Source organism: Pleurodeles waltl, chromosome 6 (assembly GCF_031143425.1).
Source record: "Pleurodeles waltl isolate 20211129_DDA chromosome 6, aPleWal1.hap1.20221129, whole genome shotgun sequence".
Lineage (NCBI taxonomy): Eukaryota > Metazoa > Chordata > Amphibia > Caudata > Salamandridae > Pleurodeles > Pleurodeles waltl.
Genome location: NC_090445.1, coordinates 452,452,413 through 452,596,591, shown reverse-complemented (window position 1 = coordinate 452,596,591; position 144,179 = coordinate 452,452,413). Strand labels below are relative to the sequence as shown.

Sequence of the window (144,179 nt, the reverse complement as noted above, 5' to 3'; positions counted from 1 at the left end):
GAACTGTTGACCTAAGGCACTGTGCATTCCATTTGGATCCACTACTTGTGCTACACTTGAGCCTCAATAATATATGTGACATTTTCGAGAATACGCATCATGTTGTGACATATCAAGTCCTGGTATTTTCCGCATTGTTTTTCAGTAGTTTGGATTAAATGTAGATGGGTACAAAGGCTCAGAAATACTAATAGATTTATTGCGAGTGCCTTTCAAAGCATTCGCCTATGGTCTTTCTGCCCGATTTGAAATCACAGGTTTCGTGACATTACAGGGAGGAAATTATGCATTCAAAAACCTTGAGTACAAACTCTAATATCTCGAAGAACTTGTGAGATGAAAAGGTGCTTAAATGGGAATACTGTGTAATGAAACCACCCCCTTTTCCTGTGGAAGAACTTAACATCTGTGACAACACCCAGGAAACGCATGTTTTTAAACCTCTAAAGATCAGTCATGTTATCCTCGGAGTGGAGGGAATGGGTCTTGAAATACCTCCTTTTTCTGAGCCTTTCTAAGGAAATTGGAAATTACATTAAGAATTGTTTTTAACACACCTAGGGCCAGATGTAGCAAAGGGTTTTACCCATTCTGAGTCTATGGGAAAATGTGTTCGTACATATGGCCCCAAATTCTGCGTGCTTTGCATTTTTTCTTAGGCCTTTTCCCCTGACTGAATTTATCAGGGGAAAACTGCAAGGCTATGGTAATTATCACACAACTCGTAATTCCGATCCCTGTGCAAATATGTCCTTAACTCTTAATGAGAGCCTCCTGGGTATTACAATATACACATCTCCCAGATAAGTTTTGGCAGGTCAAACCTGCTGAAATTTAATGGGGAAAATATGTTTGAAAATGACCAGGACATGTGGATTTTGTTGCGGTACGCCCCAAAATCTGCATTATATGCCACATTTTGCATACAAAATTTGTAATAATCAATAGTTATTGAACATAATAAAACTCTGTCACCTTGGTACCAGATTTTATTTTGTGAGATTATCCCACAAGCCATTAGGGGACTTGTAATAATTCTCTGATTGTTAACTGGTTAACTTAGATCCCTAAAATACTGTAAGGCTAAGGGTTTTGCACCTAGTTTAACTGCAACATCATTGAGCCAGGAGCTCACACTTGGGTCCACTGGGCCTGCCTAAGTCTGAGTTAGACTGGGCTATCTGCAAATGGTAGAGGCATTGGTTCGAACTGAGCTTCTCGAACTGAGCTGCTGAAATGCCTAGTTTGCTGCTCACTGTTTCTGGGTAAGTTGCCTCTTTCTTATCTCAGGTGGGTTTCTGAGTGTGAGGCAGATGCTGATCCTTATGCGTGCATTGAGGACTGGAGTACTCGTGGAGCTTGGGCATTTCCAAAAAAGGTGCACCTCGCAGTCCTGGAGGGGTAAATCTGGACAGGCTGGACTGTTCATTAATATAATGATTACTGAAGATGTGCTGTGATTGTGGTAAGTGGAGAGTTGTCTGCCCGGTCTCCCTGGTTTATTCAGGACAAGGAAACAGGCAATACATACACCTAGCTTGATTTCTTCTGTCAGTAAGTGGATGTTTAATACCCTTGTGTCTACTTCAGAGCGTTTCCATCTTTTCACAGTGGCAGGTCAGAACTTGCGATTGTCCAGAGGGATAAAAATCAATCAGCCATAGAGGCAATGCATTATATATATATAGTGACAGACTATATTGATGTAAACAGCACTGGCAGTATATGTGCAGTCAAGCTTCTATCTGATAGCTAGTTCACCCACTCATTGCATTTGGATATGCAGAGCCCTCAATGTATGAAAGGCACTTATAGAACATGCACTGAGTAAATAAGGCTGGTATCATGGGTCAGGTTTACGATGATGCCAGGCAAGGTACTGCATTGCCCAGAGATGCTGTGCTGTGTTGAGTGACAAGGAGAGAGCAGGAGAGGGCTATATTTACAGAGATATGACACTCTCCTCCTCCCATCTCCCTAGCACCGGGGCACAATCAGGCAGCTGTGAGACAAGCACATACCTTTTGCACCTTGGCACAAGGGTGTTTGCATAAGTCTAGCATAGGATTTGTACTGAAAGGATACCCTTCCAGCACAAAACACTATGGCCCTCATTACAACATTGACGGTCATGGCGGCGGACAGCGGTAAGGTGGTGCTGCTGTCAGCAGCAGCGCCACGCCAGCAAACACCGCCGACTGTATCATGAGCAATGGTGGCCTGGCGGTGTTTTGCTGGCGGACGCTGCTGCTGGCAGCAGCGCCGCATCCTGTCTCCTGCCGGAGAACCCCCTGCAACCAGGTAAGTTGGGTTCTCCGACAGGAGAGGGGGGGGGTGTTTTGTGTGTGTGTGTGTGGGGGGGTGTTGTGTGTGTTTATGTGGGGTTGTGTGTGTCTGTTTTTGTACCTGTGCATGTGGGTCTGAGTCGCGTTGAATGAGTGCGTCAATGAATGAATGTGAGTGTAAGTGTATGTTGTGTGTTGTGAATGCATGTGTGCGCAATGTATGTTGGTGTGTGTTGCGGTGTGTGGGTGGATGTGGGTATGAGTGTGTGTATGAGTGTGTATGTGTGCGTGTGTGTAAATGTGCGGGAGCAGGAGAGGGAGGGGGAGGTTGCGGGGGGACTTTGAGGAGGGGGTTGGGAGAGACCCCTATCAGTGCCAGGGAAGGAATTCCTTGGCACTGATAGAGCCTACCGCCATGGTTTTTGTGGTGGTACGCTTGCTACGAAAATCACAGCGGTAGGTGGGGTCATAATCCTGAGGGTGGGATTGTGACGGCCGCCTTGCTAGAGACCGAAGTCTCCAGCGCAGCAGCCATTACCACCCTGGCGGACAGAGTGGTACATTGGCGGTTTAATGTCATAATTTGGGAAAAGGTACCGCCAGCCTGTTGGCAGTACCTTTCCCCAAAATACCGCCGACCACCAGGGTCGTAATGAGGGCCTTTGTCTAGACAAAATTTAAAACTATTATATATTTATTAAAAAAATATTAAATAATGGTATTTCTCCTTTTAACACCTGCTTTGAAGTAGCATTATTTTTGCTGAAAAATCCTCTCTACTTTTGTTAGTAGAAAGGTTTTTTTGTCCAAAACCATGGGTGGTTTCACAGGTACGCCCATGTACCACCCATGGGACACCTCATTGATGCAGAGTGACACAAAGCAGCGCTTTGGTCCAGTTTTCGTTACTTTGTTTTACAAACCAGCACACGCCAATTTGCGTTGGATGGTAAATCTCAAAAAGGATTTTGCGTTGGGTCTGCATTAAAAAAATACAGTAATGCAAAACCTTTGTAAATCTGGGCCCTAGCCTTTTTTAGATCAAGCATAGGAGTGCGCAAGCGCTGATTTCCTGACGTTTTGGTATGTATCTGGGCTTTTAACCATGCCCACCTCATGCCCATCACTACCACTTGTTTGTGGGCTTGCCCTTCAAAAATCCTTTGAGGACATTGTAAATGCTTTACATTTGCCTCTTCTTAGGGAGGTTTTGTTACCGCCTTGGCCATCGCCCCTGTTACATGGCTAATTGCACGTTTGCTGATAGGTTTGACAGCGAGAGAACTTCTTTTCCCTTTTGTGTGTCTCTTCACGCTGATGCTCATGGCGGCTGTGGAGCTTTGAATCGGTTCGCTTATGTGAAACTGTTTTACTTTAATTTTCAATTTATGTGGCAAGAAAAGTCGGTTTAGGAGTTTACAACGCTAATAGCTCTAACTCGAGCAAATGCGAGACCCTTTGCATTGCAAATGCTTGTTATATTACTGTTCCACATCATTCCTTGCTAGCGCTGGCATCTTGCTTATATCAAGCTAATTCCACAGTTTGGCCATTTCTCTCACGTGTGGTTTGCTTTGCATTTTGAGCTACATTTGCTTTTCCTGTCTTATACGTTTTTACCTCTCACCCAGCAGTCTGTGACACCAGCTTTTGTTCCCAGCAGCGTTTGGTATTGCAATGTTCTCATATTCACACCTGTTCTGATCTTTTTCGGCTAAGGCTATAGATTGACTGTCAGTGAGCACTGACAGAGAGTGGACTTGTTTTTCACATTTGCGTTTTGTGATGCCAGAGGGTTTGCATGGCATTAGTCCCCTTTTTGAGCCAAGCATTGGTAAAGACAAACAAATCCCTCATTTAATCGGAGGTAAGAGCTAGCTACGCTTCCCAGTGAACATTCAACCCATCCGCGCTGGGTGGTGAGCTTCATATGTGTTCACCCGACGGACGCCACCAATCTGAGCGCTGCACTAATGTGGACACCCCATTCAATGAAAGATGGACTGAGAGCATCACATCATTTTTTGTGTGGCCGCTGGAAGCCGAAGAAGCGTCGGATGTAATTCTGACGCTGGAATCAAGTTGGAATCATGGACTTGGAAGTGACAGCCTCATGTCTCGGGGTTGCGGCGCTCCGCCGGACTGTCCAGGGGGCACGCATCTTGTTTACTTTCTTTTTATTGTCTTAGTACAGTTCTATCGATCGCCATTACCACGAATAACACCAGCACTGGCGATCTACGGACATATGCCGTCTGTGAGCACAGCCTTTGATCTGGACAGAAACTGCTAAATTCAGCATCAAGGGCCAGATGTATGAAAGCTTTTTGCATTCACAAACGGTGCGAATACCCGTTTGCGAATGCAAAAAGCCATTTCAGAATGTTTTAAAGGCATTCTGAAAGCAATTTTAAGGCATCGCTAAAATAGCGATGCCTTAAAATTGCGACCCTGTTTAGAGAGTCGCAAATTACGACTCTCTAAATTAGAAATCGCAAATAAGGATTCCTTATTTGCGATTTCTAAAGCACACGTAAGAAGCAATTCCTAAATGCGAATTGGGCATTTAGGAATCGCTATTTACCACCAGGTTGAACCTGGTGGCAACCATGTGCAAATTTTAAAAATGCATTTTAAATGCATTTTTAAAATTGACGTGTAAAGCTCACATGCCCTTTTGGCATGTGTGCACCTTACATGTTGTAAAAAATTATTTTGGGGTACAGCAGAGGGGGCCTTAGGCCCCCAGCACCCTGGGGTTTTGCATTTCCGAAATTGCGATTTTCAGTTAAGAAATCGCAATTTTGGAAATGCAAAAAAATCGCAGATATGGGATAGGTGCGAATGGGGCCGGTATCGCAATTTGCGATTCGGTAATAGCATTTGCGATTTTTAAGAAATCGCTATTACCGAATCGCAAATGTGGTATATTGCATTTTGCGAATCAGAAATAGCGATTTCTTAAAAATCGCTATTTCCGACAGGCAAAAGGCCTTTTTGGTGCATCTGGCCCCAAATGTTTTTCATTGTTGCTTCAGGATGAGGAAATTAACTTTACACCTTTCTGTCTGCGATGTATGTGCTAGAGGCGGCCCCTTCACATGGCTTGAGGTAATCCAGGAAGTATATCCATGGGCGTGGGGAGAGAGTAGGGAGGTAGGCAGACACCTGTGAGAGATGGAATCCATGTCTTTTTGTAGGATGAAGATGTGAATTTCGAATTAATGATACATTAGAATATTCAACAAATAACGTGTATTTAAACAGTATGAATAGGTCGCAAATAGTGCGATTGAGCTGTATTTAACCTACATTTTAAAGTTGAGAGGTTCAGTCATGCCTCAAATCCAAAAGCATGTTTTCTCATTTCTCAGTTTATGCAGTTTGCATTAAAACGTGTCCTTCAGCACTTTGTGTTACATCTTTAATTCAAGCACCTTTAACACCTGGTTCCTCCTGTATCTTAAATTGTGTTATTTTTATGTTCTTGGAGGAAAGAGCAGAGCTCGACAATATATTTACTAGGCCGCTTCCTCTGGCTAGCAGATGTTGTTTATGTAATTTCAAATTTATTATAGTTTTGTTCAACAGGCCTATTCATCAGTTTTTAGGGGACAATTCTTTAGACATTATTAATGCAGGCTGGTATTCTCATTCTCCATGTAATGTGTTTTTGTTTTATTATTGGATATTGTAATGTATCATTTGTTTCACATCATGATGACAGTGTAGTTTCTCTGTCTAAAACAACTGTGTAATATGCTTTTTCTGGGAAGTGAGCCAGATTTGTCTGGGACTCCTATCTAGCATGCCTTTATGGCAGCTGTTCTTTAACTTTGTACTTAGAATATTTCAGAGACTCTTTTGTCTTTCCCTAGAGAGCAGACTTCATGTTAGTCTGTCTTTTGGCTCGATACCTAGAGATTTTCCAGGATTTGTCATTGCCTTTAAACAGTGCAGAATTAATGTCTGTCTTCTTGTTAATGCTTTAGTTTGCTTTGTGCTAGTCTGCAACTGGTCTTAGCTATTTAACTAGAATAGGGCTCAGTATATATTGCCCTATGGGCATTTCCATTTTATTTGCATTTCAAGACTTATTTGTGTTTTGAATTAACTGACTAACTATTTTTGCCTTTTATAATGATGCTAAAATTTTAAGAAACAGTCATGGTTTTGACCTTGAACCTTGTCTGCTGTAAGTTTGATTTTATCCTGGGTTTATCTCTTTTCTAGGGTTGTTGTCCTTTGGTACTCACTTAAAGTCCCTAGTCCAATGGACGCTTAGTAATATTTTTGAGTCAACCATCATTGAGAAAGAAAAATTAGTGCCAACACCATAACCATTAATGTGTAGAGAAAGTTGTTTATAAAGGACATATTTAAACAGACCCTTTCAAGTAAGCACATTTTCCTATCTCTAGTAGTCACTTCTTTCGTGCTGCAGATGCGTAGTAGTGTACCTGAGAGTGAATGCCTAGTTTTATTGTGCCCATGGATACTACTCCAGCCTTTCAAACAACAAGCCAGGGAGACTCCAGGATGTATAAACATGGTTTGTACACTCCTAGCCATCCCAAAGTGACGGAGAAACACCTAAACAGGTGTTGCTCACCATGAAGACCTGAAATTATTTCTAAACCCTTAGCCTTGCCTACAATGGTCTGACCTCATCCTTCCTGTTCTTGTTTCCTCACTAGGTTTGCACTTTGAAAATACATTTACATACATGAAAGTATTTTACCATTTCTCTTCTCCCGGTAGTGTGAAATAAATTCCATACTGTAGTCAAATAACCTACTTGAAGGCACTTGTGAGAGTTTCCATCCTGGTCATTGCACAGACGCTGTGTTGGATGCCGCCACTGAGCGTCTTAGGTAAGCAACTAACAAAGACAGTGTAAATGATCATATTTTATTAGACCTATAAGTAGCCTTTAACACTGTCAAACGCATTGTCTGTAGACTATAAGAAATTGCTCTAGGCGCAGTATTAGGCTGGTTCTCCTCCTTTTTAACAGGGTGTACTGAGCCACAGTTGCTCTGAGCCCTTTTATGTCCAAACCCTTTGACATGTGTGCTGACCAAGAAAAGGCTGCAATCTACAAATCTATTTCAATCTATACATTTGTTCATCAGCTCCTGTGCCTTCCAATGTTATGCTTACACTGGTGATACGCAGCTTCTCTTGCAGCTGAGAGGCTCCAAAACAACAGTTCCAGACTGGCCATTGTCTACTGGAGGTACAGGAGAGTGAGGGCAAATATTGGCTAAAATGTAATGCTGCCAAGATGGAAATTCGAGTTGCTTTTGGAAGAACAGACCTGTGGAATCCATCCTTTTAGCACTCAAATAGGATCTGCACCACCCCATTTAAAGGAGTTAAAAACTTGTGTGCTAAGGTTATTTCTGACCTATGTATCAACAGTCGTTTCTGCTTGCTCCTTTGAAATGTGGAAGTTTTGGAAGATTCTTCTGTATCTCACATTCAAAGACCATCGCCTGATCAGAGCCAGGCATGAGTTTTGTAAGGCCCTTTATTTGAACATCAACTAAGCACTTCTTCAACACCTTCAACTTTGCAAAATCAGACAGCTAGTTTGGTTGCTTCTGCAACTAGTTTCTGTTGAGCACTGCCTGTCCTGACACAACTGCACAGGCTTCCATTACTTGCCAGAATCTTATTTGAGATACTTTGCGTTATGCTTCCATGGTTGTCTTACAAAATGTCTTAAATCTCTACTGACCAGACATGTGCCCAATCAGTGTTTGTGTTCCTAACATTGCAACGCTCTGAAAAGTTAATTGTTTAAAAAGGCCAGAGTTTGTGTCAGTCTTTTGCAGCAGAAGCTCCACATTTGTGGACCACAATACCTTTCCCACCTTCTTCCTTTTAGAGAAAATGTGAAAACCTACTGTTTGACCAGCTACTTCAATCACTGCTGTAGTACTAGCATGAGGAATTTTACATACTCTTATTATTATGTTCATACTCATCTTTTCTCGCTAACACGCAAAGACCCCTTTTAGGTATAGTAACATTTTAGAAGCTTTCAATAACATTGCATGACATACCTAAACAGACTGCTGTTTGCAACCAAAAAGTGTTTTGGTGACAGGATATTATGAAATGGTGCTGAAGATTTGGGTGTGGTCTCATGAGTAAGTAACCTGTGAATACACCACCAATTGGTACACTAGTTTATGTCAATAAAAGAATCAGTGTCATCATATAATCCAGCACGCCTGTCACGCAGAGCAGAGACTGAGACAAGACGTCAGTGGAAAAGAAGAGCAAAGGGATGCTTCAGCTGTAAGGTGTATAAGAAAACTAGGATCACAGGATGCAGTCATAATGAACAGTCCTGGGACTGAGATGCAGCCTTAGTAATTACCAGCCTGAACTGCCAGACTAGGCCCTCCCTGAACTGGAACACAAACAGCCCAGGACCGGTTTTGCCCTAGTTAGGGTTCATCAGCCAGGAATACCTGGCCTAGCATTTCGGTCTGGATTGTTTCCATTGGAGCAGGATTAAGACTAAGCATATGTCCAGGGCCAAACTGAGGTATCATAGTGTGCAAATCAACAGACTGAAATGAGGTCCGAGTGATCACCAGTGAATGAGATTAAAGAAAGCATTCCATCCATCACTTTTTTCTATACTTTAAGGTTGGATTCAAGCCAGCCAGCTGCTTTTGACATCACCTAGAATTCTGCAGTGAGGGGGTGGAACAAGGGGAGCAGCAGTAGCATGGAGTACATGTAGGAACAGGGGAAGGCAGCAGCACCAGTAAACCCAGAGAGTACTTTACCAAATTAGAAGCTACAAATAACCAGATGGGACTCCAGGCAAGCAGTTACCCATTGCTCATGTACTCAAGTACACTATAAACAGTTAGGGCGATGAGGTGGTCTAATAATGGCCTTGTTAACTCAGAAGTGGTTCGCAGGGCGGCGCGTGGGGAATGGGTGAGGGGAGGATTTAAAAGAAAAAAAAATCTTACCTATATTGCTGCTGCCGCACCGCTCCTCTGCAGGCACAGGCTCCCAGCTTGCCCTGCAGCCAGTCCAAATGCTGCTGACAGCAGTGTATGGATTGGCTGGGAGCACCCAGCCAGGGCACTCCCAGGCAGACTGGAAGCCTGTGCCTGCTGTTTCCAGCCTGGCAACACAGTGCCGGGCTAGAGAGAGCACAGTGCGCATGTGTGTTTGGCTGGCCCTAGACGGCCAGCCAAACATACATGCACACTGAGGGAACGTGCTGAGTACTCCCTCTCCGTTCCCGTCATAGCCTGTGGCCCCAGCCTATTACTACAAAACGATAATAAACATAGTTTATTATCGTTTTGTAGTAAAAGTTCGCAGCTGCTGCTTCTGGCGGGGGGGGAGGCAATGTTCTTCCGCCATAGCGGAGAAGCTGCGCTTGCCCTGAAAAATTTCTGTCGTTTGTCATTACCCCGCAGCTATAATTAGCTAGCACCAACCACTAGTATTGTCATGAGGATGAGAGCCACCCAGAGTAAAATGAGTCCAACTTTGGGTATACAATTATCACCCAACATACCTCAATCAGGCAGAGCACTTTTCTGGAGACTCGTGACTTGGGTCTCCGACACAAGAAAATGTACCAGGTCTAACAGAATGATAACATGAGCAACAGGTTGTCGGATGAATGCAGAACCAGAAACTTTCGACCGTAAGGTGTCCGGGTTCTGGAGAGGTTATTAGCCCAGCTCTAACTGTCAGTAGGCCGAATTTCATTATGATAGAGACAATTTCTGGCTCTTGTTTTGGAAGGAAGCCGGCTCCTTTTCAGACCCTGTGTGGAAAAAAAGGCTGGGAAAGACACAAAATCATCAATTAGTAAAGCCTCACTGAGGTCTAGGTTCCACTGGTAGGAGATTAAAACTGCTGAAGTACACCTGTGCACAATAAAGCACTCACCAAACATGTACAGCACATCAATAGGCTCCTTTTTCTCACAGAGGTGCAAATCAGAACAGATGGTTTACACACTGCCATGGTAACAACAAGAGCTGATGGCGTCTTTAACTAGACCTCATATGATGCTCAACTCGCTGGGGAAGGAAGAAGTGTGCATAAGTCAATGAGATGGAAGGCGAGTTACATGTTGAAAGAGCGATGTTATATTAGGGTGTTTCCAATGCAATCACATTTATTGTATGTGTACCAAGTTTGCCCTACAAATACTTTAAATAGGCATGGACTGACGTTTTATTGGAGTAATAGACAGTGGAACCAAAACGGGACATAGTATGAAATAACCAGCACAATGGACCGTCGTAGTGCTATCTTTTACAAATGTGAGCCTGAATGTACAGATGTTTTGTGATTGCAAAGCCTGCAATTTCGAAAATCACAGGTTTTGGGACTGTAAAAAAATGGTCACAATGTACAAAAGTTACACTGAGTAGTAAATGTATTTACAACTTGCAAAGTAACTTTTGTGACTCATTCCAAATCACAAACGTGAAAGAGACTGTGGGGCATATTTATCAAGGTTTTGCGTTGGGGTTGTGCCTTTGAAGGAGGTGCAAAGGCGACATAAAACCTAGGTGAGATTTACCAAGTCATGCGAGGCCATCTCGAGTAGCCTACAGTATTGCAAGGCAGCGGAAATTGCTACCTTGTACTACTCTGTGGCAGGGAGGTGTTCCATGGGTGGCCCATGGGTGTTCCCACGCATCCACCCATGGATTTTGATGCTTTTCCAGTTTTACAATTAATGGTAGTCCTGGGAATGCGCGTCCCTTCCTGCACAAAAACAATCCTGCCTTCAACGGAGGTACCCTTGCATCATGACCAAGGGTGCGTGCATTGGTGCTAGGCAGCCAGAAGTGTGCTAGCACTAGGAAAGGACAGGAATCCACCATATCATGTTAAATAGGGTGCATACCTGCCCTTTCACGCAGTGCAGCATGGCAAGGTAGCTTGCTGCGTGAAAGATTGATAGCTATGCCCCTGTATTTATGGCTTGAGACCACAAACCATTGATCAGTTACTGATATCTGACTTAGGGCTGGTAACTGATTTGTATATGATTTGCCCTGTGGTAATCTTCTCCTTTTGGGAATTGTAGCAAGTGGCCTCAAAGAGAGCAGGCAATTTCACAGAACCCTTGCATACTGTTAGACTTTTCATCCTTGGCGTGGTCTCCCTTAACTTTTTGCCTCTGTTTCCCAGGTTATTGATGTGTGCTGGACTCTGATTTTGCTGTTTTTGTTACTCTGGGCACTTTACCACTGCTAACCAGTGCTAAAGTGCAAGTGCTCCTTTACAAAATTTGTATGTAATTGGTTTATCCATGATTGGCATATTTTATTTATTAGTAAGTCCCTAGTACAGTGCACTAGAAGTGCCTAGGACCTATAGATCAAAGGCTACTAGTGGGCCTGCAGCGCTGGTTGTGCCTCCCACATAAGTAGCTCTGTAATCATGTCTGAGACTGCCACTGCAGTGTCTGTGTGTTCAGTTTTAACTGTAAATTCGACTTGGCAAGTGTACCCACTTGCCAGGCCTAAACCTTCCCTTTTCTTACATGTCAGACACTCCTAAGGTAAGCCCTAGGTAGCCCCAAGGGCAGGGTGCAGTGTATGGTTAAGGTAGGACATATAGTAATGTGTTTTATATGTCCTGACAGTGAAATATTGCTAAATTTGTTTTCCACGGTTGCAAGGCCTGTCCCTCTCATAGGTTAACATGGGGGTTACCTTTAAATCTGATTAAAGTGTAGATTCCCTTTGGGAGTGGATGGACATATGGAGTTTGGGGTCTCTGAGCTCACAATTTAAAAATACATCTTTTAGTAAAGTTGATTTTAAGATTGTGGGGGTCATTATGAACAGAAACCCGCCATTGGCGGTGAACAGAAATCCGCCATATAAAGATGCAAAAATCAGAATCCATCAAAAATGTCCCAGCCACCAGTCACTGCCAGGACCTTGTCGGCTAAAATGCAGGCTATCCCACCCCACCACCGCCGAGCACACAAACTCCCTGCCCTCCAAATAGTGATGCACAAATCACTGCGTCGGTCAGTGCAAGTCGAACGACCATTGGCAGTACAGACCGCCACTGCCAGAAATCGAACCCAACAGTAAGAATTGCACACTTTGGCAAGTTTGAAACCCAGACACCTGACACACATCCACAACACTATAAAACACTTACAGACACACCCCACAATCCTTTGCATCGCCAATAGGACAACTGAGATTGAGAACTCCACAAGCAGACACTGAACACCACAACAGACTAATCACACACCCAACCACAGAACAGCACCTTCACCTAGATCCATACCACACACCACTCACAACACACACCATGGCACCCCCTAAGCACCCACACTTCACAGAAAGGAAGCTAAGGACCCTGGTGGACGAGATACTGAAGGTCGAGCCACAATTATTTGGGGCACACGTCCAGCACACACCCATCGCCAGGAGGATGGAGTTATGGCAGACCATTGTCAACAAGGTCAATGCTTTGGGACACCATCCACGCATGAGGGACAACATCCACCTGCGTGAGAAGGGGAGGTCCATGGCATCCTGGCACAACATTGCAGTCCAGAAGACTGGGGGAGGACCTCCACCAACACCACCCGAATACACTGACTGGGAGGAAAAGGTACTGGCCATCCTGCATCCGGAGGGCCTCACTGGACTCACTGGAGGAATGGACTCGGGTAAGTCGTCTACAATTACCCCATATCCATCACACCTGTAATGCATGCACCACCCCACACCTCCAACATCCATTAGGACCACTACCCCACCCAGGCCAAATTCACAACATCCAGTCACCCTGCATGCCCACAATTCCACCAACAGGCCCACATACCTCCCGCTGTGCACAGCCACCTACCCCTGCAAGTAATCATAAAGGCACTACACCGCCCACAGTGCACCTCCACATCCTACGCAAAATGCAATGGCAACCTCACAAAGGCACCCTGCATGGCCCAAAAGTGTAAAACCTGCACAAAACAGCCCAGCCCTGTGCACCCCATCTGATTATGCAATTGTAACAGACATGTCCATTCCCCCAACAGGCACTACTACCCATGCCACCACGACGGACAGGACAAGGAGTGGCAGTGCCCCACATGGAGACAGAGGCACCACCCAGGACACTGGAGAGGGAACCCTGGATAGTGAGGAATACCCTGGCCCCTCACACAGTCGTGGACTGTCACCATCCAGAATCCCCACCCAGGACACCACTGACACCCCTACCACACACCCACCAACATCAGGCCAGGGCAACCAGACCCACATCTGTGTATCCAGGCCACAACCTGGTGGAACACAAGGACAGAGGCCACAGTCACCACCTATCAACAGGCGGGAAGACGATGGCCCCTGTACAAGTGGTACCACTAGACCTGTGCAGGGGACACAGGCACATGGGGCTAGGCCCAGTGGAAGGGCATCAGTGGCCCAGGGGGGAGTCCACAGGATGGATGCTGCATCCCAGGACATGATCCTTGAGGTCCTGGGAGCATACCACCATACTCAGGACATATTGGCCCAGATTGTAGCCACCCTGGAGCAGAGTCAAAGGCTGCAGAGAGCCCAACACCAAGAGATCATGGAGCAGTGGAAACTGCACAATACCACCATGGCCAGCATAGCAGGTGCGCTGCTGCACCTTGTCCCAACCCAGCCTGAGACCCCCACAGACCAGGAAACCCCTACTCCAGGCCAAAATACAGGCCAGACAACAACAACAGTAGCAGCAACTGGACGTGTGCCACCATCTGAGGACACACAGGAGACCTGCGCCTCAACCCGTACAGGCCAACACCAGGCACCAAAACGGTCCCTCAGGCCCGGATATGGCACTTGAACACCTGCCAAGACCAAGGCCCCCTCTAAGAAGTGACTCTGACAAGAAATGTCCTCCAAGTGTGCCACTGAACCACCGTCCACACCGTGCAATAACAACCACAAAAACTGTAAATAACAGATAGATATATACCACTGCCAACAATCGCTGAGACCATGCAGCCAATATGGACATCCACCAGTAGCCCACTCTCATCACTGTAAAGAGCACCATGGCATCCCTAACACCAAATAAACCACCTGTTCACCAATGTAAATGTCCACTGTCATTATGTTGAATCAAATGGAAGTGTGCATGCAAATGACATTGAAATAATTTATTAATTTCTTAATTGCAGGAATGGCACCCCACACATAACATGGAGTTATGCCAACAGAAATGTCAAACAAGTTGTCCATAATGTCACATGTCCCATGCAAACCTGGTCACAGTGACAATGTCTATAGACCCAACACCCCCATTGAGGATAAAGCATACCGACAGTATGCTGCACAGACAGCAACAGCATCAAATAGTACCACTTAGTTACTGGAAGTACAGTTAGATCAGTTGGTTCCTGGAGTGTACATCTTCCCTCTCCTCATCATCACCATCATTCTCATCCCCTCTCTGAGGAAGCTGGTCTGGATATACAGACCCCTCCTCCTCCAGGAGGGGAATAGATTTCCTCACAGCCGGGTTGTGCAGCATGCAGCAGGCCACCACTATTTTGCACACCTTTACAGGCTCATAGGCCAGGAATCCCCCAGAGATATGGAGACAACGGAATCTAGCCTTCAGGAGACCTATTTACGCTCTATCACCCTCCTAGTGCTTCCATGGGCCTCATTGTAATTCCTCTCTGCATCTGTCCTAGGATTCCTCACTGGTGTCAGGAGCCAACGCATGTTGGGGTAGCCAGAATCACTTGCAAAAGGGGCCAAAACAGGACTGTCACTGACAACCCTCAGTTGCAGACAGCCTGGCTGTCTGCTATGTGCCAAAAAGTGTCAGACACACTTACCTATGATCCATCCTCTGTCCCCTTGTAGTTGTTCCATCATGTGTGGCACACTGCTGTTCCCAGCACAAAGGAATCATGGACTGATCCAAGGAACATGGCATTTACATGTGAGATGTACTGGTCTGCAGTACATACCAATTGAATGTTCATGGAGTGAAAGTTCTTATTGTTTCTGTACACCTGTTCACCTACTCTTGGGGGGATGAGAGCTATGTGGGTTCCATCGATGGCACCTATCACATGGGGATGTTGGCAAAGGCATAGAAGTCTGACTTCATGGCAGGGAGGTCAGCACTTTGGGGAAACCTCACATCGGACTGCAGGTGTCGTACAAATACATTCAGGAATCTGGACAGTATAATGCAAAACATTGGCTGTGAAAAACCTGCACCCATGCCCTCTGTCACTTGAAATGAGCCAGTGGCCAGGAAATGGAGTGCAGAGAGCACTTGCAGTAGCGATGGCGATGGCATGCTGATTCCGATTAGCCGGTCTCAGTGCTGGATCCAGTAATGCACAAAGTTCATGAATAGTAGCACGGTTGAGTCTGTAATTGATAATGATGTGACGCTCCACCAGGGTCCCCAAATCAACAAGTGGTCTGTACACTTCTGGGGATCTCCCTCACCACATGGCTCTGTACCTAGGAGGAGTTGAGAACACATGTGAGGAACACATATACATCTGCCCAACATGTTAAATATGCAGCACTGCTGGCATACAAGTCGATGACACATGCATAGTAGGATGTTAAACTGGAGTGACATGTCCTCAATGATACATCAGGACTGCTGTGGTGAGTAACTGTATATTTGTTCATGCCTATGGGGGTTGGGATTAATAGGGCCTGCATGGGGCAAATGAGAAATTAATAACTGCATAGTGATGGCCAAAATGTCTGCCCCCTGTAATCCAGAAATGTTGTAGTGGAAGTGACCTCATACCGCTAGCGGTTGGTGTAATATTGTAAGGTGGTGTTCACCGCCGTGCGACCGTATCATTGGTTCACATGGTTGTCAATGGGGAATATTAGCATATCATGATCGCAGCCGGCGATGATGGTGCACACTGCTGCGGAGCGTACACCATCTCGTCACCCCAACTTCACCTGACTCCCGGATTACGTGCATGCAGGTACTCCACTGAGTGTGCTGCTGTGTCCTGACTTTGGTCCTGGAAATGGCATGAGTGGCAGGGGAAAGGGCCCCGGCCTTCATCACCGAGGAACTGGCCAAGCTCTATGGTCAGCCAGAGGTACAGGTGAGTAGGTGAATTGGGGGGCATGGATGTGTGTAATGGTGGTAGATGGTTGTAAACATGTGTGCACATTTGACACTGCACAGTCGTGGGATTCATGACATGCTGCATGTGTGAGGTCCTGTTCTGCTTTTGTGAGTGTCCATCCCATAAGGGACGTATAGCCAGCTGTATCTAATGGGCATTGTCTGACCTCTGTGTTACTTTTTTCTGTGTGTCCCATATAGGTCAGCGTCCATCAGAAGAGGGGACTCTGGCATGCCATCGCCAGGGAGGTGCAGACCCTGGGGGTCTACAACCGTCAGAGCACCCACTGCAGGGAGCGGTGGGAGGACCTGCGGCGCTGGGCGAGGAAGACCTGCGAGGCCCATATGGGGAAGTCCTCCCAACGAGGAAGGGGCCCTGACCCTCCTAATGTGCTGCAATCTGGCGGTGGCGTATCCGGACCTGGATGGGCGCTTGAAGGCTGCACAGCAGACACAAGGGGGTGAGTACAGAAACCATTGTATGCCTCCTTGATGGATGTGTGAGTGTGCTGTAATATGTATGCTGTCTATTGGCAGGGACTCTGACTTATGTCATTTTACATTATGGCCCCCAGGGGAAGTAAGGTTGTAAGGGCAGGTCTGCAGAGGTCCCTCTGTGCTGTAGGAAATGGCTGTAGAGCAGGGTTGTGGCCACTAGTCAGGGGCATAGCCATGTGTATAGCAGTAGGTGCTGCATGGTGGAATATTTGCAGGGTGGGTGTATGTGTGAACCAGTTATGGATCTCCATTCAGCTATTTACAAGTGTCTCTCCTATTTTGTCTCCCCATCCCTGTTCTCTTGTGTTGTCTGTGTACATCAGCATCATCTGGCGAGGGAGCTGTGGCACTGGCGAGTGGGGATGCAGCGGCCCACGGTTCCATGGAGGCAGAGTCGAGCGACGCCAAGGGGACCAGTGGGTTGGAGGGCGAGGGGAGTACCACGGGGGAGGCAACTACCACTAGAGGTAGTTACTCTGATACCTCCTCTGATGGGAGCTCCCTGGAGGTGGTGACCCCTAGTGGGCCCACCCATTTTGTGTCATCTTCTGCCACCCCCTATACCATCACTGCCCTCCCATTTGCTCCCCACTGAGTTGCCCGTGCCCGCTCACCCAGAAGGGTGGGCGTCTCCATCGCCTCAGGCACCTCATCCCCTGCTCCAGTCAGCCCGGCTGCCCTCACGGAGGAGGCTATTGACCTCCTGATGCACCCAGTGGCTAGCATCAGAGGTGCACCAGACCAATGCCTACCTGGATGGCATTTACGGTGCCGTGTCTGGCCTACAGAGATCTTTTTAGGCTCTGGCCTCCTCTTTGACGGCAGCCAGTGTCCCTGGTCATTCTGTCCCCCCTTCAACCACCTCTACCCCTTCCAGCATCCCACTCCCTTCACCCGTCTCAAGCACACATTCTGACAGCCATGCACACACCTCAACACACAAGAAGCACACTGAAAAACACAAACACCTCACTTCCCACCACAGGCATACACACAGCCATCATACAAAGGCACACACACCAACATCCACTTCCCCCAGTGTGTCCACCTCTTCCGCCTCCCTGTCTGTCACCTCTACATGCACACTCACATGCACTGCACCCTCATTCACTGTTGCTGACCCCAGTCTGGCAGTCACCACAAAATCAGACATCCATTTATGCACCCCAGACACCACACCTGCACTCACCACAACGACTTTGGTTGACACATGCAGCACACTCATCAAACTTGCAGACACACTGACAACATACATTTACACTGTCAGCCTGTCTTGTCCCACTGTGTCCACCCCCCTCCTCCCAAGACACTCAGGCCCATATTTATACTTTTTTAGCGCCGCATTTGCGTCATTGTTTGACGAAAAAGCGGCACAAACTTGTAAAATATAATTGTATTTTGTAAGTTTGCGCCGTTTTTGCATCAAAAAGTGGCTCAAATGCGGCACTAAAAAAATATAAATATGGGCCTCAAACGTTCCCAAACACCCACCCAACACACATCCACCACACCTCAGCATACTGTACAGTCACCTGCGCCCACGCCACGCACACCTACACCTGTCATGACCACTCCCTCTAGCTCCACTCCCACACCTTCCTCCAGGTCCACCCCTATTGCCCCCAAAAAACGTTTCCTATCCTGTGCTGACCTATTCAAACCCACTGGCCCACCCGTCTCGTCCCTAAACATGCCCACCTCCTTGTCCTGTCCACTCCTCCCATGTCACAGCCCGCCCCTCTCCGCCCTTCCCATTCCTGTGCTAACTCCCCTGTGAGCAAGAGACCCCGTGCTGGCCCAGGTAAATCTGCTCCACCCCTGTCCAAGGCGCTCCACCAGCTTCAAAGACCAGACCCAAGCCCTCTCCACCTCCAAATGTAAAGCCAAGCCCCCCCTCCCAGTCGTAAGTCCCCACCCCACCACCCCCTTCCCCTTTTTCCTGGGGTGCCTGGGTGCCCCATTGTTGCCCCTTTAAGGTGGAGTACCATTTGCACTTGTGGGAGTCAAGTTGGGGCCATTTGAGCCCATCGGACTTTGAACTCTGGACTGGCCATTGGCCTTCTGTTGGAGTTCTGTTGCTCCTGGAGCTTAATAAAAAGTTTGTGTGGCCAGTGTTGGTTTTGGCACACTCTGGATCCGTGGTTCATTGTTTCTTTGTGGGAGGGTGTTGTGCACATGTGTGTACTTTGGGCAGGTTGTCTTGGCCTTGTGCTGGGTAAGTACCTCTTGCTTTGGGGTGTATGGCTTGTGCTGTTGTGAGGGGTGGTAGGTGCTCTGCGGGGTGGGTGGAGTGGGTGGGTATGTATTTGTGGCCTTTCTTCCCTTGTTTAGTAGGTTGCGGTACTTACCGTTGTCGTCTTCGTCAGCAGTCTCGGTCGTGGAGGTATATGGCAAGGAGAAGGACTGGCATGATTTGCAACTCTCCATGTCTGCCTCGGCGTGTTGTGTGAGCCTCCGGTGAGTGTTTCCTTATATTTGGTCCGTTTCCGCCTGGCTTTGCGTAGTGGTGGTTCCCGCCCCAGAACTGACGGCGGTCTAGTGCTTCATTATTTAATGGGCAGGTAGGGCCTTTCCGTCGGCCTGTGGGCGGCCTCTGCCGTTGTTGTCGGCACTCCTCTGCTGGCGGTGAGTGGTTTTCAGGCTGCCTTTTTTTCAGGTGGTTCATGATTTGGCGGCCCTGACCACTTGACTGTTGGCGGTAGTTACCACCATCGCCGGTGGAGCGGTCTTTCCTGCCGTGTTCATAATGATGGCCTGTGTGTTTGAAAATGCCACTTTTAGAAAGTGAGCATTTTCTTGCTTATACCATTTCTTTGACTCGGCCTGTTTGTGGATTCCCTGTCTGGGTCAGTTTGACAGTTGGGCTGGTTGCACCTCACACTAGACAGTGTCACAAAGGGAGCTGGGGAGTAGTCTGCATTTCCTGATGAGCCATCTGTGCTAGGAGGGAGGGGAAGAGTGGTCACTCACACCTGAAAGGGCTATGCCTGCCCTCACACAATGCATTCTCCAACCCCCTGGTGAGTGTCTGGGGCCTGGCCTGGGCAAGGCAGGATTTCACAGTCAAGAGAGACTTTGCTTTGAAGTAGGCCTACTTCAAAGGAGAAATTGGGTATAAGAAGGGCACCCAAAACCACAGACTTTAGAACACAAGAGGAACCTCTGCCTGGCGAAGAGCTGAAGAACTGAGGAAGAAGAGCTGCCCTGCATGTGACTGTGCTTTGTGGAGCTATCCTGCAGTTGCTGCTTCTGCCAGATTAAGAGGGCAAAGACTGGACTTTGTGTGCCTTCCATTTTGTGAAGATCTCCAAGGGCTTGATTTAGAGCTTGCCTCCTGTTGTTTGAAGTCTCAGGGACAGCAAAGAATTCTCTCTGCCAGCACCTGGAGTCTCTGGAGAGACTCCTAGTCTGCCAAGTGGTGCCCAGCCAGATCCTGGGACCCTGAAAGGAGAAGCTGGCAGCCTAAGAGGAAGAAATCCACACACAGAATGCCGTGCGGGGAAAAGATCGATGCAACTCCGATCTGCGGATGGGAAATCGATGCGCCGCCGGCTTCACGGCTGAAAATGTATGCTCATCTGTAACGTGACTGAAGAATCAATGCACGGAGCTGGAGAAACGACAAGCAGCATCGTCGACGGAGGCTGGTGAGATCGCAACCCGCGCTGTGTGGTTTTCGGATCATCGTACGGCTGGATTTCCGATGCAAGCACCGCTGGGCGAGTAAAAACAATGCAAAACATGCCCGGATCCGAGAGTGTTGACCGGATCGACGCATCGCTCTCCTGCACAGAGAAGAAACGATGCACCTGAACCAACAAAAGGAGAAACGATGCAAGGTCTGGATTGTGAGTGAAATCGATGCATCGCAAGCCCTTTTTGACGCACACTCGCCCATGCGGGGTTATTTTTGATGCACCCAAGGTACATTGACACGCTAACAGTGTTAGTGTGTTTAAAACTACATGAAGACTCTTTTTGCTTTTTAATTCATAACTTGACTTGTGTAGTGTGGATTTTTGTTGTTTTGGTCTTGTTTTGTTTAGATAAATATTCTCTATTTTCCTAAACCTGTGTTGTGTCATTTTGTAGTGTTTTCATTAAGTTACTGTGTGTGTTGGTACGAATACTTTACACCTAGCACTCTGAAGTTGTCTACTGCTCGTGCCAAGCTACCAAGGTGGTAAGAAGGGGTTAGCTGTGGGTGATTCTCTTTTACCCTGACTAGAGTGAGGGTCCTTGCTTGGACAGGGGGTAATCTGACTGCCAACCAAAGATCCCATTTCTAACATTGGTGATCAGCCGATGGGATTGGACTTGTATTTGTACTTGACATACAGTAATTAAGTGTACACTACTGTTTTGAGTTCAGACCACTACGTGACCACATATTACTTGTCTTGTGATTTTTGCTTTTCTCTTTGGAACTTCTTTTTGTTCTGTTTCTCGATGATCCCTTGACTGACTTTTTTTTAAACTTCATTTGGGAACTCGTTTTTCTGCCTTTGGAACTTTGCACTTGTTTTTTAATCTCCATCACGTCTCAATCTGGAGATGCATCAGCTGGAGTTGCCTTTGACATAGAGAAAGTGGAGACCTACACAGTAGCTCAGTTGAAGCAATTCTGCAAGGATTTGGCCTGTCCCATTAAGAGCTCATCCAAGAAGGAGGAGCTGCAAAAGGCGCTGGGGGCCTGGGTGACAGCCAAACAAGCTGAGGGTCACACAGAGGTTGAGCAGGAAGGGGAGGAGGAAGTGCAAGTCACTCACAATGATGTAGTGGGTGAGCCTGGTCTGCCTAGGGAGAGAGTCTCTAAGGCAGGTAGTAGTGTGTCCTCCAAGGGTCTGAACCCTGTAGAGTTACAGGACAGACAGGCAGAGAGAGAGAGAGAATACTAATTGGAGCTAGAAAGGCTCAAGCTCAAGAGGGAGAGGGAGAGGGAGGACAGGAGGTTGGCCATTGAGGAAAGAAAGATACTGCTGGCTCATGAGGTTAGCTTAAAGGAGTTAGATCACAGGAGCCAGTCTAGTAGAGATGGTGGCAGCAATAGTACAGTGCAGCCTGAAAGAAGGGTACACATCCCAAAAGACCTAGTGAAGGATTATAAGAGGGAGGATGACATATACTTGTGGTTCAAGGGGTATGAGTCTGCCCTCCACATGAATCTGGTCCCTGAAGCTCATTGGGGGGCAGCTCTGTGGAAGCACTTTGAGGTAGAGGGGAGGGATACACTGACAGCCTTAGGGGATGCTCAGAGCCTCACCTACACTATCATGAAAGATGCCCTACTCACAAGGTATGGTCTCACCCCTGAGCAGTATAAGGACAAGTTTAGGTCCTCTAAGAAGAAGAAATCCCAAACAAGGTTGGAATGTGTTGATTCTTATTGCAGGCAACTGGATGGTTGGGTGAAGGGCAGTAAGGTAACTACGTATGAGGGGCTTTACAATCTGATTGCTTGGGAGCACTTGTACAGTTTGTTTTCCAGAGCTGCGCCAGCACCTGATTGACAGCAAGCTGACTGATCCCAGGAAGCTTGCACAGTAAGCGGACTGCTGCAAGAGCACCAGGGCCCAAAAGAGGTATGTGGGAGACTACACCAAGGGTGGGCAGGGTCCCTCTCAGAAGAAAGGGATGGGTAAGGGTAAACAGGGGGTGTTCCCTGAAGGGCCCCAAACTGATTCCTAGGGTAAGGATTCCCAACCCCCCAGTGAGAAGAAGCCATGGTTCTCCAAAGAGAAGCCAGTGGCAGGTGGTCCCCCGCGTAAGTTTTATGCATGTGACCAGGTGGGTCATGTGAGGGGGACCCCAAATGCCCCAAAAGTACACCAGAATCCACTGGTGAGGCATCCCAGGGTTTGGCCAGTGTAGCGCTTGGGGAGGAGTTGGTTCCAGATGGGTGGGAGTCAGCTGAGATGACCCTTGTCTCACTAGGGGACAGTGAGATGGTCCAGAGAACCCTCGTGCCTGAGAACACTAAGAAGTACAGGCAGTGGGTGACCATCAATGGGCAGAGGGTGGAGGCTCTGAGAGACACAGGAGGCAGTGTGACTACAGTGACGAGTCACCTGGTGTCTGAAGAGCAGATTGATCCCCGGGTACTTCACCAAGTAGTTGCAATGGACAACTCAGAGCGCTTGTGCAGAGTGGCGCAGGTTCCCTTTAAATGGCAGGGGTCTCAGGTTCCTGGAAGGTATCTGGGAGTCCAACCATGCCTGTTGATTGTTTGCTAGGCAATGACCTGGAGGATTCCCCTTGGAAGGAGGTGGAACACAGGTCGCACTTGGAGATGTTGGTTCTGCCTGGGTGGGTATGCATATCCACCCGGTCAATGGCAGCCCGTCAGGGTAGTCAAGAGCCCCTGGAGCCTGAAACAGTGGCACAGGGGACCGCCAAGAAGAGGAAGGGCAGGGTGTTTGGGAAACCGGCCCCAGAAGTTCCCACGGTCCGGTAGGAGGCAGAGCCTGAGGGTGCCGCCCCGGAGCCTACAGGGGAACAGGTGGCTGAACTGGGGGAGGTTCCTAAGCTGTCGCAGTGGCAGCAGGAAGGGGGACCCACCAGGGAGGCATTCTGTGAAGCACAGAAAACTTGCCCTACTCCAGAGGGACTGCAACAGCAGGCTGCAGCCCAGGCGGCTGGCGAGGAGCCCAGTACTCACCTGATCTATTGGGAGGATGGCCTCCTGTATAGTGAGCCTAAGGTTCCTGAGCCTGGGTCAGCTCATTTGCTGGTGGTACCCCAGTGCTTCAGAGCCTTCCTACTGGGGTTGGCTCATGGTGTGCCTTTGGCAGGACAGCTGGGGCAGGACAAGACCTATAAGAGGCTTATCTCCCACTTCTATTGGCCCCAGATGAGCAAGCATTCTGCTGCACACTGTAGGTCTTGCCAAACTTGCCAGGCAAGTGGCAAGAGTGGGGGGAAATGTAAGGCTCCCCTCCAACCTTTACCTATGGTTAGTACTCCCTTTTGAAAGGGTAGGTATTGACATTGTGGGGCCTTTGGACCCCAAGACAGCCTTGGGCAACAGGTTCATTCTGGTCTTGGTGGACCATGCCACCCGGTACCCAGAAGCCTTTCCTCTGAGGTCAGTCACTTCCCCTGTGGTGAGTCGTCCCCGTATGATTTTTTTAACTCGCATGGGGTTCCCCAAGGAAGTGGTATATGATAGGGGTACAAACTTCATATCCACGTATATGAAGTCTCTGTGGAAAGTGTGTGGAGTGACCTACAAGTTCACCACACCTTGCCACTCCCAAAGTAATGGTCTGGTTGAGAGATTCAACCGCACCTTGAAAGGCATGATTCAGGGCCTGTCAGAGGTGGAAGTGGGACGTCCTCTTGCCATGCCTCCTGTTCGCTTACAGGGAGGTGCTTCAAAAGGGACTGGGTTTAGCCCCTTTGAGCTCATCTATGGCCACCCTGTGACGGGACCTTTGAGTCCGGTGAAGGAGGCTTTGGAGAAAGCTCCTAATAAACCTCCCCAGGATGTATTTACCGACATGCTAGCTTTGAAAAACCAGACTGCACACTTCAGGAGTCTCGCACAGGAGAACCTAGAAGCAAGTCAGGAGGATTTGAAACTGTGGTACAACCGGAATGCCACTCTGGTCGAGTTTCAACCTGGTCAGAAAGTGTGGGTGATGGTGCCAGTGGAGCCTAGGGTGCTCCAGGGTAAGTGGACTGGGCCATTTGAGGTGGTGGAGCGCCAGAGCGAAGTCACCTACCTGGTGGACCTGCAGTCTCCAAGGACCCCTTTAAGGGTCCTGCATGTCAACCGCCTCAAACCTCACTTTGAGCGGACTGAACTGTCCATGCTCCTCGCGACAGATGACGGGGTGGAGGAGGAGAGTGAGCTTCTTCCTGAACTCCTGTCTGCAGGAGAAAAAGATGGGTCAGTGGAGGGAGTGATCCTCTCCCCCTCCCTGACTGAGGAGCAGCAGGGTGACTGTCGCCACGTGTTGGGACAGTTTGCCTCACAGTTTTCCCTGATCCCAGGAGTCACACACTTGTGCACACATGATGTGGACACTGGGGACAGTACACATATTAAACAAAAAGTTTACAGGGTGACTGACAGGGTCAGGACATGCATTAAGGATGATGTATCCAAAATGCTTACCCTAAGGGTTATTGAGCACTCCAGCAGTCCTTGGGCCAGCCCAGTGGTATTGGTCCCAAAGGCTGCTGCACCTGGTGCCACTCCAGAACTCAGGTTCTGTGTGGACTACCAGGGGCTCAATGCAATCAGCAAGACTGACGCACACCCCATCCCCCACACTGATGAGCTCATTGACCGGTTAGGAGCTGCCAAGTACCTCAGTATGTTTGACTTAACATCTGGGTAGTGGCAGATTGCCTTAACCGAGGGGGGCCAAGGAGAGGTCAGCATTCTCTACCCCAGATAGACACTTTCAATTTAAAGTTATGCCATTTGGGATGAAGAATGCCCCTGCCACCTTTCAGAGGTTGGTCAACCAGGTGTTGGCTGGGCTGGATGAGTTCAGTGCCGCCTACCTGGATGACATTGCTGTGTTTAGTTCCACATGGGAGGAACACCTGCAACACCTCTGGAGAGTGTTAGAGGCCCTGTAAAAGGCATGCCTCACTATTAAGGCAAGCAAGTGCCAAATAGGCAGGGTTCTGTGGTGTACTTGGGACACTAGGTGGGGAGTGGCCAGGTGGCACCCCTACACCCAAAGATTTATACAATTGGCTTGAGAGCCTCCCAAGACCCAGACTGAAGTGAGAGCCTTCTTAGGTATCACAGGATACTACAGGAGGTTTGTCAAGGGGTATGGTACCATTGTTACCCCTTTGACTGAGTTGACTTTGAAGAAGCAACCCAGGAAAGTGATCTGGACAGAGGCTTGCCAGGACGCTTTTGATGCCCTGAAGGCTGCCATGTGCACAGCACCTGTGCTGAAGGCACCTGACTACTCCAAGGAGTTTGTTGTGTAAACAGACGCCTCAGAGCATGGTATTGGAGCAGTACTCTCATAATTTAATGAAGAGGGCCTAGATCAACCCGTAGCCTTCATTAGCAGGAGGTTACTTCCCAGGAAACGTAGGTGGAGTGCCATAGAACGTGTGGCATTTGCTGTGGTCTGCGCACTTAAGAAGCTAAGTCCCTACTTATTTGGGACTCACTTCCGAGTTCAGACCGACCACATGCCCCTCAGATGGTTAATGCAGATGAGGGGTGAGAATCCAAAACTGTTGAGGTGGTCCATTTCTCTACAGGGGATAGACTTTACGGTGGAACACTGTCCTGGTACAGAACACGCCAATGCTGATGGTCTCTCCAGGTTCTTCCGCCTTAGTGATGAGAACTCCCATGAGGTTGGGTAGTTGCTTCCCACTTTCAGCTGGGGGGGACACATGTTAGACTTTTCATCCTTGGCATGGTCTCCCTTAACTTTTTGCCTTTGTTTCCCAGGTAGTTGATGTGTGCTGGACTCTGATTTTGCTGTTTTTGTTACTCTAGGCACTTTACAACTGCTACCCAGTGCTAAAATATAAGTGCTCCTTTGCCAAATTTGTATGTAATTGGTTTATCCATGATTGGCCTATTTGATTTATAAGTAAGTCCCTAGTACAGTGCACTAGAGGTGCCCAGAGCCCATAGATCGAAGGCTACTAGTGGGCCTGCAGCACTGGTTGTGCCTTCCACGTAAGTAGCTCTGCAATCATGTCTCAGACCTGCCACTGCAGTGTCTGTGTGTGCAGTTTGAATTGTAAATTCGACTTGGCAAGTGTACCCACTTGCCAGGCCTAAACCTTCCCTTTTATTACATGTCAGACACCCCTAAGGTAGGCCCTAGGTAGCCACAAGGGCAGAGTGCAGTGTATGGTTAAGGTAGGACATATAGTAATGTGGTTTATATTTCCTGACAGTGAAATATTGCTAAATTTGTTTTTCACTGTTGCAAGGCCTGTCCTTCTCATAGGTTAACATAGGGGCTACCTTTAAATATGATTAAAGTGTAGATTCCATTTGGAAGTGGATGGACATGTGGAGTATGGGGTCTCTGAGCTCATGATTTAAAAAAAACATCTTTTAGTAAAGTTGATTTAAGATTGTGTGTTTGAAAATGCCACTTTTAGAAAGTGAGCATTTTCTTGCTTATACCATTTCTGTGACTCTGCCTATTTGTGGATTCCCTGTCTGGGTCAGTTTGACAGATGGGTTGGTTGCACCTCACACTAGACAGTGACAGAAAGGGAGCTGGGGTGTAGTTTGCATTTCCTGATGAGCCATTTGTGCTAGGAGGGAGGGGGAAGAGTGGTCACTCACACCTGAAAGGGCTGTGCCTGCCCTCATACAATGCAGTCTCCTACCCTCTGATGAGTGTCTGGGGTCTGGCCTGGGCAAGGCAGGATTTCACAATCAAGAGAGAGTTTGCTTTGAAGTAGGCATACTTCAAAGGAGAAATTGGATATAAGAAGGGCACCCAAAACCACAGACTTTAGAACACTTCTGGAAACCAAGAGGAACCTCTGCCTGGAGAAGAGCTGAGGAGCTGAGGAAGAAGAGCTGCCCTGCCTGTGACTTTGCTTTGCGGAGCTATCCTGCAGTTGCTGATTCTGCCATAGTAAGAGGGCAAAGACTGGACCTTGTGTGCCTTCCATCTTGTGAAGATCTACAAGGGCTTGATTTAGAGCTTGCCTCCTGTTGTTTGAAGTCTCAGGGACAGCAAAGATTTCTCTCTGCCAGCACCTGGAGTCTCTAGAGAGACTCCTACTCTGCCAAGTGGTGCCCATCAAGATCCTGGGACCCTGAAAGGAGAAGCTGGCAGCCTAAGAGGAAGAAATCCCTGCACAGAATACCGTGTGGTTTAAAGATCGATGCAACTCCGATCTGCGGATGGGAAATCAAAGCGCTGCCGGCTTCGCGGCTGAAAATCGACACTCACCTGTAACGTGACTGAAGAATTGACGCACGGAGCAGGAGAAACGATGTGCAGCATTGCCGACGGATACTAGTGAAATTGCAACCCGCGCTGTGTGGTTTTCGGATCATCGTGCGGCTGGATTTCCGACGCAAGCACCGCTGGGTGTGTAAAAACAGTGCAAGGCCTGCTCCGACCGAGAGTGCTGACCGGATCGATGCATCGCTCTCCTGCGGACAGAAGAAACGACCCACCCTGACCTGACAAAAGGAGAAACAACACAAGGTCTCACTCGTGAGTGAAATTGACGCATCGCAAGCCCTTTTTGACGCACACTCACTCATGTGGGTTATTTTTGATGCACCCAAGGTACATTTTCACGCTAACAGTATTAGCGTGTGTTTAAAACTGCATGAAGACTCTGTTTGCTTTTTAATTGATAACTTGATTTGTGTATTGTGGATTTTTGTCATTTTGGTCATGTGCTGTTTAGATAAATATTCTCTATTGTTCTAAACCTGTGTTGTGTCATTTTGTAGTGTTTTCATTAAGTTACTGTGTGTTGGTACAAATACTTTACACCTAGCACTCTGAAGATAAGCCTACTGCTTGTGCCAAGCTACCAAGGGGGTTAGCAGGGGTTAGCTGAGGGTGATTCTCTTTTACCCTGACTAGAGTGAGGGTCTTTGCTTGGACTGGGGGTAACCTGACTGCCAACCAAAGACCCCATTTCTAACACATACTTTCACAGGTGTCCTTTTTTTCCATACAGCCATTTTTTTAAAGCGGCATGGCCACTCAAGGAACACAGGGTACTTTTAAAATGCACACACAGGGTTGGAGGTCTGCTGTTCCTCGTAGGTCTCTAGCCTTGTATTTGCAGAAATTTGCAGGGAGTAGCACAATGCATTCTGCCTTAATAATATTCATGATGTAGAAAGTTTTGCAAAGTCCTGCAACTGTCCATTTTGCAATGTGATTTGTTAGTACTTCAGTTACTTGGCGTATTAAAACCCTATTCACAAACCAGTGGATATGCCATTACCACACATTCATTTGCTAACAAGATTTAGGACACACAGACCATGGTTTCCAGATCCAGAAGTTAACCCACAAATAAAATCCTCTCTGGACACTTGCGGAAGAGAGTTTGTGTACAACATTCATCACTAAAGACACCAGTAGACCGATTCAGAGGATCAAAGCTATAAAGACACAAAGAGATAGATTGTATCGTCATCTCTGCAGATAAATCATCTGCTCTTATTTTGTAGGCATATTCAGTAACTAGTATCCTCAGTGCTATTTACTATTTTCCACCTTGCTTCAAGCAATATTTTACACTAACCCTACTGATAAGAAAAGTACAGTATGGCTGAAGCCTCTGGGGTGTCCTGTGAGCAGGACTGCATTCACATGGTCTATCTTTATACGCTTGACCATTCATAGTGTGTTACATTTATTTTCCAGTCTTGCTTTTCAATGTCCTTTGCATATGATTTTTCCTTCTGCTCTCCTTTTTAGTTTGTTTTTTTCTCCCCCCAATGTAGTAATGCCGTATGTGGTGGCCAGGATGAGGCAGATCACTCTACACTCGCCCTGTGACAGTGTTACTTGTAAAAACAATTCTTCTCTCGTTGTGTCAACTCTATCAACTCCATAATCGCAACAGAGCAGAGAGAAACAGAGTATCCTCAGAAACCTATGTTGCTCTAGCATATGATGGTATACCATATGATCCATGGAGTTAAATCCCTGGGCAGCAGACAATGGCACAGAGCCTATATCCAATTACACAGAAGCAGTCTTTGAGATGTACACTGGAGCCCTTTATTATCCATCTATGCAACACACTTTCCATAGCAAAGAAAAGCTGTGCTGACATTTTACGTGCAAAATTGTTCGACATCTACCACAGTACACAATAAACTCTGAAAGTAAATTACCACCCACGTGTATTTGTATTTACCATGAGGTGATTCCCTCTGAGACTTTTGTAAATAAATCCACCGCTCCTCAGGTGTAAGGCCTGCACCCTTTGTTGAACTCCCCTCATAGCATTCCCACTAGAAAGTACCTTTTTTAATGACACATATTATTGTTTTTATGTAACAGCAAGTAAGAAAAGCGACATCGCAACTGCGGCCCCAATGGCCCTTCTTCAGCACAAGGCCCTTATTGCAATAACAGAGTATTGTAAAGGAAAACACAATGAAATTATAAAACAATGAGTTCCTCACTGCGTTTAACATATCACCTCCCAGAATGACTGGAGGTGTAAGTCCCTCTTCCAGCTTTCTAAATACATTCAGGGACGGAGCTTGCCACAGTTCCTCAGGGCGTCCATATTTGCTCATATTTATTTGGAACCATGTGTGCTTTGTATACCAGCTTTTCCATCACTGCACAATGATCCATGCCCTTAACCCAATCATGCAAGGCAATGTGTAGGAAAGTACCATCTTGCCTGGCATCTTACCCCCATTTTTACATGTATGTCAGTTTGTTTTTGCCTGTCTCACTGGGATCCTGCTAGCCAGGACCCCAGCGCTCATAGTTTGTGGCCTGAGTGTGTATACCCTTGTAGTGACTGTGTCACTGAGGCTCTGCTAATCAGAACCTCAGTGCTCATGTTCTCTCTGCCTTTGAATTTGTCACTATAGGCTAGTGGCCACTTTTACCAATTTCAATTGGCACACTGGAACACCCTTATAATTCCCTAGTATATGGTACCTAGTACCCAGGGTATTTTGGGTTCCAGGGGATCCCTATGGGCTGCAGCATTTCATTTGCCACCCATAGGGAGCTCAGACAAACCTTTACATAGGACTGCCACTGCAGCATGAGTGAAATAACGCACACGTTATTACACAGCCATTTTCACTGCACTTAAGTAACTTATAAGTCACCTATATGTCTAACCTTCACTTGCTGAAGGTTAGGTGCAAAGTTACTGAGTGTGAGGGCACCCTTGCACTAGCAAAGGTGCCACCACATAGTTCAGGGCCATTTCCCCGGACTTTGTGAATGCGGGGACACCATTACACGCGTGCACTACATACAGGTCAATACCTATATGTGGCTTCATAAAGGTAACTCCGAATATGGCCATGTAACATGTCTAAGATCATGGAATTGTCCCCCATTCCAAATCTGGTATTGGGGTGCCAATTCCATGCATCCCCAGACTCCCCTATGGACCCTGGGTACTGCCAAGCCAGCTCTCTGAGGTTTTCTCTGCAGCTACCGCTGCTGCCACCCCACAGACAGGGTTCTGCCCTCCTGGGGTCTGGGCAGCCCAGTCCCAGGAAGGCAGAACAAAGAATTTCCTCTGAAAGAGGGTGTTACACCCTCTACCTTTGGAAATAGGTGTTAAAGGCTGGGGAGGGGTAGCCTTTCCCAGCCTCTGGAAATGCTTTGAAGGGCACAGATGGTGCCCTCCTTGCATAAGCCAGTCTACACCAGTTTAGGGAACCCCTAGTCCCTGCTCTGGCGTGAAACTGGACAAAGGAAAGGGGAGTGACCACTCCCCTGTACATCACCACCACAGGGGTGGTGCCCAGAGCTCCTCCAGTGTGTCCCACACCTCTGCCATCTTGGATCCAGAGGTGTGAGGGCACTCTGGAGGCCTCTGAGTGGCCAGTGCCAGCAGGTGATGTCAGAGACCCCTCCTGATAGGTATTTACCTGACTAGGTGGCCAATCCTCCTCTGAGGGCTATTTAGGGTCTCTCCAGTGGGATTTTCCTCAGATAACAATTTGCAAGAATTCATCAGAGTTCCTCTGCACCTCTCTCTTGGACTTCTGCCAAGTTTCGACTGCTGACTGCTCCAGGACGCCTGCCAAACTGCAACAAAGTAGCAGAAAGACTACCCGTGACATTGTAGCACCTAATCCTGCCGGCTTTCTCGACTGTTTCCTGGTGGTGCATGCTTTGGGGGCTGCCTGCCTTCATCCTGCTCTTGAAGCCACGAAGAAATCTTCAGTGGGTCGGATGAGTATTCCCTCTGCTTCAGCAGGCACCAAACTTCAGCGTCACCGGTACTCTGGGACCCCTCTCATCCTGATGAGCGTGGTCCCTTGAACACAGGTGGTGGACCCAAGTGATCCAGACTGTCCAGTGGTCCAACTGTCCACATTTGAAGGAGGTAAGTCCTTGCCTCCCATCACCAGACAGTAATCCTGTGCACCACGTGAACTGCAGCTACAAGGGCTTCTGTACACATTTCCACAAACTCCTGCACGCACAGCCAAGCCTAGGTCCCCAGCACACTGTCCTGCGATACTCAGCTCCATGAGTTGATCCTCGGTGTTGTGGGACCCTCTTTTGCAGTGTTGAGATGACCGCTGTGTTCAGACTTCTTGAACCTGTGTTCAAGGGCTTCTGCGGATTCTAGCTTCTTGTGCATGGGCTCTGTACGATGCTGAGGGCCCCTTTTGTCTCCTCTCCCAAATGGTGATATCCTGGTCCTTCCTGGGCCTGGGCAGCACCCTTTTTCTTCAACCAAGACTCTTGCAGCTAGCAAGGCTTGTTTTCAGTATTTTGCTAAGGAAACAACTCTGCGTTCTCCAGCACTCAATGGGGCATCTTCTGCATGAAGGAGAAGTTCCTAGCACCTTTACAGGGAGTGCAGAATTATTAGGCAAGTTGTATTTTTGAGGATTAATTTTATTATTGAACAACAACCATGTTCTCAATGTCCCCAAAAAACTCATTAATATCAAAGCTGAATATTTTTGGAAGTAGTTTTTAGTTTGTTTTTAGTTTTAGCTATGTTAGGGGGATATCTGTGTGTGCAGGTGACTATTACTGTGCATAATTATTAGGCAACTTAACAAAAAAAAATATATACCCATTTCAATTATTTATTATTACCAGTGAAACCAATATAACATCTCAACATTCACAAATATACATTTCTGACATTCAAAAACAAAACAAAAACAAATCAGTGACCAATATAGCCATCTTTCTTTGCAAGGACACTCAAAAGCCTGCCATCCATGGATTCTGTCAGTGTTTTGATCTGTTCACCATCAACATTGCGTGCAGCAGCAACCACAGCCTCCCAGACACTGTTCAGAGAGGTGTACTGTTTTCCCTCCTTGTAAATCTCACATTTGATGATGGACCACAGGTTCTCAATGGGGTTCAGATCAGGTGAACAAGGAGGCCATGTCATTAGATTTCCTTCTTTTATACCCTTTCTTGCCAGCCACGCTGTGGAGTACTTGGACGCGTGTGATGGAGCATTGTCCTGCATGAAAATCATGTTTTTCTTGAAGGATGCAGACTTCTTCCTGTACCACTGCTTGAAGAAGGTGTCTTCCAGGAACTGGCAGTAGGACTGGGAGTTGAGCTTGACTCCATCCTCAACCCGAAAAGGCCCCACAAGCTCATCTTTGATGATACCAGCCCAAACCAGTACTCCACCTCCACCTTGCTGGCGTCTGAGTCGGACTGGAGCTCTCTGCCCTTTACCAATCCAGCCACGGGCCCATCCATCTGGCCCATCAAGACTCACTCTCATTTCATCAGTCCATAAAACCTTAGAAAAATCAGTCTTGAGATATTTCTTGGCCCAGTCTTGACGTTTCAGCTTGTGTGTCTTGTTCAGTGGTGGTCGTCTTTCAGCCTTTCTTACCTTGGCCATGTCTCTGAGTATTGCACACCTTGTGCTTTTGGGCACTCCAGTGATGTTGCAGCTCTGAAATATGGCCAAACTGGTGGCAAGTGGCATCGTGGCAGCTGCACGCTTGACTTTTCTCAGTTCATGGGCAGTTATTTTGCGCCTTGGTTTTTCCACACGCTTCTTGCGACCCTGTTGACTATTTTGAATGAAACGCTTGATTGTTCGATGATCACGCTTCAGAAGCTTTGCAATTTTAAGAGTGCTGCATCCCTCTGCAAGATATCTCACTATTTTTTACTTTTCTGAGCCTGTCAAGTCCTTCTTTTGACCCATTTTGCCAAAGGAAAGGAAGTTGCCTAATAATTATGCACACCTGATATAGGGTGTTGATGTCATTAGACCACACCCCTTCTCATTACAGAGATGCACATCACCTAATATGCTTAATTGGTAGTAGGCTTTCGAGCCTATACAGCTTGGAGTAAGACAACATGCATAAAGAGGATGATGTGGTCAAAATACTCATTTGCCTAATAATTCTGCACTCCCTGTAGTTGTTGCATAATCTTCAGCTTCTTTCATCCGGCGGCAGCCACTTTGCACCTTCATGCGGGGTTTAGTGGGCTCCTGCCCCCCGCCCCCCGGACACTTTCGCGACTCTTGGACTTGGTCCCCTTCCTTAGCAGGTCCTCAGGTCCAGGAATCTGTCTTCAGTGCTTTGCAGTCTGTTGTGGTCTTTGCAAAATCCTCTATCACAACTTTAATGTGTTTCTGGGGAAATAGTAGTACTTTACTCCTACTTTCCAGGGTCTTGGGGTGGGGTATCTTGGACATCCTTAGTGTTTTCTTACACTCCCAGCAACCCTCTACACACTACAGAAGTCTAGAAATCAATTTGTGGTTCGCATTCCACTTTCTTGGTATAAGTTTGTGTTGCCCCTAGGCCTATTGCATCCTATTGTATTCTACAGTGTTTGCTCTACTTTCTGACTGTTTTACTTACCTGATTTTTGTTTGTGTGTATATTTTGTGTATTTTACTTACCTCCTAAGGGAGTATATCCTCTGAGATATTTTGGGCACATTGTCACTAAAATAAAGTACCTTTATTTTTAGTAACTCTGAGTATTGTCTTTCTTATGATATAGTACCTATATGATATAAGTGGTATAGTAGGAGCTTTGCGTGTCTCCTAGTTCAGTCTAAGCTGCTCTGCTGTAGCTACCTCTATCAGCCTAAGCTGCTAGAACACTACTAATCTACTAATAAGGGATAACCGGACCTGGCACAAGGTATAAGTACCATTGGTACCCAGCATAAGTCAGGCCAGCCTCCTACACAATGCCATTACATCCCCCCAGTGCCTATCCACATCTCTCTTGGCCACCAGGAATGTTATAGCTAAAAGGGCACGCATTGCATGGGTCTCTCCTAACATGTCCATAGTCCCCAGTAGTCCATCTTTCAGGTCCAATGACAGCTGACAGCCAACCACCCACTCTATTCTGTTGACCTGCCAACAGCTGTGCGCAACCAGACATTGCCATACCATGTGATAGAGGGAGCCATGGGAATGGTGGCAGAGGGTACACTCAAGGCCCAGGGGCCCATCCCATCCACTAAAGTCATAATGGAGAAAAATGTAGCCAATGGAAGTATTTGAACTGGATCAGTCGGAAGCCAACACTCTTGGAACCATTTGCATTTTCCTTCCATTCATCATCGTCAGGAGTCTCCACATTCTCCTCCCAATGCACTCTAAGAACTGGGGCAAGACCAGAGACTTGTAAAGGTGAGACATTCCTCCCTTCCCCAGGTTGTCCTGAGGTTGTCGGCTACAAGTTTTCATTCTAGGGGGCTGAATTCTGGAAGAGTGTTTAGTCTCTCCTGGAAGCTAGTCAGTGCATGGCGCAACCGGAGGTGCTTGCAAAACTGTGAAGAGTGCAGCTTAGACTCAGCCGAGAGCTCCTGGAATGCTCTCATGTGTTCATCTCCCCAGACATCTCCCAAAGTGGAAATGCCTTTGAAGTCCCAAGTGCGAAACCCAGCAAGTCCTGCAATCTCTGATAGCTGCGTCCCATGCCACGGAGGGGGTCTCTCCGGTGAGGGTACCATAGTTTTTCATGTGTCCAAGGGCCACGTACCAGCACTGGATAGGAACCTGGGTGATGGGCAGCAGAGAGTGAGGGGGTGATCTACTATACAGCAGCGAGAGTATGCATGAGGGTGTAGCAGCTCCAACTTGAGTCTGTGGGCTGGGCCATCTCTGTTTGATCGGAACCAGTCATTTATATTGACCAACTGTGAGGCCCAATAATACAGTTCAATGTCCACTTAACCCAGGCCATCCACAAATAAGGAGTACCGACATTTCTCGAATGGAAATCTGGGTGCCTTGCCTGCTCACAGGAAACTGGTAATTTGGGCCTGCAAGTCAGTAAAGAAGGTGGGCGTAGCGGGAGGGGGTAGTTTTGTAATATGTAGAGGAAGCAGGGGTGGGACACCATCTTAAAGAGTGCATCACTCCCAGCAGTTGAGAAAGGCAGCCAGGACCACTCTACCAGGTCCCGTCGTTTCCTGAAAGCACTTTCTAATCCTTGCACTCAAGCAAAAAAAAACAACAAAAAAACGTATGTATAAAAATCCGAGTACTTTTTATTTTTCGCATCAGAGTGGAATGCTGCCGCTGGTCCTTCCTGAGAACCCGGGTTACAGGGGGTGGATTGCAGACTGCCATCTCGACTAGTGGCTGCATTGCGTAGTTTTAGGTTGGGTGACTTGGGTTTCAAAACTTGATTCCCAGCATGAGCAAATTGAGAAATTTTGAAGATTTTATTTTCAGCCAAAATTGATAGTGCCTGGAGGTGATTTGCTACGCTAAGAGGCCAAAGCAATTCATCCACATATGTGTCAACTTAATCAAGGTGCCAATAAATTCACATTTCTCTGATCTGAATTTAGTGGCTATGAAGATCAAAAAAATAAATATTTGGCTATTTCCAAAAAATTTATCAGTAATGGCATTTTCATCCTTCAGAAGAATGGCAGGGACCCACTAGCGCATACTTTTTCTACACGAACTCAAATTTAGCCATGCAAGTGTTCAACCGCGTTTATTTTTATTTTTCTTGTATTTAACCATTAAGATTTCTGCCCAACCAATTTGATTAAAATTGTCCTTTGGAAAATTGGCCATTATTCCTCTGTTTTGCTACTTCCGTGTGCCATTAGCCGAAGCTCGTTTTAATACCCAGCGCTTAATGAGCATTTTGTGAATTTGTGAGTGAATATGAATTTGGGTGATAAAAAATGATTTTATTTAGAACACAGCAGGCATGATGACGTCTGGCCTGGCGAGCCTCGATGAGTCACAAGATCTCTGCCAAGGTGCGCATCCAATCTGAAATACAATTGAAACACCTGCCTCTCGCCCGGTTCACTGGTTCAAGAAGGACCGCTGATTTAGATTGTGATCAGAATAATTTTCATTCATGCTGAAGGTAAACCAGAGCTGGAAACTATGAACGACATGTATTGTCTCAAGACCTCCACAGGTCTCTGTTTGGGTGAAATAGACACGTTCATATACATGCATTATTTTAGTATCTGATCTGCTTTAGATGGACTCTGGCTATAATTTCTTTGACTTAAACAGGTGATATTCATTTTGTTTGAATCCACATTCCAAGCAGATTTTCTAGAAGTTTAGCCAGCCAAATATTCTTCTAGAAAACCTCATTTTCTAATGCATTCCTAACCTGAGATACACTGATGGTCACTGTTTAATCATCGGAACCACACATTAAGGCTCTTAGCGTCTAGCATACCTTAACATATAACACTTGCTGATATACAGCTGCTTTGCCAGCCATCTAAACCCCGCCAGACGCCTAGCTCTTCCAAGGACCTCGGCATAGGGCTGTACCTGCCCTTCATTCAACCAGAAACCCTAGACTAGAACAGTCCACCTTCTTCCAGCCACAGGCGACAAGGCAGGCATAACTCTAAGGGCAGTCACTAAGGCACAAGATATGTGATGTATGAACAACCTTCACCCTTCAAACAGATCCCAAATAAATTACCAAATGATCAGGAAAGAGCTGAACATGGTGCTTTGCAGGTAAGCTTTCCACCAGGTATGCTCTTAGTGGAGACCCCCTTTTCCCTTCACATTGAAAGTGAGCCAAGAAAATTCAGTGATTCCACCACACCAGGCCAATAAACATTCACTCTCCAGCAAAACATTATGAGGTTTCCATCTTATGACCCATCCTATTGTGGCCAATATCCAACGACCTTGCGGGCCACGAATATCTGGCTGTAATCCAGAGGAAGTCATTCCAAATTTGAGGAGCAATATAAGAAAAGCAAAGTTCACCCCAGGTAGATTTTTAAATGCTGACAACATTCAAGAGGTGGACCTGCGAGGAGAGAAGAGATGGTCCTGAGATACAGCTAAATTCAATGGGATAAACAAGAGAGAAGGTCCCAGAGATACATCTATGAGCAAGACATTGGGGGGTCATTCTGAGTCTGGCGGGCGGCGGAGGCCGCCCGCCAGACTTCCCCCCTCCAAAATACCGCTCTGCGGTCGAAAGACCGCTGAGGGTATTTTGGCTTTTGCACTGGGCTGGCTAGCGACCGCCAAAAGGCCGCCCGCCAGCCCAGTACAAAAAACCCTTCCCACGAGGACGCCGGCTCAGAATTGAGCCGGCGGAGTGGGAAGGTGCGACGGGTGCAGTTGCACCCGTCGCGAATTTCAGTGTCTGCAAAGCAGACACTGAAATTCTTTTTGGGGCCATCTTACGGGGGCCCCGCGACACCCCATACCGCCATCCTGTTCCTGGCGGGAGAACCGCCAGGAACAGGATGGCGGTATGGGGTGTCAGAATCCCCATGGCGGCGCAGCAAGCTGCGCCGCCATGGAGGATTCAATAGGGCAGCGGAAAACCGGTGGGAGACCGTCGGTTTTCCCTTTCTGACCGCGGCCAAACCGCCGCGGTCAGAATGCCCTGCGGGGCACCGCCAGCCTGTTGGCGGTGCTCCCGCCGACCCTGGCCCCGGCGGTCCGTGACCGCCGGGGTCAGAATCACCCCCATTGTGTTTTGAATTTAACTCGGGAGGAAGCTAATGGACAGTGCACAAAAGTAGAGAAGTTCTAGAATAGCGAGACAATGGTACAGCAAGTTATGAGGCCTGATCCTGAATATTTCACAGCAATGAAGTAGCCATGTACTTATACCTGGCCTGGTATGAAGAAATCAACACTGTGATGGTGACATGTTGCCCACTGGGAGTCAGCAGACGTGGAAATGGTCACATTTTTTACATTTGAAAGGTGCAAAATGCAGTAGTTGCAGAAACTTGTGCCATCAACTTAAGTCGGGTATAGTCTTTTATGCCCAAACTTTACACCACTGGAAAAGGAGGATAGTAACTGAGCTCAGTCAGTCATAGCATTGGGGACCCATGACTTGCACTACCTCCCACAGTCAGTACATTAATGTTATCTAAATGTATTTAGAATGAATTTCTGCCCATCCTGTTTTTCACCTCCTGCCTAAATTCTCTTAAAGTGTAGCCAATCACTACTTCATCTGTCAAGCAGCAGAGATTTTGTGTATCACTTGCTTGGGTGTGCAATTGAACACAATGGAAGAAAAGACAGGTTTGATATACAGGATGCATAAATAGAAAGATAGGAACTCCACATAGCAGGGAATTAGGGATTAAAAAGAAATATTCAGTGTTGGATACTTGTTTGGGATTAGCCAGAAAGGGTGAGAACCATTGTAGAATATGACCCCTCCAATACCGGCTTCACCAGTTATTTGAAGCATACGGAGGTAGTCAACACAATGTAATGGCTCTGACAGAACTAGTGAAATCAGGGATCTGACACTGCCGGAGTCCACCACCATTGTAGGACTAAAAAGATACGAAGCAGAGCAGTCGATAATACTGGTTGTCTTGTAACCCTACCAGGAGTGACACGGCAACCCTTTAATACCGGAGTTTGGGGAAACTAAATGAAGGGGTAGAGAGAAAAGTTAGACACTGGAGCCTGTCTCTGTACAGGACTCTGCTTTGCCTGATAAGTAGATGGCAGGCTACAGGTACAACAGAAACTTTATTCAAACAAAAACAATACTTTTTTGATTTTGTAGAAAACTGATGTTTAGCAGCTAAATATGTTGCAATGTCTCCCCAGTCTCCAGGTGATGATATGTGCTGGTGAGCTCCAAAGTCCACCGGGATACAGCCATGGAACCGAGGAAACCCCAGAGAACCGAAGTACTGCAACTGAAGAGGGAAGCAGTGGAAAACCCCAGGAGAGATGCAAAATAGCAGTACATATACCTACACTGCATGTGAGGGAGGAACTGAAAAGAGAGTTAAAACAACAAATTTGCAGTATGCATAAGCGAATAATGCACACACAGTAACGAGAAGCTGTGAGCTGCTTATGAATCTTTGCCAAGTAAAGGGGTACAGAACAAACTCTCCTTTTGTCCTCACTGTGGCTACTGTGCTCTGGAAGTGCAACTGTCGGACCCCCCCCCCATAAGGTCTGCCCTATGACCTCTAACAGTCCAGCTCCACAGGCTGCTTCTCCACAGTCTCCAGACTTCAGCTCTGCTTATTTTAGAGAGAATGCAAGTGTGATGAGGTACTGAGTGGACAGCATGTGCATTGTGTCTGACTTTGTGGTGCTTTAACTGTTGTGGTAATATATGTAGCGCCATGTTTCCTGCCTGATCCCGGACTCTTATTCTGTGGGAAGGTTGTAACCCATCCTACGTGTCATCGAGCACAATCTAAGTTTCCAGGGCACCTTACAGACTGCATATAGCAAAAGCTCTCTCACGTGGCTAAAGAGTGGCGTGCCAAGCGCTATGGAAAAAATAAACCACATCCATAAAAATGAAAAATTATAATGAGTGTGGTATGAACAACCTGAATTGAAAGGTCTTTGGTGGAAAGGATCTTGGTTGCTGCATCTCTAATTCCAATGTAATGGTCAGTTTTTTTTTTTTTAATGACCTCCATTTAGCAGGATTAGGTACCGTTGAAGACGTTTTGATACTCATGATTTCACTTATCTATGATGCTGGATTACGGCTTCCCAAAATATCTCACCCATCCAATAAAGGATTTCAGCCCTTTAAACTGAGAATGGTGGCAAAGAACAGGTGGGTCAAGGTTTTGTGAAGGTCAGCAGGTCACCAATGGATGGGATTTGAAGACAGAGTTTACTCTAGTGTTGGGCACCTCTGATCATGAATAAGCAGCCTCCAGAGGATGCGTTCAAGAAGGCGGTGAGATGCACCACCATAGTGCTTAACAACAGGACCTGGAGAGAGGCCAGTGAATGCTACCTTCCATGTAAACTGAGATTAGCAGAGCTAACAGAAGAGGCTGTTATTAACCAGAAGGATTGCTTGAAAGGAGAGGTCATCTTTGACTTTATCCAATGGATTCAGGCTCTTAGTTCATAGGAGTGGCTTTCATTTGTTCAACGGGTGCAGTGGCACTGGGACCGAGGAGGTAAGAGTGCCTGGCTTTCTTTTGCCACCAAACCTGGGCTTGACTTAGAGCTCACGAAACATATTGTGCCACCTCCTCAGTGAATGGCAGCCAAGTCTCTTGCCCATTGAATGACAGCCGTTGTATTGGAATACCACAGTCTTCTGGCAATCAGTGTACAGAACTCAGGCTCTCATTCCCTCACTGTCAGTTAGTGCGTAAAGATCACGCCGTCTGCCCTTGATTGTCAGTGAGCTCCAAGTCCCTGACTGGATTCCGACGTACGTTTTGCAGGGTCTCTGTGATACATTGATAGACAGGGAAATGCAGAATGCTGAGGGTAAGTGAGAGTGCCTAGCAAGAGCGCACCGTTGTAGTCAAGACTAGCTGATAACGTAAGTTGATAGTCTAAGGAAATTGCTCTTCTGTCAGCTTGGCCAAAGTCCGTCCCACCGAGAGACCTCCCGCTATAAAGATAGAGGAAGGACTGCAGGCTGTAGTGAGGTCTTCCTGAACTAGTTACATCTGACGCACCCACAACCAGCTCGTGGCAGATCATTTTAGATTATTTTGAAAATGACATGAGGTGATCTATATATAGTATCGAAACTCTGGTGGAGCTCAGTATATCGCTTTTTAGGGTCGAGCCTGCGTAGCATGCTCTTGCGCATGCGTTTCGCTTGTGAGACGCTTTACGAGTTAGAAAAGGGCTCGGAGCCCCGTCCATGTCACGTCAGTGTCTTTCATTGGTTCGTGGGCTTGCCTTTAAAATCTGCTTGCTTTCATTAGTGGAAGGCACGCATACGTCATGCCTTTTCCGGTGGTTAGCCCTCCTCGAGCGCAGCGACCAAGTACTGAAAACATGCGAGGCTCGCTGTTTCCCGTCAGGTTTGTGGACTACTTTTTACCTTTTTTTCACAGCGCGATCTGGCTTGGCAGAAGTTGAGCGCTTTGCATAACATCGACCCTGTCACATAGTTAATTGCACTTTTGCCGGTTACGTAGATAATTGCACTTTTGCCAATAGGTTTCACTACGGGTGAACTGTAGCAGCGCGATCGAGCTTTGTTTTTCCATTCAATGTGGCAAGAAAAATCCGATTGGGAGTTTACAACTGCTAATAGCTGTAACTCGGAGAAATGCGAGACCCTATTGCATTGTAAATGCATGTTCTATGGAGTGATTGCATTCACTTAGCACCAGTGAACTTTAATTTTCTACCACTCGATGAGATGGGTGCAAATGTAGGGTTTGCACAATTCGCTTTGTACCCTGATCGTTTCAATTCTACCATATTTGACTGCGTTGAAACATATTTTCTGGTTCATCATTAGGGGGTCATTAGACCCAAAGATTAGTGCTAAAATGGGTGGAATGGTGTTTGTGGCGCTGTACCGCCTGAGATAAGACTATTGCAGGCAGCGTGGTTGTCCCGGGGCAGCTTCAGACATCTCATCGAGCAAAATAAAGTAAAATACGTGAACCCAATCCGTCAAAACCTGGCGGCGCGTATCATGGTTACCAGGCTGGTGCGTATTTGCTCGAGCCACGTTTTTAGAGCCCCTATATTTTGTAAATTAAGTCATTTGTCTTCGTGACAGGATAATATTTTGACGTTAGTGACTGGAGTTAAGCGCCGCTTGTGCCTAAAGTCCATCTTTCAACAACTTGTACGAAATATCTAGACAATAATACTATCCCTTTCATTTAAAATGTATACACAAAATCACAACAGTGTACTAGCAGAAGGGGCGGGGAAGGGTGAAAGAGAGAATAAGATGGAGAGAGAAATAGACAACGAGAAATACACAGAAAGAGGGGGCTGGGAGAGGTAAAAGGCAGTGATGGAGAAGAGGCAAAGAGAAATGGAGGACAAGTGAGAAATGGATAGAAGAGAAAGAGTAGGGCAGAAATGGAATATCAGATTCAAAGAGAAAAAGAGGCAGAGATCGACGGTGAGAGGGGAGAGATAACAAAGTGAGTGAGGGAGAGAAAATGGTTTGAGAGAGAAAAAGGGAGAGTGCAAGGGAAGAATAGGAGGTTAAGAGAGAAGAAGGGAGAGAGAGAAGGAATACAGAGACAAAGGGAGGCTTTGAGCTGGGTAAAGAAATTGGGAGAGAAAACGGGAAAGACAGAAAGAGAAAAGAGTCAGGGATAGAGGAAAGGAGGAATCAAAACAGAGGGTCAGCTAGAAAGGGAGCGAGAGAGACAGAGAAAGAGAGATAAAAGCAGAGAAACAAACACGCACAATGATGGAGATAACTAAGCGAGGGAAATAGAGAGAGTAGAAGACGAGGAGAGAAAGCCAGAGCAAACAACGTTTTGGACAGTTAAAATCGGGGAGGGAGAGATCGAGAGAAATAAGTTGAGAAAGAAGAAATAGATGAAAAGGGAGAAATTTCGAGAAAAACTAGAGGGAGGCAGAGAGATCCAGGTTGCGTAAGAGAAAGAGGAAGAGAACGGGAAAGGCTAGCATAAAAGATAACCTGATGCAGAGGTAATAAATGAAAGTGAAAAAAAACGAGTGGCAAATAGACGAAAGAGGTAGAGGGAGAAAAACGCGCAGAGGGAACGAGAGACAAAGTGAAAACAATGGAGAGCGAAAGACTGACAGAGAGCGAAAGACTGACAGAAAATAGTGTGGGTGAAGGATAACAGCAGGGCAGAGAAGAAGGAGAGAGGGACATTGGGCGAGGAAAAGGGGCTAATGAGCGAAAAAGAGCAAAAGTGAAAGAAGTGGTACCTTAAACCAGGGGAACTAACGAGAGGGAGAAGGCGAATTAAGTGAGGGAGAAGTGCGGCTAAGGAAGAGAGAACACATGAAAGCGAGGAGGAGCAGAGTGAAACAAGCGAGAGAAATGTTGAGTGAGAAAGAGATAACTAGAAGAATGTGTGCAGTAACGATGAAGATACACCAGTACCAAGTAAATGCATCGCGCTCACACTGGGGACTCAGTGATACTGGGACAGTTGCATCCGCGGCATGGATCAAGCCGGGTCATATGGGGGCATCTTTACCGGCTTCTTTTGTTAAAAAAGGAAAATAAGTCCGCTCTAAAGGCGGGGCCACATTGCGGGGCTCCCAAACCCCTCTGACGTCAGAGTGAGCAACACAGACGTGTGCTCATTGGAGCCCCTCTCAGAGCCGGAGCCTGGCAGCTCTCCCCAGCAGCAGCAGCAGTCTCATCAGCAGCGCGCGGCGGGGATGATCTGCTGTGAGGACAGCATGCGGCCAGCAGCTTCTTCACACATCACTCGGATGTTTCAGCGGCGTCCGTCTCCGGACCAGCGCTTCCGTGGGATTTTTAAAGGTGGCCTCTAAGTACATGCATCTCTTTCTTCACAGGTGCTAGAGCAGCGCTGCAGAATACAGGCACTTTAAATCGCGAGTATCTGCCCTTTTTGTGTATTTTAAGCGCTACTTTGATCTCCAAAGCCAGCTCTTTTCTGCTCTCGATCTGCCTCAAGCTGGACCACTAAGTATCAAACTCCTAATCTCACCAGATCGTTACTGCGTGTACAGAACCTCACATGTCCCATACTTTTTGAAAGTTGTGGACTTGGCATCGTGTGACGTAAATTGACTTACATCAGCGCATTTTGAACGAATCGGCGGCGGATGCCGACCAGCAGTGAGGGGTGGACCGTACACATGTTCAGCTCTAGACGTGGGGACCTACCTGTGCTTCCCTTTAGAGCTCCATAGAAAACCCTCCATTGGAATTCGAGGCGACCTGCTTTGGTGTTCGCAGCTCACCACATATGGCCCTCGAAGGTGGATGCCACACTCTTACTTTTTTGAATCTAGAAAGTCCGCTACTGGTTGGTTGTGACACCCAGCAGAGCCAGAAAATAGGGTGAAAAGACCGTTTGTTGGAAAACTGATAACTTTAAGATCTAAACTTTTCACAGAGTGCACAAAGGATGGAGATGGAAAAAGATCTGTACAGGAATCAAACACCCTTCCTAAGAATGGATGGTGCCACCAACATTTCAGCCACAAATCCCTCACACCAATCTTCTGGTGAGCACGATGATCCCAGGGATGAAACTTTAGCCAAGGTAGAAATTGCAGTGCTGGCGGTGATACTGGCAGTCACCGCAGTGGGAAACTTAGTGGTTCTCTTTGCCATGTACAGGATACGAAGAAAGATGACTAGGATGCACTTGTTCATCATGCACTTGGGCCTGACGGACCTCGTGGTGGCTGGCTTCCAGGTCTTGCCACAGATGATATGGGATATCACATTCAGGTTTGTTGGTTCAGACCTTCTGTGTCGGGCAGTCAAATACTTCCAGGTGCTCAGTATGTTTGCCTCAACCTACATGCTCATCATGATGACTGTAGACCGGTACATAGCGGTCTGCCACCCTCTGAAGACTCTTCAGCAGCCCAGCATGCAGGCCTACCTCATGATTGGAGCCACCTGGCTGATCAGCAGCCTACTGAGCCTGCCCCAGATCTTCATTTTCTCCATGAGGGAGGTAAGCAAGGGCTCAGGGATCATTGACTGCTGGGCAGAGTTCCACTTCACCTGGGGAGCTAAGGCCTACGTAACCTGGACCACTATGTCCATCTTTGTTATCCCCGCCATGGTCCTTGTCATCTGCTACAGCCTCATAACCTACGAGATCTGCAAGAACCTCAAGGGAAAAACTCAGACAGGCAGGTCTGAAAATGAATGCTACCGTGGTCATGGTATGCCGTCCAGAGTGAGCAGCATCAGAACAATCTCCAGAGCCAAGATCAGAACCGTCAAGATGACCTTTGTCATTGTCCTGGCTTACGTATTTTGCTGGACACCCTTCTTCAGTGTCCAGATGTGGTCCGTCTGGGATGAGAATGCCCCCAATGAAGGTAAGTCAGCAGAAAGCCATGCACATGCTAGCCATAAACAACACCCAAAGAACAAAAGTAGAAATCATACATAAAATTGTGAAAAAATCTTACTGCTTATAACTTTGCCACTGCTTGACGAATCTTCATGAAATGTTCAAAATGTATACTTTGGTCAGTTCAGCTGCTGTCTTGAAAGTTTTGGGGTGATCCGGCAAGTGGGGACTAAGAAAAAAGTGGGGTGCCAAAACACGATTTCCGTATTCATTTTTCATTAGCACCTTAAGACACGCCTATAGCCCAAACCGCTGAATGGAATTACACAAAATTTGTCAGGAAGCTGGATCCTGTTGTGCATATCACGCTTTTGTGAATAGGTGGGAATCTATTCAGTAGTTTTGGAGTAATTTAAGGCCCAAAAGATATATAGGGAAGCAGATCCTCCACAAACCCGGATCTGGGTCCGGTTGAGCAAATCTGGGACAAAAGCAAAGCCCTAGTTGGCTGGCCGCAACCTGACAGAAAAGTTGCGACTGCCATTTTCTTTTGTCGCACCGGCTTGTGGGGTGGGAAACTAGCAGTGAAAAACACATTAGGGGCCAGGATAAAGGTATCCTAACCTCTGAGGACACATATAGGGGGGTCCTGCAGGGACCCTTCATGGGTAAAACATTTTTCTTTCGCCTGATCCGCTGATTCGCAGATCTACGAGTGATCCGTGGATCTGCAGATCCAGAAAAAAAATGGAAAAAACCCACCAACTGCATCCAAGCTCATACTGCACACGGCAGAAGGCTGTGCGCAGCTTGGGTTTGGGCCATAGCCAGGCCCAGCGGCCAACCCCGCTGGGCATGGCCAAAGGCCGTGCACAGCTGCAGGTGGTTATCATGTTTGGCAACAGGGCCTGTCCACAGGTCAGGCCCTGCGGCCAACCACTGCGGCGCACGGCTGAAGGCTGTGCACGGTGGAGGTTGAATTAACGTATAGTAACGCAAACTACTTTAAATTAATAAAAACATAGAAATTCACTGAAAAATACAAAGGTTACAGGGACGTTATAGTTAGGAAATAAAATAAAAAACACATGTAAATTCACTTAAAAAAACAAAGGTTACAGGGACTTTGTAGTTAGGCTCAGTTTTCAAACGTACAAAACCATAGAAATGTACCTGTTATAGTTATGTCAAGTAACTATAACTCATGCCCTAAGGTATAAGGTATAATGCTCGAGTCCTCGCATGCACTCCTAATTACCCCACAAATTACAGCACTGATGACATCTTAGAAAGCTTAATTGATATTGTCAGTGTAACATCTGCAAAAAAATGATTGATCCCATAACTGTGCATGGCGGGAGAGCGAGTTATACATACCTTAGGGCACGGGTTAAATAATTTTACTGCAAATGCTACATTGATATTATGAATGAGGTTATCAAAGATATCATGAGTGATGTAATATGTGGGGTAATTACCAGGGCATTGCATGGGCCCGAGTTATAGTTACCTTAGGGCATAAGTTATAGCTACTGAAGCTAATCATAACTATAGGTGCAGAATTTCTATTGTTTTGTGTGAATACATTCAGATCCTAACTATTACGTCCCTGTAACCTTTGTTTTTTAAGTGAATTTCTGTGTTTTTTTAAATTCTATTTCTTAACTATAATGTCCCAGTAACCTTTTATTTTTAGTGAATTTCTATGTTTTTTTTTTTTTTTTTTAAAGTAAAGTAATTAAAATTACTATACATTAATCAAACCACCGTCACACAAGGCCCGTGCGTTGCAATAGTGGGTTGGTTGCAGGCCTGGCCTGTGACCAGCCTTACAACCAACCCGCTATAGCTACCTAAGCCCGCGCAATGCATGGCCTTCGGTCGTGCAAGGTGGGGGTTGGCGGCAGGGCCTGGCCTGCGGCTAACCCACTATAACCACCCAACGCCACATGCATAAGACTCTGAGTGTGTGCATGAGTACCTCAGTGAGTTTGTCAGTGGGTGCCTGGGTCTCTCAGTGGGTCTGTGAGTGGGTGCATGAGTCTCTGAGTGGATGTGTGAGTGGATGCATGATTCTTTGAGTAGGTATCTGAGTGTGTACGTGAGGGTCTGATTGCGTCTGTCAGTGGGTGCATGAGTGTCTGAGTAGGTCTGTGAATGGGTGCATGAGGGTCTGAGTGTGTCTGTGAATGGGTGCATGAGGATCTGAGTGGGTCTGTGAGTGGGTGTGTGAGTGTTTGAGTGGATACAAGAGGGTCTGAGTGCATCTGTGAGTTGGTGCATGAATGTCTGAGTAGGTTTGTAAGTGGATGAGCGAGTGTCTGTGTAGGTCTCTGAGTTGGTACATGAGTCTCTGGGTGCATCTTTGAGTGAGTGCATGAGTTTCTGAGTGGATCTGTCAGTGAAGCCCAGGAGGGGGGTCCACGTGGCCCCCCCCTCTGTCATTTTAAACAAAGCCCTGGGAAGATGGTGTTCCCCAGGGCATCTCAGAAGCCCGGGGAGGGGGTGGTTAGTGCTGCCCCTTCCATTATTAAAAAAAGCCCCAGGAGGTGGTGATCCCCAGGCTCAATGAGCCTTAAGAGGGGGACCCTATGTAGCACCCTCCTTTTAAAAAAAAAAAATGCCTCTGGGACCTAACCCACATGGGGGTTCTATTCAACACAAGTGTGAGAGCCAGATTTTTTTTTTCTAATTGGAATTTCTGCCAGATTTGTGGCTCTTCCACGATTTTTGACAAAATAAAAAAAAACAAAAAACTTTTTTGCTCTGGTGGGGTCCCTCTGGGACCCCCAACACGAGAGCGAAGGGGTCAGGGTGCCCCTACCCTGCGTTTAATGTGGGACTCAGCTGAAGCTGAGACCAAGATTAGTGCCAACAATTCTCGGTTGAAGTGTCGGCAGCCAATCAGATCTCAGCACAAGATCAGGAGGGTTTGCGTCCCTACATATTCAAATTCGTTTTTTCTTTAATATCTCCCAAACTACTGAACAGAATTACACCAAATAACAGAAAGGATTCTTTCTGGACCAAGAGCTACCTTTCTGCCAAATTTGGTGTAGTTGTGTTCAAAATCCCTATGGAAAAATGCATGAGGAAAACGTGTTTTGGGACCCTTGCTTTTTCTCAGCCCCTGCTTGATGGATCACACCTGAATCTTTCCAGACAGCAGCTAAGTGAGGGTCACATTTTTTTCGGAAAATGTTGTGAAGATTCATCAACTGGCAAAGATATAGGTAAGTCAAGAAGCGCTTTTTCTATAGAAACTAGTTCCTAACTATAACTACCTAGTTCCCATCACCCCTAAGCCATTCATTCATATATATATAAATCTATATATCTCCATATATATGTATATATATATATATATATTTGTATATATATTCTACTGGCAGTCGCCAGTAGGTAGTTATAGTTAGGGCCATGTTTCCATAGAAGAAGTGTTTTTTAACTTCCCTACATCTTTGGAGCCGTTTGACGAATCTTCAAAAACATTTTTTTTAAAAGTGTCCCACTGATTCTTGGTACACATGGAAAGTTTTGTGTGATCCGTCAATCGGGGGCAGAGAAAAAGGGGGCTCATAAAACGTTGCGTTTCCCGTGTTAATTCGCCAAAGGATCTGTAAACACGTCTACATACCGAACCGCTGGATGGAATTACACCAAATTTGGCAGAAAGCTAGCTGTCGGTATGCAGATTGTGCTTTTTGTAAACTGATATAGTTTTTTTTTTTTTTTTGAAATTTAGGGAATTTCAAATTTGTATATCTCTGGCCACGAAGTTTTCACAAAAAAAGACAAGCTTGTCCAGGGAAATGCACAGCTCTGATTGGCTGCCAACACTTCAAACCAGGAAGTGTTGGCAGCCATCTTGGGACTCGGCTCCAGTACAAAAGTAAAAAAACGAAAATTAAAGGGGCCAGGGAAGAGAGACCCTGACCTCTTAGATCTGGTGGGAGGGGTCCCTTTAAAAAACGTTTTTTTAATTTGTTTTTTTGCCCAAATTCGTGAGATTCACGAATTTGCAACAACATAAAAAAAAATGTTCTGCGCTGGTTTCTTTTAGGCCCTGGGTTGGCCAGGCCCCAAGGTCATTATTAATTGTGTGTGTGGGGGCCTTCTGCCCCCCCACAGCTCCAGAGACCACCACCTCCCTGAGCTTAAAAATGTTTATATGCGGGGGGCCTGTGGCCCCCCACTGCCATGGGGACCGCCACCTCCCCTAGGCTCGCTGCCCTCCATACCCCGGGAACCACCACCTCCGCAGGTTTGTTCAAAATATATGCGGGCGGCCTGGGCCACCACCACCGGGGCTTTGTTTAAAATGAATGTGGGGGGGCCGCACACCCCACTGGGACCACCACCTCCCAAGGGTTTCTAATTTTATAGATGCGGGGAGGCCCGCGGGCCCGCCTCCTGCTACCATGGGGACCACCACCTCCCCAGGGCTTTCTTTATAAAAAATGGGGGGAGTGCCCCCACTGCCCTGTTGACTGCCACCTTCCCACGGCTTTCATTTTTTATGGATGCTTGGGGGCCCACGGACCCTCCGCTGCCTTGGGACTGCCACCTCCTCAGGGCTTTCTTTATTAAAAATGAGGAGGAGCACCAAGCCCCCGTTGTCTTGGGGATCACCACCTCCGCAGGGCAAATATTTAAAAAAAGAAAGGGGGTCCCTTTGGGACCCCTAAGCCCTAGGGTCCACTGCCTCTGGGGCTGTGTCCTTATGGAGCCACTGATGGCCTTGGGGATTGCCACCCCCCCTTCACCAGCTCCTGCTATGTCTTGGGGGTGCCCACCACCGGGACATAGTTGTTTGCTGTGGTTTGGCTTTAGCTTTGCAGCCAAGCCAAGCCAAAGCAAACACTTCGGGTTTTGACTGCAGCACCTTTAAAGCAGGTCCAGCTGTCAAAATCCAAAGCTTTCATCTCTGTCCCCTACACGCAGGCACACGTGCAGGAGACAGAGATGAAATGCTTCAGCAAGCAGGGAGCTGCTGTTAAAGCAGCTCCCTGTTGACTGAAGCATTGGCACTGCAGGGGAATCTTTAAGCTTCCCCCGCAGTGGCAAGTAGCCCGTGAGGGCTTTTTAATAAATAAAAAAAAGAAGGGACTGCAGGGGAGCCCTCGCGGTCCCACATAGCCCATAAAGGCTTTTGATTAATTTTTTGTAAATTATATATATATATTATAGAGACCGTGGGGGAACCCTTGAGGGCTCTCTTGTGGTCCCTGAAAGCCCATAAAGGGCTAAAAATAAATAAATAAATAAAGCAGCTTGACTTATTTCAATTTTTTTTTAAATAAAAAAAATATAAAAAAAATACATTTTTTATTTTAAATTGGAACAAATAACTCATTCTAAGTATATCAGACATCAAAACCTAAAAAACTCTATCTCTCTTTCTCTCACTTTCTTTTTCTCTCTCTCTAACACAATCAATTCTCCCACTCACACATCCACTCAGACACTTACACACCCACTCAGACACTCACGCACCCACTAACAGACCCACTCAGACAGTTATGCACCCACTCACACACCCACGCAGACCATCACACACCCACTCACAGACCCACTGACACCCTGATGCACCCACTCACAGATCCGCGCACACACCAATGCACCCACTAAAACACTGATGTATGCACTCTCACACCCAAACAGACACTCTGACAGCCGATCTTAACCCCATTACAGCCTCTCATACCAAGAGAGCCACAGACAACTTCCAATGTTCAAACGCAGAGCATTGGGTTGGGTGTTTAGGGGGTTTGGACGAAGGGACTCCCTACAGGCCAGCCCTTGTGGGCAACCCCTACTGCACACAGGAGAAAGGCATGCACAGTGAAAGGCTGGGTGTTTATATGGGGTTAGCCTCGGGGCCGGGCCGCAGCCCAGGCCCTGTTGTCAACCACCGACGTGCATGGCCAAAGACCATGCAGGCGGTGGTTGGGTTCACGTATAGCAATAAAAATTACTATACATAAAAAAAAACATAGAAATTCACTGAAAAAAACAAAGGTTACAGGGACATTGTAGTCCTAAGGTAACTTTCAAGTAACTAAAACTCACACCCTAAGGTAACTATAGCTCACGCCTAATTACTACACATGTTATATCATTGATGACATATTCTATGCCATCTATCATATTTTCACTGCAACATTTGCAATAAAAGTATTGATGAGACAACTGTGCATGGCGAGGGCGCAAGTCATAGTTTCCTTGGGCATGAGTTTTAGTTATTTGAAAGAACTTTAACTATAACTGGTGAATTTCTATTATTTTGTATAAGTAAATTCCGAACCTAACTAAAACGTCCCTGTAACCTTGGAATTTTTCAGTGAATATATATATATATATATATATATATATATATATATATATATATATAGTTAGGACTATGGAAAAAGTGTTTTTTTCACTTGCACCACTGGATAGAATTACACCAAATTTGTATATATAGGGACGCAAAGGCTTCGCAAACCCTACCGATCTTGTGCTGAGATCTAATTGGCTGCCAACACTTCAACCAGGAAGTGTTGGCAGCCATCTTGGGACTTGGCATCATCCCAGAAAAAGAGATTTAAAAAAACAAAAGGGGTAGGGTAGGTACACCCTGACCCCTTTGCTGTGGTCCCAGAGGAAGTCGCGGCGGAAGCCGCAGCGGTTCCACCAAAAATGTGTGTTTTTTTAAAAAGTGTGGGCTCACACGCTTGATAATGCTGAAGTCCCCTGGGAGGGCTAAATCCCAGAGGCATTGCCATTTGAATGCAGACGGCCACCTTGCCTCCCACTGCCCTGGGGACCGCCACCTCCCTAGGGCAATGATGAAAATTAATGCAGGGGGGCTGCCAAGCCCCCTCACAGCCCCGGAGACCACCACCTCCCTAGGGCACCAATGAAAATTAATGCATGGGGGCTGCCTGCCCTCCTGCAGCGCTAGGGACCGTCAATGCCCGAGGCTAATATAGAAAGAGATAGAGGGTCCGTCTCCAATGCCCAGGCCCCTGAGACCACCACCTCCTGGGGCTATAGATGTTGGAGGGGGTGTACGCCCCCCCTCGAGGAGCCAATAAAGGTCACCCCCCAGAGCCAGATCCTGCTATGTCCCCTAGAACATAGCTGTTTGGTGTGACTTGGTGGGAGCTTTGATATCTCCCACCATGTCAGAGCAAACACTCCCTTGGATGAAGTGAGAGAGGTCACACAGCTCCTACTCAAACTTCCACTTGCATGAAGTGGGAGCTGTGTGACACCTCTCACTTCATGTGAGCTGAAGTTTCCTATGTTTCCCTGCCTGCAGAGATGGCTGAGCCCCGGGTGTGAGGTCCTGGGGACCGAGATTGGCCTGGGCGGGGGGGGTTCAAGTGACCCCCCCCAAAAGAAAATGATTTAGGCCGGGCCCTGGGGATGTGGTCCTGGGGTTGAGATCAGCCTGGGGAGGGTGACTGCACGGCCCACCTTCCCTAAAAAAAAAAATTCATATTTAGGCCGGCCGGGCCCTGGGGGATGGCGTCCCTGGGGCCAAGACCAGCCTCTGGAGGGGGGCGTGCAGCTCCCCTCCCCAAACAAAACCCAAATATTTAGACCGCCCCCCAGGGATGGGGGTCCCCGGGGAGAGAGTGCCCTGGGGAGGGGGGATTCTTTACCTTCCCTAAACAAAGATGATTGAGGGAACGTAAAGCATGAAGAAGGCAAGAGTTTGGTGTGTGTGCATCTGTGAAAGGAACATTGAGTGTGAGTGAGAGAAAGTGAGGAAGAAGAGCTTAGAGAGTTAGCTAGAAATGACAAGAGTGAGAGTATAGTTATGGAATGTAGCTGTCTATAGAGACTTACAACCTAATATTCTACTTTCAGTGAATATATATATATATTCATTTAAAAAAATGAAGGTTACAGGGACGTTACAGTTAGGCTCACATTTTAAGCGCACAAAACTATAGACATTCACCAGTTATAGTTACCTCAAGTAACTTCAACTTGTGCCCCCACAATGCTAATTTTTTTCATCAAAGGTTTTACTGGAAATATTACATTGATATAATCAATGATATTATCAAAGATGTCATGAGTGTGAGAGTGTGTACATTAGTGTTAGTGGGTGCATCAGTGTGTGCGTGGGTCTGTGAATGGGTGCATGAAGGTGTCAGTGGGACTGTGAAAGGATGTGTGAGAGTCTGGGTGGTTCTGTGAGTGGGTGCGTAACTGTTGGCGTGAGTCTGAGTAGGTGTGTGAGGGTATGACTGGGGCTGTGAGTGGGTGCACAAGGGTCTGAGTGGGTCTGTGAGTGGGTGCGTGAGTGTCTGAGTGGGTCTGTGCGTGGAAGCGTAAGAGTCTGAGTGGGTGTGTGAGTGGGAGAAAGAGATTGAAAGAGAGAGTGAGAGGGAGGGAGATAGAGAGTTCTTTTGGCTTCGATGTATGATATATTTATTTAGAATGAGATATTTCTGCACAATTTGAAAAGGAAAATGTATTTGTCAGTTAAAAAGAGTAAGATCACCTTTCAGTATGAGCCTTGAACATTTGCATTAAAAAAATAAAATAAAGGAGGGGAATGACCAGGGATACACCTTTACTCGAACCCTCAATGCTCATTGTGAAGATCTCAGATTTTCACACTTGAGCTATTATTTGTTTTTATAATATATCTTTTTTAGCCCTTTATGGGCTATCTGGGACCTCAGGGGTGGAGCCTCAAGGCCTCTCCCGTGGTCCCTGATGATTTTTTACATGTATTTTATTATATGCCCTTTACAGGGTATCTTGGACCAGGGTGGAGCCTCAAGGCCTCCCCTGCTGTCCCATTGCTCCAGCAACCAAGGAGGTGCTTTAAGTAGTAGCTCCTTGGTTGCTGGAGTAAAGCTTTCACCTCTGTTCCCTGCATGCATATCTGCGCACAAGGAACAGAGATGAAAACTCCTCTTTTTGACAGCATGACCTGTTTGACAGGTCCCGCTAACAGAAAGTGGAGTGTTTGCTGTGATTGTCAAAGCTGCAGCCAAGCCACAGCAAAAAGCTATGTCCCAGGGGTGGGCACCCCAGGACATAGCAGGAATGGGCCCTGGGTGGTGGCGGTCCCCAGGGCCATCTGTGGCTCCTCGGGGGGGGCACCCAGCCCCCCTCCAAAAAGAATAGCCCCAGAGAGGTGGTGGTCCCCAGAGCTGTAGGGGGTCTGAAATGGACCCCCTTTTAGTTTTTTAACATATGTCCCAGGGAGGTGGTGGACCCCTGGGCTGCGGGTGGGTTTAGTACTCTGCACCATTTACCAATGCTAACTAATACTAAAGTGCTTGTGCTCTCTCCCTAAAATATGGTACAATTGGCTTACAGCTAATTGGCACATTTCATTTACTTGTAAGTCCACAGGAAATGGCACTCCACATACCGCAGGCTTGTAAATTAAATGCTCATAGTAGGCCTGTGGCACTCACTGAGCCACCCACTATAGTAGCCTTTTTAAAACATGTATAAGGAATGCCACTGCAGCCTTTAGTGCAGCTTTTAACTGCCATTTCGACGTGGCAAAAAAACCTTTTGCCAGGCCTTTACCTTCATTCTCAATACATATAAATCACCCGTAAGGTATGCCCTAAAGTTTCATAGGGCAGAGTGCATTGTAAATGAAAAACTAGAACATGTGGGTTTAAGTTTTACATGTACTGGGAGTGAAAAAAACTCCTATAGTTGTTTTTCACTACTGTAAGTCCTTATTCCATTTAGAAAGTGATGAGCTCTGGTTGGGAGAAGGTAGAAATATGCTGTTCAGACTCAGATTTATTGTAATCTGAAATCATTTTTAATGGTAAAGTCAGATTTTAAGTCACAAGTCTGAAAATGCAACTTTAAGAAAATTGGCATTTTCTTGTCCTAACTATTTATGCCTTCTGTGAGTATCCTGGGCCACATGACTGTTAATGGCTCTGCTGTTCAGATTTGTGTATTCATGCCAGACAATGAGGCAAAGGGGACTTGGTTTAGTCCTGTCTGGATGGTTAGAGGCAGAACTGTTTCCTGCCCCACTGACCTTTCAAAAGGGGCTTGCCGCTAGCACTCACAAAATAACCTGGCACTCGTTTTCTATCACCTCAGACATTTTATAGTGTTGATAGGGGAAGGGAAGGACTTTCTGGAACATGTAGGGGTAGTATAGGAAATCCCCCTCCCCATGTCAATGGCTGGCATCAGGTATCAGAAAACCACTTCAGTACACTCCTGGCCCTGTGGACACTACAGAAGGACTGACTTGCCTCCAGAGATCTGCCCTGCTGTTTGAGCCTGCTTTGGTCGCCACAGGAAGCTCTGCGGCTACCAAAGGACTGTCCTGTTGCATGAGGACTGCTCTGCTCTCTGAGAAGGAACACTAAACCTACTTTCTTCATCCCAGGCTATCCTGATTAGCTCCAAGAGTCAGTTAGCTGACCTCCTGTTCTGAGCTACAGGGACACAACAAGCTCCAGAGACCTGAGACACTGGACCTGCAACTTGACTTACCTGAGCCTGCTGGCCTCTATTAGAGTGAGTGCCTGTTCCCCAGTAGGTGCCTCCCTATATCCTGGACCCTAAGCTGGCATCAGAGTGCACTCCTCTACAAGAATGGGTGAAATGCTGATGTTTTTGGCTCTTTGTGAGCACGAAAAGGCCAATTCATACTTAGACTCTGCCGCACGTGATGACCACTAACAGGAAGCTCTGGTGAACCTGACTTTTCACTTTACAGTGACTACCAGTGGCAAATCACCAAAGAAAGAACTGCGCTTTATGCTACAGCAACGACAGCCTCTGGTTACCACCACTGCGAAGCTCCAGCAAACACCGCCCGCAATACGGCTGTCTCTGCGTGCTACAGTGATGACAGTCCATGCTGCTCGAGCTAATCTTTGCATTACATCAGCGACCATTCGTAATGCTTGTTCTGCTCCTCACAGCCTCCCCATCGCAAACTGGACTCTTTGTGCTGTACTTTGAGAAGGTAATTTTTTTCAGTGGGACTAACCTGATCCCCGTATTTGGTCCTGCTCCATCACGGTTGACCTGAACTTGTGACTTTCCTTCGGTCTACCACATCCAAATGACTATACTTACCTAAACATTTGAAATTCAATATCTCCGATTTTACTGATTGCATTTTTGTTGATCTGGTATTATTTTATTTATTAATACATACCTTATTTTTCTAAATTGATTTGAGACTTTTCTTGTGCTGACCAGCCCTCATACTGTGGTAATGAGCGAGTGCAATGAGTAAGCCTGACCACTTTAAAAAGGTTTTGGGGGGGGGGGGGGGAGTTCTCACCCCAAGAAATAAGGAAAAAAATGGAAGTATGTTTTTTAAAACACTTTTGTATTATAGCACCACGTCCATTCATTTAGTGGCTATATGGAGATCGGAGACATGGCTGTATCGCACCATACTTAATAGCTTGATGGGTGAGGTGTGGGTAGATGAATTATTTCAACAATTAATGCCAATAAATAAATATTTGTAACTACTTGGAGCAAATGGCCTGAATGCGCTGACAAACGGAGGATGCCCTGATTGGCATTTTAGCCTCTGAATGAAAATATCACCTTCCCCAAACACTACCACCACCAATCTCTATGAAACATGTGTATCCTAGATGCATTTAACACAGTGCATTAATTCGGGCATGAAAGAATTAAACACAAAGCGTTGAGCTATTACCTAAAAAGCAGGGGAGATAGAGCTATTGCTCAATGTGAAACCAGGGAACTTTGCATCAGTCCCGACTTCCACTTGACCACGTTGTTGTCAGATCCTAAGCATTACTATTTTTCATAGTGCCACCTTTTCCTTTATCATCACCACATGAAAGCACATTTTTATATATCATGTGAGGGTGTGTGCTGCACAAAAACAAAAGACTGTAATGCTACTTTGTCTACAGTAACCTCAGGCCACATATAGGATTCCAAAGACAACTGACTTCCCTCTTGATTCATTAATAGCACAGTCATCAGGGCAGAGGAGGGGCATGAATCTTTGTATGTTCATGATTACAATCACTTCTAAAAATTGTCAGCCACTTCAATGGTATACTTTAATATACTAACCTGAAATGTGTTTTGGAATGGCCACGTTATAAAGAAATGCACTGTTTTGAACTTTAGAATGTCTTAATCACCTATCTTCAGGACTCTAAGCCAAGTAACAGTAGACCCGTCACCCCAGACAGGAATTAAACAAATGCAAAAACAACTAGTCTGCAGTGAGTGTAGTCTGACTAGCAGTCTTTAAAACCATTTGTTTTGTGTTGTTTTGTAAAGCACTGCTGGCAGGAAACACAACCATCTGAGCTCCCAGCAACAAAACTGGCCTTTGCCCGGCCAGGTCACATGAAAAAAGCCCAGGGCCTGGCACAGCCAGAACAGGCCCCAAAACAACATTCAGAGGGCACCACTCTAAATAGGAAGGGTCTTCTGATGCTTCAAATCCTGTGTTCATTTGCCAGATGGGCCATTGGCAAAAGGTTTCTAACAGCAGAGCCAGAGGATGCTCCTCTGTCAGCAACAAAGCAGTTCCCCTGTCTCTAAATGAATTGTGGGGAAAAGAGTGAGGTGGACCTAATGTCTGGAGATTTTTTAGCAGGTGCCCCATTACTGCTCACCATAAAGGAATCTCATAATATTTTAAATGAGGGGAAACAATGTTGGGACATGAATGTCCACTGCATGGTATACATGTATGTGCCCATGCCCTGAGTGCTGAGCTATGTGCATAGCTGGTAACCTGACTTTTATTTTGGTCATGGTGCGGCACTAATCTAAGCATGTGTACAGAGGCCTGTACCTGACCAGGACAGTGTGAAGTCCCGGATTTATCCTGTGACATCTGTCCTGGGAATAGCACATAAAGCAGTGGTGGCAGCATACAGTGTCGCTAGAGGCAATCAATAGTGTGACCTAAGCTTTTCAGGTCTTGCCTACCAGGCAGCTTTTAGATGTCTTGTAGACAAAAACCTTTTGACCATACCAAAAGCTTACATCACCCTTTGACCCAACTCATTACTTTCCATTGGCTGATTTTGTTGTAACTCTAATTTGCTTCCGTTTTATTCAATAGCTTTCCTTGTTCATCCTGTATTTGTCCATTCCATTCTTCTTGTGTCCCTCACTCCCACGGGAGCATAACTCTTCACCAACCATTGACTGGATGACTGTATCCTCCCACTGCTCACGTTTAGGAAAGTACTTTTTAACTTTTTCTTTGTGCATGCCTTGAGAGTGCATGTGCATTCTAGGTCTTTCACATGTGCTGCTACCCTCCCGCAAACCCTTCCCTACTGCGTGCTCTGTTTATTCCCTCATCCCTTCCACCTATCTTATCCATTGCCTTCTGCAACCATCCAAGGCTTTGTTTTTAACTTTTGGACCTCACCCAGTCCAGCGCCTGCTTTGCTCCCTTGCACCTTGCCCACAGCCAGTTGTTGTCCCATCTGCTCGCCCACTAGCCCCCAGCCCCTTGCCTGTCTTTTTTGTAAAAACAATTTAGATGGCCCATCATCAAATTGTTGCTGTACTGCTCCTTCTTCCAGAAAGATTTAATGCAAGTCACTTTTAAATTTTTTTATTTACTGATTCATCTTGGATTGTTAAATAAAAAAATGCCCGGGCGTCACTGATTAAGTAAGTGCATTCGTGTTGATGCCTACGCACATATGTCACCAAACATGCATGCCTATGAAATAACACTGCTGACAACATCAACCACACCATTGCTTATTACCTGTGACACTGGGGTAGAGGCCTACTGGCCCACCTGTATAAAATTACGCTATTATGTATGTGCCTATAACCTTGCCCGACAATCCATGTGTATCAGCTATATGTCTACATGTGTAGTGTGGTTAACACTTTGTGATGCTAAATCGATTGAGCCTGTGTAATGGAGGCAAGCGGGATCCATTTAGGATGCCCCTAACCTGGCGTAGCACAAGATGGAGGCTAAGGCCTCTGCTTGGAAACTGTAGAAGTGTATTACCTGCATTCCTTAAGCTATGTGGGGAGATCTAGACATGGAAGGGAGGAAGATGGGGACAGGGTGGCATTTAGAAATTCCATGAGACCTTTGTTAGCAAGGTGTTGCTGATCTCTCTTCCTGAGCAGTGTCATTTTGTGGATGTTAGAGGTGAATGATGGGACTGCAGTTTCTGTTGTGTGAGGTGAGAAAGTCTCTTGGTGAGGCACCTCTTTCTGTCTTTCCCTGATTAGTCAGTCACCTGGACTGAGGACAACCAGGTGCAAAAACTTTAAACACTCCTTTTGCCTCTAGTTTGGGTGCTCCCGGTTGGACAGAGCCACAGCATGTCCTGCTGTGAGAAGCATTACTCTACACAAAGGCTGTGTGTAGAGGAGCCGTTGTTCTCCCCCTGAAGCACCTAGAAACGTACCTGTCTGCTGAGTGAGGGTGGAGTCTGCCTGGCCCTGAGGGGAGACTGTCCAGGAGGAGAAAGACCAGAGCATTCCCTGTGGCTTTGGGACATCCACTGACTGCAAGACAGAGAACCAGGGAAGATGTGTGAGTCCTGTGGTGCCACTGGTCTCTCATCCCAGTTCCTGGTGGGAAATACAATCCTGTCCTCATCAGCCCAGTTGGTGCTGTAACTACATGATTGCTGTAGGCCTCGACAGGGGGTTCAGTTGCACACTGGCAATAGGCCGAGGGGAAAGCTGCAACAGACGATCGTTTGGCACCCAATAGGAGCTACATCTACCTGTTTTCCCATCAGGGAAGTGTCTGCTGTGACCATCCCTAAGCATACCTGGCCATATATCCTGGGCCCAGGATCCTGGCCCCAGCACCAGAGTTTGACAGGCCAGTGCCTGGCCTCTAATACACTTCAGCAGATTTTTTGCTTCCTGCAGCTCCTGTAGAAAAGGTATTAAGGCCATCGTCGATAACAGGAGGTGATGGAGGGCTCTGAACATGCCATCCATTGTAAGAAGGGGTACAACTAAAATACTGAGCATGCTTTTGAGTGTGGGCATTCATCGTAGGAAGGGGGTAAAACTAAAAGACTGAGCATGCATTTTTCAGTGTGGGCATTATACTGCACTCAAGCTTGATTCACCTTAATCCTGACTCCCACAAGGGGAAAACCTGGAGCCAGGGTGGCCACCTAGGTGGGAGTAGCAGAGGAAGTGGGTCGGGTGTAGTACCTTGCGAGAATCACACTTCGTGACACTGTAAGGAAATTCCTCTTCTAATGATCAACCCCAAAGTTTTGGACTGATATTGCTGTTTGTTTTACTCTTAGGGTGGACTTTGGCCTGCTAACCAGACCTCATTGCCTGTGCTCTGACCCTTAAAAGTATATGTTTGATTGACTTATACCCAATTTACATAAGTTAACTTCATTATAAGTCCCTAGTATATGGTAACAGGTTTGCCCAGGGTCTGTAGGTTACAGTGTTCCTCACAGGCTGTAGCACTTATTATGCCACCCTGAATGTGACAAAGTAAAACATGTCTCTTTGCCTGCTATTGCAGACTGAGAGAGCAGATTTAGACTGCTAAATCAACTTTGCCATTAAACTAATGGTAAAGTCCAGACCTCCCTTTTTAATATATATATATAAGTCACCCTTACGGAAGGCCTCCCGAGACCCAAGGCAGGGTGCTGTATATTAAAGTTTAGGACATGTACTTTTATATGTCGTTCCTAAGTATAAAACCCCCAAATTGTCATTTTTATGGGGAAAGACTACTAGCTCCAATGGCAAGTACAGAGTTCAATGGTGATAACTCACCTGTGATAACTCCTGACTCGCAGATACTGGCCATAAGACAGCCTTCTGTTCTCCTGGGGAGAAGTGTGAACGACTCCCAGGAAAGGAAACAATAGAGGTCTGCCATTGGAAGAGGTGGCAACACAGGGTTTGATCCCAAAATGCGAGTGTTGAAAGGGAAGCCGCCTTTGGAAGGGCAAATGGGGGACACACACAAAAGGGGCTGCTCTTTTATTCTGGTAGATAGAGAGGGGAAAAGAGTGGCCGAACTGGTTTTGACATGGGGGTGTAGCCCCCAGGTAGCCACTCTTCTAGGTGTGCTACCGAGCTCCACACACCAAGAGAGGAGCTTTGCCATTTTTGAGATTGGGCAGAATGTTGCACTATGGGACAGCTAGATGCCACACTTTGCAGGAAGTCATCATCGGGTGGAGGGGTCCTGATCGCCCATTGGCTAGTAGTCACTGCATCCCCTGAGGGCAAAGTGTGTTCATAAAAGTGACATCCAGTCCTCAGATCACATCTGTACTGGAGAGAGGACAGAGGAAAGACTACACCAAAGACAGGAGTGCACCTCCTGCTCCTCGGCTAGAGAAGATGACTGTGCCTGTGCCTCCTCAAGGGAAAATCATCCTCGAGCCCCAGAAAGAAGAGGTAAACTTCACGAGTCACTTGGCTGACTTCCTGCTCCAGCATCAGGGCCACAAACACTGAAGAAGCCACCTAGTCAGAGTTCGTAGCCACAGCTGCTTGTTCACTGCTACCTCTGGAGCACTGCCCAGGAGATTGAACCCTGACACCCAAAAGTTTCACCCAAATCTGCCAGACCTAGGAAAGCCATTAAAGTGTAGTTTGGCTGCCCAACACAGACACTAGCCTCAGTTTTTTTTAAAATTGTTTTTATTGACATTTTGCTTTATGCTTCTTGGATACATAATATCACAGTAGTATACATACTTCAAGGCATGGGTCATAGTCCAATTGCATATATCATATACAAGCATATTTAGTACACAAGTAAGGCAAGTGTTTTAATCCTTTACCTGCTTAAACGCCATGTATCTGTATCCATCCTCGCTCTTAATTGCCTCGCTTGTCCTTCCCCCTGCCAACTTTCAGAAGCTCACGTACCTTATTCAAAAGTCAACATGTCTTCAAACTCGAACTAACTTTAAGTGTAACCTTGCGCTAATGGGGTGAGTCAGCATTGGAGGAGGATTAAATAGCAGGGATGGCAGTGTCGAGACAGCTCAGGTGAGCTCTCCAGCTCGCTAACTTCCTTTGCCACCAGACCACTCCCTTGTCTAGGCTGTCCACCCCATTGGTTAGCGTCTCAGTGTATCTTGTGGTAGGGTCAGGGTGTCTCCATCCACCTCACCGCCATGCTCCCATTTATCCTCCGCTCCACAGTTAATCACCTTCCGTCACCTGCACCCCGGTATTACGTTGGTCAGTACCTATGACGATGTCTGTGTGCACTGCAACCACACTCCCTCCCTGGGCCCCCGGGTTAACTCCCTCTTCTAGTGAACGCCCTTCCTTGTTTGGGACCCAACAGGAGCTACATCTACCTGTTTTCCCATCAGGGAAGTGTCTGCTGTGACTGGCCTACCTGGTCATATGTCCTTGGCCCAGGATCCTGGCCCCAGCACAGGAGTTTGAAAGGCCAGTGCCTGGCCTCTAATACACTTCAGCAGACTTTTTGCTTCCTGCAGCTCCTGTAGAAAAGGTGTTAAGGTCATCGTCGATAACAGGAGGTGATGGAGGGCTCTGGACATGCCATCCATCGTAAGAAGGGGTAAAACTAAAAGACTGAGCATGCTTTTGAGTGTGGGCATTCATCGTAAGAGGGGGGTAAAAGTAAAAGACTGAGCATGCATTTTTCAGTGTGGGCATTATACTGCACCCAAGCTTGATTCACTTTAATCCTGACTCCCACAAGGGGAAAACCTGGAGCCAGAGTGGCCACCTAGGTGGGAGTAGCATAGGAAGTGGGTTGGTGTAGTACCTTGAGAGAATCACACTTAGTGACACTGTAAGGAAATTCCTCTTCTCATGATCAACCCCAAAGTTTTGGACTGATACTGCTGTTTTTTTACTCTTAGAGTGGACTTTGGCCTGCTAACCAGACCTCATTGCCTGTGCTCTGACCCTTAAAAGTATATGTTTGATTGACTTATACCCAATTTACATAAGTTAACTTCATTATAAGTCCCTAGTATATGGTAACAGGTTTGCCCAGGGTCTGTAGGTTACAGTGTTCCTCACAGGCTGTAGCACTTATTATGCCACCCTGAATGTGACAAAGTAAAACATGTCTCTTTGCCTGCTATTGCAGACTATGAGAGCAGATTTAAACTGCTAAATCAACTTTGCCATTAAACAAATTGTAAAGTCCAGACCTCCCCTTTTAATATATATATAAGTCACCCTTAGGGAAGGCCTCCCGAGACCCAAGGCAGGGTGCTGTATATTAAAGTGTAGGACATGTACTTTTATATGTCCTTCCTAAGTATAAAACCCCCAATTTGTCATTTATATGGGGAAAGACTACTAGCTCCAATGGCAAGTACAGAGTTCAACTGTGATAACTCCTGACTCGCAGATACTGGCCAATAGACAGCCTTCTGTTCTCCTGGGGGGAAGTGTGAACGACTCCCAGGAAAGGAAACAATAGAGGTCTGCCATTGGAAGAGGTGGCAACACAGGGTGTGATCCCAAAATGTGAAGTTTGAAAGGGAAGCCTCCTTTGGAAGGGCAAATGGGACACACACACCAAAGGGGCTGCTCTTTTATTCTGGTAGATAGAGAGGGGAAAAGAGTGGCCAAACTGGTTTTGATATGGGCGTGTAGCCCCCGGGTAGCCACTCTTCTAGGTGTGCTACCGAACTCCACACACCAAGAGAGGAGCTCTGCCATTTTTGAGATTGGGCAGAATGTTGCACTATGGGACAGCTAGATGCCACACTTTGCAGGAAGTCATTATTGGGGGAGGGGACCTGATCGCCCATTGGCTAGTAGTCACTGCATCCCCTGAGGGCAAAGTGTGTTCATAAAAGTGACATCCAGTCCTCAGATCACATCTGTACTGGAGAGAGGACCGAGGAAGGACTGCACCAAAGACAGGAGTGCACCTCCTGCTCCTCGGCTAGAGAAGATGACTATGCCTGTGCCTCCTCAAGGGAAAATGATCCTCGAGCCCCAGAAAGAAGAGGTAAACTTCATGAGTCACTTGGCTGACTTCCTGCTCCAGCACCAGGGTCACAAACACTGAAGAAGCCACCTTGGCAGAGTTCGTAGGCACAGCTGCTTGTTCACTGCTACCTCTGGAGCACTGCCCAGGAGATTGAACCCTGACACCCAAAAGTTTCACCCAAATGTGCCAGACCTAGGAAAGCTATTAAAGTGTAGTTTGGTTGCCCAACACAGACAGTTTTTTTTGTTTTATTGTCTTTATTGACATTTTGCTTTATGCTTCTTCGATACATAAAGGTGGTCATTACAACCCTGGTGGTCGGTGTTAAAGCGGCGGTAAAACCGCCAACAGCCTGGCGGTAAAAAAAATTTAATCATGACCGTGGCGGAAACCGCCAACATAGACAGCCACTTTAACACTCCGACCGCCACGGCGGTAGAAACAAACACCGCAGCGGTAACCGCCAACAGACAGGTGGAAAACAAGGTTCCACCCACTGTATTAAAACAGGCCAATCCGCCACCTTTTCCGGGGCGGGTTCACCATGAACAAAAACACGGTGGAAACAGGACTTGGAAGGGAAAACGATCACCTCTATACACCCCATGAGGAACTAGGACGCCATGGAACCCGAACTCCAGATTCCCCCAGCCTTTATCTTCCTGCTCCTCTACCAGGAACAACAAAGAAGGAGGCGAAGACCACGGTGAGTACTGCACCTACGACACAGGGGAGGGGGGAGGGAAAAAAGAGTGACATACACACGCAACACGCAACACTCCCATCCCCACCCTCACCCACTACAACACACACACAAGTACATGTAGATACATTACATTTACAACCCCAACCCCCTCTGGAAGAATGCAAGGACAAAAGGAAATGAGTTGAACGTTTGTAATCTATTGAAATACAGTAATCAAAAATATATATCCACCATCATAGTCCGTGGACCACTGGGCCCAAAATGCATGGGCGAGGCCCACACTCAATACCCGGTCAAAATGGAGAGAACACTGCTGTGGCATCAGATCAAAATAAAACAGGCACCTCAGGGGGAAGGGAAGGGGAGGCACCTCAGCCGGATGAGTGCACAATGCAAGATCCACGAGGGGTCTCCATGCCCACTGCTGTATCCTGGGGAGTGCAAAGCCACAGTCTCACAAGTCTTTCCAGTGGGTGGGTTTCCCACTGCTGTATCCTGGGGAGTGCAAAGCCACAGTCTCACAAGTCTTTCCAGTGGGTGGGTTGCCCACTGCTGTATCCTGGGGAGTGCAAAGCCACAGTCTCACAAGTCTTTCCAGTGGGTAGGTTGCCCACTACTGTATCCTGGGGAGTGCAAAGCCACAGTCTCACAAGTCTTTCCAGTGGGTGGGTTGCCCACTGCTGTATCCTGGGGAGTGCAAAGCCACAGTCTCTCAAGTGGATAACAGTATCCACTTGTTCTGGAGGGGGCCTTGTGCCCAGGGTGCTTCATCCTGCCAAGGACAGAGGTAGTGGATGTCTTTCTCCACTGGTTCTGGGGGGTGGTTTGTGCCCAGAGTGCTTCATCCTGCCAAGGACAGAGGTAGTGGATGTTAATCTCCACTGGTTCTGGAGGGGGCCTTGTGCCCAGAGTGCTTCATCCTGCCAAGGACAGAGGTAGTGGATGTCTTTCTCGACTGGTTCTGCAGGGGGTCTTGTGCCCAGAGTGATTCATCCTGCTTGTGGCGGCCTCAGTAGCGTCGGAAGCTTTGGCGCTCATTGGCCTGCGGTGCTGGTGGCGGCAGTGTCCTGTTCAGCGGTGCTTGTGGTGGCGGTGTCCTTGGCAGCAGTGCTGGTGGTGGCGGTGTCCTGTTCAGCGGTGCTTGTGGCGGCGGTGTCCTTGGCAGTGGTGCTTGTGGCGGCGGTGTCCTTGGCAGCGGTGCTTGTGGCGGCGGTGTCCTGTTCCGCGGTGCTTGTGGCCGTGGTGTTCTTGGCAGCGGTGCTTGTGGCGGTGGTGTCCTTGCCAGCGGTGCTTGTGGCGGCGGTGTCCTTGGCAGCGGTGCTGGCGGTGGTCTTGTCCGCCGTGCATATTTTCGCCGACTTGTCTGTTTTTCTTTGCCCCTTCCCCACCTTGGATGGTGGCGCAGCTGTCTTCCCAATCCCAACTGTACCCCTGGGAGAGGCTTTGGTGGTAGATGTTTTGCCTCTCTCCCACCGGGCACTGGCCAACTTTTTTTGCTTTTGATGTGGGGGACTGTCCGTGGTCTGGCTCCTTGGCACACTGGCTGCCCTGCTGTTTGGCGCACTCCAGAAGCCGGTTACTACTGGCACCACTGTTCCCGCAGATGCTGTGGCTGAGGTGCTGGGTTGGGACCTTGAAAGGCGGGCCCTGGGGGACTGAAGGGGTGGGGGAGGTGAGGGGAAGAGGTCAAGGTTGGACAGGAAAAGTTTTTGGGACACACTGGGATGGGTAGATGGAGGGGGTTTGGGAGTGGAGGAAGAGGTAATGGTTGTAGGAGGTGTACGTTTGCTGACTTTGGGTGAAGGTGCATGGGCTGGAGGCTGTCGTGAGGTGGATGGCTGTTGGGTGGGTGTGTGGCTGCGTTTGTGTACCTTGGGAGGTGGGCTCAAAGACACACTGGGAGAGGACACAGGGGATGGTAGTGGGGTGGTGACTGCACGCGAGCGGGGTGTGGTGGTGGGTGTGCTGGTGATGGATGTAGTGGCTGAAGATGTAGTGTATGCATGAGTGGAGACGAGACTGGGAGGGAGGAGGGAGACGAGGAGGAAGGGGACACATTGGAGGCAGTAGATATTGGTATGTCTGCATGTGTATGATGCTTGCATGAGTGCCTGTGGGATGTGTGGTTCTTATGTTTGCCTGAGCTTCCCTTGTGTGTTGACGTGTGTGCATGCTGGTCTGATGGTGTGCTTGGGATAGGCTGAGGTACAGGGGTTTGGGTCTGGGTGGAGGAAGTTGGAGGGGGGAGGCTAGAGACAGGGACAATGGCTGCCATCAGTGCTGAGGCCAGAGTCTGAAAAGCTCGTTGTTGGGCTGCCTAACCAGAATGAATGCCCTCCAGGTATGCATTGGTCTGTTGCAACTGCCTCTCTACACCCTAGATGGCATTCAAAATGGTAGACTGCCCAACAGTGAGGAACCTGAGGAGGTCAATGGGCTCCTCACTGAGGGTAGCAGGGCTGACTGGGGCAGGGCCTGAGGTGCCTGGGGCAAAGGAGATGCCCACCCTCCTGGGTGAGCGGCCACGGGGCACACGCTGAGGGGCTGCTGGGAGGGCGATGCTGGTAGGGGTGGTGGTGGCTGTACCTGTAGATGCAGTGGGCACAGAGGGGCCTGCCACCGGCAGTTAACTCACATCAGAGGAGGAGTCCGTGTCGCTGGTCTCAGCTCCTGTCCCCACTGTGGAGCTCCCCTCGCCCTCCGTCCCACTGGTGGCTTCTGACTCTGTTGTGTCGCCCTCACAGGGCCATGTGGGATGCAGCTCCCTCCTGCTCTGGTGGCACTGCTCCTCTGCCTGATGATGCTAATGCACACAAGGACAGGGAGACCACAAAAAGGGGGGGGAAGACAGAAGAAAGACATGTTGAGTGCATCCAATACAGCTACTGTTGGCGGACACTATAGACACAGAAGCCCCCTGCACTACGCCGTGCACTTTGAGTTCCCTAATTAATCACAGGGACATGGGTTACAAGGCCTATGCCCGATTGCTGCACACACGGAAGTCACAGGAGCCTGACTAGGTGTAGTTCGCTCTGAACACAGGTGGGGTGGGGTGCCACAGGGCCTGCCTTAAGAAGGGACCTGGCCTACTAAACTCGCCCTGGCCTAGGGGAACCCACAGCCCACCTCCCCCACCCAGACACCTATAACGCATGCTGAATCAGCAGAATGAGAGTTTACTCACCCCCTTGTGGCTGCTGTGATGCCCTCAAGCGCCCATCCAACTCCGGATACGCCACCGCCAGGATCCGGAACATCAGGGGGGTCATGGTGCGACGGGCACCCCTCCCACGTTGGGAGCCCATCCCCAGCTGGGCCTCCGCCGTCTTCTTGCTCCAGCGGCGAATGTCCTCCCAACTTTTCCGGCAGTGGGTGCTCCGTCTGTGGTGGACCCCCAGGGTCCGGACTACCTTGGCGATGGCACGCCAAATATCCTTCTTCTGGTGGGCGCTGACCTACAGGAATAGAACAGGGGAAAAGGAGAAGATATAACCAGCCGCACTGTTACAGTCATTGGCCTGCATCCCTACCCTTGCCATGACGCACATGCACTCACCGATGTATCCTACACGCCTCATTCCCCCCCATCTTTCATCAACACCACTCCACACAGGCATTGCCCATTCGGCATGCTCACTGTGTTCTTAAACCTGTTTGTCTGGAGGACCATAGAGTAGCGTGTACTGGGGGAGGACCCCATCCACTAGTTTCTCCAACTGCTCCGTGCTGAAGGCAGGGGCCCTTTCCCCAGACACATGAGCCCTTGTCTCTTCCAGACTTAGGTCACAGCAGCACTTACAGTGTAGGTCCTCTCCTGTCGAAGATCAGGTATCAAGTGATTGAACAGAGAGAAAATGGCGGTGACGTCCACAGCGGTGTGTGCCGTCACCACCGGCATACATCGTCATTGGCTCCTGGGACCCATAGGGTCCAATGTTAACCAATGCAGGATTGCGCACGGTCTTCAACCGCCTACCGCAACAGTGTACATCGCCAGCGCAGTTACCTCATATCCCCTTGTCCCACATCACAGGTCAGGCAGCCGCCATTTCAGGGGCCACATGGCATTAATTTTGACTGCGTCACATATATCTAGGCCTTGCTTAAACACTAATACAGCCTTATATCGATTTTCACACATTTTGCTATAAAGTTGTGTTAACGTACCTCAGTGTTGGTTGACTCTCTGCTCGCTGTTCTTCTCCATAGAGCACGTCCGCTGGGGCAGGTGAGGAGATGGCGGCATCCTCCGTTGTACAGACCGCTGGTGGACCTGTCGACAATGGAGGAGCGACATGTAATTGTCACATACAGACTTGATCGTACTACAATCCTGGAACTGTGTGCCCAGTTGGAGCCAGACCTGATGTCAGCTATCCGCCATCCCACAGGAATCCCCCCTCTAGTGCAGGTCCTGTCAGTACTCCATTTCCTAGCAAGTGGGTCTTTTCAAACAACAGTGGCCATTGCATCAGGGATGTCCCAGGCTATGTTCTCCAACGTGTTGTCCAGTGTGTTGTCTGCCCTGCTGAAACACATGCGCAGATACATTGTGTTCCCTCAGGTGGAGGATTTGCCTACAGTGAAAGGTGACTTCTATGCCCTGGGACATATCCCCAACATCATAGGTGCCATTGATGGGGCACATGTGGCCTTGATCCCCCCCGCAGGAGTGAACAGGTGTACAGAAACCGGAAGAGTTACCATTCTATGAATGTGCAGATGGTGTGTTTGGCCGACCAGTTAATCTCCCATGTAAATGCCAAGTTTCCTGGCTCAGTGCATGACGCTTACATTCTGCGGTATAGCAGCATCCCTTATGTGATGGGCCAACTCCAGAGGCACTGTGTGTGGCTATTAGGTCAGGACATGGACCCAATACAGTATGACTAGGTGTCTGGGTCTGGGGATGTCCCTACAGGTTAATGTGTGTCTAACAGTTGTCCCTCACCATTTGCAGGTGACTCTGGCTACTCCAATCTGTCATGGCTACTGACCCCAGTGAGGAATCCCAGGGCAAGGGCAGAGGAATGCTACAATGAGGCACATGGGCGAACTAGGAGGATTATAGAGAGGACCTTCGGCCTCCTGAAGGCCAGATTCCGGTGCCTCCATATGACAGGTGGATCCCTATTCTACTCACCAAAGAAGGTGTGCCAGATCATCGTGGCCTGCTGTATGCTTCACAACTTGGCTTTGCGACGACAGGTGCCTTTTCTGCAGGAGGGTGGTCCAGATGGAGGTGTTGTGGCAGCTGTGGAGCCTGTGGACAGTGAAGACGAGGAAGCAGAAGAAGAGAAGAAGAGGACATAGACAACAGGAACACGGTGATCCAGCAATACTTCCAGTGAGACACAGGTAAGAAGACAACACTGCCTGCTACATCTGATTTAATTCTTCTACCTCTCATCTGTCTGTCATTTTCGCCCAGTGTATGGACCCTGAGTTGTCACTTTCCCTTTCAATTTCACAGATGTGGGTCCTACTGTGTGACATATGCTTTGTTTCCTCATCGACTAGAGCTGTGTGACATGGGTATGTTGACATTACATTGGATATAGCATTTTTCCACAGTTATTGCAAATACACATTTTCGAAAGCACAGACTGACTCCAGATTGTTTTGTGATTTAAGGGTGTTTATTTAAGTGCAAAATAGTGGAGGGGGTGGAAAATGGTCAGGGGTGATGGTGGAGGAATGTCCATGGCAGAGTCCAGTCTATTAGTCTCAAAGGTGCATTGTCCAAAGGGGCATAGGAAGTGGAGCTAGGGCAGTTTAAGTATGGACTGGGTGACAAAGTGGGACAGAAGGATGACAATCAGGGTGGTCTCATTTCTTGGCAGGGGTCTTGGCATTGTTCTCTGTCTTTGTCCTGGATCTCAGGGACCGCTTGTGGGGTGGTTCTCCTTCTGCAGGGGGTGGGGTGCTGGTGTCGTGGTCCTGTGGCGGTGCCTCCTGTCCACTAGCGCCGGCGGAGGTGGTGGGCAGTTCATCGTCCAGGCTAGTGTCAGGGGCCCCTTGTTGTGCCACAGTGTCCCTCCTGGTGTTGACGAGTTCCTTCAGCACCCCTACAATGGTGCCCAGGGTGGAATTGATAGATTTGAGTTCCTCCCTGTACCCCAAATACTGTTCCTCCTGCAGACGCTGGGTCTCCTGAAACTTGGCCAGTACCGTTGCCATTGTCTCCAGGGAATGGTGGAAGGCTCCCATGATGTTGGAGAGGGCGTCGTGGAGAGTGGGTTCCCTGGGCCTGTCCCCCCCTGTCTCACAGCAGCCCTCACAGTTCCCCTGTGTTCCTGGGCCTCTGTCCCCTGAACCATGTGCCCACTGCCACTGCCCCCAGGTGCCTGGTGTTGTTGGGTTGGTGGGTTAGCCTGGGTTCCCTGTAGTGGTGGACACACTGCTGCTTGACGTTTCCTGGGGACAGAGGTATGGGCCCGCTGGGTGGGTGCTGTGCTGGTGTTTCCAGAGGGGGGATGCTCTGTAGTGGCCTGTGCCAGTATGAGGGGAACCGACTGTACCGAGGTCCCAGATGGGCCGGGCTGGTCACCTAGATCTAGTTGGACAGAGCTGCTGTCATTACTGTGGTCCTCTTCTGTGGGTGGAGTGGACATGTCTGGACCCTCCTGCCCGGTGACGTTGGGTAGGGGTCCTGCAGGGGTGTAAAGGCATAATTATCGCATTGGTGTGTGCCATGGTGTGCAATGGGTGGGTGACCCTGTACCCCAGTGCTTGCATTCTTGTGTGGGACCTTGTGTGATAATGGTTTAGGGGGGTGTATGGGTATGTGCAGTGGACATGCTTTGGTGATGGGTGTCCATGCTTTGGTGTTGCATGCAGGGTTTGGGATGTGTGGTTTGTGATAGTGGGACATGTGTGAGGAGTTGGAGTGATGGGGGTGAGGGCGAGGGTGGGGGTATGTGTTAGCATGCAGGTAGTGTGGGGGATATGGTAGTTAAAGGTTTGACTTTCCAGAGTCCATTTCTCCAGATACTCCTGCGAGGCCCTCAGGATGCAATATAGCAAAGTCCTGCTCCTCCCATGTTGTTAGTTCTGGTGGAGGAGGTGGGGGTCCACCGCCAGTCCTCTGAACCGCAATCTGGTGTCTTGAGACCACGGAACGCACCTTCCCCCGTAGGTTATTCCACCTCTTCCTCATGTCATCCTGTGTTCTTGGGTGCTGTCCCACTGCGTTGACCCTGTCCACGATTCTGCGACATAGCTCCATCTTCCTAGCTATGGTGGTGTGCTGCACCTGTGATCCGAATAGCTGTGGCTCTACCCGAATGATTTCCTCCACCATGACCCTGAGCTCCTCCTCAGAAAACCTGGGGTGTCTTTGCAGTGCCATGGGGTGGTGTGGGTGATGTGTGGGGTGGTGTGTGTTGTGATGTGTGGGGTGATATTTAGAGGTGTGTTGTGTGAGGTGTGTGGATTTTGTGTGAGTGATGATGTTGAGTGCCTCTGTATGCTGGTGTTGTCTTTGCTGTCCTGTCTCTCTGGCCTTCGTCAACATTTTTGGTCGTAGGGGTTTGTGGGTGATGTGGGTGTGTGTTTTATATTGTATTGGATGTGTGGGAGTGGTGTGTGTATGTGTATCTGGTGTGTGTATTTGGAATTGTCCAATGTGGTAGTGTTTTGTAAATGTGTGTGTATTTTGAGCACGGTGGTGTGTACCGCCAATGGAATACCGCGGTTGAAAGACCATCGCGTGGATTCGTGGGTCATGATAGTGTGGGCGTATTCCTGTTGGCGTGACGGTGGAGGTTTTGTTATCGCCACTTTATCACTGACCTTTGGTGTGGCGGACTTGTGTGGGTGTCTAGATTTTGGTGGATTCTGAGCTGTGGGTCATAATAGCTCTGGTGGAATTCCGCGGCCGCGGCGATGTGTTGGCAGTCTTCTGCATGGCGGTAATCGGCTTTTACCACCAATGTTGTAATGACCCCCAATATCACAGTAGTATACATACTTCAAGGCACGGGTCATAGTCCAATTGCATATATCATATACAAGCATATTTAGTACACAAGTAAGGCAAGCGTTTTAATCCTATAACTGCTTAAACGCCATGTATCTGTATCCATCCTCGCTCTTAATTGCCTTGCTTGTTCTTCCCCCTGCCAACTTTCAGAAGCTCACGTACCTTATTCAAAAGTCAACATGTCTTCAAACTGAAACTAACTTTAAGTGTAACCGTGCGCTAATGGGATGAGTCAGCACTGGAGGAGGGTTTATTGAACAGGGATGGCAGTGTCGTGACAGCTCAGGTGAGCTCTCCAGCTCGCTAACTTCCTTTCCCACCAGACCACTTCCTAGTCTAGGCTGTCCGCCCCATTGGCTAGCGTCTCGATATATCTTGTGGTAGGGTCAGGGCGCTTCCATCCACCTCACCGCCATGCTCCCATTTATCCTCCGCTCCGCAGTTAATCACCTTCCGTCACCTGCACCTCGGTATTACGTTGGTCAGTACCTACGATGATATCTGTGTGCACTGCAATCACACTCCCTCCCTGGCCCCCCCGGGTTAACTCCATCTTCTAGTGTACGCCCTTCCCATGCGTCCAGTATCTCCAACACTAGCCCCAGTTAAAGGGAACCACTGGTTTTACTGTGACATGAGACCTGTAGACCAGTGGCAACTTTTTTGCATGGATTTCACCAGGACTTTAGGGACATCAACCCCTGTGAATAAAGTTACCCCACTGTGTTCGTGGACCAAAGGTTGGCCCGAGAAGAATGCTCCCCATTGACCATATCAGCATCTTCAGCAAACTGTATCTCTTGCATCAGGATCACTCTCTTGATGTTTATGGGAAATTTCCCATAGACCCTTGAACTGGACTGGAGACCGTTTTGACTGCAAGGTAACTGCCTTAACAGCCCTCCTGACTTGCTCCCTGCCGGAGTTGGCCACCCAAAGTGGGCCAGAGTACACAAACACAATTTTATAAAAAGTTTTCAAAAGTTTTCAGAGTGATCACTTACCGCACTATTTGCCATTGCCTGTTTGCATTTTGAGTGAGAAGCAGTGATTTACGATGCGCTTAAAAATTCATATCACTGGAACACCTCATTGGATTTTATTCATGCTGGTGTCTAAAAATTCATAAAAATAAGATCTATGTTTATAAATTGGTGCCAGATTTCTTTTGTGTTGTGTTTTGTTCTTATTTGATTGTTTGGTACTTCCAAATGCTTTGTGCTAGTTCCTTTTTTAAAGCCTGATTGCTCGAAGCCACAGCTGTAGAGGGTTGAGCTATGGTTTTATAAATAAATGTGACTGGACCCAAGACAGGTCTGTGAGTTTATAACAAGGTGCCACTGCATAGCCACACCATATAATAAGTCACATTTCCTCACAGACACTCACTAGCATGATCATTGGATTTGTTTAGTATTTGGAGCACAAGTATGATTAAAGTACTTTCTTGAAAAGACAAGCACTAGAATGGGCGTTGAGTTTATTATGTCCATTGGTTGATTGTTGAGTGCTGAACTTGAGCAGGCGCAAACTACCTTGGGTTAGCAGTCACTACCTGTAACTGGTCACTCTTGCTACCCTGACAGTCAAGTGCAGAATGGGTTGTAGCTATCACAGTTTGCATGGACCTAGCAGGATAGGCCCCCAGACATCAGTGGCAAACAACTTCAGCCCCCACAGTATCCCTGCCTGACCTTTTGGCCCCCTGAATGGGATCTGACAACCAACATATAATATATTATTGAAATGATAATATTATTCAAAATGAGTCCCTTTGTGAGTTTTCGCCTTAGTAAACGGTACAGTATTAAAGCCATTTACCCCACTTCACAACAGCATTTTCGGTCATGGAATTAATTTTATGATGAAATATGGCTCAATCTATGCCTGCAAGGCATTGACAATAGGTGAACTTGGAGGAATAAAACTATTTCTTCCTGCATAATAGCCCATTGGTGTATAATGTATGCAGAACTAAACTTAACACAAGGTGTGAGGAGTGGGCTGATCATGGAATGGTTTGGCTTGGAAGTTTCTGAACGCCTACAAACATATGTTTGTGAGCATACACAAATACCTCTCCAATGGCCAGATTCACAAAAAACATTTTCGACTGTACACATAAGTTTGCATCTGAAAATGCTTGGTTTCACATCTGTAATGTAAATAGGATACGTTTCAAGGTAAATGCATTTACTACTGGGTTACGGGATGCCATGTCTGAATAGAGTTATAGAGTAAAGACCATGTAAATAGGGAGTGGGTAGATCAAGGCTTGGTTTGTTTTGTGATTTTGTGAACTCTCAAAATGTATACATTTACTGGCATTCATAAACTCCTCTCTGACCCTTTCTCATCCTGGGAATAGGCAGAGATTTGCTTCAGCAGACAGCTAGAGCAGTAGTTCTTAACCTTTTGATTTCTGGGGAACCATACATAACCCTTACTGGAATGTGGGGAACCCCCACTGAACTATTGCTTGAAATCAAGGCCCCCCACTAAGTCATTATTGGAATCCAGGGACCCTGGCCTAAGCAATTTTGATAATTTGAACTGCAAAACAATACACAAAAATACAGAAACTAGCATTCGTCAATCAAATAAACAAACTATGGAATACTTGATTTGCAAACGCATATAAAAATTCAATTCAGGCCACCCACTGTCAGTGCTATATTCTGGTTGATGCACTTGCACTACTCGCACAAATCAATCTAAAGATTCCCCTGGTGTCCCTGGACCACAGGTTAAGAACCGCTGAGCTAGAATAAATCACATGGAAGGGTGATAGAAGGAATAAAACACATTCAAACCTGTTTGGGGTGTAGGTCAATAGGTTTCTTCATGGCAAAAGAATGCTTTCCTTATGAAGTAAAATAGAAAATAAGATGCAATTGCACACTGGGCTGGCTTTCCCCAATGTGGAATTGTTCTGTGTTTACCTTGGGTGAATTGCAACATTTACAAATGTCACATTACATTAGTAATTGAATGCCTCAAATTCTCCAAATGGCTCTTGTTAATGTGTTCTTCTGGCAAAATTTGTGATTTGCAGAAGTAGTAAATTTGTTCTCATGTGTAGGAGTGTCAATCTGTCAAGATCCTTTTGTTGGGTGGTGCTGCATGAGGACCTTCTACGCACCCGCTGCCATCCTGAATACTTGTTTGGAATCTCTGCTGAACTTCAGCATTCAAAACCTCTTGGAAATCAGATCCACTCAAGATTCCATTCAAGGGTTTACTTCTCAACCACTAATGCATTATGGTACTTGTATACTTTACCCGATCATGAGTGTTGGAGAGGAGAATTTGGTTGAATCTGATTGTACTTGGAACTCTAGCTTACCACTTTCAACATGCCCATGCCCAAAAGATCCGATCCATGTTCTATTCTGGATTTTCTTTCTGCCCACTGGTTGCTTCCTGGAATCTCTGTGCATTCCTTGAGGTAGAGAGTTGGAGAAGGGACTTTGCTCTCACCTGCACTGTGCTGCAGCCTGCTCACACCTGTTCTTAATTCCAATCACCCTGTGTGGCTGTGAGCTGGGAGGAGGGATTTCAGCCTGGCTTCTGCTTTCAAAACATATGCTTCAACTGCTGCTGCTGTATGCTCCTGCTAATGTTTCCAGTTGCCCGAACTCCTGAATCTTTAAAGCTTTGAGAAGGGTTTTGATTCCTGCTACTGCTTTTTGTAGTGTCCTGTGTTCCTGTGGCTGCCCTGAGCAGCATTGTGTTATGTATTTTCCTTGTTTCTCAGTCTCACCAACCTTCCTAGCCTGATATCCTGGTTTCTATGTTTTCCCTTTTGGGCTTCTGACCACGCATTCACTGAGTTGGTAGCGGTTCTGTAAGAAGTATCAAATGCAGGATTTCTTGTAAACTCTTTATATATTATGTATCACCAGCACAGACAAGAACAGCCTTCCCAGCAACTGTCCCTCCAGCAACTGATCTTTATTCCATTCTAAACCACATCACTAGATTTCTCTGGTCACCTAGGTGATCCTCATTGTTAACATCTCCACACATCCCCCTTTCCTCTTTCAGTAACAGTGATGCACCGTTCTGTTCTTCTCAATAGTGGTGATCCCTCAGTTCTGCTCCCACAGCAGAGGATGCATCGGTTCCGCAGGAGCAAACTCCTTAGGTCAACTTCCAAGGGTCCATGACTGTGGTGGCACCACTTGGCAGGGCAGACTCACAGATGGCAGAGTCCAGCTGCAGAAGCAGGGTGTTTGAAAGTCCTTTATGTCCCTGAGGCTTCAGATCAGGAGGCCAGCCAGCTGCCTCTTGGATTCACTCTGAGTTCAAGTGATGCAGGTTCAGTCCTTCTCACTCAGTTAATGAAGTAGCAGGCAGAAGGGTAGCACAACAAGGCACGATTCCAGCAAAGCAGCAGTCCAGTAGAGTGGCAGACTTTGTACAGAACAGCGGTCCTTCTTCCTGGCAGAGTAGTCACAGGTCCAGAATTGTATTGAAGTGATGGTGTCAATGTCCAGTACTTATACCCAGTTGGGGAGACTTCAAAGGAAGGCCTTTGGAATGCACAGAGGTCCTGGCCTCCCTGCCCTGCCTCCAGACTCACTACAGGGGGTTATGGATCCCTTTGTGTAGGAACAGAACACAGCCTATTCTGGTGTTAGTGATGCTGTGGCCAGCTCCTCCCTCCCATCCTGCAGGATGGCTCATCAAGTCACACCTAAGCTCCCAGTGTGTGTGACTGTTTAAGGAGACTACATAAAGACCAGCTGTCACCCACCCCAGACAAGTGATCCGTGAGCAGAATTTGGCTAAAGTAAGAAAATGCGTTTTCTAAATTTGGCATTTTCAGAATTACATTTTAAAATCCAACTCCTAATAAGTTGTAATTTTAAATTGAGATTCCAGAGACACCAAACTCGAAAAGTGTATCTCTTCTAGGTTGTGAATTACACTTAGAAGATGTAATAAGGTAATCCCAATGTTAACGTATGGGCGAGATAGTGAAAACGACTTTGGGAGTTTTTCTCTACCAGGACATGTAAGACTTAGAAGTACATGTCCGAGTTCAATACTTTATTTACGAGCTGTACAACGTCAGCTCCGTTCTCCCGTTTCTGTTCCAATCTGCAACCGTCCACCGCCTGTGTTCCATCCCCAAACCTCCCTGCCTTGTTGCTACGATATCCGTAGCCCAGATACCACATTTCCCCTTTTCCAACCAAAACAAAAAAAGAATTCATAAGCATTAAATACAGTGCAATTTACCAATTAATACAATTATAGAAATATGCATAACATGACCTTAACAAAGGTACCCTAAAACATCACAATTCTCTTAGCACTCTTAGCTCTTTATATTTCATTGGAATTTTACCATTCCACCCTAAACGCGTAAGTACACACTTCCCACCAGGAATAGACGTGGCACTTCCACTCTCCCTTGAATCAGGCCTAATGTTAGAACTTGCAACTACACTTGAATCACCAGCATCACAATTTGCCTCAGTCACATCATTCCACAGCCAATTACTGGTGCCATTACTGTTTAGATTCTTAATTTTTTCCTTCCCCAATCAATAATCTTGTTGCATCTTGACAGCCTACTAAAATGCCACACTTTCCCATCACTCAACCATGCAGATTTTGAATACACATCCTTAACTTGCATTGGGTTAGTAAATGTACTACAACCTTTTCTGGTTTTATATCCTACTTTAATTCTTACCCACTCACCAGGTTCCAAGATAGCATCCTTCACCCCATGTTTCCTGTTGTAATATTCCTTGTACAACATTTGCCTGTCCTTTAAATTTTTCTTTGCTACTGAAGGAGACCATTTACTGCATAACTTCATATCCATCCAAGCTTTATTGTCTTTAGTAAACAGCTGTTTTCCTCTTAATATTTTAAAAAGACTATAACCCGTTAACGTTGGAGTAATTCTGTATGCCCAAATAGATTTTGCTACTTCTTTCTCCCAATCTAATTCTGCATTTATGGGCACCTGAATACTTCCCTTTATCACTCTGTTACACCTTTCCACTACACCGTTCCCAGCAGGATAATACACTGGAGTGTGTTTCCCTTTAATGCCATTTCTTATCAAGAACCTGTTGTATTTTTCAGCTGCAAATTGTGGTCCATTGTCACTAATTATACTTTTAAGAATTCCTTCACTCAAAAATTTTCTCTCAAGAAATGAAATTATAGTTTTAGTATTTATTACCTCATTAATTTCAATTTCTGGCGATTTGGAATAATTGTCTACTGCAACTAGTATATATTTGGCCACTCCCCATTCATTCAAAATAGGACCTGCTATATCTATATTCAATTCTTCCCAAGGATTTTCTGGGCTTATATGTTCTCTTAATATTGGTCTAAATGTAGATTGTGTTTTATCTGCACTTGCACATACCAGACAATTTCTGACAACTCTCTCAGCCTCAACATCAATATCCGGCCACCAATAAACTGATTTTACTCTTTGCTTTAACTTAACAATGCCAAGGTGACCTTTGTGGCTAATCTCTAATATTTTACTTCTCAATCCCTTGGGCAGAACTAATCTTTCTCCCCTTAATAAATAAACTGTTTCATTAAGAGATAGTTCATCTCTTAATTACTAAAGTTGTTTGCATTCAACCTGCTATTTACTTTTCTCTATCCATCCTTTTGTTATAAACTCCTTCATTTGAGGCAAACTTACATCTTTTCCATAGTTCAATTTCCATTCATCCTCTAAAATAGCTGTACAATTTTCATTGATCATGGCCACACTATATTCATCCCATTCATTCTCCACATGTATAGTACATTCATCCAGTGGTAAAGGTGATCTACTCAAGTAGTCAGCAACCTTATTTTTGTTACAGGTAAATATTCTACATCATAAACTAAAATCTAACAATCGTAATGCCATTGTAGCATTTTTACTCATTGTCAAAACGTATACTAAAGGTTTGTGGTCAGTACGTAATTTGAATCTGGAACCCCATACAAACTGTCTGAATTTCTCCATACCCCAAAAAGCTGCCAATATTTCCATTTCAATCACCGAAAACTTTTCTTCACATGGAGTTAACAAGTGAGAAGCATAGGCTATGGTGTACTCTTCACCCAAATCTTTTATCTGGGTTAAAACCGCACCTAAGCCTTTGCCACTCGTATATGTGGTCACAATACTATACACATTGGTATCAAAAACCTTGTAACAGTACAACAGAACATATATCAGCTTTGATGTTCTCAAAATCAGTTTGAAGTTCCTCATTCCAAACAAACTCCTCTCTTATTTTCAACAATTGTCTCAACCCATATAATTTCATTGCAAAGTTCTGTACGAATTTGGAATAAAATTCCACCAGACCCTGGAACGATCTAAGTTCTAGTTTGGATGAAGGAGCGGAACATTTTTCACAGCTTCAATTATCTTGTTCTTCACAGAAATACCACCCGTCCCCACTTCATGTCCTAAATACATTACCAAATTTACTGCAATTTTGCATTTCTTAAATTCAACTGTTAGCCCACTGTCATTCAGTACTCTCAATACACCTTCTTACTTGCAATCATGTTCTAATGTATCTCTTCCCATTATTAAGATGTCATCTTGAAAGTATGTCACTTCTTCAATACTCTTGAACATTTTGTGCATTAAGCATTGGAACACAGCTGATGCGAAGCCAAATGGCATGTGCACACACCTGTAGCAACCAAAAGGTATGATAAATTAAGTTAGACTTCTGCTGTCAGGATGTGATTCTACCTGATGGTAGGCCAAAGTTAAGTCTATTGTAGAAAACCATTTCACACTGCTGGTTTGTGCCAAAAGTTCATCAATCTTTGGAAGAGGATGTTTCTCCACTACAATATTCTTATTAATGTCTCTCAAATCAATACATAGCCTCAACTGTCCATTAGGTTTCCTTGCTACTACCAGAGGTGCCAGCCATTCAGCACTCTCTCCAGGTTCTATAGTTCCTTTTTGTTCCAATGTATCCAATTCTTCCATTACTTCTCTTTTTATCCCCGAGGGTATATTTCTTGCTTTGTGACATATTGGTGCAGCTCCTTCCTTTAGCACAAACGTAGTTTTCCTACCTTGCCAGAAAACACTTTTAGGAATTTTCCACCTTTCCCTCCTGTACTGATGTCACTGGTTCATCCAATAACAAAACTTGCTCTTTCCCTTGAGCTTTCCTTCCTTGGAATTCAAATGTGACCATTTTATAACCTACCATGGGAATTTTTTCACCCGTGAATGTAACAGGGTGTACATCCATAGCATTCAACTCATTCCCTTAACTTTGTAAACTTTTCCTTCCATACTGATTGTTGTGCAATAGTGTATTGTGACCCTGAGTCAGCTATTATATTGATGTCCACACCTCCAATAGTCATGTTACACATGGGTCTCTTCTTGTTTTCCCCAAACACATCTAGAACTGCATCATCTCCAATACTCAATATACCATCTTCCATATACAAATCATGTCCTCCTTCCAATTCCTCGCTCTCATCTTTTTAAATAGAGCGCAGTCTCCTTACTGTCTTTTCTTTTTCTTCTTCTGCATACCTTCACAAAATGGCCCATTATACCACAGTACGAACACTTGCTTCTCATTGCAGGACAATTCTTATCTCTTGCAAAATGTCCCTTATTTCCACACCTGAAACACTCTTGATCTTTAATATTCACAATTGGTCTACTGTTACTTCCACTCCCCTTAAGGGACTTTTCTATAGATTTCTCATTTGTCTTATATTTATAAGCATTACTATTTGACACTTTGCAAACAGACTCTCCTCCATTTTCAGTTTTACATGCTTGTTAGAAATGGGGTTTCTGGTTGGCTAGGGTATGCACCTCAGCCAGGCAGAACCCACCCACTATAGTCAGGGCAAGGGAGTCACACGTCCCAGATAACCCCTGCTCACCCCCTTGGTAGCTTGGCATGAGCAGTCAGGCTTAACCCGGAGGCAATGTGTAAAGCGTTTGCACAACACACAAAACACATGTGACACAATATCCCCACCACAAAGGAAACACAACACCAGATTATATGAAAATATACTGTATTGTACACAACGTAATTATTAGACCAACATCACATAACAGTAGTATCCTGCTACCTTAGCAGTTGTCAGAACGTTACACATTAGTTACTCTGCGAACTAGCAGTAGTCACAAATAACACACAGGTTACTCAATATTCTGCAACATAAGCAGTAGTCAGGAAACACGTTATCACATTAAAGCACTTGTCATTGACATGAAACGCCCATAGTAGGAACATTAGAAAACATATGGCAAGTTAGACAAACATATTCAAATCATTAACATTTATAAAGCGCGCTACTCACCCGTGCGGGTCTCAAGGCGCTAGGGGAAAAAGGGGGGGGTTATCGCTGTTCGAACAGCAGGTCTTTAGGAGTCTCCGGAAAGCGGAGTGGTCCTGGGTGGTCCTGAGGCTGGTGGGGAGGGAGTTCCAGGTCTTGGCCGCCAGGAAGGAGAAAGATCTCCCACCCGCCGTGGAGCGGCGGATGCGAGGGACAGCAGCGAGTGCGAGGCCAGAGGAGCTGAGGAGGCGGGTGGGGACGTAGAAGCTGAGGCATCTGTTGAGGTATTCCGGTCCCTTGTCGTAGAGGGCTTTGTGTGCGTGGGTGAGAAGTCGGAAGGTGATCCTTTTGCTGACAGGGAGCCAATGCAGGTGTCTCAGGTGTACGGAGATGTGGCTGCTGCGGGGTATGTCGAGGATGAGGCGGGCCGAGGCGTTTTGAATGCGTTGCAGGCGATTTTGGAGTTTGGCTGTGGTCCCGGCGTAGAGGGTGTTGCCGTAGTCCAGGCGGCTCGTGACGAGGGCGTGGGTCACGGTTTTTCTGGTGTCGGCGGGGATCCAGCGGAAGATCTTGCGGAGCATGCGGAGGGTGAGGAAGCAGGCGGAGGACACGGCGTTGACTTGCTTGGTCATGGTGAGAAGAGGGTCCAAGATGAAGCCGAGGTTGCGGGCGTGGTCTGTGGGGGTCGGTGCGGTGCCGAGGGCCGTGGGCCACCAGGAGTCGTCCCAGGCGGACGGGGTGTTGCCGAGGATGAGGTCTTCAGTTTTTTCAGAGTTCAGCTTTAGGCGGCTGAGCCTCATCCAATCTGCGACGTCCTTCATACCCTCTTGTAGGTTGGTCTTGGCGCTGGCGGGGTCCTTGGTGAGGGAGAGTATAAGTTGGGTGTCGTCGGCGTAGGAGGTGATGATGATGTCGTGCTTGCGTACGATGTTGGCGAGAGGGCTCATGTAGACATTGAAGAGTGTCGGGCTGAGTGATGAGCCTTGGGGTACGCCGCAGATGATCTCGGTGGGTTCTGAGCGAAACGGAGGGAGGTAAACTCTTTGGGAACGGTTTGAGACGAAGGAGGCGATCCAGTCCAGGGCTTGGCCTTGGATCCCGGTGGAGCGGAGGCGGGTGATTAGGGTGCGGTGACAGACGGTGTCAAAGGCAGCCGAGAGGTCGAGCAGAATGAGGGCGACTGTTTCACCGTTGTCCATCAGGGTTCTGATGTCGTCAGTGACTGAGATGAGGGCGGTTTCAGTGCTGTGGTTGGTTCGGAATCCGGTTTGTGAGGGGTCGAGCAGGTTGTTGTCTTCCAGGAAGGTGGTCAGCTGTTTGTTGACGGTCTTCTCTATTACTTTGGCTGGGAAAGGCAGAAGAGAGATGGGGCGGAAGTTTTTTAGTTCGCTCGGGTCAGCCGTAGGTTTCTTTAGTAGGGCATTGACTTCGGCGTGTTTCCAGCATTCGGGGAAGGTAGCAGAAGAAAAAGAAGAGTTGATGACGGTCTGGAGGTGCGGGGCGATGATGTCGTCGGCTTTGTTAAAGATGAAGTGCGGGCAGGGGTCCGAAGGGGCGCCGGAGTGGATAGAGTTCATGATGGATTTGGTTTCTTCCGTGTTGATTTGGGACCAGTTGTTGAGGGTGATGGCCGTGGATGCCGGTTCGGTGGTGTATGGATGGGTCTGGTGTCCGAAGCTGTCGTGGAGGTCGCTAATCTTGCGATGGAAGAAAGTGGCGAGGGATTCGCACAGATCCTCGCACAGATATTAGCAAGTCATGCCCATAAAAGGAGGCGTCACCACGTCAAACAGGTAGGCAACATATAAACTAGCAAAGTCTCTAGCAAGAACTTAGAATTTATATTGTCTCTTTAAGAGTACCTGGTTTGATGAAGGCACCTCCAGTGCCTGAAAGACGAACAATGCTCCTCTGCGCAAAACAGGGGCCTCTGACATCCTTTGAGGCCAGAGGAGGGTGACATGCACCTCCTCTCTCTTATAGACGGGCCCCTCTGGGGACCGTGACTACTAGGGGCCACCCGGGCCTCAACAGGCCCTCACGGGGGTAGCCAAAGCCAGCAAAAACAACTTAGGGCAGGAGGGGTCGCCACGCACCCCCTCCGGTTTAATGATGGGCCCCTCCGGGGACCCGCGATCTCCAGGGGCCCCCCTGGGCTTCCACTGGCCCTTCCACAAAAGGGGGGGCGCGCAATAATGCCTGTTTTAACTAGTAGCCGGAAAGGAGCATCCTGCTCCTACCGCAGAGGCCAGGGGGAAGGGACACTCCCCGCGCCTTCCCCTGGTCCTGCCTGAAGCCACAAGAAGATGGGACCCCTCCTGGGGCCCGAGCAGACACTCGCCCGCACCCGATGCAGTGCGCAAGTGTTCTTCCAGCTTCCCGTGCCGCCGCAGTGATCTTCTGAAAGATCGGAGGCGGCTGGTGCCCCCGGGGGCGCTCCATGGAGCGGACGGTACCCCGGGGGCATCGAAGAGTGCGCAAGACTCGCACTCTGTAAATATCGGATGCCCCGGGCTGCAGCGGTGATTCTGGGCATCAAAAAGAGCGCTTTTCAAAGCGCCAAAGCCACTCTTGAAGCCTGGGATGCGGTGGTGATCATTTTGAAAGGCAGCAAGGAGCCTACGAGCTCCCAAGGCTCCATAAGCACGCTGCAATCAGCGTTATGGCAGCCGGAACCACGGAGAAGCACCCCTCATGAAGAAATGGATGCAGGGGTCAGGGGCCACATCACCCTGCCCCTGGGGAGCAGAGTCTTAATAAAAGGTCCTCAGGTGGAGGGCCCAGCAACAGGCCAGCACAAGGGAAAGGCAGCAAGTGGCCAGTCCTTCACAATGACCAGGCAGGTCACAGGTCAGCACAGCAGCAGCAGTCCATGGCAGTTCCTGGTGAGTCCCTTCAGCCTTTGGGGTCCAGTTCCAAGATGATTCCAAGAGTCTCCAAATTGTGGGGAAAATTCCCCTATACTTATACTCAGCCCTTACAATGTTTTGCAATGGTAGGGAGAGGAGGTTCCAGCCAGTTACAACTGGTTCTGGGAGTGCCCCTCTCTCCTTTCAGCACAGGCTCCAAACATCAGTGGGGGGTTAACAACCCTATTGTGTGAGGCCAGGGCACAGCCTTTACAAATGTAGGTGTGCCCCGCCTCTCCCTTCTCTCAGCCCAGGAAGACTATTCAGTATGCAGATGCACCTCTGTGACACCTCCACCCTCCCTGTGTACAGGCTGCCTGAAAAGTATGCACAAAGCCCCAACTGTCACTCTGCCCAGACGTGGATTGGAGTCAAGCTGCAAAACACCAGAGTCATAAGCACAGATAAATGCGCACTTTCTAGAAGTGGCTTTTCTGTGATCGTAAAAAATAATACACCCACACTAGTAAGCAGCATTTATTATCACCATCACAACCATACCAAACATGCCTACGCTACCCCTCATAAATCAGACAATACCCCTTACACATAAGGCAGGGCATTTCTAATGCAATCTTATGAGAAGGCAGCACTCACAGCAGTGAGGCACCAAGTTAGGCTGTTTGTCACTACCAGGACAGGCCACGCAACCTGGCACATGTCCTGCCTTTCTACGTACATGGCACCCTGCCCATAGGGCTAGCTAGGGCGTACCTTAGGGGTGACATACATATAGTAAAAGGAGAGTTCTTGGCCTGGCAAGTAAATTTAGATGCCAGGTCTCTGTGGCAGAAAACTGTGCACACAGGCCCTGCGCTAGCAGGCCTGAGACAGGTTTAAAAGTCTACTTCAGTGGGTGGCGCAAGAAGCGCTGCAGGCCCACTAGTAGTATTTAATTTACAGGCCCTGGGTCTAGAGATACCACTGTACAAGGGACTTATAGGTAAATTAAATATGCCACTTAGGTATAAGCCAATCATACCAACTTTAGATGGGAGAGCACCTGCACTTTAGCACTGGTCACCATTGATAAAGTGCTCAGAATCCTAGAGCCAACAGCGAGAGGTCAGAAAAACCAGGAGGAAGGAGGCAAAAAGACTGGGGACGACCCTGCGTAAGGCAAAAAGTCCAACAATGCTGCTTTCACACATCTCTTTGACAGCTCCGCTTTCTTTACTATGGCTATTATTTCTTTAAGTGGTGCTTCCCCACAGACCCTCAATTTTTCTTGCATACTATCATTGTTAGAATGCATGACTATTTGATCTCTAATTAAGTCTTCTTGTAATGCTCCAAATGTGCATGTTATTGCCAGTTTCTTTAAAGCAGACACATAGGCAGTCATTACAACATTGGTGGTAAAAGCCGCTTACCGCCGTGCAGAAGACCGCCAACACACCGCCGCGGATTTCCGCCACAGCTATTATGACCCACATTTCGGAATCTGCCAAAATTCAGACACCCACACAAGTCTGCCACACCAAAGGTCAGTGATAAACTGGCGAAAACAAAACCTCCACCGTCATGCCAACAGAAATACGCCCACACTATCACGACACACGAATCCACGCGGCGGTCTTTCAACTGCGGTATTCCATTGGCGGTATACACCGCTGCGCTCAAAATACACACACTCCTACAAAACACTACCACATTGGACAATTCCAAATGCACATACACACACCACTCCCACACACCCACACCACTATAAAACACACACCCACATCACCCACAAACCCCCACAACAAAAAATTCAGAAAGAAGGCCAGAGAGAGAGCAACAGCAAGAACAATAGCAACCACAGGCACACAACACCATCACCCACAGAACTTCCACGCACCTCACACAACACACCACTACATATCAGCACACATATCACCACACACTCCACCCCACACATCACCTACACCACCCCATGGCACGGCAAAGACACCCCAGGTTCTCGGAGGAGGAGCTCAGGGTCATGGCGGAGGAAATTGTCCGGGTAGAGCCACAGCTATTCGGATCACAGGTGCAGCACACCTCCATTGCAAGGAAGATGGAGCTATGGCGAAGAATAGTGGACAGGGTCAACGCAGTGGGACAGCACCCAGGAAATCGGGAGGACATCAGGAAGAGGTTGAACGACCTACGGGGGAAGGTACGTTCCGTGGTCTCAAGACACCACCTTGCGGTTCAGCGGACTGGTGGCGGACCCCCACCTCCTCCCCCACAACTAACAACATGGGAGGAGCAGGTCTTGGCGATTCTGTATCCTGAGGGCCTCGCAGGAGTAGGTGGAGGAATGGACTCTGGTAAGTCAAATCTTAACTATTACAACCCCCACCCTACCTGCATGCTATCACATACCCCCACCCTCACCCCCAGCACCCCAACTCCTCACATATGTCCCAATATCACAAACCACCCATCCCAACACCAAGCCCTGCATGCAACAACAAAGCATGGACACCCATCACTAAAGCATGGCCACTGCACATACCCATACAACCCCCTCAACCATCCTCACACAAGGTCTCACACAGGAATGCAAGCACTGGGGTACACGGTCACCCACCCATTGCACACCATGACACACACAGATGTAATAACCATCCTTTTATACCCATGCAGGACCCCTACCCAACGTCAGCGGACAGGAGGGTCCACACATGTCCACACCACCAACAGAAGAGGCCCACAGTGATGACAGCAACTCTGTCCAACTGGATCTAGATGACCAGCCCGGCCCATCGGGGACCTCGGGACAGTCGGTTCCCATCACCCAGTCACAGGCCACAACAGACCTTCCACCCCCTGGAAACACCAGCACAGCCCCCACCCAGCGGGCCCACACCTCCGTCCCCAAGACACGTCAATCAGCTGTGTGTCCACCACTACAGGGAACCCAGGATAACCCACCACCCCAACAACAACAGGGACCTGGGGACAGTGGTAGTGGGCACACGGTCCAGGGGACGGAGGCCCAGGAACACAGGGGAACCGGGAGGGCTGCTGTGTGACAAGGGGCAGACAGGCCAAGGGAACCCACTCTCCATGAGGCCCTCTCCTCCATCATGGGAGCCTACCACCACTCCCAGGAGACAATGGCAACGGTACTGGCCAAATTTCAGGAGACCCAGCGCCTGCAGGAGGAACAGTATATGGGCTTCAGGGAGGAACTCAGAACCATCATAGGGCTGCTGAAGGAAGTACTCAACACCAGGAGGGACACTGTGGCACTACAAGGGCCCCTGACACTAGCATGGACGATGAACTGCCCACCACCTCCGCCGGCGCTAGTGGACAGGACGCCCCGCCACAGGACCACCACACCAGCACCCCACCCCCTGCAGAGGGAGAACCACCCCACAAACGGTCGCTGAGATCCAGGACAAAGACAGAGAACGATGCCAAGATCCCCGCCAAGAAATGAGACCACCCTGATTGTCATCCTACTGTCCCACTTTGTCACCCTGTCCATACTGAAACTGCCCCAGCTCCACTTCCTATGCCCATATGGGCAATGCACCTGTGAGATTAATAGACTGGACTCTGCCATGGACATTCCTCCGCCATCACCCCTCACCATTTCACTACCCCCTCCAATATTGAGCACTTAAATAAACACACTTAAAGCACAAAACAATCTGGAGTCTGTCTGTGATTTCGAAATAGTGTATTAGCAATTACAGTGACAAAATGCTCTTTCAAGTTTAATGTCAACATACCTACGTCACACAGCTCTAGTCCATGAGGAATCTAAGCAGATGTCACACAGTGGGACCCACATCTGTGAAATCGTAAGGGAAAGTGACAACTCAGTGACCATACACTGGGTGAAAACGAAACACAGTAGAGAGGTAGTAGTGTTAAAGTACATGTAGCAGGCAGGTTTGTATTCTTACCTGTGTCTTACTGGAAATATTGCTGGATCACTGAGTCCCTGTTGTGCATGTCTTCTTCCCCTGCTTCCTCGTCTTCACTGTCCACGGGCTCTACAGCTGCAACAACACCGCCATCTGGACCATCCTCCTGCAGAAAAGGCACCTGTCGTCGCAAAGCCAAGTTATGAAGCATACAGCAGGCCACGATGATCTGGCACACCTTCTTTGGTGAGTAGAATAGGGATCCACCTGTCATATGGAGGCACCTGAACCTGGCTCGATCACACTCCTAGTTCACCCATGGGCCTCATTGTAGCGTTCCTCTGCCCTTGTCCTGGGATTCCTCACTGTGGTCAGTAGCCATGACAGGTTGGGGTAACCAGAGTCACCTGCAAATGGTGAGGGACAACTGCTAGACACGCACTAACCTGGAGGGATATCCCCAGACAACCATTCCCACTGACTTGCTTCCGGGTGCTCACCTAATAGCCACACACGGTGCCTCTGGAGTTGACCCATCACATAAGGGATGCTGCTATTCCGCAGGATGTAGGCGTCATGCACTGAGCCAGGGAACTTGGCATTCACATGGGAGATGTACTGGTCTGCCAAACATACCATCTGTACATTCATAGAATGATAACTCTTCCGGTTTCTGTACACCTGTTCACTCCTGTGGGGGGGTACCAAAGCCACATGTGTCCCATCAATGGCACCTATGATGCTGGGGATGTGTCCCAGGGCATAGAAATCCCCTTTCACTGTAGGCAAATCCTCCACCTGAGGGAAAACAATGTAGCTCCGCATGTGTTTCAGAAGGGCAGACAACACTCTGGACAATACGTTGGAAAACATAGGCTGGGACATCCCTGATGCCATGGCCACTGTTGTCTGAAAGGAACCACTTGCAAGGAAATGGAGCACTGACAGCACCTGCACTTGAGGGGGGATTCCTGTGGGATGGCGGATTGCTGACATCAGGTCTGGCTCCAACTGGGTACACAGTTCCTGGATTGTGGCACGGTCAAGCCTGTATGTGATAATCAAATGTCGCTTCTCCATTGTCGACAGGTCCACCGACGGTCGGTACACCGGAGGATGCCGCCATCGCCTCACATGTCCCAGCGGACGGTGCCTATGAAGGACAACAGCGAGCACAGAGTCAAACAACTCAGAGGTACGTACACACAGTTTACACAAAACACCTATCATACACAAAAGGTGGCCTGTATGTGTGTTGAGTCTAGGACTAGGTATGAGTGACGCAGTTGGAAATGAAGCCATGTGGGCCCCTGAAATGGCAGCTGCCTGACCTGTAAAGTGGGACAATGGGACGTGAGGTAACTGCGCTGGCATTGTACACCGTCGCGGTAGGCGGTCGAAGACCGTGATGCAATGCTGCATTGGTTAACATTGGACCCTATTGGTACCAGGTGCCAATGGCGATGTACGCCGGCGGTGACGGTACGCACCGCCGCGGACTTGACCGCCATTTTCTATCACTTCAATCACTCGATACCTGATCTTTGACAGGAGAGGACCTACACTGCAAGTGGTGCTGTGACCTCGGTCTGGAAGAGACAATGGCTCGAGTGTCTGGGGAAAGGGCCCCTGCCTTCAGCACGGAGGAGTTGGAGAAACTCGTGGATGGGGTCCTCCCCCAGTACACGCTACTCTACGGTCCTCCAGACAAACAGATAAGTACACTGGGAGCATGCTGTATGGGCTATGTCTGTGTGGAGAGGGCTGGATGTAAGAAGGAAGAGGGGAGAGTGCTGCATGCATGAAAGACGGTGAATGCATGTGCCACATGGCAAGGGTAGGGATGGGGGCCAATCACTTCGACAGTGCAGTTGGTAAAAACTTCTCTTTTTCCCCTGTACATTTCATGTAGGACAGTGCCCACCAGAAGAAAGATATTTGGCGTGCCATCGCCAAGGACGTCCGGACCCTGGGGGTCTACCACAGACGGAGCACCCACTGCCGGAAAAGATGGGAGGACATTCGCCGCTGGAGCAAGAAGACAGCGGAGGCTCAGCTGGGGATGGCCTCCCAACGTGGGAGGGGTGCCCGTCGCACCATGACCCCCCTGATGTTCAGGATCCTGGCGGTGGCCTACCCGGAGTTGGATGGGCGCTTGAGGGCATCACAGCAGCCACAAAGGGGTGAGTACACTCTCATTCTGCTGACTTTGCGCGCAGTGGAGGTGTCTGGGTGGGGGAGGAGGGCTTGGGTTTCCCTAGGCCAGGGCGAGTTCCGTAGGCAAGGCCCCTCTGTATGTCAGGCCATGTGGCACCCCAGCCCACCTCTGTAGAGTGCCAAGTACAGCTAGTCATGACCCTGTGTCATCTATGTGTGCAGATGTCGTCCATAGCCTTGTAGGCCATTTCCCTAAAATTGAACAGTGGAGCCCAAGAGCGTGGCGTAGTGCAGGGGGCTTCTGTGTCTGTCGTGTCCGCCAACGGTATCAGTAATGCATGCACTCAACATGTCTTTCTTCTGTCGTCCCTCCCCCCTTTTTGTGGTCTCCCTGTTCTTGTGTGCATTAGCATCATCAGGCGGAGGAGCAGTGGCAACGGAGCACGAGGGAGCTGCATCCCACATGGCCCTGGAGGGCGACACTACGGAGTCTGAATTCACCAGTGGGACGGAGGGCGAGGGGAGCTCCGCTGCGGGGATAGGAGTTGACACCAGCGACACGGACTCGTCCTCTGATGGGAGCTCCCTTGTGGTGGCGGCAACATCTGTGCCCCCCGCATCTACAGGTACAACCGCCACTCCCCCTGCCAGCACCGCCCTCCCAGCAGCCCCTCAGCCTTTGCCCCGTGCCCGCTCACCCAGGAAGGTGGGCATCACCTTCACCCCAGGCACCTCAGCCCCTGCCCCAGTCACCCCTGCTGCCCTCAGTGAGGAGGCCATTGACCTCCTCAGGTCCCTCACTGTTGGGCAGTCTACCAGTTTGAATGCCATCCAGGGTGTAGAGAGGCAGTTGCAACAAACCAATGCATTCCTGGAGGGCATTCATTCTGGTCAGGCGGCCCTTCACCGAGCTTTTCAGACTCTGGCCTCAGCACTGATGGCAGCCATTGTCCCCTTCTCTAGCCTCACCCCTCCAACTTCCTCCACCCCGACCCATTCCCCTGTACCTCAGCCTATCCCAAGCACACCTACAGACCAACATGCACACACGTCAACACCCAAGGGAAGCTCAGGCAAACATAATCACCACACATCCCACAGGTACTCACGCAAGCATCACACACATGCAGACACACCAACATCCACTGTCTCCACTGTGTCCCCCTCCTCCTCGTCTCCCTCCTCCCTCCCAGTCTCGTCTACACTCACACCTGCATGCACTACCTCTACAGCCACTACGTCCCTCTCCAGCACACCCACCACCACACCCCGCTCACGTGCAGTCACCACCCCCACTACCATTCACACGTCCCCTGTGTCCTCTCCCAGTGTGTCTGTGACGCCCCTCCCAAGATACACAAACGCAGGCACACACCCACCCAACAGCCATCCACCTCACGACAGCCTCCAGCGCATGCACCTTCACCCAAAGTCACCAAACGTACACCTCCTACAACCACCACCTCTTCCTCCACTCCCAAACCCCCTTCAGCTACCCGTCCCAGTGTGTCCAAAAAACTTTTCCTGTCCAATCTTGACCTCTTTCCCACACCTCCCCCACCCCGTCCGTCTCATAGGTCCCGAACTAGCACCTCAACCACAACCTCTCCAGGGCCAGTGGTGCCTGTAGTCACCGGAATCTGGAGTGCACCGGCCACCAGGGCAGCCAGTGTGGCACGGAGCCACGGCACAGACAGTCCCCCACCTGTGAAGCATCAGAAGTTGGCCAGTGCCCGGCGGGAGAGGGTGAAGACTCCAGCCACCAAAGCCGCTCCCAGGGGTCCCGTTGGGAGTGTGGAGTCAGCTGTGACACCTTCCAAGGTGGGGAAGGGCCACAAGAAACCCGGCAAGTCTGGGAAGAGCTGCACGGCGGAGAAGACCGCCATCATCCCCGCTGCCCAGGAGGCCACCGCCAGCGCCAGTCCAGCTGCCCAGGAGGCTACCGCCAGCACAAGCCCAGCTGCCCAGGAGGCCACCGCCAGCACCAGCCCAGCTGCCCAGGAGGCCACCGCCAGCGCCAGTCCAGCTGCCCAGGAGGCTACCGCCAGCACCAGCCCAGCTGCCCAGGAGGCCACCGCCAGCACCAGCCCAGCTGCCCAGGAGGCCACCGCCAGCACCAGCCCAGCTGCCCAGGAGGCCACCGCCAGCACAAGCCCAGCTGCCCAGGAGGCCACCGCCAGCACAAGCCCAGCTGCCCAGGAGGCCACCACCAGCACAAGCCCAGATGGGCCATGAAGGACCGCCAGCAAAAGGCCCGTTGGGCCATGAAGGACCGCCAGCAAAAGGCCTGCTGGGCCATGAAGGACCACCAGCAAAAGGCCCGTTGGGCCATGAAGGACCGCCAGCAGCTGAGACCCTGCAATGGAGACCGCCATCTGAAGCACCGCTGAATAGGGAACCGCCATCTGAAGCAATGCTGAACAGGGCACCGCCATCTGAAGCACCGCTGAACAGGGCACCGCCATCTGAAGCACCGCTAGCCCATGAGCGGCAGGGGCACTGACGCAACTGAGCCCGTCGCGGGGTGAATGATGCACTCTGTGCACCATGCCCCCTCCAGAACCAGTGGAGATTGTGATCCACTACCTCTGTCCTTAACAGGATGAAGCACTCTGGGCACCATGCCCCCTCCAGAACCAGTGGAGACTGACATCCACTTGAGAGACTGTGGCTTTGCACTCCCCAGGATTGAACAGTGGGCAGACCATCCACTGTAGAGACTTGAGAGACTGTGGCTTTGCACTCCCCAGGATTGAACAGTTGGCACCCACTGTAGAGACTTGAGAGACTGTGGCCTTGCACTCCCCAGGATTGAACAGTGGGCAGACCACCCACTGTAGAGACTTGAGAGACTGTGGCTTTGCACTCCCCATGATTGAACAGTGGGCAGACCACCCACTTGTGAGACTTGAGAGACTGTGGCTTTGCACTCCCCAGGATGAAACAGTGGACATGTGGCCCCCTCGTGGATTTGGCGTTGTGCACTCATCCGGCTGAGGTGCCTGTTTAGTTGCTCTCTGATGCCCCTGCAGTGTTCTCTCCGTCATGGTCGGGGATCTTGTGTGGGCCTCGCCCATACCGTGTGGTCCCAGTGTTCCACGGAATATCTTAGTGCACTACCTGGACTACTATGCTTGGTATTTATTTTGTACATGGTGTATATATATATTTCTGCCTACTTGTTTTTAATATATTACAATGGTTACACTAATTTTCTATTGTCTTTGCATTCTTCCGGGGGGTTTGGTGGTTGTTACTATGATGTATTGATATGCATTTATGTCCCTGTTTTTTGCCTCCCTCCTCCCCTGTGTCGTAGGTGCAGTACTCTCCTGGTAGAGGAGCAGGAAGACTATCGCAGGGAGAATTTGGAGTTCCGGGTCCATGGTGTCCTCGTTCCTTGTAGAGTGTGTAGAGGTGAGCGTTTTCCCTTCGAAATTCCTGTTTCCGCTGTGTTTTTATCTGCAGTGAATCCGCCCCGGAAAAGGTGGTGGATTGGCCTGTCATAATAGTGTGGGAGGTACATTGTCTCCCGCCTGTCTGTTGGCGGTGACCGCCACGCTGTTTGTTTGTACCGCCGTGGCGGTCGGAGTGTTAAAGTGGCTGTCTTTGTTGGCGGTTTCCGCCACGGTCGTAATTGCAATTTTTACCGCCGGCCTGTTAGCAGTTTTACCGCCGCTTTAACACCGTCCGCCAGGGTTGTAATGACCACCATAGTCCCCAATTGATTCTGCAACATTTTGTTTCCTCTGAAAGAAATTATATCTATCAATAGCCACCTATACTGTAGGTTGACAGTAAGTATCCAGATCTTCTAAGTGTCTTTGAATGCATCACTGCTCTCTTCCGTTCTTTGTTTCTTTTCCATTTGGGTATATAGACGCAGATCTTCTGGTCCTAGACTATGTAAAAATATCTTTGTTTTCCTTTGAGAAGTAAATTCTTCCCCATTTTCATCTTCAATAGGCGATAAATAGTTCCCAAAATACTCTTTCCAATCTGACCATTTCATTTTTGGTTCTCATGGGTGTGGAATAAATGGTACAGGTGGTGTTAACCCTAAATTCTGCATGTTTTACTTATCACTTAATAATAAATCACTGTTTTTATTTTTTTGCATAATCAGTTTAAAGGATTTCTTTCTTTCACTAGATGCACATCGCCGTATAATTGCACATAAGATATGCAGACGTATTGCTAACACGTGTACATTTTTTATTTTTTTCTGATCCCTTCTGCTGAAAGCTGAGACTTGAAAACCATCCTGTGTTGTCTTTAGACATTGCTAAAGATTCCGTCCTTTGGATCAGAGCCTCATTTTATTTTTTAATGTTTTAATTAATTTATTTATGCATTTTATGGCAATGCCATTTATTGACGTCACTAAGTACGTAGCTACATACCTACTTTTGGAGGACACACTTCTATAGCACACCCTGTGACCTGCTCACCACGTGTCAACCATATGATTAAGTTGCAAACTGTATGACCAGGAGGTTCGACTTCTCATCAAATTGGCCCCAAGAGCTCGAGTCTTAGTAACCACTTTTCTTTATCTGTCAAAATCTTTTTGGAAAATCGAAAATGAACACCCCTTCCCCAATCGAGCACTATGTGTTATGCTACATCAAGTTAAGTTGTGTTGATAGGGGATTTTATGGAGCACAATGTTTGCAAATGGCTGTGTCTCTTTGCGCTTTGTGAGGGATAACATAGTTTTGTGATTGGAAGATTTTCCAAGTTGAGGAACTTCAAGGACAGCAAGGAGGGTGACCCTCAGGTTAAGCCTGTGTGGATTTTATGGATGTGGTGTCTGTCAGGCTTTGTCTCTGAGGGGTGTTCCTCAGTGTGGGTTTGGGTCTTATGCCTCACACCTAATCCAAGACTGCTAAAGCTGTACTATCTGAGATTTTTTTTGTTTTTGTATAACCTCTTTTTATAAACAGTTGCTCAAGTGTATTACAATGGTTAAAGGAGTATACAGTGCATAGTAATGTAGGTCGACAGTCACAAATTACCTGTCATTTGTGAATCCTGGTAGATCACTCACACACGTCTAGCCCCATTTTTGTGTGTGCATAGTAATGTGTGTCTAAGCTGTACTACGGTGACCTGGGACCTTCCTGTGGCAGATGTTCTAGCTACTTTTTCCTGTCTCCTTTTACATGGGACTTCGATACAATCTAACACTACACTGTAACAAACAGTACCCATTCATTGCAGTCCCCTCAACCACATACCACACCAGAATACAATTTATCACTTTACATTATATCATGCTGTGCACTCACAACATACAGCCTCACATCATATCACAATTCATTTTACCACAGTGCAACAACATGTACTTGGTATGGCTTTGTCGCATAGGCTCTCATTATTCTAATAAGACTACTGGATTTGAGCAGCTGAATCGTCTGTGGTGTGGGGGACTAAGTCTAACCCACACAGGTGACACCTGTTGGCCTAATCTGGGTTTTGTTCCGGCTAACTAGCAGTGCCTCATTGTAAGGAAATGCCTCCTTGGCATGGTTACCCCCTGACTTTTTGCCTTTGCTGATGCTATGTTTTGAATTGAAAGTGTGCTGAGGCCTGCTAACCAGGCCCCAGCACCAGTGTTCTTTCCCTAACCTGTACTTTTGTATCCACAATTGGCACACCCTGGCATCCAGATAAGTCCCTTGTAAGTGGTACCCCTGGTACCAAGGGCCCTGATGCCAAGGAAGGTCTCTAAGGGCTGCAGCATGTCTTATGCCACCCTGGAGACCCCTCACTCAGCACAGACACACTGCTTGCCAGCTTGTGTGTGCTGGTGAGAACAAAACGAGTAAGTCGACATGGCACTCCCCTCAGGGTGCCATGCCAGGCTCTCACTGCCTATTCAGGTGTAGATAAGTCACCCCTCTAGTAGGCCTTACAGCCCTAAGGCAGGGTGCACTATACCATAGGTGAGGGCACCAGTGCATGAGCACTTTGCCCCTACAGTGTCTAAGCAATACCTTAGACATTGTAAGTGCAGGGTAGCCATAAGAGTATATGGTCTTGGAGTCTGTCTTACACGAACTCCACAGCACCATAATGGCTACCCTGAAAACTGGGAAGTTTGGTATCAAACTTCTCAGCACAATAAATGCACACTGATGCCAGTGTACATTTTATTGTAAACTACACCCCAGAGGGCACCTTAGAGGTGCCCCCTGAAACCTTAACCGACTATCTGTGTAGGCTGACTGGTTCCAGCAGCATGCCACAACCGAGACATGTTGCTGGCCCCATGGGGAGAGTGCCTTTGTCACTCTGAGGCCAGTAACAAAGCCTGCACTGGGTGGAGATGCTAACACCTCCCCCAGGCAGGAGCTGTCACACCTGGCGGTGAGCCTCAAAGGCTCACCCCTTTGTGCCAGCACCGCAGGACACTCCAGCTAGTGGAGTTGCCCGCCCCCTCCGGCCACGGCCCCCACTTTTGGCGGCAAGGCCGGAGAAAATAATGAGAATAACAAGGAGGAGTCACTGGCCAGTCAGGACAGCCCCTAAGGTGTCCTGAGCTGAAGTGACTCCAACTTTTAGAAATCCTCCATCTTGCAGATGGAGGATTCCCCAATAGGATTAGGGATGTGACCCCCTCCCCTTGGGGGGAGGCACAAAGAGGGTGTACCCACCCTCAGGGCTAGTAGCCATTGGCTACTAACCCCCCAGACCTAAACACGCCCTTAAATTTAGTATTTAAGGGCTTCCCTGAACCTAAAACTTTAGATTCCTGAAACTACAAGAAGAAGAGGACTGCTGAGCTGAAAAACCCCTGCAGAAGAAGAACAGAAGACACCAACTGCTTTGGCCCCAGTCTTACCGGCCTGTCTCCTGCCTTCCAAAGAAACCTGCTCCAGCGACGCTTTCCAAAGGACCAGCGACCTCTGAATCCTCAGAGGACTGCCCTGCTTCAAGAAAGACAAGAAACTCCCGAGGACAGCGGCACTGCTCCAAAAGAACTGCAACTTTGTTTCAAAGGAGCAGATTTAAAGACCCCTGCAACTCCCCGCAAGAAGCGTGAGACTTGCAACACTGCACCCGGCGACCCCGACTCGACTGGTGGAGAACCAACACCTCAGGGAGGACCCTCCAGCGACTCCGAGTCCGTGAGTAACCAAAGTTGTCCCCACTGAGCCCCCACAGCGACGCCTGCAGAGGGAATCCCGAGGCTCCCCCTGACCGCGACTGCCTGAACCTAAAATCCCGACGGCTGGAAAAGACCCTGCACCCGCAGCCCCCAGCACCTGAAGGAACGGAACTTCTGTGCAGGAGTGACCCCCAGGAGGCCCTCTCCCTTGCCCAGGTGGTGGCTACCCCGAGGAGCCCCCCCCTTGCCTGCCTGCACCGCTGAAGAGACCCCTTGGTCTCCCATTGAAATCTACAGAGAACCCGACGCTTGTTTACACACAGCACCCGGCCGCCCCCGCGCTGCTGAGGGTGTACTTTTTGTGCTGACTTGTGTCCCCCCCGGTGCCCTACAAAACCCCCCTGGTCTGCCCTCCGAAGGCGCGGGTACTTACCTGCTGGCAGACTGGAACCGGGGCACCCCCTTCTCTCCATTGAAGCCTATGTGTTTTGGGCACCTCTTTGACCTCTGCACCTGACCAGCCCTGAGCTGCTGGTGTGGTAACTTTGGGGTTGCTCTGAACCCCCAACGGTGGGCTACCTTGGACCCAAAACTGAGACCTGTAAGTGATTTACTTACCTGCTAAAAATAACAATACTTTACCTCCCCCAGGAACTGTGAAAATTGCACTGTGTCCACTTTTAAAACAGCTTATTGTGTTTTATGTAAAAAGTATATATGCTACTGTGATTATTCAAAGTTCCTAAAGTACTTACCTGCAATACCTTTCAAATGAGATATTACATGTAGAATTTGAACCTGTGGTTCTTAAAATAAACTAAGAAAATATATTTTTCTATAACAAAACCTATTGGCTGGATTTGTCTCTGAGTGTGTGTTCCTCATTTATTGCCTGTGTGTATGTACAACAAATGCTTAACACTACTCCTTGGATAAGCCTACTGCTCAACCACACTACCACAAAATAGAGCATTAGTATTATCTCTTTTTGCCACTATCTTACCTCTAAGGACCCCTTGGACTCTGTGCATACTATTCCTTACTTTGAAATAGTGCATACAGAGCCAACTTCCTACATTGGTGGATCAGCGGTGGGGTACAAGACTTTGCATTTGCTGGACTACTCAGCCAATACCTGATCACACAACAAATTCCAACAATTGTCATTAGAAATAGATTTTTTGCAATTTGAAATTTTTCTAAATTCTTTAAAGTCCTGCTAGGGCCTTGTGTTAGTCCCTGTTAGCATTGCTTTTAGAGTTTAAAAGTTTGGTAAAAGTTTGAATTAGATTCTAGAACTAGTTTTTAGATTCTTAAAAAGTATTCCAACTTTTAGAAGCATAATGTCTAGTACAGATGTGAATGTGGTGGAACTCGACACCACACCTTACCTCCATCTTAAGATGAGGGAGCTAAGGTCACTCTGTAAAATAAAGAAAATAGCAATGGGCCCCAGACCTTCCAAACTACAGCTCCAGGAGCTGTTGGCAGAGTTAGAAAAGGCCAACCCCTCTGAGGATGGCAACACAGAGGATGAGGATAGTGAATTGGAGGATGATTCCCCCCTACCAGTCCTATCTAGGGAGGACAGGGCCTCTCCAGCCCTGACTCCAAGCATAATAGTCAGAGATGCTGGCTCCCTCACAGGAGGGACTAACCTCTCTGAAATCACTGAGGATAACTCCAGTGAAGAGGACATCCAGTTAGCCAGGATGGCCAAAAGATTGGCTTTGGAAAGACAGATCCTAGCCATAGAAAGGGAAAGACAAGAGATGGGCCTAGGACCCATCAATGGTGGCAGCAACATAAATAGGGTCAGAGATTCTCCTGACATGTTGAAAATCCCTAAAGGGATTGTAACTAAATATGAAGATGGAGATGACATCATCAAATGGTTCACAGCTTTTGAGAGGGCTTGTGTAACCAGAAAAGTGAACAAATCTCACTGGGGTGCTCTCCTTTGGGAAATGTTCAAAGGAAAGTGTACGGATAGACTCCTCACTCTCTCTGGAAAAGATGCAGAATCTTATGACCTCATGAGGGGTACCCTGATTGAGGGCTTTGGATTCTCCACTGAGGAGTATAGGATTAGATTCAGGGGGGCTCAAACATCCTCGAGCCAGACCTGGGTTGACTTTGTAGACTACTCAGTAAAAACACTAGATGGTTGGATTCAAGGCAGTGGTGTAAGTAATTATGATGGGCTGTACAATTTATTTGTGAAAGAACACCTATTAAGTAATTGTTTCAATGATAAACTGCATCAGCATCTGGTAGACCTAGGACCAATTTCTCCCCAAGAATTGGGAAAGAAGGCGGACCATTGGGTCAAGACTAGCGTGTCCAAAACTTCCACAGGGGGTGACCAAAAGAAAGGGGTCACAAAACCTCCACAGGGGAAGGGTGGTGAGACAGCCAAAAACAAAAATAGTAAAGAGTCTTCTACAGGCCCCCAAAAACCTGCACAGAAGGGTGGGCCCAGAGCCTCTTCACAAAACAATTCTGGGTACAAGGGTAAAAACTTTGATCCCAAAAAGGCCTGGTGTCGTAGCTGTAGTCAGTCTGGACACCAAACTGGAGACAAGGCCTGTCCCAAGAAAAATACCACTTCAAACTCCACTCCAGCTAACACTGGAATGGCTAGTCTCCAAGTGGGATCAACAGTGTGCCCAGAGCAAATCAGGTGTCACACTGAAGCTACATTAGTCTCTGAGGGTGGGGTGGATTTAGCCACACTGGCTGCCTGGCCCCCTAACATGCAAAAATACAGGCAGCAGCTCTTAATTAATGGGACAAGTGTAGAGGGCCTGAGGGATACAGGTGCCAGTGTCACTATGGTGACAGAGAAACTGGTTTCCCCTGGCCAATACCTGGCTGGACAAACGTATCCAGTCACCAACGCTGACAATCAGACTAAAGTACATCCCATGGCTATGGTAACTTTAGAGTGGGGAGGGGTCAATGGCCTGAAACAGGTGGTGGTCTCCTCAAATATCCCAGTAGACTGTTTGCTTGGAAATGACCTGGAGTCCTTAGCATGGGCTGAGGTAGAACTGAAAACCCATGCAGCCATGCTGGGTATCCCTGAACTGGTGTGTGTCAAGACAAGGGCACAGTGCAAGGCACAGGGTGAAAAAGTAGAGTTGGAGTCTGGAAGAAAGGCCCAGCCTACCAAGAGAAAAGGAAAGTCAGCTGGGAAACCAGCTGCAACACAACAAGAAAAAGAGAACCTCTCTTCTCAGGAAGAAGTTCTGCCCTCTGAGGGAACTGAGCCTATGGAGCTGTAACCTTATCAGGTTGAGCTCTTAGGCCCAGGGGGACCCTCAAGGGAAGAGTTGTGTAAGGGACAAGAAACCTGTCCCTCTCTTGAAGGCCTTAGGCAGCAAGCTGCTGAAGAGTCCAAAGGCAAGAAAAATGGAACACATAGGGTCTATTGGGAAGATGGACTCCTGTACACTGAGGCAAGAGATCCCAAACCTGGTGCCACTAGGAGAGTGGTAGTGCCTCAGGCGTTCAGAGAGTTTATTCTGACCTTAGCCCATGATATTCCCCTTGCTGGGCATTTGGGACAAACCAAGACGTGGGAGAGGTTAGTCAACCCCTTCTACTGGCCCAACATGTCCCAGAAGGTTAAGGAGTTTTGCATCTCCTGTCCCACCTGTCAAGCCAGTGGTAAGACAGGTGGACATCCAAAGGCCCCCCTCATTCCACTTCCAGTGGTGGGGGTCCCCTTTGAAAGAGTGGGTGTGGACATAGTGGGTCCACTTGAACCTCCCACAGCCTCAGGAAATATGTACATCCTAGTAGTAGTGGATCATGCTACTAGGTATCCTGAAGCTATTCCCCTTAGGTCGACTACTGCCCCTGCAGTAGCCAAGGCCCTCATTGGTATCTTTACCAGAGTGGGCATCCCTAAGGAGGTGGTGTCTGACAGAGGTACCAACTTCATGTCAGCATACCTAAAACACATGTGGAATGAGTGTGGAGTGACTTATAAGTTCACTACACCATATCATCCACAAACTAATGGTCTTGTTGAGAGATTCAACAAGACATTAAAGGGCATGATCATGGGGCTCCCAGAAAAACTCAAAAGGAGATGGGATGTCCTCCTGCCATGTCTGCTTTTCGCTTACAGAGAGGTGCCTCAGAAGGGAGTAGGGTTCTCACCCTTTGAACTTCTGTTTGGCCACCCTGTAAGGGGACCACTTGCTCTTGTTAAAGAAGGCTGGGAGAGACCTCTTCATGAGCCTAAACAAGACATAGTGGACTATGTACTTGGCCTTCGCTCAAGAATGGCAGAGTACATGGAAAAGGCAAGTAAAAACCTTGAGGCCAGCCAACAGCTCCAGATGTTTTGGTATGACCAAAAGGCTGCAATGGTTGAATTTCAACCAGGGCAGAAAGTCTGGGTTTTGGAGCCTGTGGCTCCCAGGGCACTTCAGGACAGATGGAGTGACCCTTACCCAATCCTGGAAAAGAAGAGTCAGGTCACCTACCTGGTGGACCTAGGCACAAGCAGGAGCCCCAAGAGGGTGATCCATGTAAACCGCCTAAAACTCTTCCATGACAGGGCTGATGTGAATCTGTTGATGGTAACAGATGAGGACCAGGAAGCTGAGAGTGAGCCTCTCCCTGCTCTCCTCTCATCAGACCCTAAAGATGGCTCAGTGGATGGAGTGATCTATTCAGGCACCCTCTCTGGCCAACAGCAAGCTGACTGTAGGAAGGTCCTACAACAGTTTGCTGAGCTCTTTTCCCTAACCCCTGCTCAGACACACCTGTGTACCCATGATGTGGACACAGGAGACAGCATGCCTGTCAAAAACAAAATCTTCAGACAGTATGATCAAGTTAAGGAAAGCATCAAGGTGGAAGTCCACAAGATGCTGGAATTGGGAGTAATTGAGTACTCTGACAGCCCCTGGGCTAGCCCAGTGGTCTTAGTCCCCAAACCTCACAAAGAAGAAGGAAAGAGAGAGATGAGGTTTTGTGTGGACTACAGAGGTCTTAATTCTGTCACCAAGACAGATGCCCATCCCATTCCTAGAGCTGACGAGCTGATTGACAAATTAGGTGCTGCCAAATTCTTAAGTACCTTTGACTTAACAGCCGGGTACTGGCAAATCAAAATGGCACCTGGAGCAAAAGAGAAAACAGCATTCTACACACCTGATGGGCATTATCAGTTTACTGTTATGCCCTTTGGTTTAAAGAAGGCCCCTGCCACCTTCCAAAGGTTGGTGAATCAAGTCCTTGCTGGGTTGGAGTCCTTTAGTGCAGCTTATCTTGATGATATTGCTGTCTTTAGCTCCAACTGGCAGGATCACCTGGTCCACCTGAAGAAGGTTTTGAAGGCTCTGCAATCAGCAGGCCTCTCTATCAAGGTATCCAAATGCCAGATAGGGCAGGGAACTGTGGTTTACTTGGGACACCTTGTAGGTGGAGGCCAAGTTCAGCCACTCCAGCCTAAGATCCAGACTATTCTGAACTGGGTAGCTCCAAAAACCCAGACTCAAGTCAGGGCATTCCTTGGCTTGACTGGGTACTATAGGAGGTTTGTGAAGGGATATGGATCCATTGTGACAGCCCTCACAGAACTCACCTCCAAGAAAATGCCCAAGAAAGTAAACTGGACTGTAGAATGCCAACAGGCCTTTGACACCCTGAAACAAGCTATGTGCACAGCACCAGTTCTAAAAGCTCCAGATTACTCCAAGCAGTTCATTGTGCAGACAGATGCCTCTGAACATGGGATAGGGGCAGTTTTGTCCCAAACAAATGATGATGGCCTTGACCAGCCTGTTGCTTTCATTAGCAGGAGGTTACTCCCCAGGGAGCAGCGTTGGAGTGCCATTGAGAGGGAGGCCTTTGCTGTGGTTTGGTCCCTGAAGAAGCTGAGACCTTACCTCTTTGGTACTCACTTCCTAGTTCAAACTGACCACAGACCTCTCAGATGGCTGATGCAAATGAAAGGTGAAAATCCAAAACTGTTGAGGTGGTCCATCTCCCTACAGGGAATGGACTTTATAGTGGAACACAGACCTGGGACTGCCCATGCCAATGCAGATGGCCTTTCCAGGTTCTTCCACTTAGAAAATGAAGACTCTCTTGGGAAAGGTTAGTCTCATCCTCTTTCGTTTGGGGGGGGGGGGTTGTGTAAAGAAATGCCTCCTTGGCATGGTTACCCCCTGACTTTTTGCCTTTGCTGATGCTATGTTTTGAATTGAAAGTGTGCTGAGGCCTGCTAACCAGGCCCCAGCACCAGTGTTCTTTCCCTAACCTGTACTTTTGTATCCACAATTGGCACACCCTGGCATCCAGATAAGTCCCTTGTAAGTGGTACCCCTGGTACCAAGGGCCCTGAAGCCAAGGAAGGTCTCTAAGGGCTGCAGCATGTCTTATGCCACCCTGGAGACCCCTCACTCAGCACAGACACACTGCTTGCCAGCTTGTGTGTGCTGGTGAGAACAAAACGAGTAAGTTGACATGGCACTCCCCTCAGGGTGCCATGCCAGCCTCTCACTGCCTATGCAGGTGTAGATAAGTCACCCCTCTAGTAGGCCTTACAGCCCTAAGGCAGGGTGCACTATACCATAGGTGAGGGCACCAGTGCATGAGCACTGTGCCCCTACAGTGTCTAAGCAATACCTTAGACATTGTAAGTGCAGGGTAGCCATAAGAGTATATGGTCTGGGAGTCTGTCTTACACGAACTCCACAGCACCATAATGGCTACCCTGAAAACTGGGAAGTTTGGTATCAAACTTCTCAGCACAATAAATGCACACTGATGCCAGTGTACATTTTATTGTAAACTACACCCCAGAGGGCACCTTAGAGGTGCCCCCTGAAACCTTAACCGACTATCTGTGTAGGCTGACTGGTTCCAGCAGCATGCCACAACCGAGACATGTTGCTGGCCCCATGGGGAGAGTGCCTTTGTCACTCTGAGGCCAGTAACAAAGCCTGCACTGGGTGGAGATGCTAACACCTCCCCCAGGCAGGAGCTGTCACACCTGGCGGTGAGCCTCAAAGGCTCACCCCTTTGTGCCAGCACCGCAGGACACTCCAGCTAGTGGAGTTGCCCGCCCCCTCCGGCCACGGCCCCCACTTTTGGCGGCAAGGCCGGAGAAAATAATGAGAATAACAAGGAGGAGTCACTGGCCAGTCAGGACAGCCCCTAAGGTGTCCTGAGCTGAAGTGACTCCAACTTTTAGAAATCCTCCATCTTGCAGATGGAGGATTCCCCAATAGGATTAGGGATGTGACCCCCTCCCCTTGGGAGGAGGCACAAAGAGGGTGTACCCACCCTCAGGGCTAGTAGCCATTGGCTACCAACCCCCCAGACCTAAACACGCCCTTAAATTTAGTATTGAAGGGCTTCCCTGAACCTAAAACTTTAGATTCCTGAAACTACAAGAAGAAGAGGACTGCTGAGCTGAAAAACCCCTGCAGAAGAAGAACAGAAGACACCAACTGCTTTGGCCCCAGTCTTACCGGCCTGTCTCCTTCCTTCCAAAGAAACCTGCTCCAGCGACGCTTTCCAAAGGACCAGCGACCTCTGAATCCTCAGAGGACTGCCCTGCTTCAAGAAAGACAAGAAACTCCCGAGGACAGCGGCACTGCTCCAAAAGAACTGCAACTTTGTTTCAAAGGAGCAGATTTAAAGACCCCTGCAACTCCCCGCAAGAAGCGTGAGACTTGCAACACTGCACCCGGCGACCCCGACTCGACTGGTGGAGAACCAACACCTCAGGGAGGAACCTCCGGCGACTCCGAGTCCGTGAGTAACCAAAGTTGTCCCCCCTGAGCCCCCACAGCAACGCCTGCAGAGGGAATCCCGAGGCTCCCCCTGACCGCAACTGCCTGAACCTAAAATCCCGACGGCTGGAAAAGACCCTGCACCCGCAGCCCCCAGCACCTGAAGGAACGGAACTTCTGTGCAGGAGTGACCCCCAGGAGGCCCTCTCCCTTGCCCAGGTGGTGGCTACCCCGAGGAGCCCCCCTCTTGCTTGCCTGCACCGCTGAAGAGACCCCTTGGTCTCCCATTGAAATATACAGAGAACCCGACGCTTGTTTACACACTGCACCCGGCCGCCCCCGCGCTGCTGAGGGTGTACTTTTTGTGCTGACTTGTGTCCCCCCCGGTGCCCTACAAAACCCCCCTGGTCTGCCCTCCGAAGACACGGGTACTTACCTGCTGGCAGACTGGAACCGGGGCACCACCTTCTCTCCATTGAAGCCTATGTGTTTTGGGCACCTCTTTGACCTCTGCACCTGACCAGCCCTGAGCTGCTGGTGTGGTAACTTTGGGGTTGCTCTGAACCCCCAACTGTGGGCTACCTTGGACCCAAAACTGAGACCTGTAAGTGATTTACTTACCTGCTAAAAATAAAAATACTTTACCTCCCCCAGGAACTGTGAAAATTGCACTGTGTCCACTTTTAAAACAGCTTATTGTGTTTTATGTAAAAAGTATATATGCTACTGTGATTATTCAAAGTTCCTAAAGTACTTACCTGCAATACCTTTCAAATGAGATATTACATGTAGAATTTGAACCTGTGGTTCTTAAAATAAACTAAGAAAATATATTTTTCTATAACAAAACCTATTGGCTGGATTTGTCTCTGAGTGTGTGTTCCTCATTTATTGCCTGTGTGTATGTACAACAAATGCTTAACACTACTCCTTGGATAAGCCTACTGCTCGACCACACTACCACAAAATAGAGCATTAGTATTATCTCTTTTTGCCACTATCTTACCTCTAAGGGGAACCCTTGGACTCTGTGCATACTATTCCTTACTTTGAAATAGTGCATACAGAGCCAACTTCCTACACTCATCTCTACCTATGAGCAGGGATGATTGGGCAGCCGAGCGCATTACACAATTGACTCTTCAGGGAAATCGTGATCACTCAGATCGTATCCGTTTCTCTCAGTGACAGTCTCACATATACAAGGACAGTCAGAAGCAGTATATGTTTCAGTAAGCTTTTAATGAATCAACTGCATCTTAGATAATAAACCATGTGCTGCAATAACCAGGGCGATGAAGCATGACAGGATTAAAATAGTGACTAGGTGAGTGAAGCATAAAAATAACGCTACCATGTTTTCACTAGAATCATTAAAATAATTCCTACCTAGGCTATGTTAGAGTACAGCATGTTAAGCTCTAGTTCTGCTCTTCAGGTTCCCAAGGGAAGACATCATCCCTCATACATGAGCAAGAGGCCTGAAGTCTGCATAAGCAGCTGTAGCGAAGCGTTCAGCAATCAGCAATCTGTATACAGTCGCGGTCATCTGGCTGGAATCTCCCTCTAACGTGTATGGGACAGGGAAGTGTTTTTATAATAAAACAGCTGATGTTCTAAGAAAATGTCCCCACGCAAGGATGTGTATGTTTCTATGAATACCAGAGACAAAGTGTTACCACGTTTACTGGCAACCTATCTTACTGCAGCCTTGAGAGACACACAGAGTGAAAGAAATGTCTTGTTTAAGAACGCAGTGCTGGCCTAGGCAAAGAAGCCAGATAGAGAGTAATAAAACAAGACCGCAAATGTGGCTATTGTCGAAATAACAAATGAAGCTGAATAAAATATATCTATGTTAAAGTGCACAGTGGCAGGCCTAGTTTGCTAAAATAATGTGCAAAATGGCTACTCAACAGCTTAAAACAATGGCTGAGGACCATATTCGGATAGTTTGCAGCCAGAGACCCAACACAGATAAACAGAGGTGGAACTAGCCTCAATATTCTGAGATGGCTTGAAATACTTAAACTCAAAGGAGCAATCTGTGATTGTAGGAAAGTACCATCTTGCCTGGCATGTTACCCGCATATTTCACTGTATATATGTTGTTTTAGTTGTATGTGTCACTGGGACCCTGCCAGCCAGGGCCACAGGGCTCATAAGTGTGCCCTGTATGTGTTACCTGTGTTATGACTAACTGTCTCACTGAGGCTCTGCTATCCAGAACCTCAGTGGTTATGCTCTCTTATTTTCTTTCCAAATTGTCACTAACAGGCTAGTGACCAATTTCACCAATTTACATTGGCATACTGGAACACCCTTATAATTCCCTAGTATATGGTACTGAGGTACCCAGGGTATTGGGGTTCCAGGAGATCCCTTTGGGCTGCAGCATTTCTTGTGCCACCCATAGGGAGATCTGACAATTCTTACACAGGCCTGCCAGTGCAGCCTGAGTGAAATAACGTCCACGTTATTTCACAGCCATTTACCACTACACTTAAATAACTTATAAGTCACCTATATGTCTAACCTTTACCTGGTAAAGGTTGGGTGCTAAGTTACTTAGTGTGTGGGCACCCTGGCACTAGCCAAGGTGATCCCACATTCTTCAGGGCAAATTCCCCGGACTTTGTGAGTGCGGGGACACCATTACACGCGTGCACTATACATATGTCACGACATATGTATAGCGTCACAATGGTAACTCCGAACATAGCCATGTAACATATCTAGGATCATGGAATTGTCTCCCCATGACAATTCCATGATCCCCCTAGTCTCTAGCTCAGACCCGGGTACTGCCAAACTACCTTTCTTGGGGTTTCACTGCAGCTGTTGCTGCTGCCAACCCCTCAGACAGGTTTCTGCCCTCCTGGGGTCCAGCCAGGCCTGGCCCAGGAAGGCAGAACAAAGGACTCCCTCAGAGAGAGGGTGTTACACCCTCTCCCTTTGGAAAAAGGTGTCAGGGCTGGGGAGGAGTAGCCTCCCCCAGCCTCTGGAAATGCTTTGATGGGCACAGATGGTGCCCATCTCTGCATAAGCCAGTCTGCACCGGTTCAGGGATCCTTCAGCCCTGCTCTGGCGCGAAATTGGACAAAGGAAAGGGGAGTGACCACTCCCCTGACCTGCACCTCCCCTGGGAGGTGCCCAGAGCTCCTCCAGTGTGCTCCAGACCTCTGCCATCTTGGAAACAGAGGTGCTGCTGGCACACTGGACTGCTCTGAGTGGCCAGTGCCAGCAGGTGACGTCAGAGACTCCTTCTGATAGGCTCCTTCAGGTGTTGCTAGCCTATCCTCTCTCCTAGGCAGCCAAACCTCCTTTTCTGGCTATTTAGGGTCTCTGCTTTGGGGAATTCCTTAGATAACGAATGGAAGAGCTCATCAGAGTTCCTCTGCATCTCTCTCTTCACCTTCTGGCAAGGAATCGACTGCTGACCGCGCTTGAAGCCTGCAAAACTGCAACAAAGTAGCAAAGACGACTACTGCAACCTTGTAACGCTGATCCTGCCGCCTTCTCGACTGTTTTCCTGGTGGTGCATGCCGTGGGGGTAGTCTGCCTCCTCTCTGCACTAGAAGCTCCGAAGAAATCTCCTGTGGGTCGACTGAATCTTCCCCCTGCAACCGCAGGCACCAAAGAACTGCATCACCGGTCCTCTGGGTCTCCTCTCAGCACGACGAGCGAGGTCCCTTGAACTCAGCAACTCTGTCCAAGTGACTCTGATAGTCCAGTGACTCTTCAGCCCAAGTTTGGTGGAGGTAAGTCCTTGCCTCCCCACACTAGACTGCATTGCTGGGAACCGCGTGTTTTGCAGCTACTCCGTCTCCTGTGCACTCTTCCAGGATTTCCTGTGTGCACAGCCAAGCCTGGGTCCCCGGCACTCTAACCTGCAGTGCACGACCTCCTGAGTTGTCCTCCGGCGTCGTGGGACCCTCTTTTGTGACTTCGGGTGAGCTCCGGTTCACTCCACTTCGTAGTGCCTGTTTTGGCACTTCTGCGGGTGCTGCTTGCTTCTGAGAGGGCTCCTTCTCTTGCTGGGTGCCCCCTCTGTCCCCTCACGCAATTGGCGACATCCTGGTCCCTCCTGGGCCACAGCAGCATCGAAAAACCCTAACCTCAACCCTTGCAGCTAGCAAGGCTTGTTTGCGGTCTTTCTGCACGGAAACACCTCTGCACGGCTCTTCACGTCGTGGGACATCCGTCCTCCAAAGGGGAAGTTTCTAGCCCTTGTCGTTCTTGCAGAATCCACAGCTTCTACCATCCGGTGGCAGCTTCTTTGCACCCACAGCTGGCATTTCCTGGGCATCTGCCCACTCCCGACTTGATCGTGACTCTTGGACTTGGTCCCCTTGTTCCACAGGTACTCTCGTCAGGAAATCCATCGTTGTTGCATTGCTGGTGTTGGTCTTCCTTGCAGAATTCCCCCATCACGACTTCTGTGCTCTTTGGGGAACTTAGGTGCACTTTGCACCCACTTTTCAGGGTCTTGGGGTGGGCTATTTTTCTAACCCTCACTGTTTCCTTACAGTCCCAGCGACCCTCTACAAGGTCACATAGGTTTGGGGTCCATTCGTGGTTCGCATTCCACTTCTAGAGTATATGGTTTGTGTTGCCCCTATCCCTATGTGCCCCCATTGCATTCTGTTGTGACTATACATTGTTTGCACTGTTTTCTATTGCTATTACTGCATATTTTGGTATTGTGTACATATATCTTGGGTATATTTGCTATCCTCATAGTGAGGGTACTCACTGAGATACTTTGGCATATTGTCATAAAAATAAAGTACCTTTATTTTTAGTATATCTGTGTATTGTGTTTTCTTATGATATTGTGCATATGACACTAGTGGTACTGTAGGAGCCTCACTCGTCTCCTAGTTCAGCCTAAGCTGCTCTGCTAAGCTACCTTTTCTATCAGCCTAAGCTGCTAGACACCCCTCTACACTAATAAGGGATACCTGGGCCTGGTGCAAGGTGTAAGTACCCCTTGGTACACACTACAAGCCAGTCCAGCCTCCTACAGTGATGAAATGGTGAGGGCAAACAATGCTGGACATAGGTCTACAACCACCTGGAAAACGGCACTGACCAATACTGTTACCTTTGGGCTATTGCACAGTACATTGCTGAAGCACAAATACACTTTCTAACAAATGTAACAAGTCCTCTCCCTCATTTTGTGCTTCTAACTCTCCCGCGCCGTACTCCACATTATTTGACCCCCTTCCTTCCTCTATCATGCTAGGACCAATCTCATTATTTCACCACCTCTACTTCTTTCAGTGTTTCAGCTTCTTCCCAGTTTTCCCTAATTAACCTGACCCACTCTCCTCTATCTCTTCATGTTTTCCTTCTAACTTTACCTCTGCTTCCTTGTGCATCCACATTCATACATACACACCTTTTCAATTGACCATGCACCTTAAGATGTATCTATCATTCACACATCTCTGGTCCATGTTGTGTGCTGTACCTCCAACCACCCACTCTGCTCTCCTTATTATCTCACCTTTATACCTATGTATTCTCCAGCCTCCCTCCCAGGCTCCACCCCTGTCATTGTTACCCATTTCATCTTGAATTCTTACACATTTCAAATCCTCTCTGATCTATTCCATGCAGTCTACTTTTCATCTTCATCTGCATGTTTGACCACTAAGACTCTCTAACTCTTTAGTTGACCTTTTACTTTATCTCACACTTTCTCACAACCATCGCTCACTGTCACTCTCATCTCAATAGCTATTTATTTTTTTACTTTCACCTCTTTCTTGGTTTAACTAACATCTACCTCCACATCTTTCATTCTCTTATCCCATCTCTTATAGTTTCCCTCACTTTTTTTCATTCTATGAAATCCACCTTCCAGTTTCCATTTTCCTCTTTTTGCCTTCCGCTCTAATAACTACCTGTTTTCCTCGCGCAGCCTTATACAGTGCTTTTTGTAGCTTACTCAGGCTCTCTCACAACTCTGCCTATTCACTTGCGTCCTTCACATTGTATTCCCATCTAGCCACTCATCCTGTTAGGTCCCTCATCCTGTTAGGTCCCTGTCTACACTCTGTTACCTTATAAACTTTGCACTGGAAGTTTCTATCCCTCTTTCACTGTCTGCCCCTGCTTACTGTTAGCTTTCTCTCACGCCCCTCTCTCATGCCTTTTCACCGCATTCTTACATCTTCATCTTACTCCATCTTCATCCCCTTCTGATCCTTTTTCCTTTCTATTAATTTCATCTGTTCTTCCTATTTGCGTCTTCTTTTTCATGTATTTGTCTGTTATTTTATTCCCCCTCCTTTTCTTGTTTCTCTTTTCTTGCCTCATTTTGCTACCTTTTCGCCATTTTCTCTTTCATTTCTATCATTCCCTTTCAATTATTTTCCTAGCCCTATTTGTTATTGTCTATAACATCTCCCTTTTGGTTCCTGTTACCACTTTCTTAATTTCTTTTCCTCTTGTATTTCTGCTGCATGGGCTTCTCCATCTTTTGTGTTCCTTATTTTCTCTTTTCCTTTCTTCTCTTTTATCTTTCACATCCTTTCCATGTAATTTTTTTCTCTCACATTCATTCCTTCCCTACCTTTCATTGTTCCTCAATCTGCTTCCCTTACTGTTCCTTTGATTCACTATTATTTATGTTCTCTCTTTCCATTCCCCTGTACTTTATCACTATGTTGAGTCATTTGCTTCCCCCCTAACCACTCTACCTCTTCCTCAGGTTATAATCCTCTGCCTGAGTGCTGAGACTGGAGTTGTGTGGGAGACATACTTTGAGGGGGCCCATTACTTTCGTAGACAAGTCATGCCCAGGAATTAGGATGCCCATTGATCTCTGATGCGTTTAGTGGGCTCAGCTCAGTAGCTGAGTTTTAGTTAACATCACAAACAAGTGTGTTTTGCTCATTCACTAAATAGGACGCAAGTGCACAGTGGACATTGTGGTTCCAACAACCTTTTTGATGGGGTACAAAGGAGAGGAGAGGTGGAATGAAGCAATACAGCAAACCCACACTCGGATGAGGGGGACCGCCCTTCGCCCTCCTGTGACACCACTCACCAGACCTTATATTGGGCTGTTATAACAGAGCATGGCATTTGCTTAACTGGCAAAGAGTACGTGCTACACAAACACTTAAAAAGATGAAAGAGATGGCTGGGATGCCTGCTTGTACATGCCTCCCATGTGTCTTTGCCATGGCCAGTAGTCCCAGTGCTTAATTTGCACACAAAAAAGTGTAGGCCCTCCTCTGGAGGCTATTGCAGCCTGCACCACTTATTTTCCCTATTAGCTCTGCCAATGGAGGTATCAACACAACTACTAACCATCGCACTCCTACAAGTGTGACAATTCAGACTTTTATTTCAGAATTAGAAAGACAGCACCACCATGTGGTGAACTGTCACTATAGCTGGTGCTGGCAATTAAGTGATGGTGCTGAGCACAGAAGTCAACGGCTGAAATTAGGCACTGAGTGGGCCTCATCCTCTGACAGGTTTCTCTGTTCTTGGAACTATGACCTAATTCACTGGCTGCTACACTGATCACCGAATTGGGGGGCTACCTACTATGCAATGACTGGAAATACAAGCCTGTGCAGTGAATGCACTCCCACTTAGCAGTCCTCTGCAGCAGCGACAACAGTTAGGTTGTTTCCTTTTTTTATTTCTTACCTGGCCAGCTAGGACTGTAGGGCCCCCAGTTGTAGTTTAGAGTGTAGGGAACCCCCGTCCACACCGCAGGGGTTGAGGGTGCATTTGTTACGCCCCTGTTTCATTAGTATTTAGGCCCTCATTATGACTTCGGCGGTCTTCTTAGAGCCGAAGTCCTGCCAGACCAAAGACCACCATAGTATGACTGCTGGCAACTCTCCACCATAATTTGGGTGGAGAGCCGCCAGAGGCCATACTGGCGTCGGCGGTGCAGTGGAGGTTGCTCCACCGTCATCGCCACGTCATCACAACACCGCCCACCGAATTACGTTACAGTATTCAGCGTGGCGGTGTTGTGCTGACGGGGTGCTGGCGGCGGAGCAGGTCCCATGGAACCCGTTCCCTTCCGGACGACCACTGAAACAGGTAAGGTGATCGTCCGACAGGGGAGGGGGGCGGGGGGTGTTGTGTGGTGTGTGCATGAATGGGGGTGTGACTTTGTGTGTATAGAGGGGGTGTGTGAGTGTGTGTATGAATGCATGGGGATGGTGTGTGTCGGGGGTGTATCGTGTGTGCATGTGTGTTCGCGCGTGTGTGTGTGGTGTGTGCATGCGTGAGTGGGGTATATATGGGGGGCCCATGGAGTTGGGGGGTGGCGGAGGGGAAGGGGCCCTTTCAGCTTTGGAGGGTAGTAGGGGGGCTGTGACTGTTGGGGGAGGACTGTGGGGAGGGGTAAGGAGGCGGGGGAGACCCCTATCAGTGCCAGGGAAAGAATTCCCTGGCACTGATAGCGCCTACCGCCATGGTTTTCGTTGTGGTACAGCCGCCACGAAAACCATGGTGGTATGCGGGGTCATTATCCCGCAGGCGGACTAGTGGCGGCCCCCAGGCTGGAGACATCAGTCTCCAGCCTGGTGGTCGTTACCGTCGTGGCATGAGCCAAACCACCAATGTCATAATTTGGCGGTAGTTACTGCCAGTCTGTTGGCGGTGCTATTGCCAAATTAACACCATCTGCCAGAGTTGTAATGAGGGCCTTAGTCTCCTAAAACCCGATCACAGATCATGTTTTGAAAGTCACGTCGCCACCCACAGTCCTTATAACACCCCCACACTTGTCAATTGTTTCCCCTTCTTTTTTGCCTCTTTTGTGATATTGGCATCTTTAAAGTACAATGCTTATTTTCTTCCCTTACTTGTTTCATCATATATTTGAAAGACATAAAGCCACCTGGAGCATCGTAGATAATTGTTTGCATTTTATTAAGACTTTTTAAGTCATGATTGTTTCCTCTGAACAATGAAATTTACAGCTACCAGTAGCTCTACACAGACGTCAAATAAATATAGCCACACTGGCCATTTAATAAGTGACTCTCATACTATTTACAGAAATGGAGAATGAGCTTGTTCACTGGATTTATGTAACTTTATTTATTCAATTTTTCAGTAATACCTGCGGTAACGATAAATAGGCTGCCGGTATTTATTCCTTCGGGGGCCCGCAAAACTCCTGGTCCAGGAGGCACCTTATTTTAAGGCGCTGATTATTTGGGGCAAATGCCACTGGCGTAATGAAACTTAAGTGGGGGGGGGGGGCTGCAACGTATATGGAGGGGTCCCCACTCCAGAACTGTCATGGCAGGATAAAATGTTGAGCACGACCCCTCCACCCCCGAACCCTCCTCCCCGCACCACAGAGGCTGCGGGGGCCTTTGTAACACCACTGCCAAGTGCCCGTGAGAAGCGCCCGACTTCAGAGAGAGGGTATTACCCCGTTAGGATAATCATTCTTTTCTTCTTGCACTCTGGTGGTGCTGGCCACCTCTTTATGAATTCTGAATAGAGAGTTGCAGAGTTCATGCACACTAGCTTGCCATCCCTGCATCATTGCTGATGTATTTACTCTACCCATCAAACCCTGATGATTAACAAACTCACAGGCTTTCCAGGCAACTCCGAACCACTCCCCAGGTTAATCTCAGTCCCGATGGACCCTCATATCCCATTCAGGGTCGAAACGCCGTGGACCTCAGATCTAACCATACACTGTGTACTATCCCTGGTGTGGATTTCTGTAGTCAATACTATTAACTGTACACCAATAGACAGTTTTCAGTCACGTTATTTCTCACTTTTTCTTACTGTTTTCGGTTTTGTTTTTTCTCACTTGGGTCTTTATTGAGTTACTGTCTCCCTACTCACATGGCTGTTTTATGCAGTTGTTTATGATTATTGGAAATGAAATTCAATTCAGAAGAATTGATTATGAGAATTACTGGTTGGCGTGTAAATGATCGTCTACTAAGATTCATTTGTGACGGAATGCTTCTGTCTTATTGAAAATATTCTCTAGCTTGATTGATTCAATACAGGAGTCCCCTCTTGTATTAGATTGTTCTTTAAATGAGTCCCATGTGAACACTTGTTCCAAGTTTACACATTTCAAGCTCAGCACAGATATAAGCCTCGACTCACACGCATTTCTCCCCCAGCTCATTGATCCGGTCCAGTTTATGTGGTAGGTGTGTGGGCTCCGATATTAGTCCCCACTTCTCCCACTCTCAGCAGGAATCCCCTGAAGGCTGCCTACATGTCCTCTGGGCGGTTAGCAGACAGCAATAGTCTCACAAAGATCTCCAGCTGCTCATTACAATAAGTCAGTTCAGTCAGCCAGTGGTGTTTCATTGGGGTGCATCCTTTGCCCCAGTGCTCTGCAACAAGCCTCTTGGCCAGCAGCAAGACCAGAGCAATGAATGTCCTGTCAGCCCTGCCTGTGTTCCTTACCCAGCCCATCAGCCCCTCTAGTGGTGATATGTCGATGGGCAAATCTAGGATTTTGTCACTTCCGATTAAATCTTTGGATGAACCTACACTCCCATTCCAAATGGAAAAGGTGTGCCTCTGTTGCTCCACATCTCTCGCAATTATTGTCTTCTCTCAATTTCCGTTTACATAATGTAGCTGGGATATAATACACCCAGTGTAGAAATCGGAAGTGTATTAGTCTAAGGTGGCTGCTATTGGGTAAGAGGGCTCCCGTTTGGGCAGAGCAGTATTTCCATACTGCAACCTAGACGGGGCTCCAAGGTCTTTCCCCCATCCATTTCTAGTCAGTTCAGCACATGTAGGCTTCAGCTCCTGCATCTCCCTCTAGAGCTTGGTATGAGCTGTTTGGTGGTGTGGACATCCATGATTATCTGTAATAGTCAAAATTTGTGCAGGTTCATGGAGGAAGTTTGGCGTGATCTGTTGGCTAATGGATTTCAATCTGCGGTAGAGAAATAAGTCTAGTGGGGTAATCTCAGCACGTGCACCAAACGTGCCTAATGTAATGTAGTGACATTCCTCTTTAGATCTCGCCACTTTGTGATTCTCAAACTGCACAGTTTGGAAGCGGCTTTTGCTTCCGGTGTCATAGGTAAGAGCAGGTAGAGGGTCAGGGAAGTACTAGGGGAGTATAGTAGCAGTGAGCTGGCCAGCCTCTGCGGCCTATCCTAGGCCTTGGCTTTGTGTTGGACTGTTTTGATGTCAGAATACTGATATCAGAGTGTTGCACCAACATTGCCATCGCTAAGGAGGTAGGATGGGCCACATCACGCTCAATAGCCAGGTGGGCCACATATTTTTATGGGTGGACCAATAGTGTGTGAAATGTGCTAGTGCACACATGTAGTAGGTTTACGTAGGGAACTGGTTTGTAGGGTTGGGTCAGTGTGTCCTACGAGAGTATAGGTCTCTTTCCATCCCCAGGCCAGCCTGGTACACTTGAGTGTCTGGAAGAAGTTACTATGTGAGACAATGGGAATATTAACAAAGTAGTACAAGAATTTGGGAGGACTGGAATCTTAATTAGGTCTAGCCTTCCTGTCGTTGTGAGTGGTAGTTTTAACCATTGGTGTATTTGATGTTCAAGTTGACTAACGGCACAGCTGTACTTTAGTCTAGCAATATCCTCCACATCTGTGCACATTCACACACCCAAGTATTAAGGGAGGGTTTCGTACCACTCCAGAAGAAGTTGAGCTCGGCTCTAGGCTCACAAGGAGTGAGTGGGAACACAGCTGAATTATTTCACTTTATTTCAATACCTGATAGTGCATGAAATCTGATAAATTCTTTAAGAATGGGAAAAAGACTGTTTTGAGGGTCTTTTAACTTATAACGTGATGTCATCTGCATACAGGGATAACAGCAGAGGTCTGTCTTTGAATGCCAGTGCACATTGGGTGTGGTGCTGCTGCAGCTTGGCAGCCAGTGGCTCTAGGGCCATTGTGAATAATAATGGTGACCTGTTGCGTGCCGCAGGCGATTTGAAGAGTGTCTAAGAGCTGCCCACTGATAAGCAGCTTAGCCGTCGGTGATTTGTTTAGGAGCTGTGTCCAGGTCAGAAATGACACAGGCAAGCCCATGCGAGAGAGATTCCAAACATATAGGGCCATTCCAATGAGTCAAAGGTCTTTGTCGCATCTAGGATCACCGCTACGGTGCGTCTCTGATGTATAGCTGCAAACAATGTTCGCAAGTTGTGGGCAGCTGATTTTCCAGGAGATTAAACCTGCTTGGTCTGGTAGTGTTAGTAGTGGCATTATGGGCAGAAGCCGTTTCGCAATTACCTCAGCTAGGATCTGGGTATTGCAGTTAACTAGGGGTAGTAGTCTATATGAGTAGCAGCTGTCCGCAGGATTAGAGGGCTTCAGAATAGTGATTGTAAAGACTTCACACATTGTAGGGGGCAAACAGCTGAGTGTCATGTGTACTTCAAATAGTGCTAGCAGGAGGGTTGGTAACAGACCTATATACCTCTTATAGAAGTTGGGTGGAAAGTCATCAAAGCCTGGGACTTTACCGCTCTGTAAGTGCTGTATATCCTCCCTGACCTCCTCCAATGTCATTGGCTGTGCCAGGAACTCCCTCAGTACAGTCCCCAGCCAGTCAACTGCGATGTTTTCCAGGCATATGTGTGTGTCTGCAGAAGCGGCGTGGCAGCGAGACCCAAACAGAGTTTTGTAGTATTGTGCAAATTCACTAGTGATCCCCCTGCCTCAGACAGGGTATCCTTGTCTCTGTGGTGATAGCAGTATTATCGCCTACAGCCAACTTTTTTTGACCATGGTCGTCAGTATTCTCCCCAGCCTCTTTCCCTTTCCATATGCTCCAGCTCCAATATATTTGCCCAAAAAATTGTCTTTGTTCTCAGCACTTTCCAACATATGAATTCTCTAATGCGGTCACAGTCACTCCTCATGAGTTCAGCTTCAAGTTGCTTGATTTCCCTCTCTATTCTATGCAGTTACTCTTGCAGTGCTTTGAAGACCCCATCTTGTTTAGCAATGCAGTGGCCCCGCATCACTGTATTAAACGCTTCTCATTGGGTGGGCTGCCTCTTCACCGTCCCTTGGTTAGCCTCAAAGCATTGCGTAATTTCAGCATGTATCTCTTCTCTAAACATTCTTACTAGCAGTGCTCTTGGTGACACCTGCCACAGCGCATGTGGTGCCCGCTTTGCCAGCAGCTTGAGCTTTAGCAATACCGGAGAGTGGTCAGACAGTGTGCACACCATTCGTGTTACGTGATGAGTCCAGGTGCTACCCTCTCTAGTAGTAAGTCAGTAGTCCAATCTGTCTCACATATTGTTGGATGCAGAATATTATATCCCGTCCCTGTGGTTCATGTGTCTGATTCTTCATATGTCCGATTCTTCACATGTCCTTGAGATCCTTATCTTTAACAATACTTTGTAGTGCCCTGATGGTACACGTCTGCCCTCACATCCCTGTGTTTCATTGGTCCAATTACAGGTCAAGTGGATCCTGTGTTTGCGTTACACATTGAGTGCCTTTATAATCTCTATGTGATGCTGCTCCTAACTACATAAATTTAACTGAATATACCTGTTTTTAAATTATGTTTGGCCACATCATTTCTTATTTCCTCTTCTTTTCTCATAATTCAATACATGGCTTTGCAGTGCTATAAGATTAATCAGATTGGTTTCCTTTCTGTTGATGCCATTTTGGACATTTTGCATGATACTAACCGCCTGTCACACAGGCACAAATTCTGCTATCTTTCTATATTGATTTCTAGATATCAACTTGCCAAAACTTTCTAGCCAGGACATTGCCTAAAACAGTATTGTGAAGGTAAGGATATAAAGATAAGCAGAGATCTATGCACATCTATAGCTTGAACACATATCTGCCAGGTATGTATTTGTGGAGTTAAGAATAGTAAAACCATACCCGCATTCCCACTTCACAATATTGTGGTAACATTATTGCAGGATGATGTTTTGTCACTCATATTGTGACATAAATATGATGCAAATAAGCTTCATGTGTGCAGCTGGGCGATCTGATTTTATCAAAATGGACTTAGACGTAGAGTTACAGATCAAATCTTGGAGTTGTTCTTTTTTTAAGAGGAGGCTATACACATCTGGACTGGTGATTTTTCTGAGTTTACAGCTGACAAGAGATGGTATGCTCCTCCTATTTCTTTTTTCAACTTTAATTAGTCTAGACCTATTCAAACATAAGAGCAACAATGTGGTCCACTCACCTCTGATAATGCAGGGATCTCCTATACAAAGTTGTTAATTTCAGGACAGAGATAATGGACCGCTATAGTTAACTGACCCCTGCAAGGAGGTGCAGGGTTGAAAGACATGCAGTGCTCTATATCACAGAAGAACTAAAATAGATGAATAAACAGGTGGATTGAGAGAGGTGTAGTGACAGAAGCACCATGTTGTGGAAGACAGATTCTTGTACATGAATCATATTGGACTATACAATAAACCCATTTTCAGACAAACAATACAATTTAATCTTGTTGATTGATTGAACAAAATTATTGTAAGGCTGTTTAATTGTTTATGTAACTATGAAAAATCCATTCATTAGGATTCCCAGAACCTTTTCAAGTCAGCAAACTGGTTTAAACTCTCCTTTTATAGCATTTGACACGGAGAACCAGCACTACTGCTATTGTATTCCCTATGCATCTCAATTGCCTTGATACCCTGGCCTGTTTTTCAGCCACTGGCAATGATTCATTCTTTTGTTCTTCATCCTGTTGAGAACATTAGTCATATTACACTGATTTCTGCCTCTAGGTGACTTACAGAACATTATCTGCCCTCTCTGCCTCATCCTTTGAGATGTTAGATCTGTGCTGAGAGCAATGCTGAGAGCTTACCAGAAACCACGTGCCTTCAGAACACAAAGGAGCGCTCCTTGTGCTGTTGGACAGAGATTTGTTTGGTTGCTGCACTCAGTACATGGCTGGGCATCTCTATGCTCACAATCACCCAAGCAGTTGTTGTGCGAGCTGAGTGGAATGATGGACATAAAAGTAGCAGTGGAACTGCAGACTTCAGCACTAGGCGAAGGATGTCAAATTAGGCTATCTTCATTCCATGACAAATGAACACCACAATGTCCCGGAAAGGGACAAATCTTATAAACTGCCCTTTCCAGGATGGTGGTCTCTCCATGGGATATTATCTGAAGATCTGAATCCAGGGTGAAACTGAGTCTTTTCCTGTCTTGTTTATTCCTGTTTGAACTGTACATAAGTAGGATTTTCCAAGTGAGGAATGAGCTGCAATACATTCTTCCGTTATTTTTAATGTATTCTTGATCTTTTCTACACTTTTTCCCCTGAGGTTCACTTCTACCAGGTGGAACTTCTGTTGCATTCCACCTCAGGCTAATAATCTTGGCTCTTTTCTTTTCCCTGATGTCAGGAGGAGTTTGGTGCCCTACTAATCGCTTCAGTGTTAATCTTCATTTTCAATCAAGAACTACAAGATATCGTTTGTGTTCTTTCCTGCTAAATGAGACCATTTTAAGGATTAAGGAGACACTTAAGAGTCACCCTTTACTCTGGCAATAAAGAAGGGGACACAACAGAACCTCTCGGAGTCCAGTCGTTGACATCAAGAGTGAATCGTATTCCTAGACTTTGTCTATGTCTGCTCACACTGCTGGGATCAAATAGGAACATCCCCTTACAAGTCATACTAAATTACCAATTACATAGGAACATTACCACCAGTGTGGTTGAAACAAAGAGAGCAGGGGAGGGGGCCATATAGTCAGGAATGCGATGAGGAAAACTAGGACTCAGATTAATGAAGATTTTGGTAAGTAAGTGGGACATCCCCTCCTTGTCTGTCTTGCTCATCCCAGTCTTTGCCACATGTGGCTGTACCTAAGCAGAACAATTACCCAACAAGTAACTGGAAAAAGACACAGAACACATAGAATGCAGCACCTTGTGGCTTTAATGTTCAAAGCTAAAAACAGAATGAATGGGCCACCAAGACCAATACATGAGAACCAAAATCTGTCAAGAGGTCACCATCATCTCAGAGTGGGATAGAATGCTGTACAGATGACTTCATTGTAAATGTCCTTCATGGAAACCCCCTCTCCCTGAAGGCTGGTGAGGAAATAGACACACTCCAAAGGGAATGACTGGATTGAACTGGGGAAAACTGACCCAGATGCCTGGCATGCCAAAGAAATTTCCAAACGGGTCAAGCAACTAAATGTTGCAATGGAGCCAGCTAAACCTTACATGACAAAAAGAGAGCAGACTTGCCAAAAATGGCACAGATGTACAGGTACACAGAAGGAGCCCTATATGCATCCACAGAGTGCAATCTCCCCATTTGAGAAGATTGATCCATACAGAACACAAGCAGAATTACATTTTTGGGTCAATGAAAAATTGAAAGAACACTGGGAACGTTGCATCTTTGTGAATAACCATTGTCTTTGAGAAAAAAAGAGGTCTGCCCCATAGTATACTAAAGTGTCCATTTCACTGAGCCTGCACACTGAGGAGATGACCACAAAAAAAAAAAAAGTCTATTGGTGGTAATAAATGTCAGGTTGACCATCAACAGCCGAGCACCCTGCAGCCCCTAGAGTACCAAGGGCAAACTCCAAGAGGAAACAGCTTGTTAAAGAAACTCTTCTAGAGTTGAGAAGCCAGTTCTTCAACTGCCTAAAAGACAGCGCGCCACTTGAGTCCATAAGATGGAGACAGACAGGTTCAACAGGAAACCCTCTGAAAGAAAAAAAGTACAAATGCTTTATTGTAAGATACCCTGTGAAGGTGTGTCCCCCAGGTCCAACCATCAACACCTGCCATAGTCATCCATGGTCAGGACTTAGGAAGTAGAAGGAGTACAAGAGGTGCCTGTGTCGAGATGCTCCAGAACCACCTGTAACAAAGGACCTTATTTAGATATTGGTGGTGAGGATACTGTTTTACAACGGTGACGGATATCCCATCCGCCGAAATCAAAATCCTATTAGATGTAATGGGATTTAGATTTTGGTGGACGGGATATCCATCACCGTTGTGACGGAGTAACCCCTCCGCCAATATCTAAAGCAGGCCCAAAATGTCCCTTCAAATCTAACTCGAAGAGCAACAGTAATCAGGGCTTCAATGTTCATTTTAGCAGGTGCTGTAATGTCACATCTTGAACATAAAGCCAGTCCCTTTCCAAAGAGTGGGAATTGACCCGAAATGCAGTTAGATGGAACACAGGTTTCTTTTATACATAAAAATTGTGTTTTATTATTTAAAAATTATAGAAACGTTAAGAAGCACAAGAAAGGAAGACACATTGTACCTAATACATTGCTTAGATCAGCAGTCTGTCTAAAGAATGAGGCCCTTGCTGTGGCGGCTTACTGCTGCGGAGCTGGCGGTAAAGACTGCTGCATTACAAGTTGTGGGGTTTGGCAGAAGCCAAACCTCCACAACGCAGCCTGGGCCACCGGTGCCGTTGCTCCGATGCGGCCGGTGGTGAGCACCTCCAGCCTGGCCCCCCTTCGGACAACCACCTTACTTTTTCTGGCGAGCTTGTCGTCCAGGAGGGGATGGGTCCTGGCTGTTTTGCACTGCCAGCACCACCATGCCAGCAAGATTCCGCCAAGCTGTATTACAGCTCGTAATATGATGGGCGAAGTCTTGCTGCCGTGGCGGTGCCGGCGATGCACCCGCCTCTTCAGCTTTGTCGCCCAGGCCGACAGAGTCGGACTTACAACTCATAAATGGGCGGAAGTCCTCCAATGACTTGGCAGTCAGCAGACCGCCAGCACTAACGGTCTGCTGGATGCAGCGGCTTCGGTGGTCTTTGAAAAAGGCTGCCAAAGTAGTAATGAGGGCCTGAGTTTGGATCATCTCAGTTTCATCACAGTTTCACCCCCAAATTCAAACTACAAGCAGCTACCTTAATAAACATCTCCAAAATGTCATACTGGACCAATGTATGCCTCTCCCCGGCCTCAGAATTGGCCATGTTTCGGTATGCATCGCTGGGCTTCATAAACATGTGTTTCCTGAGTGTGTATCTATTCATCCCCAGCGCCCTTCATAAAAGGAGAGAGAGTCAGCCACCCAGCATAGTGAGCTATATCACATGGGGCAAGTAATTAACCTAGGTTGAGGAGAGATGCTGTGTACAGGTTGGTTTTAGTTGCATCTATACACATCTAAAGTGAACTACAAAAAAGTATAGTGGTCTCCTGCACTGACCCAGAAGCCGGCTCACTGATGCGAGGGACTGACTGTTTGGGTAAATTTCCTTTAGTCACGCAAGAAACATTCCTTGAGTTGGTTGGGAAGGTGAAATTGGGCTCCCACTAGACCCGGCTCCTCCTCACATTCTTTTACAAGGAATTCATGAGATTCTACCTACAATAAGAGAATTATTGAACATCTCAATCTCCAGAAGTATGGTCCCACAGACATGGAAACATGCTGTGATTAAACCTTTATTAAAAAAAAAAAAAACTCTTGACCCTGCCTGCCCGGGGAACTTCAGATCTATGTCTCTGCTGCCGACATTTGGGAAAATCTTACAAAAACATATCAACTATCATCTCTCTAAGTACTTCTAGAAGTGCTGCTAGAAGGCTGTCAAAATAGTTTTTGACCGAAGCACATAACAGAGTCTGCTTTACTGGTAGTTACGGAGGAGGTTGCACAAATCTTGGATAGGGGAGGAGCAGCTCCCATTGTTCTCAACCCAAACACAACCTTTGACATGGTTGACCATCAGATACTGGGCTAAAGGGGAAGGATACTGGCATAGGATGTGTGGCTCTTTACTGGCTTCTGTCATTTCTAGCAGATAGATTATTCAGGTCTGGGAACCTCTTTACTATTCCGAGGTGGTTCCTTTGAAGAGTTGGGTCCCGCATGGTTCTACTCAGCCCCATTCTGTATAACATTTATGTTCGACCACTAGCCTTCATTGTTAAGGAATTTGGACTGTCCATTGTTTCATATGCTGATGACACTCAGCTTATCGTCTCTTTTGCCCCAGATGAAGGTTCCCAATCTCAGTTGGGCCCATGCTTAGAAAAAGTGACCCATTGGGTGGACCTCTTAAATTAAAGAGGGACAAAACCAAAGTGGTAGTTTTAAGAAACAACCCTACCCCAGTAACCTTAGTAGGATGGTCCAACTGTCTTGGAACACCACCCACCCCGATCTCACCTATAAAAAGTCTAGGAATGTGTCTGGATACTTCTTTGGCGATGGAGGCCCAAGTTAATAAACTCACCTGGTCTTGTTTCTGCTGAGCACTCTAAGGAAAAATTGGGTCTGTTACCATTTTCTTGCAGAAGAGTGGTAGTCCAGACATTGATCTCTTCTAGCCTGGATTCTGGAAATTCTCTATATCTGTGCTCCCCTAAAGCAGTCCATAAAAGACTACAGGTATTGCAGAATGCTGCAGCTAAGACAATTTATTAAATTACCTCAAGGGCCCCCAGTCAAGAAAGCTCTGATCTCACTACACTGGCTTCCAGTGGAACACAGAATCAAATTTAAAGTGCTTTGTGTGATTCATAAGGCAGAAAATGGAAAAGGCCCCCACTTAATTAGAGCCTTTATGACAGTATATAATAGGAGTAGAACCTTAAGATCCTCCAACAGGGGCTTTCTATCAGTCCCTCTCATTCTGAAGGCCAAATGGGATGGAAGATTCCTCTCTTAACTGACTTCTGTGGAACACGCTACCAACTACATTAACAGAGCTGAATGAAGTCAAATTCAGGAAAAGTCTTAAAATCTGGCTCTATCCCAACTAGATGAACTTACTGCAGACTGGCAGGTGCTTGTTCTGATTCACAGTGGGGGAAACCCTGACGGTAGCCATGCGCTCTATAAGACATATGTTATGATATGATGATATGATCCAAGATGTATAGTAAAGCTAACTGAGTGTAAGGGGCTGGCCAATTGAGTACGTTTGAGAGCAAATTCGGGATGACTGAAAACCTCAAATTGTGTTCAGGAAATCAACTTCCAATGAGTGACTACTAAAGCACATTGGAGAGGAGACTTTGTACATCTTCCATAGCTTAAATGCAAATTAATTTTACTGTATTTTTAAATTAAAAAAAACAGATTACATTTTAAAAATAAGTTAATTAATAGTTAAAGCATTTATTATATAGAAATAAAATACAATTTAAAGATTGTTGTAAATATTTTTTTTTTTTATATTCAAATAAATAATGTAATAGAATAAGATTTTCAGTTGTTAAGGTTTTTATTTATGTGTTTAAAAGGCAGTAGTGATTGGGGTAATAAGGAGTTTCTTGATTGCAGAAATGGCTAGGGCAGTGGTAGTAAGAAGTTATTAGGGTTTCTGGTTGGGTAGATTTTATGAGTAGCAAGGTTTTTTGGGGTTTAGGAATGGTAGTTTTGGGGCAGTAAGGGGTTTTTAGTGTTCATGGGATGGGTAATGTTTAATGGCAAAGTGTTTTTAGGGTCCAGGGATGCATAGTGTTTAGGGGTAGTAAGGTGTTTTCAGGGTTCCTGGATGTGTTGTCTTTATGGGTAGGAAGGAGTTTTTAGGGTTCAGGTATGGGAAATATTTAGTTATAGTAATGAGTTTGAAGATTTTGTGATGGGTAGTCTTTAGGGGTTGTAGGACGTTTTTAATGTTCAGGGATGGGTCATTTCTAGGGGTAGTTAGATGTTTTTAGGGTTCAGAGATGTGTACTTACAAGGTAAAGGCTCTCCTAATTTAAAGACCAATGATGCAAGGTTTTACTGATGTACTTACCTTGATGTACTGCATCTCAAGATAGAAGTCAGCGACGTAACAACAGACATTCTAAAAAATGCCACCCGATCGGGCTGCAGTTCTTTTTAAGGCAACAGATTAGATTTCAATGTTTTGAGAAGAAACCCGTACGGTTGAGCACCTCCAAGATGTGATGCACAACTGAGACCCCAATGGATAAAGAGACACAGATTAGCTAAAGCCAAGTATGGAAACATCTTGTATTTCTTGGGATTGAGACATTCCCAGCAGAGCTACCAAAATCCTTGTGAAGTCTCTGGGAACAGAAGGCTTTCCAATCTGGAGCACCCTACTCTCGAAATGGTGATCCAGCACTGACGATTAGATGTCCTGAATCTCCTGCAGCAGAGCCAGACATAGTCTTGGCCATCATTGGGCTGAGTTAAAGGGGAAATATCTCCTAAAGCAACAGGATCTCTACTCTGTCACAGTGAAGGCCTATGCATCTGAGACATAACACATCCAGGAGATAAAGATGCCAGGGAGATGGCCTCTAAGTATCCCGGCCCATGCTGCATGGTGAAAAAGCCATGCTGTGGGAAGTGGGCATCAGGACTGATATAAGATTATAGTCATCACTGATAACTTAATGAGGTCCTCCAGCTACGGTGTGAAGAGCTTGGCCTCCATGAAAAGTAAATGAAGCAGCAACTCTTACTGTGAGTTGTTCACCTTCCAGAAGAAACCATTTTGCAAAGTTTAAAGAAGAGAAGGAGTACTCAATTGCCTCGTATGTCCTCTTGTTGACTTGTAAGAGCATTTGAGAGCCCTTTCATGACTCCAAAAATGGTAAAGCTGTGGAGTTTGCAGGGGCAGAATAGGAACCAACCAAGGAATGTTTGCTCAGTTACGATGTCCCAACTTTGCTGGAACTGCAGAATCGGGCATAGTTCTGCATTGAGACCTGCTCATGCCATGACGATGTTCCACCTCCCATTGAGTTCCCAGGGCCACACTCTCTGATTGAATGAGGATGCACAAGCCTCAACCAACAACCATCAAGTACTCCTTACCTGAAGACAAGAGCAAGGAAAGCCCCCTAGCCCTAGGTACAGATAACCAGGGGATGGAACTTAGCCCTAGGTACAGGAGAGGGCCCAGATTTTCATAGGCAGGCTGAGTGGTCTGGCTGTGTAGCAAAAACCTGATAATGAAATATAATACACTGTTCCAAAGCTAACGAGAGGAAAAAAGAAAGAAAAGGAAAAGGAGTCCTGATAGTCAGGAGCAAGAGTCCTCACACACCGCATTTGGTGTCATGCTTCATCATCGGACAGCTCCTCGTCAGGCCGGCGCTGCAATGCCTGACGGGCACCCCCCGAAGGGGGGCTCTTTGCCGGAGATCTTTTTTGTTAACGATGATGCCGCGGAACCAAGTATGGTTCCAAGAAAGAGGACGGAGAAACAAGAGGAAAAAGTAAAATTGGCTCAAGACCTTCACTCAATAATTTATTATTTGCTGTTGGACATCCGGGAACGCAGACGCAGGGGTAGGTGCTGTTCGAAGAGCCGGCTGTCTCACAAATTCACTGTGAACCGGGCAACAGGCCTGCGTGATCCCATGAAGCCCTTTTTCTAATGGAGATGGGTGACTGATAGGAAAGGAAAGCCAGTCCGGTTGACCTCCAGTAAGTGACTGACGACGTTCTGACTGGGAGCGCTAGATCGTAGGAGCTTAAATTTGTTTCACCTTTGTTTTCAATTGGAGAATTCCAATGATTAAGTAGGTCCTGAAGAAGCGTCAGGGGATCCTGTTGGACCATAAGAGACGCGAAACATGTTGACCGCATATTGACCATACATTAAGGGATTTCGGATAATCACCGTCTTCCTCTATCTTGATTGTTGTGTGAGTGTCTGAGCATTATCTCTTGTGTCACTCCGATGTTACTTTTTTAATCTTGGCCATTTCCCAACAGCAAATAATAAATTATTGAGTGAAGGTCTTGAGCCAATTTTACTTTTTCCTCTTGTTTCTCCGTCCTCTTTCTTGGAACCATACTTAGTTCCGCGGCATCATCGTTAACAAAAAATATCTCCGGCAAAGAGCCCCCCTTTGGGGGGTGCCCGTCAGGCATTGCAGCGCCGGCCTGACGAGGAGCTGTCCGATGATGAAGCATGACACCAAATGCGGTGTGTGAGGACTCTTGCTCCTGACTATCAGGACTCCTTTTCCTTTTCTTTCTTTTTTCCTCTCGTTAGCTTTGGAACAGTGTATTATATTTCATTATCAGGTTGACTGGAGGGTATACACTGGACCATAGAATCCTCCTATCCCTTCTCTTTATTTGTAATGTGTAGCAAAAACTCCTTAGTATGGTTAGAGCACAACTGCAGGGACCACACAGGATGCCAGATACAACAAAATAGTTGCAACAATTTAAAAAAGGAGACAGTCCTTGTTGTGGGATGAAAAAAAACATGGCCAGAATGCCGAATTGGTAGATCCCGGGAGTTGAATGAGCCGTAGATCATGACTCGGTATATTTAGTAAAGTAAACAGGTTTTATAGTATAAAGCTAGGTAAATCCTGTCTGTTTGATGAGGCAAAAACTCATGTTGTTACGAATGTTATGAGTTAGAGTAGGTATTGTTTAGCCCACATTTGGGATTTAGACCAGAAGGCAACAGCATCACAACAGCTCTTGCTGCAGTGAGCAATAACCTCCTGGAAACTACTGTGGCAAAGGAATGGTGGTTTTGAGCCTTTTGATTCTTTCGAAAGGATTAACACTTCGGGTCATGAAGTACTTATGCAGTGCTTGTGTGAGGATGTACCAGTTCCAATTATCTCTTTGACTCAGTTGTCTTCTATGTCGCTTGACTTTGTATCCTTCTCCCCAAAGACATTTTTCGGCTAGTGCTATTTAAAATGCAATTTTTACAGCTTGCCAAAGAAATGCACTGCACATTTCCTGTGAATTCAAAACGTCACTGTTAGACTGATCTTGAATCGGAAGAAATCAGACCATGTCACAAAATATTCACAACAGCTTCATCGGCTTCAGTAGCCATAGGAATCCAATTCAAGACGGAATATTGTGTGCACAAAAATCACCATGGAATCAATCGTCCTTTCTTTGCACATTAATGGAGTAACATCAGCCCTTATGAGCTCTCAGATTATCAAGTAAATTCCACTTTACAGTCCTTAAAATCAACCTTGAAAAATAGGGCGGCAGAGTCTTCTCTATGATAGGCCCTAAATTCTGCAATTCCTTTGCCTCTTTACTTGCGAACAGAAACAAATGTTTTGAAAATCATTGAAAACATTAATATTTACACAATAATGGTCACAAACAATGTCACAGCAGATCCAAAAAGAAGCACCTAGAGACTCTGCTGCTAATGAGTAAAGGCAGTGCTCTACAAATATGCATACATAAATAGTGGGGTAATCCCAAATGGCTATCTCCTGTAGACTTTACTTGCTGTATGTTCAAGCTAGTTACTTTCATCATTGTATTGTACATAGGATTCAGTTCCAGTATCAATGACACCCAGATCTATATCTGGGTTTTATTCGACATTAATTGTACGGTCATGCTTCTAGAAAATTATGTTATTATTAAATATTTGATAAGGGACAGCTGGCCCCAATTCAGTGCTCAAAAAGTTATATGTAATTTGTCAGCTCTACCTTACAGAGAAATCTAAGAAGAGATGACATATCTGTATAAAAATATCTTTTTATTCCATCTCAAAAATCGCATTATATCAATTCTAATCAAAGATACAAAATGTGAGTTCCTTAGTCCAACAGTTAAATAACTTCACAAGACTTTGACGAAACATGGATCCTAAATCATTTTGCCACATTCATCACAATATACTCTTAGCAAACAATTATTTACACAACATACACCAAACAAATTAAAAAACAAATACGTTGATGTCTTGATCAAAGTTTTTCAAGATACAAACTCATACTTTTCCTAACCTTTGCTTAAAAATAAATTACACCTGTAATGATATAGCTGAAATAAAGGTCAAAATGAGATCGAGCTGTATTCCAGTGCAAACAGACTGGAACTAGAACCTTTGTCGTGACCAACATCCATGTATTAAATTAATGACAGTCGAGATTCAGGCAGTTTTTTAAAATCCAATCATTTCAGGGAAAAAAGTTTTCCATCTAGTGGCTCAGTGGCTTTGAAGTGTTCATCATGGGATTATTTTGCTACATCTTAGAATTATTTGATATATTTGTTGTTAGAAATTCCTTCATAGAGCTTTCGTGTGTCTAATCGATAACCACCGACACTACAATTTTTCATGACCAGAAGCCATTTGCGGGGTCCTTTGTTGTGTATTTCATGGACAACTGATTTACCGATAGCGTTTTCCCAGCCCAGATGCTCACTGGAACCACTTCAGTACTGCCAGAATAAAATTATAAAAAAGGACACCGAGCTTCTGTCTGACAAACATCCTCTTTTTATAAGGTGAAAAGTATCGGGGCACAATTCATAAACTAACACCAAAGATGTATTACATTGCATATGGAGTAAAAACTTGTTGCCGTTCACAAAGGAGTCCAGGAAAGCTTAAGAGAAGGTGTGACAGTGACAGAATCGCAGTAGTACTCCTGGATTTTTCACAAGGGTTCCATTTGCTACAATTAAAAAACATTTGTGCATGCATACATGCACAGAGTGTGCATTTACGCATGTGTAAATACAATACGGCAGTGCAACTGCACTTTATTTTTTGTGTGTGCTACAGTAAGAGAAATGTTTGGTTCTGTGGAGAAACCCCTTCTTCAGAACCATCAACAATTTTGAGGTTATTCGCACCTGATTTCGACTATTGCCATGATTTACTCGGGTTCTTAACAGGAGTAATTATCCATCGTTTCCAAGCATGGAACGGGCTGTGAAGAAGTTGTGATTGGTCACCGACATGGTACCATTGGGTGTGTATAACTTCCCGGAGTATTTGTGCCCTTGCATGGCATCTCCACTCCACTGATAGAAGATTCACTTTCACGAAAACATATGTGTGAATAAATATAAATATCAGTGTAAATTCACATTTTGAGAATTCCAAATGTGGATCTATCCTCGTAAATTAAGCCATGTGTGCACACAGCTTTGTGCATCAGGCTCCCAATGTTTGTGGGCCAATGGAAATGGACTACTTCTGGGTCAAATAGTGCTGACCTCACTTGGCATAGTCTTCTCTTCAAAAAGGAATGGGTTAGTAGGCACAATGCGCGTTCAGGACCGGTGGCGGACCATTTTCATCCTTTACTCCTCCATTATTTGGTCGTAATAGCTGTAAACTATGTAAGAGGCCTAGAGTAATGTAGCTCAGATTTATAGGTATTCTGAGATACCATTAAACAGAGAACAGGAGATATAACATTGGGAACTGTGAGTGTTAGAGTTTACAATTCTCCCCATTATTATCTACAAAATTCTACTGAACATGTATTGTTTAGGAAAATACTTAAATCGTTTCTTTTTTATATGGACAGCTTTTTCTGGTATCTTAATGTTCATAGCTTACAGGCTGAATGTCTGAAACTGAGTCTTTTGGCCTTTTAGTCAGTTTCTACCTTTTTCAGTATTGTCAGGTCTTAGTCTTCTTAAATATTTGTGTAGTGTTGTCTGTCTGCCTCTACTGTGAGCATCTAGAGACCTAGTTGTGGGTAATGGTTTCCACCAGACCACAATAAAGCCAGAATCAGCACTAGATCTAACCGATCTATGATGCTAAGTGATTTACATGGAGCAATAATTACTGTCAAAGGAGTCCTGGTGCTTGGACCTGCAAAATAAATTGATACTAGATATTTCAGAAAAGCCAGGTTTTCAGCATTTTCTTGGAGATGAGTGTACAAAGAGTCAATCTAAATGGAAGGGTGGTTTATTCCAGAGATTTCAAAAACGCATGACTACCTCATTTTTAATGTTTGATCAGTGGTATGTTAGACACAAAAATATGAAGAATGAAGGATACACCCGTGGTAATATATTTAGAATTTTGATTTAAGATAGACTTGACCTGATCTGAATATGGCTCTGTGACTTAAGCACAAAGATTTGAAAGTAGCTTGCTGTTTGATTGGTAACCAGTGCAGGCCTTGGAGATAAGGAAGATTCAGAATCAGACATGCAGCCATATTCTTGATCACCTTCCTTAAGGAAAAGATGGCAAAATAATTATCAGCTATTGAAGCAATCTATTTGGCAAAAGGCAGATTTTGATCATTGAAAAAGCCAATATTTTTGGCTGGATGGACAGGACATAACCAAACTTTTCCAAATACATTACCTGGAAATCGTTTTTTTGTTTTTTTTGTTAATTCCTAAGAATTCGTAGTGGGTGACTCATACATAGGGTTGAGGGAAATGAACAGAAAGTCATATTAGCCAAAACAGGTAGGTAGCAGTTTCACCAAGAAATATAGTACTTCGGTCAATAATCTGCTTCTACAAAAGTGTGCTTTTTATGGCAAATTACCTCTAACATTTGGGAAAAAGAGCCCTTGTAATCCTGTGGTGGGCATATTTTTCTAACGCCTGTGTTACTGGTAGCTCAAATCATTTATAATATTTGTGGGACCTTTTCATTTTTTTCCACAAATAAAACTGTCCATGCTGCAAATATATATGGAGCCCGGAGGACTAGCCATGGCCTACCTAAGGTTAAGTCATTCAGCTCTTTGTTGACAACTCGTGTATATATAAGAGTATACAACTCTCTTGCATTGATAGCTCCATTACAGAGCGACTGCTTCATGAACTTGCAAAGTACCAGCCTTTTGTAAGAATTCCAAAGAGCCCGTAAACAACGACGTATAAAACTGTTCAAACGTAGATTTGAAGAAACACATATTAATTTAAAAAAAACTATGACACAATTTTGTTCTGTCTTGTGAGACTGCACTGAGTTAGGACACGACTTGGAGTGAGTGTTCATAGGAAAACCCGATGTTTAAATTTGCTAGCGATTTTCATAGGATGTCTTTGCTGTACATATTCAGGGTTCAGCTATAGGTTCTGCTAGACAGATTCAGGATCGCTGTGAAGAAAATGAATCATCATTATTGGTTTACGTATAAACAGATTAAGTCCCTTAGGAATTAACGCTTAACTTTCGCATGTGTAATTTATTTATTGGATATGGGCCGTGCTGTACAGTGTGTCTGTTATTAACAATTTTCTACCCAATCAAAAAATAGCTTACACTTTAAAGGAGAGCGCAGCATGAAACACTGAATACTCTATAGCATTATTAAAGACTGCAGAATTTGCAGTGCCTACCCAAGGCAGCATAGGTAAGCTGTCAGACTTACCCAACAATGGCAGAAAATTCTGTTCAATGTCTAACTGTTTTTCTCAGTTCTGGTGCACACAAATATTATAGTATCGTAGACAAAACTGTAATCTTAAATAATGCTTGGGAACGTTAAACCTACATTACACGACATAATTAGCAAACATCTACATAATATGTTACTGTTCTTAATCATAAGTCTTCCTAAATATTTTATAAGATTCACTCCTGGGACGCCCTAAATGGAAATATGCTCAAATTTAAAAATTCGAAAGCCAAAATATTACAGTATACTACATTCAAGACCTAACTTTTTATTATAAACACCACAAAGTAGTGTGTGTGTCGGGGATGGTGAAGATTAAGTGATTATGTCAGTGATGAAATAAGATTATTAGGGCATACCTGAACTAATGAATTCCTCTCTTTTTAGGTTACATGGTGTATCACTATGAACGCATTAGTCAATCTTCACTCCCCATTACCTTTATTTTGTTTAGGGTATTTTCATGTACAGCTGTCATAATTGTTCAACAACTGAAAACTTCACTCGGCAGCCCGTTTGCTAGTTTGAACCTTGTCCTGGGGCGTCTGTCAGCTGTCTAGGGACTTTTTCAATTTGCATTATTTTGTCCTGGTGGGCCATACATAAAGTAGAAAATTGGCCTGGTGGGCCAGTGGCCTACCTTGGTTACAGACAGGGCACAAGACGAGAACTGTTCAGCATCACAGCAGAAACGTAATGTGCACCCACGGCAAGAGCTTGACATGTACAGTAGTCACTGAAGGGGACCATAAAAGGGCAGAAGGTTGCACTCCAGGAGGCAGAGCCAGTCACAGGGAGAGCAAGAGTTCTTAGGGCAAACTGTGTCTTCGATAATGCTCTGCCCACAGGCATCTTGAACTGACTCTCACCTGACAGCTAGCAATATAAGTGTCAGTCCTGTCTTTGGAAGCAGACAAAGGACTTGAAAAACTCACATTTTGGTAATTTCGATTCTTGGGACCTGTTGGGCAGCAACAACAGGTCTTTGATGTCTGGCACCTCCTCTCGACATGAGTCTTTATTTCAGTGTGTGGAGGAGCTGGGCCCGTAGTCATGGGCTGAAAAATGTCAATTTCTGCCATGCCACTTTGTGTACCAGTCAGGTCTGGACAACCACTCCCTTTTCAGCTGGGCCTGTAGTCAGGGGTTGAATTTGTCACATTTTGAGCAAATTCTAAGCATGCTGCGACGTCTACCTCAGACAGGTCTCAGCAACAGCTTCCCTTTTCCCCGACTTGGGGAATGTTTAAGCCATGTTTAATGATATAGCAATGGATTTCAGTAATGCAGTTTTATAAACAATCTCCTCCTCTTGCTTTCAGAGTCGTCTGACTTCGCTTTTACCATCACCATGCTGCTGGCCAGTTTGAGCAGCTGCTGTAACCCCTGGATCTACATGTTCTTCAGCGGTCGTGTGCTGCAGGATGTCCTTGGGTATATCTCATGCTGCCGGTCCTCTCGCCGCACCCTCCGGAGACAGAACTCAAATGGCAGCCTGTCCAGCCGCAGGGTCACCATCCTAACACGGATCAACCAGCGGGCCATCAGCAGCAATGGCAGACCCATGCAGAGCGAGAGCCTAAAGGACTTCTATCCGCCCGAGGAAGAGACTGTGATGGTGTCAGGAGTTCTGTAGGGAGCTCAGTCTGACCTGTGGGTGGAATGCCTTGGTGAGGTTTGCATGTAGATGTCTGGAAGTTTGGAATGACTGGATAACAAACTCTTGGAACCCTACAAATCTCTGCTACTGAATGGTCCACATCGTGAAGGAGTATTACACTATAATTTAATGTTTTATGATATTATTCGTAATTTTAAGGATTTATTTTATAGTGCAGGTACAGTCTCGTTGTAGTGGGTAATAGTTCACATTTTTTGCAAATAAATATATGATTCAACACATGTAAGGGGATTATCCATATGGAAAAGATAGTCTTTGATGCAGCACAGAGCACCTTGAGATGCAATATGGACTCGACAGCATAGGATGTTGTGACATACACCAGGAGTGATACTTTTAGAAATCTGGATCTTAAGTAGGCTCACTACAGAGGTTGACGACCTAACGCAGTTACTCACCTTCCTTTGGTGAATCTGCATAGTTTGCAATGAACTGCTTATTTTCACCTAACTATAACATCACTTTAACGTTTGTATTTTTCAGTGTATATGTATTATAGTAGACAATCTATACGTACCTATACTAGTCTTCAGAATGTTCTGGTGCTCAATATTCTCCATACATATGATATTATGACAGAATGGTATTTTTTCACTTGATATTGTAACATACATCCCTCTTCACACTGGGCACTTCTGTAGCCTACCGGTTTTTACATAAAGACATATGTTCCATTCCTTGCCTGGAGAAATGTGGATTTATAATCCATTGTAGACCATGGTGGGAGCATTACAGTATAGCATCTGTTTGTGTGATCACCTAACAAAGCAATGATCGAAAAAAAAAAAACATAGGGTACTGATAGTACAACAAAATCGAGTGACCTCCAAATTGACAAATCCAGAAGATTTAGGGCCTCATTACGATGTTGGCGAACTGACCATTGGCCTGCCAGCCCCATGGACAGGAGACCGCCGCAAATTTGTTGGTCCCTCCCCCACGGGCCGATTAAAAGTTTCCAGTGGGCTAACTGGCAGAAACTTCCAAAAGCGGAGTATTCTGCCAGCCAGCTCAGTGGAAACGATGCAGTGGCATTGGCCTCGGCTCCCAGCACCCTCGGAATACGCACTGTCTGCCATAGCAGACAGTGTATATTCCAAGGGTGCTGGGCGGGGGGGGGCCTGCACTGCCCACAACACAGTTGTGAGCAATGCAGGGCCCCCCCGTAGCCCTCTTTCCGCACTGTCTTTTGGCCAGCCTTTTTAATGGCGGGGTCTCCGCCATGAAAAACCTGGTGGAAATAGAACTCGTGATTAGCACAGCAGTGCTGAAGTCACTGCGGTGGTTGCCAAACACGACTCTGACCGCCGCCACCCAGTCAGGAACCATGTTCCTGGTGGTGGCAGCGGTCCCCTCGCTGCCCAACCTCCAGCATTGTCATTTAGTGGTCGGAATTCCAGACTCGTAATGAGGCCCTTAGTCTATAGGGTAAATGATAAATGCCCCATTAATAAATTAATCGACAACATTGTCCATCATTTACCACGTCTCCAGAAATCTGAGGACTTTCTGTTGACATCTAACTCTGAATCAAACTCCAAGTCTGCTTTTGGGGTAGTTAAGATTCTACCGGACTGTGAAGCACGTAGGCTTGTCTACGAAAGGAGGAAAATATTAATACCTGAGTTTCATGCATTGTTTGGCAGAATGTTAATGTAATGTTCTCACACATACTTTGGTGAGTGCTGATGACTTGCATGTATTACTGAATGTTCTCAAGGTAGACTGACTGAGAGGATTTTTGCAATGACAGGATGCTTGGTTGCTAGCGTTAGTTTTCATTGTAGGCTCTTCGGGATGCGATCTACTTTTTTCATAATCGCAGATTGTTTCAGTGTGATAAAATATAAAATAGAAGGATGAACTGATTAACCTCCAAGTGTTTTCGGGACTTGCCACAAAAGCCTAAACCGGGTATGCTTTTGTTTCTTTCAAAAGGCTTTTCTTAAAACTTTATGTGACCCTATGTTTACCTTACATAAAAAATCGCCATTTAGACGGGCAAGACCATACCTTAAAGAATTAGAAATTGTGGTATTCTGCCATCACATATGTGGGTTTTTCAAACAGAATATTCACCAGTGTTTTGGAATTTCCTTGCAAGAAACTTTTCTCCCCGGCATCAATTTGTGTGTGTTTCTGGGCAGGACCACAAGAAAAGGCTGGGTATTTATTAAACGCTGGAATGTGTTTTCCAATCCGGAGTACGTTAGTATGTTCATGGAAGGAGAAAATGTTTTTTAGGGTGGGGATGCAGAGTGAACACAACCAAAATTGATGAAAGTGTAAGGGAAAGGAATTCTCATTTGATGAAAAAGTTGTCCTCCTGGGAAAAAAGAAAGCGCTTGCAAGTGCAAATGCAGAAATCTGCACCTGCTCTGTGCACATAAACAGTTATGCATTTGCGTACTCCTAGATAATCATATCTTGCACATCTGTACAGGGATAAGTACTCTTTGTATTCTTTCTGAGTTCCAGAAAATGTCAGCAAATTCACTCCCAACTTGGGCGGAAGCCTATTTGAGTACGTTTCTTTCGTTTTCAAGGGGATTTTGTAAATCCAGTACATCGTGATTAGTTCGGAGCAATTGTTCACATGGACAGGATTGCAATGCTTCTGATTTGTGTGAGAGTTACCTCCTTTTGTAATGCAAATATACTAAAAATAAAATATTTTGAAGTCAAAAGTACATCCTCCGAAACTGGGTTTCTTTGCCACATGCACATTTCAAATGTTTACCATGAATGCATTTATGTGACAGTGATTTTTGAAAATGACCTAGGCATTCACAAAAAAGAAAATTAAAATAAAAGCACTTAGTAGACATTTTTGCCATGTAAAGTTGACAATGTACAATACCAGTGTTCTGGAAATGTCAAAATGGTGCAGTATTCCTGCAGCCAAATATCCAAATGGTCAAAGACTGGTAAATAAACCATAATATTTCAAGCATTGAATGAAATTACAGTGCTATTTTTGAATAAAGGGATGTGTGCTGTCTAAAAGACCAGCTTGTGCTTGTGGAAGGCCACATAAGGCTCTTTACAGGAAAAAGCCTGAAGTTCATCCATCTGTCGGGAAGAGATGAGTGCAAATCTTGAAAAACCTTCTTCCAGGACAGCATACAATGTTACATTAAGTGACTAGGTACACCGGTTTGTGGATGAGAGGCTAATACAGGCCTTAAATCTAATTAAATATATGGATCCCAAATCAGAGGATGACTGTAATATAATTGATGTACATTTCGCTTCGCTTCTTCATTCACCAGTGAAAATGCACCAGTAAAATATACCTTGGTGTCTCACTGATATTGCTTGCATCTTTCATCTTGTATCTGCTAAGATACCATTATCTGCCAAGTAAGCAATGGAGGAAACATATTATTTAGGTAGGCTTGAAGTGGATTTGAGTTATTTTTTCGAAGGACAGCAGCAGAAGATAAACATTTGTTTTTATATTCCTCCTATTTTCTTCCTATCAGTACACTTTATGGAAACACCTTATTTTCACTTATATTCAGCAAGCATAGAAACTAGATCTGGAAACCAAAGGCACTATCATGGAATTGTAAAAGCCAACATTGGTGAGGCACAAATAAACCAGACAATATTATTTGCACGTTTCTGAACCTCTTGAGTTTCTAGAGGGCTTACTGTATGAGGGGAGTTAAGAGAAAAATATAAAGAAATCTCCTTGGCCAGTCCATAAAAAGCATATCCTAAAATGTTTCCAGCCAGGAGTTACGTTTATGACCTACAGGTCTATGTTAGGAAATACCCAGCTTTTGAAAAATGTCAGTCATGGAGTGTGCCCCACTTGTGTGAAGCACCTCAAGCAATCTGCCTCCACAATATCATTTTTCTCTAGATGGAAAGCTACTGGATGAAAAATGTTTTTGAGGATCTAATCCCACAGTCTAGCTGAGAGATCACAAACGGTAGGAGTGGTAGAGAATGGCACACCCATGCAAACATCATGTGATGTATGGACAAACAAACAGCTGTTATCAATTTGATATTCCTTCTAGAGGATGAAATGCCATGCCCGAAGAAAGGTCTACTACTGTCCATACAACGTATTTTTTTTGGATGGGAACCAGGCAGGATTTCTTCTTATTGAGAGATGCACACTTCTTGTGCAGTTTTGCCCAATAACTGAAAGCTTTCAGGCATTTTTACGAAGGCCTTGTTTTCAATATTCACTCAATGAAGTAAGAAAACAGGTAAACAACTTGTAGGTGATGATGGGCAGTTGTAGTAGAGAGCATCTTAGTAAACATTCGAGACACGGAGTTTAGATGAAAGGGTAGGCATGGGCAGTAGTGATGTCGGCCTGATGGCAAACCTCAGATACTGGCTGGGTAGTTGTGTGACTGGAATAAATAGCAGCATCCTGAAAGACCACTGATGTCATCCAGTGTCTTATTTGTATGACTTATAATATCTGGACTAGTTCGCCAAGTGGATGGTCTTCATCAGGCTACTGGTACTGCTTCTTCCTTTTGTGCATCTTTTGATGCGAGTGTTTTGAATTGGAGACAGTTCTGGCTCCAGTTTTGGTAAATGTTTTATGAGATCTGGATCTCATTCTGATGCACCCAATGTAGAGCAGAAGTGTGAATAATCATTTCCAATATATTCAGTGGCCCCAGGAAAGACTTTTAGGTAAAGTGTGGTGTTGGGACCAGTGAACGTGGATTGACTCAACCTACAGAAGAATGAGTTGTCCAAGTACTAACCTCCCCACTCTTAGGCTTTAGCTATTGAAGCCTGCTATAACCCAGAACACCCGTTCATATTTGGTGAAACTCCAAGGCAAGAGCATCCCTCTGTGGAAGCTTTCTTGCACTATTGGGTTTGAAAGTGTTCATCTGGTAGCACAACGTACCTAATCGTCCAGTTCAGTGCTTTCTCTCCTTGACGTACTCATAGATGGTGCATTTGGAGGGTCCATACCGTCCTCAATGGATGGCAAATGTTTGGTATGGGCTTTGCAGCTTTCTGACTGAAACCAACAGTTTTGCTGAGCCAATGAGTATTCCTAGTCCAAAATGATTCTTATGCAGATGCGAGAACTTTAAGTTCACAATAAAATAGAATGTTCCATGTAGTGCTATACATTCATTCGCAATAAAAAGGGGGATGAATGTTAACAAATAAGGGCAAAAATCTAAAGTAGAGAGGTTTTGCAAACTTGAATAGCGGGCTTGGTGTATCTGGTAGATTGCGTAAGAGGGAAAAAATTAAGAAAAAACTATCCTTCAGTGAAAGGGAGAAATCAAAAGAACACAGCACTGCCCAAAAGGGACAACTCTAGATAAGGCAATCCCTCCATCCTACGTAATCGGCTGTAGAAAGAGGAACTGGGTGGTGACAGTTTAAGAGGGAGCATGACTTTGGTACCCAAAGTGATCCTCACACTCTGGCTCCACTCAAAAAACAAACATTGGTAAAGCCGATAGGTCTTGCCTGTGCAAAAGTTAGTGTCTTTGCCAATGTATTTTAGTCATGTTGTACATTAGAATAGCTAAAAGTTAGTGGCTTAAAGCAGAGTGGACTGGAGGGGTGTATAGAGGAATGATGAAGAGTAGAGTTGAGTGCTGTAGAGTGGCATACAGTGTTGTGTATTGGAGTGTATTAAAGTGAAGTTGGGTAGAGTGGTGTACAGTGGAGCAGCATAGAGTAGAGTGGACCGGTGTAGAGTGCATTGGTGTAGAGTGCTGCAGAGTAAAGTAGCATAAAGTGCAGTGGCATAGAATTCAGCAGCTTACAATGCAGCGTCATAGAGAGCAGTGGCATAGATTAGAGTGTTGCATAGTAGAGTGCAGTAGCATAGACGGTAGTGGTGCAGAGTGGAGTGGTGCAGAGTAGAGTGGCACAGAATGCAGTGCCACAAATTAGTGCAGAGTAGAATATAGTGGCATGAAGTGCAGTGGCGTAGGTTGTAGTACTGCAGAGTGAAGTGGTGTGGAGTGGAGTGGCATAGAATGCAGTGACAGAGAACAAATTGTTTCAGATTGGAGTGAAGTGGCGTAGAGTGCAGTGGCTTAAAGTAGAGTGGTGTAGAGTGTAATGGGTAGTTAAAGTAATGTAGAGTGTAATGGCATAGAGAGCAGTAGTCCAGAGTGGGGGGGGTTGGGGGGGAACAAACCCGGGACAGCTTAAAACAAATAAAGTCGGTAAATAAAAAAGCCAGTCGGTAAATAAAAAAGCCAGAAAATGTGAGTTACAAACCACGAAGCCAATAGTAAGCAGTGGGTGGAATACATTCACAGGGAAGCTTTCTGAACGTCCCAAGATCTTTTTAGCAAAGCAAACAGCCGTGCTGTCTGGTAGGCTTCGACCTAATGAAAGTGCCTTCCTTGTTTGGAGACACTTTTGCACTTCATATACAAGAGGCATGCAATTCACAAAGAGATGACGAGGAGAAAAAGCGTGACAATAGCATAACATCAATATTTTTCAACATAATTTTTTTGTAGCGGAAATATCTCATCGATCCATTTCAGCATCCATGATAATTGACACGTAGTATTGAAAGCTACGATCCAATACCATGTCATTTAAAGATATTTGCTAGCAGAAAGCACATGCCCAATCACGGGGCAAAGGAACTGAGAGAGCGTCCGAAGAATTTCATGTTAGAGAGATATATGTGTGACCAAAGGAGTGTTACGAAAACAACACGTCCCATAGTTCCAAAATAGTCGGGATGTTTCATTCCTAAAACTCTTTTTAGAGGGGCCAAATAGTTCATTTTAAGGTGCGTATTCCTAGTGTTTTTTGTTAATACAAGCTGTATTTGTTGGAGACTGTTAAGATTCATCAAAGACTGAGACGTTTCCAACAATCCTTAGAAGTAGTATTCTGCTAATACAGAAAAACACGTATGAGTCCATATGAATAATTCGAGATTTATTTTAATCAGTGAATACACAGCAGTACATTGTTTGCACCAAAAGATATATACTCTTTGTCGTAAAGCATGTGGCAGAAAACAGGAGAAATAACACCCATCATAACCTCAATGGCACTAAATTTATTTTGGGGAGAAATATGTCAATTACTGATAGAGCAAACTTGTTCCCAACAAGGATTATCTGTGCAAGCAGTAACTCTTCAACACAGTGTTATTGTCTCATTACTCATAGCAATGTGTCATTAAACCAGTCACAAAGTAGTTCTTCGGAGGTAGCAATACGATTAAATGCCCATCTCTGACACTGTCCAAAAATGCCTGCTTATAATCTGCCCTTGCGTGAGGATTTATACTTTTTAGCGTAGCTCACTTTATATAATGCATCCCTTTAGTTTCTGAACGCCCTAAATATTGTCTTATTCTAATTACCGACTATAACAAACCACCTGTGAATGGAATGATGACGACCGTGTGACTATTTTGTTTTCACCAAGAAAAGGGCTCACTTTAGGCTTTGAATCAAGTATATCCCTTTTATAGAAAGGCTGTCTCTAATGAATACTCCATAAAGATTCTTGCCAGTGTTTGATGGAAATTAAATGATTGTCGCCATAAGAATCTTACTTTTGATTTTTCCAGTATATTTTTTTGGTTCGTCATTATTTCCCCCACCCCAGGATTTCTGCCTTTTATAAACTACAATTTAATTCTCCATTAGCAGACGTATGGTAACTACTAGTCCAGCAGAACCACCGGGACCTTGTCTGCAGCAATGTGTGAGCAGCAATGTATGCCATTGACATGCTAGTGTGTTTTACCCAGTGCTTAATTTGTAAATAAAGAGGTGCCCGTGCTCAAAACCCTTCTCCTAAACACGAGGCTGC

The 144,179-nt window shown here is 46.8% G+C and overlaps 1 protein-coding gene across 1 annotated transcript; it reads left to right on the top strand.

Annotated features, from left to right (window-relative positions):
- The first annotated feature begins 44,911 nt into the window (after positions 1-44,911).
- On the top strand, positions 44,912-136,398 carry AVPR1B (arginine vasopressin receptor 1B). Its single transcript, XM_069242408.1, has 2 exons — positions 44,912-45,845; positions 136,015-136,398. The coding sequence occupies exons 1-2, from the start codon at positions 44,912-44,914 to the stop codon at positions 136,326-136,328; spliced, it is 1,248 nt and encodes a 415-aa protein (XP_069098509.1). The 3' UTR covers positions 136,329-136,398.
- The last annotated feature ends 7,781 nt before the right edge of the window (positions 136,399-144,179 follow it).

What these genes read in the sequence shown, in the direction of transcription:
- AVPR1B (XM_069242408.1), top strand. Translation starts at nt 44,912, where the DNA reads ATGGAGATGGAAAAAGATCTGTACAGGAATCAAACACCCTTCCTAAGA. An exon ending in TGAGAATGCCCCCAATGAAG is followed by an intron (nt 45,846 to 136,014) that starts GTAAGTCAGCAG and finishes TCTTGCTTTCAG; the next exon opens with AGTCGTCTGACTTCGCTTTT.